This window comes from Drosophila miranda, chromosome 3, assembly GCF_003369915.1.
Source record: "Drosophila miranda strain MSH22 chromosome 3, D.miranda_PacBio2.1, whole genome shotgun sequence".
Classification (NCBI taxonomy): Eukaryota; Metazoa; Arthropoda; class Insecta; order Diptera; family Drosophilidae; genus Drosophila; species Drosophila miranda.
In genome coordinates, this window is record NC_046676.1 from 14,258,891 (window position 1) to 14,375,555 (window position 116,665).

General features: G+C 48.9%; 3 protein-coding genes across 5 annotated transcripts; all 3 read left to right on the plus strand.

The window, feature by feature from the left end:
* The first annotated feature begins 4,289 nt into the window (after positions 1 to 4,289).
* LOC108160349 lies at positions 4,290 to 105,502 on the plus strand. The gene is made up of 12 exons (XM_017294311.2): positions 4,290 to 4,859; positions 31,847 to 32,075; positions 75,176 to 75,981; positions 81,038 to 81,215; positions 81,315 to 81,541; positions 82,199 to 82,352; positions 85,407 to 85,546; positions 85,789 to 85,918; positions 92,060 to 92,185; positions 92,588 to 92,788; positions 103,635 to 103,813; positions 103,880 to 105,502. The coding sequence occupies exons 2-12, from the start codon at positions 32,018 to 32,020 to the stop codon at positions 104,204 to 104,206; spliced, it is 2,526 nt and encodes an 841-aa protein (XP_017149800.1). The 5' UTR covers positions 4,290 to 4,859; positions 31,847 to 32,017; the 3' UTR covers positions 104,207 to 105,502.
* On the plus strand, positions 41,493 to 45,118 carry LOC108160350 (axoneme-associated protein mst101(2)-like). Of its 2 annotated transcripts, XM_033390621.1 has the most exons (2): positions 41,493 to 42,681; positions 42,778 to 45,118. In XM_033390621.1, the coding sequence occupies exons 1-2, from the start codon at positions 41,620 to 41,622 to the stop codon at positions 44,041 to 44,043; spliced, it is 2,328 nt and encodes a 775-aa protein (XP_033246512.1). In that variant the 5' UTR covers positions 41,493 to 41,619; the 3' UTR covers positions 44,044 to 45,118. The 2 variants fall into 2 exon arrangements, with proteins under 2 accessions (XP_033246512.1, XP_017149801.1); XM_017294312.2 differs by having other exon boundaries at positions 41,495 to 45,118.
* Positions 105,503 to 110,669: 5,167 nt separating the features above from the next.
* On the plus strand, positions 110,670 to 115,640 carry LOC108160990 (actin cytoskeleton-regulatory complex protein PAN1). 2 transcript variants are annotated; one of them, XM_017295296.2, is made up of 4 exons: positions 110,670 to 110,950; positions 112,053 to 112,284; positions 112,344 to 112,483; positions 112,555 to 115,640. In XM_017295296.2, the coding sequence occupies exons 2-4, from the start codon at positions 112,063 to 112,065 to the stop codon at positions 115,514 to 115,516; spliced, it is 3,324 nt and encodes a 1,107-aa protein (XP_017150785.1). In that variant the 5' UTR covers positions 110,670 to 110,950; positions 112,053 to 112,062; the 3' UTR covers positions 115,517 to 115,640. The 2 variants fall into 2 exon arrangements, with proteins under 2 accessions (XP_017150785.1, XP_017150784.1); XM_017295295.2 differs by having other exon boundaries at positions 112,056 to 112,284.
* Positions 115,641 to 116,665: the final 1,025 nt, after the last annotated feature.

The following is a 116,665-nucleotide window of genomic DNA, read 5'->3' on the forward strand; positions in this document are numbered from 1 at the left end:
CCCCCCCTCCCCCCCCCCCCCCCCTGGCGCGCGTTTTGTATGTGTTGAAAAGATTTACGAGCCACGAAAATTCGAACAAAACTTTAAGAGAGAGCAAGCCATAAATTAGCCGGCGAGGAGGACTCCCGTCTGTGGTGTTTTGACAAGGCCTGGCCACGCCTTGGCACCCTTCCGACCGCTTCCGGTTATCCTTTATGCCAGCCAGTCCTTTCACCTTTTGCCTGCCCCGGCGCGGCGCGGCGCGTCGCTTATTGTTATTGATGTTGTTATCAGTTGCAATTATTTTTTTGATTTACACAATTCGATGGCTGCCACCCCCCTTTCTCTCCCCTTTGTGACAATTTTCTCGCCTCGTTTGCGGTTTGCCAAGAGGCCAGAGAGGGGAAATGGCAGAACGGGGAGGGGGGAAAATGGGAATGTCGAGAGGATAGTGGCTGTGGCAAGCAGGTAGGCATTCATCCGCTCATTTGGCCAGGGCTTATAGAACCAGGGTGAAAGTCCTTTTTTTTTATTTCCCTGGGTTCTCTCCCTCTCTCTCTCCCTCACTCTCTCTCTCTCTCTCTGTTTGCATTATTGACAGTTGTTGTGGAATAATCAGATTTAAAACGTTAAATGTCGTCGCTACTTGGGTGGATCCTTGTCCTTGTCCTTGTCCTTTCTTCGCCTCCTCCTCCTCCATTGCCATATTTTGCCTGCCATTGTTCCAGGGCCTTTATCTTTTTTGTATTTTCTGTTTTGGCTTTGAATTTAAGTAGCAATTTCCTGTTTCGTCGAGAGGTGGAAAATGTGGAAAATTGTTGCTCGGGAAACGCTGTACAGTAGTGATAATATGGGGCTTATCAAGTGGGAAAAGCCATCATCGGTCCATCATATACAGAAAATGGGGGGCAGGAACAAACAGGTTTTTACCAAGTTAATGGTTTATTTATGTGGCCCCTGATGGAGCCCTGCGCTACTCGTAAGCCGATTGTCTATGGAGCCTCAGATCTACAAATCTGCCCCAAAATTCGTAGACTGCCATTATGTAATGCATTTTGTCGGGTTGCCTGCTGAGGGGCTCCACATGGAACATCCTTGGAGCTGGCCCACTCTACGCCGCATAATCAAATTCAATTGCTCATTCAAAACATTAAACTGTTTATTTTTGGATGGAAGATGTGGCATTCGGTGGCACAGGCATCAGCAGAGGCGGCGGGTTCAAGTGGCAAGGCACTTCATCATGCCGCCTAATCATTTGACCCACTTGAGAGTTGTGCAAATACTTTTTACGTCCTCGTCTCCTGCTTACACACCCACACCCACGCCCACTCACGCCCTCTCTCTCCCTCTCTGTCTCTCATTCAGTGCCACTGTTCACCATTCTATTCGAATCTGTCGCCCCCATTCTGCCCCACACACACACACACACACACAGACACACTCAGGGACACATGAGCTGGTCTAATCCTTTCAACTGTCGGAGTCGGAGTCGCAGGCGGAGTCGCAGGCGGATATGGAGATGGAGATGGAGAGACCCGGACAGAGTCTCAGTCTCAGAGTACGGACGAAGTCGAGCAGTTTTGCATGCATGCAGCAATCGTTTGGTGGCAGGACAGAGGAAGGAGTGACTGGGGGGGGGGACGTTGCACACAAGTGAAGACAAGGAATTTGGAAAATCTCAGCTCAGTGTCAGGTTGCACGTTGAAAATTTGTCGTCATCGTGTCTCGCACACAAAAATGGCGTTAAGCATAGAATTTTGCCCAAGACAAGGTAAAGGGCGAGGCAGATGTGGCAGGGAGGACAGAAGGGGATTGAATGGCGATGTTGTGGCAGGAGGGGGGGGGGGGGGGGGCGCTGGAGGACTATGGACTAGGGCCAAAGACAAACACATCACAGAAAGAGAGAAGGAGACAGAGAAGGAGAGAGAGAGAGAGAGAGAGAAAGAGGCGGAGAGGGATGCGTCTTGGCTGTGGCTCAAGGATAAGGCAAGAAATAATAAATTATATTTTCCGTGATTTGTGTGTCTCTCTCTCTCTCTCGCTCTCTTTTGTGCTTTTGGGATGTAATTTTCCAAAATTTAGTTTACTTAAAAGAAAAACCGCAACGAGAATGGTTTCCCCCTCCCCCTCCCCTCCGTTGAGTCTTGAATTTTGATTCTGAATGAAATGTTGTTTTTCCCACTCATTCGATGAAAGAAATGCAAAGAGAAAACTCTCTTCCACTGGAAATACGTTGCGCAGAGTGAAGAGAGCCGCTCTCGCTCTCTTAGAGGCCTGGCGAGGGTTTCCAGCTGCATTTCGGACAGACTTAATTTCAATTAAACGCTGATAAATGTTGTCGAAGGTGGATTGGCATCGAGGGCCGGGCCCCGGTTCAACCACCCCATCATCGTCATACTTCCACATGACTTGACACTATTGAATCCTTATTAGTTGCGCTTTTAAGAACGTTTAAACTGAATGCACACACATCCTCCGGCGGGGTCAGGGTTCAACATGCGAGCAAACACTTTAGGAAAACCCCTACCACCCCCCCCCCCCAAGCACCGCACGCGCCAAATCTAATTTCGAATCCAAGTTTTTAGCCCCGTCATTGGGGTTTATCGTAGGACAGGGTGGCAGGGGCGGCAGGACCGGGGGGCCACACTGCTGCAAGTCATTGCGAAAGTGTGCGAAAAGTAAATAAAAATTGCATTCACACTCGCTGTCTTTCGCTCTCTCCCTCACGCTCTCACGCTCTCACGCTCTCGCCTTCTTCAGATCTCAACATCGAGATTAACCGAGAGAAAAAAAGAAAACAAAGCAAAACAAAAAAAAAAAAAGCGGTAAATGGAAACAATTGTCAAGCAGCAGATGCAGCAGCAGCACCAACAACCCCCGAGGAGAGCAATTGAACCCGAAATCCGAACCCTATTCGCCTTCTCTTTCTGTCGCACTGCAACCGCAACAAGAACCCAAGCAGCAGCAGCAACAAAAGCAACAACAGCAACACCATTATGACAATCTGTGACTGCAATGGCAATGACATTCGGCTTGCCCGCTCCCTCCACTCCGCACTCCGCACTCCGCACTCCACCATTGTGTGGCTCATTTTTCATACATCCAATACATATATATTTTTGCAAAGTTGAAACTATTTTTGGTAACGACGCACTCAACGACAGAGCGACAGAGCGACAGAGAGAGCGGGGTGGTTCCTACTCATCCTCTCTGGCAGACGACAGGCACTCGAAACCGTTAATTGGTTTTATTTTTAATGATGTTTAGGCGAGACACAAGCTGAGAGTCCAGAGTGGCACTAGAACTAGGGGCCGGCCAGAAGCATCCGTAGCAAATCTCTTTGTTCGCTTAACCCACGCCCTGCTCTCAGCGACGGGACATTATTTATGTAAATTCTGGGCGGCTGCACTGACGTGATTTATGTTGCATCGGATGCCCCCTCCTGGTCTCTTCTTCTGTAAAAACAATTAAACAGCTAATTGACTTATGGTTTTTGAGAATAGGAGATAGCCAGAGAGAGAGAGAGGGGTAGAGAGGGGGAGAGAGAAGCGGGTTTCCTGTAAGAGCTGCACTCAAAAGTGTTTTGTTTCCTAATGAAGTTCCGGAAGCGCGGGTACCGTATTTTCTCAAGTGGAATTTATGTTGGAAATATTATATTTGTTACCAGCTGAACCTTTGGGAGTGAGAGCAACCCCCCCCCCCCCCCCCCCCATCTTTTACCTGCACTCGTGGGAGGCACAACAGGTGGGCCCTTGGCGCACTCCTCGGCAAACCAAAAAACCAGAAACATCTCAAAAAAACTAGCCCCTCAGTCCGTCGGTCCGTCAATCTGTCAGTCGGTGTTGATACCGAAACGTCCTTCAGTCGCCTGGCGGCGGGGGGCACATAATTTATAAGGAAATGCAGTTAAATATCCTCTAGGGGAGCCGGCAAAATGCCGACAAACAAACCAAAGCCGCCATCACAACAAAAGAGCGCAATGGAAGGCCACTAAGAGCGGGGCGGGAGCCCAAGAGAGTCGGTCGCTCTCTTACTGGAAGCCGAAGGCTGGAAGCCGAAGGCGTGTTTTTGCCGAAGCACATGTTTTGTATGACAGCAGAGCACTTTCCACGGCAATCGAGAGAGAGTTCCACGACATATTTCGTATTCGGGTGGGTTTTGCCTTGCCTGCGTTGAATTTTCTGTTCCGCTTTGCCTGCTGGCCCTACCCTTCGGTTTTTCTCGGCAACACACATTGGCTGCCGAGCAACATTTCGAGCCACCAGCAACATTTGAAAGAACGGCCTTGCCGCCCCTTGCCGGGTACAGCACATAACGGTTTTTTCCAGTTTTTCGTAAGGATCGGACGTGCGTCGCGGAACAGTCGAGGGCCCAGCGTGCGTAACATTTTCGTAGCCAAAAACCTGAGGGCAATCGTTTGTTTTTGAGTGAGTTCCGTTGCTCGATTCTCTGGATAATCTTAAAGTGAACTAAAGGTTTTTAAAGTCCATAATAAATGCGAACCACAGTCAAAGCAAACAATAATTAATTGCACCGCCAGGAAGAGAGCCCGAACGCTTGTTTTTTTCATGTGTGTGTGTGTGTGTGAATTTTGATTCAATAAATATCATTAAGGAGTCCTGTGGAAGTCTGCCCAGAGGAGCCCGGCTTTGAAGCGGTTTCAAGTGTGGCATCGACTGGTCGTGGTTTCCGTTTCCGCCAAACGAACATCCTGGGACGCTCCCCACTCCAAACGGTGACCCAAAAGTGTTAATTATTTATTCTCAATTATTTTCGCGTGCGGAAAAGCCCACAGAACAAGTGAAAGAAAACTTCTGCAAAGTGAAAAATCTTGAAGAGTGCCAGCAGCCGGGGACAACAAATAAAAGACAACAGAACAGGTTAGTGAAGATCAAACGATCGAATCCATAGGATGGGCGTCCCCGAGGGAGTTCCATGGCTCCTTATGCTCCTGGGGATTTTTGGCATTTAATTTTGTGTCCCGTGCCATTCCGTGGCGTGGCAGATTCTTGGCACGGCGGCAGAAACAAAAGGAAAACGAAATGGAATGACAATAAAACTGGCAGCAGCTTTCTCTCTCTCTCTCTCTCTCTCTCTCTCTATCTCGTTCGCCTTCTGTGTGTGTGTGTGTTTGTGTTTGTGTGCGTAAGACAAGCAATAAAATGGCTCGAAAGCGCCAAGTTTTTGCGCGCCAAAAGGCATGTGGCAGAGGCAGAGGCAGAGGCAGAGGCAATGTTTATGTGGCACATAAAACTAGCGCGCGGCCATGTCGCATTGTTGGCTAAGACCCGGCGCCCCAGCCAGAGTCGACGTTTCGATACCCTGCCAAGAGATGTTTTCGATCAGACATTGTCTGTCTTCTGTTTCTTCTAGAGCTCCTTTTTGGTGACAATTCATGAAGATAAAGATAGAGATACTACAAGGATATCGGCCAAACAAGCGTATCCTTACAACCTTTATTCTCTTGTTACTTTTTTATGATTTTTGCTTTTACTTTTGCCGCTCTCCCTTCTGTTGTTGGGCTAGACAATAATCGTAATAATCGCAATCACAGAGCGGCAGAGTGCCCGGAGAGGGGGAGGGGGGGGGCACCAGGGCCAGGGGGGGCAAACAATGGGGGGACCCACCCAGTGGTTGGCCTTTTTGCGTTGCCTGTTTTTAGGCGCCGCTTTGCAGGTGTTTGTTCGCACCTATTCAGGCGCACACCAACACACACACCTACACACACACACCTACACACACACCTACACACACACACCTACAGTGAAACACTGAAACACTGAGTCTGGCCCTTTGCGAGGCTTTGTTGTCGCTCTGTCGCACTAAATTGCGCACAATTGAAAGCATACTTGCAGGCGCCCGAGCATTTAGTGTGCAGTTTTCCCCCCTTGCCCTCACCCTCACCCTCACCCTCACCCAAATTACTGAATGTCCTGCACTCTGAGCCCTCTGCTCCCCCCCTTCTCAGCCTTGTTTATCGCACTTCCATTGTGCTGCTCTCAGTCGAGCTCTCTGTAGCATTTTTTCTTTCTTTTTCGGCTAAGCGGCGCCCAGGAGACGGTCTGTTTTCTTCTTTTATTAAAAATGGCAGCTGGCATTAAATATTTCTCGGGTTTTCTCAGGGCCTACCTCTGGGAGAAATATATTTCGGTTTATTTTTAGAAAACTTTGCATATCCTTTAACTCAATTATGGCCAGCATTTTCAAAGAGTGCGCACACAAATTTCCACTGGAAATTCAATTAAACAAAAGTTCTACACATCACCACATATGGCCACTAATTGACCTCAATTTTGTCGATCAATAATCTTTGAGACCTGCATTCCGTCCGGGGCTTTGTCTCCGGTTTTTCTTTGGCAATAATTTCTCCTGGCACCGCAAAAGGCTTTCTATCCCTAATTGGATTAATGAAAAATGGGATTAGGCCCCCAGACAAAGACAAAAACAAAGACGAACCAAGCGGCTTATGGCAGTCTCGAGTGTGTGTGTGTGTGTGTGTGTGTGTGAAGTGCCTTCTGGGCGACGCTGGCGGCAGCCGCAGAAGGTCCCAAAGTCGAGGGTTCCGTTCGAGTCCTCATTATGCCGTCGCTTAGCTGCCATTTGCCGGGGAATTTGGCCCCCAGGAAGAGAGCACGCCTCCGACTGGCCGTGACAGACGCAACAAATTCACAGCTATTTTTCTAGCCCTCCCATCCTACCATTTTTTTTTCTATTTTCAAATTAATTTCAAGAAATTTTTCTGGTTTTTTTTTCGTTTTGCCTTTTTAAACTAGCTTCTCGGGGGCGGGGGTGAGTGGGGGAGTGGGCGTGTCACGACTTGATAAGATCTCTCGCATGTCCTTCGCTTGGGAATGATTTCAAAATGTAAAAATATGAATTAATATTTATATGGGGGATGCCCTGGGTGGGCAATCAGCAGGGGGCGTGGACCCAATAAATCAACGAAAAATTCACAAAAAAGTTACCTTCCCGAATCCATCCTAGGTGGCATCCAAGGTTGCGGTTCCACACGACTTTTGACAGTGACTTATTGAGGCATTTATTTATGTGTGTGTGTGCATCTGTGTGTGTGTGGGTGTGTGTGTGTGTGTGGGTGTCATAAATTTCATAAAACCAGAACTTAAGAACCTTTGAAAATCCGCGTGTGTGTGTTTCGAATGAAAAAGGATGCTTTCAGGGTTTGGCTTTAAGTTTAAAATAAAATATACAAAACAATAGCTAAAGAAACTTTAAGCTGGGATATAAGGGACGATTATATTTATTTATTTAATTAAGAATTAAATAATTACAAAGGGAGGAAAGGAGCTATTAGCTAAAGGGATAGTTCTGGGGTTCCCTATGCTACCCCTTGCACTCGGGGTCTGCATCCCAAAAGTATGCACTAAAAGCTGTTCAACGAGCCAAGCGAGAGGGTGACTCCTCCTCCTTCCACAAATAAATATTATCACTTTTCACATTTGTTGTTTGTGTTTCTTCTGGCTGTAATATTGATACCAACAGGCAGACATTATTATATTGGGTTTTCGGTTTTCTGGCATCTCTTTTCCCACGAATTTATCCATTTATTTCGTACCATTTTGTACCTATAATTGAGCCCCAAAAGGAGTTTATTTCCTACATGTTTACGTGTTCCATCGACATTCATTTCATTTCAACAATTTTTGCGAAAATTCTTTCGGCCATGCCATACAAATATTTGCCATACAAAAAGTACATACATATGTATTTGTTTTTAGCAATATTTTTCAATATTTTTCGCCAACGAGAAGGTGAAAACTCAGTCGATTGTTGGCATACATATTTCGGCAATTTTTCTGTTGTTCAAACCGAACTTTAACCCCTGCCCCTGCTTTTCACTGGTCACTGCCTCTTCGCTGTCCCTGTGTTAGCGATAGTCCTAATGCTTTTAGCTTGAAATTTTTGCCAGTTTCGGTGCCAAAAAATGCAAATTTAAAATGCGTTGGCATGTCAAAAATCCACAAGAACACACACAGTGGGGCAGGGTGTTTGCTGCAGACAGCGGTGGGTGGGGGAGGGTTTGGAAAATCGATAAACGACACATGAGTGGGTGTGTGTGTGTGTGTGTATGAGCTTTTAGTATCATTTTGCAATGCAACTGCCATCCACGAAATTTTGCCAAGATTCTGGCACACACAGAGAGAAGAATGGGGGAATAAAGATACACAGATACACAGATAAACAGAGGGAGGGAGAAGAGACAGAGAGCGAGTAAGGGAGACTTAAAGCGATAAAAGGGAGCTAGCAACAAATAGCTTAATAGGAAATATCATAAAAGCGTCGCTATTCCAACCCCCCTGCACCGCTCCGCTCCAAGCTTTTCTTTCGAGACAGAAAAAAGAAAATCTTTGCACGTATCGCACTCGAAAAAATCAGTAAACGCATTGGCATCTCCTTCCCAGAGACAGAGCGAAGAGCCAAGAGCCATGGCCATTGTTGTTGTGTCTTTTTTTTTTTTTTCTTGTAAGGGTTGAGGAGGAGGTTGAGGAGGTGGTGGGGTTACGCTTATCGGATGGCCCCGCTATAGCACCCCGCTTTAGCTCCAGTCGTCTCTGAATATTTGGCATTAGTCAAATGCAAATTTTTATAGCTGCCTGCCAGCCCGTCTGTCTGTCTGTTTACTTGAAAGCGCCCGATAAGCCCTGCGCGCATCAGCATTTCATATACCAAATGGATTTGGGATGGGCGCGGGGGGTAGGAGGAGGTGGAGGTTATTCGAGCGCGAAATGGTGGCGAATTTGAGTTGATTTTTTTATGTAGAAGATGCACGAAAAAGCTGTATTTAAAGTTAAGGACGAATTGAATACTATACTGTATCCTTTCACTCTCTAGAACGCAATGGAATTCCACTGGAACTCCACAGGGTGTACGAGCAACAAAATTTAATACAGAGACGGAGGCAGAGGCGGCATCATCAGCATTAGCGCCTAACGGAAGTCGTAGCAAATGAACAGCCGCCCCCCCACACACACACACACACACACACACACAGATGCATGGAGATACAGTCCAAACTCTTATACAAGGCATATCTTCTCTCTGGTGGTGCTGCTGCTGCTGCTCCCGAAAGTAGGCAATACACATCGTGTTTATGTGTGTGAAACACACATTTTAGCGTATTTTTATTACACACACACACACATACGCACACAGAGAGAAAGAGAGTGAGTGCCGACAAGCTCGTTCCAGAATTTATGAAAATTTTGCGATGTCTGATGCGGGCAGCAGGAAGCAGGAAGCAGGAAGCGGCACGGGCTGATGGGGAAGAAAAAACATTAGCACCCAATAGAGTTTAATGCGTGCGTGTCTCTCTCTCTCTCTCTGTCGCTCTCGCTCTCTCTTTGTATGTGTGTGTGTAACCCCCAAAGGATGTATATATCCTGTCTGCATTTTGGCCCTCCCCCACCATCTGTGCTCTTTGTGGCACGGCCACAGCCACTGCCTGCCACCGCCTGCCACTGGCACTGCCTCTGGCTCCTGCCAATGCCAATTTGCGGCTTAACATCTTTGAATTATTGAGGCGCGCCGAGGTCGCAGCCCCCCCGGATCTCTCTCCACATCCGGGTACTCTGTCGGCTGGCGCTAAGGCTGGGTCTGGGGCTGGGGCTGGGACTCTTGGCCAAATTAAAATTTTATCAAAATGAAATTTGCGGTTTTTGTGTGTTTAGTTTCACATTTTTGAAAGTGATTTTGTGTTTTGGGGCTTCCTGGAACCGAGCGGATGTTCGGGACGGCTTTATCGAGAGTTTGAGCCTTAAAGTGGTCAGAATGGCTAAGCAGGTAACGTAATACAGAATAAAAGCCATCACTTCTCGTACCCAAAACTATTCGTATTCCCATAAAGATTTGATCTTTGAGTACAAAAGATTCAGTGACATATTTTCGTATAATCTTCTGAGACTTTTATTGTCTATCTGTTGGCTCTCTTCCCCCTCCCCTCTGGCATTTGTGCTGTTTACATTACACTTTAACTAAGCCGCTGAAAATTATGCAATAAACTTTTACGTTTACGTGTCTCCACAGCCACTTGCCGTTGTATGCTTCTCTTTCTCTCTCGCACTCTCTCTGCTTTTGCAATTATTTGTTGTACGAGTACTCTGGCGGCGGAGGGCATTCTGATTTGCATGAGATGTTTGTGTTCAGAGGAGGATACCGAATTTTCAAAAAACAATGCACGAATTGGTGAACAAAATAATTAAATTTATATTGAAATAATTCCAACTGTGCGATCCAGCTGCAGCAGCAGCGGCCGAAAGCTTAGATCAACAGAACGCAAGCTTTAGCGGGAGAGAGAGAGCTCCCAGAAAATTATAAGCACAACAGAAAGCCTTTTCGACTGCTTTGCTATGCTACTGCTCGGAGAGTGAGTGAGAGAGCAACGACTCGCTCAGAGAGCGGATCGTAGATGCCGAGGCGACAGGCGAGCTGAGTGCGAGTGAGAGTGCAAAGGCAGAATGTCTTATCTCTCGGCTCGATCTTTACTTCATTTCCACACATTGCTTTCGCTCTCACTCTCTCTCTCTCTGTCGCTCTCAGGCCTCGCTCTTAAGAAAGAATCAATCTGTTAGGGTACTAAGACCTTCGTTGCCCTAAAGCTGGCTTTTGCTTTTGTTTCCTTTTCTTTCGTGTTTTGCTTTGCTTTTTTCTTTTCCCAGCGATTTTTGATGTTCGCGCCAAGTACATGGGGACTGGAGGGGCAGTGTTGCAAATCTTATTTGATGATGCCACGGCAAATACTTTAATTTATGCAGTAATCCTATTACAAAAACAACAACAGAAACAGAAACAGAAACAGCAATGGCAGGCCCTGAAAGAGGGTCCGCGGACAAGGACGCCTGGGAAATGGCATCCATAAAACCAGGAAAAACAACAATGCATTTATTTTTTAGCATTTTCTTCGTGGCTCGTTGAGCATTTCTCTCTGTGTCTCCCTCTACCTCTTCGTTTTTCTTCCTCGTTTTTCTTCCTCGTTTATTCCTTCGCTTTATTTTGTTTTCATTACGTTGGCCCGCGGCATCGCTCGGGAAAAATCAAGTGAACCTATCCCAAAATCGCCTCCTTTTCTGCGACGCCCCCACAGAGTCTGTGTGGGTGTGCGACTCATTTGCATTTTCCTTTCCATTTCCAGGGCTTTTCCTTCGGCTCCGTTTTCGTCTTTGGCATTGTGGGGGTTGGGTGGGTGTCTATGTATTGGTCTTAGCAGCAATTCAATTTATTTTAATTTCTCCTTTTAACACAAAAAATTACCAATTCAATTTTATGACTTTATTCTTTTGCTTCTCCCTTGCCACGTGCCGCAGTTCACAGAGGAGGCAGCTGGCAAGATAGATCTGCACTTTCTTGACACAAAATCGAAATGCTCCCCCACCCTGCCCCTAGATAGAGGAGGGCCCTGTCCTTGCTCTATTCTGGTATATATTCTATATATAGTATATCTATGTGCAAACATTGAATGCATTGCCGTCTTGTTGCGGATTATGCAAATACATTTTCCCCAAGACTTTTTCCAAGGGTATCTATGTATCTCCTCGTGAAACGATACGACAATAAATGCCTCTGCAAATGTTTATTTTTATAATGAATATTTTCACCCAATTATATCCAAATTTATAGACTTTTTCGTCTAAAAAGTACACTTTTCTTTATTAACTCTTTGCACAATCGAAGAATACGGTAATAAATTGTTGGGGGGAAATCTTCATGGTATTCAAGCCAATTTCCGCTTTCATTGGCTTAACGTTAGTTTTGGTTTTCTTTTCTTTTCGTATCGGGTCGGGTCGTAAAAGTCCACAGATTTTGTGTCACATAAAAATCGCATGCGATGAAAACTGAACTAAAACTGTGCCAGGCCATTCCTGTATCTGTATCTATAGCCAGCCATTTAACGTTGAGATACAATTTACATTTTGCAAGCGAAAGGAAGCTCCAGCAGGTGGACAGGGTGCAGGGGGGGGAGGGACAAAACGAAATTGGTTTTCGCTAGTCGCTGGTCCCCTGGCATCCCTTTGGGATATCGGGGATGGGAAATCCATCTCCATGGCTGGTTTTCCCCCACTAATCGGTATCCCTTAGTCGATACACCCCCTGACTTGTTGTTTTGACTCTGGCTGGCTTTCTGTTGTGCTGTCGCGGTACGCCTCTGGGCATATTCAATTTTCTTTATTATACATATTTTTCTTTTCGTTTTCCCCCCACCATGTTTTTGTTTGTTGTTTTCTGCCCTGCGAAGGGGGGGATATACTCCAGGCGAGCTTTCAATTTTTATGACTTCTGGGGGTTCATTTTTACTGCGTTGTGGGGACCTGCGCGTCCTGTAGCTCTGATAAACGCTTGCCAGCCGGCCCCCACCCTTTGTTTTGTTGCCCCGTGCCATGCGTTTTTTGTTGCGTCGTCAATGAAATGTTTATTGCCTGTGCTGCTGGGCTAGGAGCTGCCTTTGCTTTGGCCCTTTCCCCTGCCATTTGATTTGGCCCTCAACTACTGCCTCCTAGGCTCCCGGGTTCCCTGGGTGCAGAGGTAATGGCAGCTTTTTTTTGTGTGAAATTCTCAATCCATTTGAAGGGTTTTTCCATAGCTTGTCCTTGCCCCTTTTTTTCCTTTTGGAAAACCTTTAAGGCCCTGCTGAAATCCATGGCCTCCACATATGATTCGTTCTCTCTCTGTTGTCTTAAGAGGTTTTCCCTCCCACTCGATGAGAAACTAATTCTTATACTCTTTACATTCCGCTCTCCATCTCAAAAGGGAAAATCCTCAAGCATCAATATTTTTTTCCTCTACGGATGATGTATTTTTCTTTTTATTGTTGTTTTTTTTTTGTTGTTGTTGCATGAGTAGAGCAATTTCCTGCACAGGAAATTTAATTATATTAACAATACTGTGGATTTCATAGCTAAAACCAATCAAATAGATGGCAGAAAACGGGTATATTGTCTGGGATGTTCGATTTGGCATCAGAGAACTGCCTCCCCCTGAGATCGAGCCTCCCACCATCGAGATCGATGAATGGCCGAAGAGCATGAATATGGAGACAATATGCGGCTTGAAGGATGGCTATTTATCGCTTTTGATTTACCCCAAAACTGATCTAACTCTATTCTTTGATGGGTACATAACAAGTCCTGTAATAACACACTGTAAAATGTCCTAGAAGACTTCATTCTTGCTCGGACCACATCTTCAGTTCTTTCGCTCTGAATTTCCAAATAAATACAGTGCTTTAATATTTGCTCTTAATTAAATTCAAGCTCTCTCAAGCGGAAAGTAGAGAAAGAATAAGAGTGTTTTGCCAGAGGGGCAGATGGATGGTGCGGGGAGAAACCCACTTAATCCAATTTAAGAATGCAGCCACTTGAGCCACACACACATGTGTGCCTTGGTATTTGTGTATCTATGATGCACTGCTGCTGCGATGCTTTTTTCCCCCCCAAAATAATGCTCCTTCCTGCCTCTCGCTAAGCCATAAAATAATGCTTTTTTTCCTGCCTATTTATGGACCCCACAAAAACCCAAAAAAAATGGCTCTTTTAAAATATTAGCAGCTACTGAAAATTGGGCTATCTATTTGCCAGAGAATGTTGGAGCGTGTGTGTGTGTGTGTGTGTGTGTGTGTGGGATTTCCCTCTCATAAATTAGAGGCAATTTCTTTATTTTTTGTTGTATTTGTGTGTCCCTGCGACCCAGATAATGCGCTACGCAATGAGGAAGATATTTTACATGTTCCATTGTCCGCCCGAGAACTCCTACCCATCCCCCCCTCCCTCCCTCCCTCCTCCCCTGAATATCCTTATCAGCAAGGGATGTCCCGGTGCCTGAAATTTATATATTGGGTCATTAGGTCTGTAATAATTTGTTTGGGCCACATGTAAACTGCTCTTGTTCTGGGCTGCTGTTTTGCTTATTGGCATCATTATTATGGGGACGGGGGACGGTGGGGGCCCAAGTGGCCTATTTGTGGGAAATTCCATTTTAATTGAGTTTCGAAACCCACAACCGACCGCCAGGGGAGCAGGTGGCATGCATTTTTAATGCTCCTCTTTGGCTCAATTAGCCACCGCTTTCGGCCAAGTAGTTCTCAGCTAAACAATTTTCGAATTAAATCAAGCCCCGGCGCCTGAAAGTATGCCCAACTATTTCCAGACAAACATTCAATAGTTTGCCGTTCCTTTTGCCGAACTTTTGTTGCGGAATTTTCAACTCTTGACTCTTGAGGCCCCCAATAATAATTATTCAATAAAAATTAAGAATAACAATTATAATAATAGTTATTCAATAAAAATCAAGAATAACAATTATAATAATAGTTATTCGATAAAAATCAAGAATAACAATTATAATAATAGTTATTCAATAAAAATCAAGAATAACAATTATAATAATAATTATTCAATAAAAATCAAGAATAACAATTATAATAATAGTTATTCAATAAAAATCAAGAATAACAATTATAATAATAATTATTCAATAAAAATCAAGAATAACAATTATAATAATAATTATTCAATAAAAATCAAGAATAACAATTATAATAATAGTTATTCAATAAAAATCAAGAATAACAATTATAATAATAGTTATTCAATAAAAATCAAGAATAACAATTATAATAATAGTTATTCAATAAAAATCAAGAATAACAATTATAATAATAGTTATTCAATAAAAATCAAGAATAACAATTATAATAATAGTTATTGGATAAAAATCAAGAATAACAATTATAATAATAGTTATTCAATAAAAATCAAGAATAACAATTATAATAATAGTTATTGGATAAAAATCAAGAATAACAATTATAATAATAGTTATTCAATAAAAATCAAGAATAACAATTATAATAATAGTTATTGGATAAAAATCAAGAATAACAATTATAATAATAGTTATTCAATAAAAATCAAGAATAACAATTATAATAATAATTATTCAATAAAAATCAAGAATAACAATTATAATAATAATTATTCAATAAAAATCAAGAATAACAATTATAATAATAGTTATTCAATAAAAATCAAGAATAACAATTATAATAATAGTTATTCAATAAAAATAAAGAATAACAATTATAATAATAGTTATTCAATAAAAATCAAGAATAACAATTATAATAATAATTATTCAATAAAAATTAAGAATAACAATTATAATAATAGTTATTCAATAAAAATCAAGAATAACAATTATAATAATAGTTATTCAATAAAAATAAAGAATAACAATTATAATAATAGTTATACGATAAAAATCAAGAATAACAATTATAATAATAATTATTCAATAAAAATCAAGAATAACAATTATAATAATAATTATTCAATAAAAATCAAGAATAATAATTAGACAATAAAAATCAATGCAGGCGTCCCACAAGGAAGCGTTCTTGGACCAACGTTATATACTATATATACAGCCGATATGCCTTCCTCAAGGGTAATAACTGGATTGGACGAGTGCGATATGTTGATAGCAACCTACGCGGATCAAAATCAAGCCCCGGCGCCTGAAAGTATGCCCAACTATTTCCAGACAAACATTCAATAATTTGCCGTTCCTTTTGCCGAACTTTTGTTGCGGAATTTTCAACTCTTGACTCTTGAGGCCCCCCCCCCCCCGGAAAGGTGGGCCCAATCTCTCTACGATCCGATCCGGTTTCGGTTCTGTTGAGCTCAGCACAAAATTTGTGCCAAGCGGAAATGTCTTCGGTTTCAGTGCGTAATTTTCTACACAAAAACACACACACACACACACAGATAAAATGGGGGGTGGTATGGGTGGTGTGGGGGGTGTGGGGGGGTGTGTTCACATGTCCATGAGCGCATGACCTCCATATAAAATAAATTACTTTAGTTATCTAAATGCTGTGTATGTATAGGAGCTCCTTTGTGTGTGTGTGTGTGTGTGTGTCCTCTATTCTGTTTTCGATCTTTCGACATTTCTCTGTTTCGTGTCCTTCTCCATGTCTCTGTGTTCTCTGTTGTCATTTTCGCTCTTTATTCGTGGGTTCTTCGTATACCCTGCCATTAAAAGGGAGTCTTCTTTTCTCCCTCAAAACTATGCCGCGCTATCCAACACTTTATTTCTTGCTGCTGCGCTTTCCCACACTTTATTTCTTGCTGCCGCACTTTCCAACACTGTTTTTACTACATGTCTTTAATCAACGCAAGATTAATACCTAAAACCTCTAACAATACGCTATAGATATTCCCTCTCCTTCGATTTGTACTCTTTTTTTTCTTAGCACTGCTTCTTTTCCAACACAGTGCCTGATTGTCCAACACTAGCTTCTCTTTTGGGGGGATGAAAAGAGCATTCAATGAGCATCCATCCCTTTTGGCATTTCTGTGCGCTCCTTTCAACCCCGGGCCTTGCCTCCTGCGTCCTTTTTTTTGCTGCTTTCCTTTTGCTTTTAGCCAAACAAATGATAACAATAAATTACACTCTCGAGATTTGGCCGAGCTTAAGCATGAAGTGCAGCCCCAGTCGATGTCGATGCGCCTGGTCCGCAAATAATGAAGGCAGAATGGGGACCAGTAGGGAGGGAGGGGGAGTAGGGAGTGGGGAGGAGCAGCCTCGGGTTTCGCTAGATGCCACATCAAGTGGCAAACGCACTTGGGGGAATTTTTTCTATTTTCTGCCTTCGGTAGGGTGTCCTTTTTTCCTCCGCTCTTTCTTTCCAGGGCCAAGAATAAATGTTCTAATTTAGCGACTCAATTTGTGTAGTAAATTTATCAAAGGGCGTCCTCCAGCCACGCCCCTCACTTAAGTATATGTATGTGTGTGTGTGTGTGTCTGTGTGTGTGTGCGCGTTGGCTGTATATTAATTTTTGGTCTGTGGCGGTCATCAGGTGATAAATCTGCTGAGAGGTGATAATAAGAAACATTTGCCAGCGATTTGTTTGGCTTTTTATTGCATACATTTAGGCGTGCCACAGAAAGAGAGAGAGAGAGAGGGGCTCTCCTCTTCTGGCAATCAAAATATCGCCATTAAAACGAAGCCTATGTATATCTTGTGAGGCCACCAAAAAGTTGTAAGAAACATTTCGCCTGGCTTTAAAAAATCCCACCGCAGCTGAAACTTTCTCCCGCTCTCTCTCGACAAAGAGGGGGTGGAGGGGGCTCAACAAGTGCACTTTGGAGCTGCTTAGCGGGGCTTTAAATAATTTTATGGCAGGGAAAAACCACAGCCTGGCCTCAATAAAAGTTTTGTTCTTCCTGAAGCAGTCCTTCGTTATGTTTAATGGCTTTGTGATTCTGGAGAGGCACGGGATAATCAGCCGGAGTGCGGGTGTTACCCAATTTACACACACTATTGGGACTGGGACTGGGACTGGGACTGCGACTTGGGCTAATAAACTTTCCCATGGAGCCTGGCTATGTGGGTCAGCGGCAGCTCCGCCGGAATGCCTGGCAGCGGCTTTGGCGCCCCGTTTCCTAGTTTCCTGGTCCATTGTTCGCGCATATCAATGGATCTCCACCCCTCGACGTAGACGCATTCTTTCGATGCTTTCTTGTGCATTGTTTTCCGGGGGTGGTGTACGGGTGTGCTTCGCTCTCTCTCTCTATGGATAAAATATTATTTTTATTTGCTTCGCTGGGCACATTTGCAGCATCAGCGGTCGTCGAAAGAGGAAACTGCTGACTTCACCTTGATGCATGCACTTTTCATTGCAATTTCCCCCCCACCCACACACCCACCCACCCACACACCCACACACACGCTCGCACATTCATGGACATGCAATTTTCTTTCTTTCTTTTTTTTGGCAACGTTGGCAAAACATTTCCCGTCCCCACCATTTTCCCCCATTTTCCCCCATTTTCCCCCGTTTTCCACTGAAATCAATATGCTTTCGACGACGCCAGGGCACTCTTTTCGCCAGTTAGTAAACTGCCACAGTTGCACTTGCAGCAACCCCCCCCCCCACACACACCCTTCCCCTCCCCTCCACGACCTACTTGCTCCTGCTGAAGCGAATTTTCTTGTCATATTTTCAATTTGTGTCGAAAAATGGAAGAGCAAAGCGATTGTAGGTGTCAGGAGGATGCTGGCTGTGTGCTTTATGGCCCGGGTTGACAATTGCAATAAAAATGTTGCCAGGGATTATAACAAGCATATAATGTCGTGTTACTCGTTGCAGCTCTCTCGCTAACGTTTTCGCTGCTTTTCTCTCACTCGTTGTTCCAGCCAGACATTTATTTATGCATTTTTTGTTGGGAATTTTCTCACAAATATTCCGGAAATTCGTTTCGTGCCCGAAGATCCACTCAACGTGCCACATAATAAAGAGCTTCACGGCTAAATGAGCTTTCTCTGTGTTGTTGTGTGTGGCAGGAAAATGAGGAAAAATTCCAAGCCAAATGAAAGCGGGGGAAAAAAAATGGGAGAAAAAAAAATTTAACAAGCCAGGCACAAAATTAGAAACGTGCGTGCAGCACACACCCGTCCGCCGCCCACAAAACAGGGGGGGGGGGGGGGGGAGGGAGGGGAGGCTGACAACTGGATTGGCATGTTTTAGCCAGGCCAAAACAATTGCGTTGGGGCTGGGGGGGAATACCCCTTTCGGCGCACTCTGCTGTCTGCCCCGCGGCACCATCCCCCCCCCCCCCACACACACACACCACAAGGCACACACACACACGCATACGTGGTGAAATAAATTGACACGAGAGAAAGAGAGGCAAAGCAAGGGGGGAACGAAGGGAACGCACCGCAGAATTCAATTACACGAACAATTCTGGTGTTTTTAGACCAACTCCCCCCTAGCTCTCCCCCTCCCCCAGGCCCCGAAAAGTGATGCCCATCTGCTGCCTATGATTTCCTGCCCTGCTTCGACTCCATTCTGGACTCCAAGTGGGATCTCCCCCCCCTTCTGGTAATGGGATTACTGTCCCCCCCTTCCGACTGAACAGATCTGTCTATTATTAATATTCTACGAGTCTGTGCGTTCCTCCGCCCTTCGACTTCGACTTAGCCGGGCTTACAGTCCAGTCGGAAAAGGGTTTAGACCGGGGCAAAACTCTTATGGAATCAGTGCATGCGCTTCGATTGTTCTCGACATCCTTAGACCCCCAATAAATATTTTAACCCTTTTTCTGTGGGAGTTGCAAAGTATTTATCCGGCATTATGCTAGGACTTATTTTAATCGAATTTCATTGGACTATTTCTATATTTTTTTCCATTTGATTTCAATCGAAAATCTCTGTCGCAGATGCCCATCAATTTGCCATTCTGAAATACAAATTATTTTTAATTGGAAAAACTACAATTTACTATCTAAATAAATGGGCGTGCCACACCACTCCTGCCTCCCAAATTCAAAAAACAATGAAATGAAGACCAATCTATGCGAGTATTATTTTTGGGTTTTTTTTTGTCAGCTCAAACTCTCAATTGAAGCCGCAACAAAAACTATTGGCAATCAAAGACAAATTATACGTCCAGACAGGCCAAACAATTGAGAGTTTGAAAAGCCCTCCAAACCAATGCAATTTAAATACGAAACCAATTAAAATTAAACGCAACAGAACCAGAGATAGCCGCCCTTTAGATGCCCTTCGTGAGGTCTTTGGAGGACTCTTTATGGGGTTTGCCTCTGCTTAAAGTCGTAAATACCCTGTGTAGCGCGGGGGGGGGGGGGGGGACCGTTGGGCAGCCCTACAAATGCAGTCAATTGAATTTGCGTGTCGCCGGATTCGGATTCGCATTTGGCTGTTTTCGACGAGGCCTTTTGTTTGATTGTTTGCCTTCGAGAGGCGGCGGCCCCAACGAGGAGCAAACGTGTCTGCATTCGGCGCTTTTTGGCCCGTTTTGGCCGGTTTTGGCCCTTTTGGTGCTTGCTCTAGTCATTAGCTCTGCAAACGAGTTGATTAAACAGTTCGATGGAGGCGGAGCACTAGATGGCATCCATCTTTTGGCCAGTGCCAGTGCACTGGACTATAATTTTCGTATTGGCAAATGTGCGACGACCATAAAACAGAAATGCAAAACGGCTTCAACAACAAAAGCAACGAGAACGGCCAGCAAGGACCTGCCGAGCCCTTGCTAATGGGAAATATTTGCGTTGAAAAGGGTCTCCCCCCCACCTCCACCCCTCTCTTTGTGTGTGTGGCCAAAACAATAACAAGCCATGGAGAAAAAAAAAAAGAAAGACCCGTCGGATTCCGCATGAACAAGCCCCCAAGAAAAAAGAAAAAAAACATACATTTGGAGAGTAGTGGAAAAAAATTCGTGGCATTCATAAAAATGTCGCAAAAAAAAAAAAAACTCAGCTAAAAATAAGAAGAACTTTATGTGTCATTCATTCAAAACCATGTGAATAGAATCAGCCATGGACACACAGAGAGACTCGTTAGAGGGGGGCCTGCAGAGTCCAGTTTCCAGAGTCCAGAGTCCAAAGTAGCCAACGGAAAAACTGGAATTGAAAAGCGAGTTCAGCGACACACAAAAAATGGCTCTGTGTGTGTGTGTGTGTGTGTGTGGAATGTGTGAAAATATATGAATAAAGTATGTCCCAGCACATACACAGCACCTCCCCCTCCCCATCCTCCCCCCCCCACTCCATGCGGTTATTGTTATTCTATTCTGACAATAGAATTTTTAATAAATTAAAAGTGTGTGTGTGCGTGTCCCTTTGGCCACTATCATATTTATATTTCCGAGTGCAATAATAAATTGATATTCCACTATTTTTATTCCACTTTTGTTCCATTTGCGGTCGGTTTGAAGAGTTTTTTGGTTGGGTTTTTTTTTTTGGTGTGTTTTCTGGGCGCCATAAATAATATGATGACTGTTCCTGGCATTGGCCCAAAAAAAAAAAAATAAAAGAATTAGCAACAGAAGTGGCTGATGGATGCCCGGCGGGGGGTGGTGGTGCCTTCAAGGGCCATTTAAATGGGTCAAAATCCTGAACAGTTTCTGCGGTCGCATAATGCCAGAAAATTTGCGGTGGAAAAGTGGCAAGGCATTGGCGAATATTTCATATTTGAATAGATTTCAAAAGAGCCTCCCAACTGCACCCATTTCCCTCCTTTTGCCGAATCAATAACTCATAAATACCAGAGACTGAGAGAGAGAGAGAGAGAGAGAGAGAGAGAGAGCTCTGCTAATGCATTTCAATTAAAACACTCGTCAATGGCGACACATCAAATGGCTTAATGCAACACATTACGGCACTATATGTGTCTCCCTCTCTCTCTGTCTCTCTCTTTTTCATGCCCCACATACTTGTATAAATCAGATTTTAATGCCTGCTGGGTGAGAAATCAAAAATCTGCAAAATGCCAAATGAAAATCCATCTGCCATTTGGCCCTGACACACGCACACACGCACACACGCACACAGGCATGCGCCTGCACATGCACATATACGGTTACTCGTTTAATTGGGTGCTGAAGTCAAAAACAAACACAAATTTTCTTATGCAAACATCAAACGGAAAGCAAATATCACAAAAAACAGGAAACAGCAAACGCAACACCAGGGCCGAGGCTTCAGATACCCTTTGCCAGTCGATCGTTGCTAAGGATTTTTCCTTGCAGTTTTCCTCTAGACTCTTTGAAGGATTCGATAAATTCATCTAAAAGCTCTCGCCAACACGTTTTGGTCCCGTCATACCACCCAATCGTTTCCTGAGAGATTGAACGAGCACTCGCTCGATCGTTTGGTCCAGTAATCGAACGAGCACTCGCTGGATCATCCCTGCCTGAAGTTGCTGCTGCCATCCGATCGTTGCTTGAGAGATTGAACGTGCACTCGCTCGATCATGTTGGCTCTCGCCAGCACGTTTGGTCCCAAAATGGAACGAATACTCGCTGGATCATTCCTGCTTGAAGTTCGCTGCTGGAAATGCCACCACATTGAATGCTGGCTCTTCCGGCAACACGTTTTGGTCCCGTCATACCACCCAATCGTTGCGTGAAAGATCGTGTGAGCACTCGCTGGACACGTTTGGAACGAGCACTCGCTCGATGAAGTTCCCGCTACCCCCCATAGTAGGGCTACCCGCTTTCCGCAAGGGTATACGCGTTGGATGCTCAATCAGCGATGGCATTTATTTAATATTAAAATCGGCGCGATGCAGCAAAAACTATGCCATCCAAAAAAAAAAGAAAAGGCAAATACATCTCCGTGCCCACACACATGGGTGTGTTTGCATTCGTATCTGGTGTGTGTGTGTGTGTGTGTGTGTGTGTGTGTGTGTGTGTGTGTGTGTGTGTGTGTGTGAATGTTGGTTTTGTGCACCAATCCAGCGACGAGTTGACGCCATTCTCGACACGTGATTTTCACACTGAACAACAACAAGATCTACACGGACACGGAAATGGAAAATTGAAAATGTTTTTGCATACATTGAGGCGCTTAATTAATCATTTAAGCCCCCCCCAATGAAAAAGAGCCTCGAAAGTGCTGTTGTGTTTGCCTTGGACTCTGTATGCTAATAAAACCTTAACTAGTCGAGTGTTTTAGTGCTGTTACTAATTCTGCTCCTAGCAGGTGAGCCATTAATGGATCTGCTGGCGCCTGACAGATGTCTTCGAATGAAATCTTAATGGGAAATCTAACAGACATTCAGGGCAACACCTTTCTTTGGGATTGTCACATAATTAACATGGCACGCACTCGCAATCGCAATCGCAATCGCAATCGCAATCGCACTCGACCTGACCGCACTTGCCCCTGGCTGTGGCTGTGGCACGCAATGCTTCCACCACCCAGAGCCAGCCCGACAAAACATTTATGGCGCTAAATTGTAAATTATACTACAACTAGGACTGAGCACGCGTCCAGGTTAAATGCTAAGGGAACTTGGCCAACAGAAGCCAGCGGAAGCGGAAACGGAAGTCGCCTGTCACGGCAGCGGTGGCGTCCACCCTCCTGGAAGCGAGCCGCCTGTTGCCTGTTGCCTGCTGCCTGGTGCCTGCTGCCTGCCTGCTGTGTGTGGCATTTAAATATGTCATAATTTCATTTATGTGCCATACGGAGAGGCGACAGCGGGGGGGGAGACATGCCCGTGTGTGTTTTTGGGTTATTTTTATGGCATGCACGAAATGTTTGTTGAAACACCTGTCGCCATTTTGCTGCCACTGATGAGACGTCGCATAGCAGGGCCTCCAGGGGCGGGGGCAGGAGCAGGAGCAGGAGTCCCCCTCTGAAGGACATCTTGGCTGTGGCTTTGGCTGTGGCTGTGGCTGTGTTTTGCCCTTTAATGAGTGCTTTTCCTCGTCTTTTCTAGTTGTTGCCTTTCGCTGCGTACCGCCACATGGCTGCAAATTATTTAATTAAGTGCCACCTAGCAACGGTAATTGTTTAATTGAAGCCACCCCCCCACCAGCCCCCCCCCCTACCGCGCACACACACGATGGCGGCGCCGCTGCCTGCCCTGCAACAGGGAAAACTTTCAGCAAACTGTAAACTCTGCCATAATTGACAGCCAGCAACCGCTGAAGACGTCGTCAGTCGCAGCATCCGCCGCTCGCCTGGTCTTGGGCTGCGGCAAGCGCTAATTGCCACATGCCACGGCGGGAAATGCATCTATGGACGGCGGAAAAGTCCATGGTCTAGCCCGCCCAAGGATTTATTGCATTTTCCGTGTCCGAAATTATGCAAAATGCATTTTTATCTAATTAAAACGGACGCCACACGATACGGCCCCCCCCCCAATGGGGGGGGGACTAAGCCTTTAATGAGCTTATATTTATAATTTTCCTCTATCCATCTATATTTTCTATCTCTTCTGTGTGTGTGTGTGGGGGGGGGTGGCGCTTCGCTTTTAATTAGCCTCGATGGCGGGTTAAACGATTCGACAGCACCAAAAACAGCAAAAATAAATGCGGATACATGGCCTAAGCTCTTCTGCTGCTGCTGCTGCTGCTGCTGTGGCATGCCACAGAGAGCCCACATCCAGGCGAAAGCAAACATGCAACGTTTTTTTCCACTCGTATCCACTTTGCTTTATTAAAAAGCTATCCCCAATTGATGGGGCCTCCCCCAGCACCTGCCCCTGCCCCTGCCCCTGCCCCAAATTGTGTGACGCAACCGAGGGAAGTGCAGAGAGAGCACAGCCATGGGTCAGGGATCTGGCCTGGCTGCATCTCAAGCAACCATTTGTGGCAAGTGGCGCTGCGTGGCATTATGGCTGGTGGCACATATAGAATTTCCGGTGTGATGGATTTAATGCTCTTTTAAATGTTTGTCGTTACGTTGCAACATAACGCTTCACTTCATGTGGCACGCCTCCACTTCTCGTGTGGCATGACATGACAGGCTTCGCTCTCGTGCCTTTGATTTTTGCCTTCGTGACTTTTTGGCTTTCACATTTTCACCTTTTTCCCTCCCTCTCTCTCTCTCTCTGTCTCTGTCTCTCTCTCTGTCTCTCTTGTGTTTTGTTTGGCACGCAAACTTTTGCCGCCTCGTGTTGCATGTGGCTTCCGCTCTGTTGCTGTTGCCTACTTTCTGGCGGGGCCCTGTTGCCTGTTGGCTTCTGTGTGCTTGACTCCAACTCTCTTGGCCATGTTATACAATATTTATGGGGACAATCGTGTCGTTTCGTGTCGTTTCCTGTCTTTCTGCGCCTTCTGCCATCATAAGAATCGCACTTTAAGCGCCCTGATGAATCGCCTGAAATTTGGGGCATGTGCACTGAACCCCACTCAACCCCACCATTCCTAACTCTCCCTCTCCCTCTCTCTCCCCCTTCCTCTTTCTCTCTATCTCTTTTGCAGTTAATTGAAAACCCAAATGAGAAATTCTTGTTGCCAACAGAATTTCGCGCCCCAGAGTCGCCGGGACATGCATTTGGCCTCGTTTTCATTGTACGACTTGTACGTGTGAGGCCCCCCCTCACCCCACCCCCCCTCACCCGAAAGTGGCCTGCATCAAATGTAATGCGCTGCCAGACACGGCGGTGAAGCTGCGTCATTTGGTGTCCATTAAATCGCTTCGCTCACACAATCCCCCGATGCTCCACTCCGTTCCGCTCTGCTTGAAGCACCCACGTTGAGTGGTTATTGATTAATCGCACTGTCGGTGCGTCGTCCTCCCCCGCCCCCCCCAGGAGGGCCTGCTTTAAGGCGGTGGCTATCCCGAAAGAGAAAGGGGTGTGAGGGGGTCGCTGTGGGACCCCGAAAGATCCGTTTTTTTTTTGTTGATCATTTCCATTTCCACTCCCATTGTCGATTGGCGGCAATCTGCGAGGTTAGCCAGCGTGCACCATGCAGCATGCAACATGCAACATGCATTTTTCACTCGCCACATAACCATGATTGCCATTGTTTTGCTGCATTGTTGATTTACTACTGACCCGATTTTCGGGCTTGTCAACACAATGGCAGCAGCAGCCAGAGAGGTCCCTGTGCCACATGCCACACCACGCCCCACCCCCCACTACCCCTCTTCCCCTCTCTCACGTGGCTCGGCCGGGAATTTGCCGCCACTGGCCCCAACTATGTGCAACTAATGGTTACATTTTGTCGCCCACTCGCACTCGCACTCCCCTCCCCGCCCCGACCCCCCCCCCCCCCTGCCTATCCATTTTCCGCATTGCATAACTTCAGGCGCTGCATATGCAAGGCATTGTTTTTAAAGGGGGCGGAGGAGGAGCGCAGAAGAGGCATGCAACAGACAGACATCCCCCACCCCAAAAGTTGAAAGGCATGTCAGGAGCAGGCGCAGGACCCGGCCCAGGACCAGGCCCAGGACCCGGCCCAGGACCCGGCCCTGGCATGTGCCTAAAGTTATGCACCCACACATTTTTTGTGTGCTCGTTTTCCAACGCTTTTCCGCTTTTCCCCTACTTGTGCTGCGTTTTTTGTTGCTGTCTTTTTTTTGGGGCATGTGTTGCCGTAATTTGGTTACATGTGGCACAATATGGCGTGCCCCTGCCCCCATCCAGCCGTCTATCCATCATTTCAAATCGAATATCAGTGGAAATACTTGCAGATCTGTCAAATATTGAAAGGCATTACGGAATCTTGAATGCCAATGCCCCACTGTCACTGTCACTCGAGTCTCAAAGGGAGTACCTCCCCCCTCCCCAATCCCCTTATGGGGGGGGGGCATCTCTCGCCTTTGCATTCTGTGATTTTTCACTCCCGCACAGCATCCCACCTCTCGCTAGCCCTCTCTCTCTCTTTCGCTCCATGGACTCCATCGACTCCATCGACTCCATGGACCCTTCAGTGCGCTCCTCCACTCTTTGGCTTGATATTGAGTGCACTTTGTCAAAAGTTATTTTGCAACATTTGCTATTATGCGCTCGATAACAATTTTACAACATTTTCTTCTCCGCCTCCCCCCCTTCCATCGCAATTTATTGTGTTACATATATTATAATTGTGTACTGAAAAATGCATTTTTCATGACACAAACCAACGACCCTCCTCCTCCTCCTCCTTGGGCTCTGGCCAAACTTTTTATTTTTATTTTTTTTGGTTTAAAAAATAGCTTTTTCCCCAGCCACACGCTGGCTCTCCTCTTTCGCTCTCGCTCTCGCTTTCGCTCTCGCTGTGACATGCGTGTGTATGTACTCGTAAATTGTTTGCGACAGTAATTGGAACACAATGTTAAAGCATGCAATTTTAATTTGATTTTCGATCCCTTATTCCAAAAGTTCAGACCCCTCGTGCAGACATATGTTTGAGCCTGAACGCAGGCGGAGTTCTGGTGGACTGCTGTGGATATGCCAGTAGCCAGAGGCTGGCAAAAGGCGGCATTCTGCATACATTTTCATCGTTTTTCTCCAGGCAGTACTGTACGCGAAGATCGGTCAATGTTAAACCCGGAAATGGATTAGTTTAAGGTGCCTTGAGAGATATTTAGATGAGGCCCTAACAATGGGAGGCCCTACCTCTGGTTCGAGATACATATATCCAACTATTGCTCCGCCAGGCGCCTTGAAACCACTCGATGATGCAAGATATTGACCATATTTAGTGCTCAATCTGTAGTGTCTTCTCCTAAAACCTAAAGACTATTCAAATTATTATCCTGTGTTGAGGGGTCGTCCGACCAGCGTCCTATGGGAGAGTCTTCTGCTGCTCACTAAAAACTAACGAATAGGAGGCTTAGTCCATGGAGTAAGATCTACTGTCTAAAACCATCCTGCATGACTCGCCCATTCGCTTCAAACCAATTCCAACCAATGGCAGCTGGCCGTAGTACCGAGTAGCGAGTGGCGAGTACTTACAGCTCTCTGGGGCTTACCATCTATAAAGGTTTTTCGAGGACGACAGCAACTGGTAGTTGGAGTCGAATTTCAGGCTCGTTTTTGTTGCTTGGCTTCGGGCTTCGGGCCTTGGCCTTCGGTTTGGGTCTTCTTCTGTGGCTTCCCGGCCACCAGGTATGGCTACTGCTGTGACCCACATGGCACAGTGCCAGTTGTTGTTGTTGTTGTTGTTGTTGTCGTTGTTGGCAGCCTGCTGCTGTTGGCCATTGTCTCAAGACTCGACTTGGCCTTGTTTTGGCCACTTGAGGGCATCGGAGAAAATCGGACTTAAAGCCGCTCAGCCGCTCAGTCGTTTGCCATTTTCTTTTAAATCTAATTAATCACAAATCCCCAACGGGAGGGAGGGGGCGTAGCCTGGAACATCCATCAATTACGATGTGGGAGTGTTTATCGGACCTGCTTATCGATTAGAAAGTAAAAAGACACAGATGTGTGTGTGAAAAATTCCATGAAAATTTATAGGAAAACGTGAGGCATGTGAGGATGCTGGAGGACCCCCCGAGGGGCATAAAGAAGGGTAGAGGGGGGCCTGGCCTCACTGTTTCTCGTTCCTTTCTCTTTCCGCCTACCAATCATTATTCAATATGTTGACTTTTGCGCTTTACGCATTCGTTTCGCCCCATGCCACAGCTGCAGGGGGGTGGGGCGAGCGGCAGCCCGGTAGTCTGGGTGTGTGGGGCAGGCATGCAAAAGACAATGAAAAATATTTTAAAGGGGCTTACAGTACAAAGCCCCACCAACCAACCAACCAACCAACCAACCAACCACCCAACGACCCAGCCATCCGCGGCGCGTCGATGTGGAAAGTGTGATAGTGAAAGAATGGAGCCACGCCCTCCTGCCCACACATTGTCGCTGTCGTTTGCCTCATAATGTAGCAATATCCTTCGAAGTTGTTTAACTTTGCGTTTTTCATGCTCGGCGCAGTGATCCGGTAGTGGCTTTGTGACGCCACCTAAAACCGTCCCTCTTCAGCGCCATAGTGTAGCCGTTGATGGCCAGTGCTATACATGCACGCCCTGAAAACACCTAACAGAGACTAGCACTAAAGAGTAGACCTAAAGACAAGCCCTAAAGAGCAGCACTAAAGAGTAGACCTAAAGAGCAGTCCTAAAGAGCAGACTGGCCTCTTCAAGAGAGAGATGTTTTGCTGCAGACAGATGGTCTCTTTTCGGGCCTTATTTTCCTCAGTGCAACAGCAAACCACGTTCTTCTCCCTCTCTCTCAGCAAGCAGGGCATCAAAGGCTGATTGTGAAATAAGACCCGAGAGCGAGTAAGCGGACTGATCGAACATGCTGCTTGGAATCAAACTTGTTGGGCCTCGGCTTCGGTTTCGGCTTTGGCTTCGGCTTTTCCGATCATAATAATGCATGCAGTTCGATCTCTCTTCCTTCTCCAGCTCTTCTTCACTCTCCAACATCCTCTCAAAGCGGTGGCCTTCTCTGTCCTGAATAAGATCAATAAATTAGGTCGTAAGACGCCAATAGTCGATCCTTGAAGGACGCTTTTAGTCGGCTCTGCTCTGCTCCGACAAACTATCATAAATGATGGGCCTTGGATTAGATTTGCCAGCGATGGAGATGAAGCAATTAAAATTTATGAAATTAAAAACAAATAAAAGCAACGAGAAATTTAATTATGCAAACAAATATAGTAGTGGCGCCTCTTAATGTAACCCCTTCGGCAAATGGAAAAAAAACGGAGAGAAAGGAGAGAAAGGAGAGAAAGAGAAGAGAAAAGCGTACGTTTCCCTCTCGCTCTGCTTAATTATCTGTATTTATTTTGCGTTGAGCGCTTTTCATTTTGCCGCAGCCACAGGAATCGATAAAACGACCGCAGATGAATAACGATTTTCCATGGTGCAACATTCACGTTGCACGTTGCAATATCATTGATGCGAAACTGCCAGTGTAATGTGTGCAACAAATGAACTTGCCCCAGCTCTCTTTTGTTTTGTAAATTTAATTTTCCCTGCCTCTGCCCCCTGCGCTCCCTCTCTGGGTCTCTCTGGGTCTCTCTGGGTCTCTCTGGATCTCTCTGGGTCTCTCTGGGTCCCTCTTTCTGTGTTGTTGTTGCATGCCCCTGCTGTTTTGTGGCAAACCAAAACAATTTTTCGTATGCACAACCCAGCAATGATTTCATTTGTATCTGTATCTGCAGTCGCCAGTCGCCAGCTGCACCATTCCGATTCTCAGATACATGGTTTAGCATTGTTGCGGTAAATTGGTGAAATTTGCATATCATTGGCATTTATTGTTTATGCATTGCTGCCATCATCATCATCATCATCGTCGTTGTCGTCGTCGTCATTCTAAATTGTGGCAATTACATTTTCGGGTTTTTCCCGCACGCAGCCCCCCACTGCCACACCTGCCACACCTGCCCCGCGACCAGGCACTGCTTTTATTTTAATTGGCATTTGAACGCTAAGCGGGTGCGCACATTAGTGGGGGAGCTCTTCCAAGTCCTTGGCTATATTCCTCTGTATAGAGGAGCTCATGATTGCCCTGATTTCCTGGCTCCTTTGGGGAAAAGCATATACGGCGTTTCTAGCGAGAGGCGGAATGGAACAGCAATACTGAGGGCCGAGGACTCAAACGCGCCATGGGAGAGGTCTATGGAGAAAGAGACTTTCCTGACAAGTCCAACGGCTTTCAGGAGAGTGCAGGGTCGAGAAGGACCCCAATTAAGACCGCGCAGGGCCAAGATAGGGAATTGTTTTTGAACGGAGGAGATACAGATACAGGAAACAGGAAGTGGCACAGCAAGACGGTGTCGGTTCAAGACGTTGACGGATTGTAGGGCTATAGAGAAGGCGCAAATGGCTATAATATATCACTTATTGGGAACATAGGGGCCCCGTAAACCAAAAAACAGTGAATTTCTTGGTGAGATCCCTACAAGTGAGTAGAAATCCGCTCCAGAAACTCCATAAACAAATACAGTAATCTGTTATAATGTTTATTCTTGGCTCAAATATCTTATCATTTACGTCTTCTCGCTTCCGAAGTCGAACTCTTACTCCCTATCGATATCTCTTCAAGCGATATATCGATACTCATCGGCTGGTTAAAGGGCTGCCAACGCTAAATATATTTCATCCGAATATGAATTAATTTCATGGAAATACTTCTCCAAACACGACTTTATACGCCTGATCGAGCGTCGATCTACGATCTACTTTTCGTGTGGCCGTAGCTCCGGTATTTTCATAGAGTGGCCGTACATTTATGGATTATTAATCTAGGGATGCCGTACTGACTGATGGGGGTTATCCTGCCACAAATGCAATATATCGCCACGAGTATTCGCCCACTAGCCACTCCCACTTGTTCCTTGGTTCTGCCATATTTCTGGCCCCAACCAAGGGCACATCAGATATCAGCAAATGATGGCCCTTTCGACCAGAAGCTGGAATTTCTGAAGCAACGGACTTCGTGTGCGGTCTTTTGGCCACTTTTGACCCCATTTCACTGCCTAACAATTGGCTTGTAATAGTTTGTCGCTTGCGTAATGACAGATTTGTGTACCCCGTTGCATGCTACATGTCATAAGCTGCACAGACAACAGGCAACAGACAACAACAACTGTCACTAGACTGCGAGAGAGAGGGAGAGAGAGAGAGACGTCCCCCCCACATATTGATGATGTGCGTTCAATGGTGTCCTTGTTGTTCGGCCACAATGCCGACTGTCGTGTGCCTAGGCGGCCTCTTCCCAGCCCCGCTTCTGTGCCACTCCCAGCCCTGCTGCTGTGCCTCTTCCCAGCCCCGCTGCTGTGCCCCGCTGCTGTGCCTCTTGTCGCTGCCTCAGTTTGCCCATCCAGCGGCTCGCGCTTGCTTCATTTACGAGTATTTGTCGCTGCTTTTTTGACAAATTGATCGCGTGATATGTTTGCCCAATGCTGGCATTGTTGTTGCATGGGGCATGTTCATGCTAGACGGCGGTGCACAGCCGTTACATGGCCACAGTTTTGGATATTTCTCTATGGTGACTCTGCGGGGGCAGTGGGGAGAGGGGGGGGGGGGGGAGCCTGGAGGCGCCCTGGCAACGCCAATTCGTTAAAATCTACGTCAGCTTTGCTACTAATTTTGTTTGCGCACATGCAGGGGACACACTGTTTGAGAAAAGTATGCGCACGTGTGTGTGTCCTGTGTGTGTCCTGTGTGTGGCTGGAGTCCAAGTGCCACAATCCTCTCTGCCTGCCCCCCCCCACCCCCCTCTGGCGTGGTGCTCCTTCGCTTTGTGTTTGCTGTGCACTCCAAACACTGCAGACAAAATGCTGTCGAAATTTCTCTCGTCGGTTGATGTCTCTATCCGTATCCCTGTCCCTGCCCCTGCCCCCGTCTCCGTCCGTATCCCTTGCTCTGTTTCACAGTTAATCCGCCCAGCGTTATGTAACAAAGTCTCCTGTGTGTGTGTGGAAAATTAATTAATTTCATGAGCAAACAATTGTACCTCTTCTTTATTTCTTTTTTTCGAGTGGGGGGGACTGCAGACCAAAAAAGGGTTGAGCCAAAAGCCTTTTCTGGCTTTTCTGGTTCTGGTACATCGCTTTAATTGGCTTAAGGCTAAGACTAAACCATTCGTCTCTAATCACAGTACAATTTCCATTCACAGATCTCTCCCGCTCTCCCGCTCTCCCCGCCTCTCTCTCCACGTCCGTGCCAGCCCCAAAACAGATGTGCCAATTTGCGGGAAAACTCGCCAACGATTGACGGGAGGAATCGCAACGCCGCAATAAGGAAAATCCATACCAAACACACAATTTCTTGGATAAGTGATGAAGTCATGAGACCGACATTCGATCGACGCCTCTGGATATTATTGTTCATTATTTCAGTACAATGTAAGTATCCTACTTCTGTGTGTGTGTGTGTGTGTGGTTTGCCCCACCTCCAGGGGTGGGGATATGCTACAGAAATGAATGGCCCAAGTGGCCTTTGGAGGGCAAGCAGCTCGTATATTCCGGTAAAAGAATGGCGGCCACTTTGTATGCCGGCAACGTGTGAAAAATAGTTCACAGATAATCGCAGTCAGGCAGGTCACATTATTTATGCGCCGACACACACACACACACACAGACACACACAGACACCCGCCCCATATCAGCTTTATATATTCTATGCCACATGCAGCAAACAAAGGCATTTCTTGTTGGCCAAAAACAGGGTCCGCATATCAATGGCAATGGTCTGTAAATAAGCAAAAGGACGATGGAGAAGGACTCGCATCCGCACCCGCACTCGTCTTATCCTTGAGTAATATGCGATTGTCAATGTCTATTAGGTCCATGCGGCGTATGAGTAATATGCGAGAGAGAAAGAGAGAGGAGGGACGCCCTTCCGAGGGACTGACGGAGGGTCACTTGAAGGTTGCAACGCGTGCAACGAGTGCCGGGCAAAGTCGGAAGGAAAATGCCACAGAATGTAGGGAAAACTGAAACGGAAACGGAAATGCGCGTTCAAGAATTTTAATCTGAATGCGCAATTTCGCGTGTGAGCTGTATGCCAAAAAAATGGGGGCGCACACACATGTCGGTGGCGACTCCGCTGACGTGCTCGCCCGCGGGGCATGCCCCACTGCGGTGCTCCTTGGAATTTCACGCGTTTATTTGCAAAGATTACGACCGGGGCTGCCGCTCGCCTGCTAAAGTTTTTTTGTATGCGTTTCCTGCGAGCTGCCTTTTTCCGGCTACCCCCCTCCCCCATCCCTCCACCCCTCCCCTCTGTGTGTGTGTGTGTTTTTTGGTGCCCATGTTTGTCCTTGTCCGTCCGCTGACTTGTTATGCATGCAAAAGTCTGTGGCAAATACACAAGCCGAGCCATGGGCTCCTTCCTTCGTGCTTCCTTCAGCCACGTTGCACGTTTCCCGCAGATGGAAGTGACATGCAAAATATTTTTGCATAAAAATGTTTGTGCCCCTGCCACATTCTGGCAGCTGCATCTATCTGTATGCCGCCCCCGGGGTAGGGAGCCAACAAAAAGGGAGAAAATTGTTAAATTTTTAAAGCATTTCAATTTTTGACACATGCAAGTGGAGCGTGAACACCCCCTCCCCCCCGCCCCTGCTCATCCCTCCTGCTCCGACCAGGGCTTAATGTCCGGCATTTTATCTCATGTATTTAAGCGTTGAGCGCTTGCTACGTGCCCCAAATTCTAAGCACGGCATTGCCTCTAATTCAAGGCGACAGCGAACATCATCATCGGCATCATCGGCAGGAGCATATTTCATATTTCATATTTAATAAAGTGGTGCTTTGGTTCCTCTGATGATCCCTCCGCCCCATTCCGGGGATTACTCAGGTCTCTCTATCTCCCTCTCTTTGGGACTATAACTTGTATATGAAAATGTTCAAGGACATTCCCCCAAACACTGACATCATTTATGCTCTTCTGGCAGAGATTTTACGGCTCTGTTTGGCTTTCCCTTCGATCGAACATGAATATGGGAGCAATATGTGGCTTAAAGGGGGCCAGCAAGTGATCGGGGCTTACCCGAAAGCCCCCTCTCTGTGCTGCACTTATTGTAGTTAAAGTTTCTGTAAATTCAAGAGCACGAATACCCACCAAAGGAGGAGGAGGAGGCATTGTCTGCTCGCAGATGGCCCTCAAGTCGGCCACTTGGTGGAAAACTGCAACGATGATGGGATGCGATGCCGAGTCTGTGACTTAGTTAGCCACTTTTCTTTTATATAAAATGCGGCTTTTGTGCCTCAAGTGGCGCCTCCCCCCCCCCCAACTCCGGCGCCTGACGCTGCCCCAAGCCCGAAAAAAAAGGGCAACAAAAATACTGGCGCTAGCTGCAAGTTTATTTTAAAAGTCGACTTTTGTGCGCTCAAGTTTACTTTTGTGGTGGAATTACTTTTCGGTTATTTTTGTGGCCCAGTCATCGCCTTTCGCCGCCCCATCAGTAGTATCCTTGGCCAGTATCCAGTCTCTCTCCAGCGATTGTCCTGGCCCGAACTGGGGCCCGAGACTCGTCTCTGAACGGAGTTTATTATGTCCGCCAGTTGGGAGTCGATGATGCCGCCGTCGTCGCCGCCGCCGCCGCCGCCTCTTGGACGAAATGCAATTATTACAAGTTTTTCGAGTTGGCTCTCTCTTTCTCTCGGGCTTTTGTCCTGAACTGAAAATTATAGCCGGCGCGGCGCCACTTCGCTGTCCATAGTTCTCCCTCGTCCTCCTCCTGGCCATCGTCCTCTGCTGTTCTTGGCCTTATTCTTTGTTTCTTTTTGCTGTTTAACATGGAATAGCAAATGTAGTCCATTGAAAAGTTGCTGCTGGCCAAAGTTCTGCTCAAAGTTTTCGTTAAAGATATGGCACGAGTTTTGGTAAATTGAAAAATGTTGCCACTGCTTTAAGAGTGGGGTCCGGCTTTGGCCGGAAATGTGCCAGGCATACGGCAGAGCGGAGAGCGGAGAGCGGAGTGCGGAGTGCGGAAAGCGTGCCCCCAAAAACACGAAAGGCGGAAACGCAGCTAACAATAAAAGCCAAAAAGGGCATAAAACTCCAACTTCCGTTTAGAATTTCGCAATGTTCCGTTTTTAGACCCTCTTCGAGCTTTGTGGTCACCGCCGAAGGGGGGGGGGCGTCCTCTGGCCGCACACTAAATTGCACACCTGGGAATTAATGCGGCGGGCACTCGAAAGGCCTTTTGCCGAAGTTGAATTTCACGTGGAAATGGAAACGGGAAAGTGCTTGGAGTCTTTAGAGTCCATGGAGTGGATGGAGGAGGCTGCCAATTGGGAGGGGAGGGGAGGGGAGGGGAGGGGGGGAACAACAAACTAGCAATAGGTGTGAAGGCCAACAGCGTGAAGGAAGCAGAATGCTGCCCCTGCTGCTGCCGCTGCTGTTGCAAGTTGCAAAGTTGAAAAGTCGACTGCCTTTTCAGACGGAGATGGAGGCCGGCTTTTTTTCTATCCAAAAAAAAACAAAAGGGAATAGAAAAATTACACTCCAACATGGCAAACAGTGGGCTTGTAAAGTTTGTGCCCGGCTCTAGCGGGAGTCCTTTTGACTCTATTTTCAGGCATCTTCTGTACTCTCTCTTCTGTCTGCCATGTTTGCAGATGCCGTTTCAAAGGATTCTCCACAGATTTTCCACCTTTTTCTTGTGTGTTTAAATTCAGGGTTTCACAATGTTTGCATGGCTTTTGGCCCCATACTCGTATCAATCTTCCAATTAGTCGATAAACAAATACATACTTAGTGCCATTAAATTGTCAATCAGATGCTGATGCATGCCACAAAAACTCGCTTTGAAATACAATGGAATTGTTATCATCTTTCACTCGATTTGATGCCTCAAAGGCAGACAAATGAAAATTGAATTTCCTGCCAGCCTAAGAAGTTCTCTGGCTAAAATAATATAATAATATAAATAATAGCTGCTTTTTGTGTGCCTCAATCGGGAGATAATCCATAGAGCGAGAGATAGCGCAATCAATAGATATCCTTTAAGGAAGGAGTAAGGAGTTGGGTCCTTCATGAATGAGCTGTATCCACTGTAGTGAGCGAACTGAAGTCGTAATTTTTAAACTATCGAACAGATTCGCAGGAACACACGAAATATAGACAAAACCATTTCTATTCCGACGAACAAAACCTTCAAAAAATATAACTATCCACAGCAGTGTTGCCATTTTAGCCTATTTATGGCTAGATCTAGCTTATTTGAAAACGAATATGGATTCACTTGGTCCCTTGGCAAAGTACGGATGAAACTATAAAGATTTGGTCAGACGTAAAGATGCTAGAAAAAACCAGCCTTTTGAAGAAGTCGCTTTATTTGGCATTGGAATTGTAAGTCTACCGTGATTGAACGGGTATTCAGACAAATGAATATTTTTAAGACCGAACTTGGATAGAAAATGACTGTTAAATCCTTAAACTACAAATTAAATATAAGGTTTGTTTTAGATATATTTAATTGCATGATTACTGGGAAATATTTAAATTGAATACGTTCCAGCGATAAATATATCGATTGGAGTAGCGAATCGCCAATCGGATTGAAAAATATATGTTATGGCTGTTAAAAATGTATTCCTCTGTCTGCTGTGCGCCGACTTTATTGACCAACTGTGGGGCACACACAAACAGTATTTTGGATTCATTCTTTTGGCCTTTTTGTCGGCTCTTGGCCTTGGTTTGTTGCAACCGAAAATAAATGAAGTGGAAGTAAGTCGCAACGAAGTGATACATAATTCTTTTTGGTGTGCTTTTCGCGTGTCCTCCTTGGGGGAAAACATTCTCATCGTTGAGTGCAACGCTCTCTTCGGTTTAATCTGGGGATGGGATGGGATGGGATGGGGGACTTTTGGGGCTGCTAATTAGTCTGAGATCCCGATTATTGGCTGGAGGCCGACAACTCGGACATAAATCAATGCGAAACTTTAATGAACTTTCCTTCTTTGTGCGCGGGTTCGTTGGGGACCTTTGAAACTGTATATCCCCCCCAAAAAAGGACAGTGAGCGACAGAGGGAGGACAGGGACAGGGACAGGGATATTTTCACCCACCAACTAAAAGGTAACTTAATATACCGTAATTTGGCTTTAATGACCAGGCCAAGGGGAGGAGGGAGGGGCGGGGACTGTGGAGTCCACTTGGCGCCTAAATAGCCTAAATAACTTAATATCAACCTGAAACGCCGTGATTGAGAGGACTACACCTGGAGGCGGCGTTTTTCCAGCTTATTGCTACTTAACTAAGCCAACGATATCATTTTATTACAAGCAACGAGGCCAGAACACGGGAGCTGCCAACTTGCCAAGGCCCAAACGGGAATTTCACTTTCAACGCGGCGCTCCTTGGAGCTTACTCTGGTTTCTCTCCCTCTCTCTCTCTTTCTCTCTTTCTCTCTCTCTCTTCAGCCAGCCAGACTCTCAGAGGCCATTAACGTGTTTCGTTTCATTTAACTTTTACGCTCTGCTTCCCCACTGTGCCCCAGGAATCCCCCTGGTCCCTGGGTCCATGCCGAGCTCTGCTATTTAGCACCGGGACGTTGGTGTCTCCCCCACACGAAACTTTTACCTGCTGCACGCTTGACCCAACAAAGGACAGCGACAAGGGACAGGGGAATGGGAAATGGGAAATGGGAGAGTGCCAGTGGCAGCGTGTGGGTTGGGAAATGGGAGAGTGGGAGTGACCTTCGTCGCTGACAGCAGCCGTCATTAACCTTTCATGATGAGGGAGCCCGTGGCCGGGTGGCAAGGTGGCAAGGTGGCAAGGTTTGGGGCTTTCTACTTCTCGGGAAATCAGCAGCCATCGGAAGTGAAGCCAAAACTTTCTCAAGTGCTTCGAGACGATGTAACATCCCATGGCAGGGATCTCTGCTTGTTGTTTTCCCGAACTTTGACTGCTGTTTGGGGGGCTTCCGACGGAGGAGGAGGGGGGCCTCCTCCCGCCCGCAGCGCTGTAAACTGTATTTTAGGTAAGTTGGCTTTAATGCGTCTGCTGGCACTGTGACAGTTTTCCGTGCACTGACCCAGTTTTCCCTCGGCCACAGCCACAGGATTTTTGTTTAACAAACCGCCGGCCGCAGCGGCATATAATTTTTTGGCAACCACAGCTGTGTCTGTGTCGTGGTCCTCGATGTGGCTGCGGTTTCCGCTTATTGTGTAGAATTTTTGCCATTAGCCAAAACGAAAGCAGAGCAAATCGTGGCCAGAAATTCCACCGTACAGCCGATTCATAATCTGTGAACACACAACCTTGAGGCCGCTCTTTAATGTGGCACACAGTCCCTGGCCCTCCCCCCCCCCCCCCTACCGCACGGCTGCTGAGGGCCCAAGGCCATACCTTGCTGCACTTAGGATCCGCATTCGAAGGCATTTCTTGGCGCAAAATCAATAGCCAACGCGGCGGTCGAGGGGGAAAAGGCAGCCATGATGACAATTTATTGTGGGTGGTGGGGGGGGGGGGAGAGTAAAGAAACGAGAAACGAGGAACAACTGTCGCTACATACTCATAAACGTAATCATGATGAAGCAACGACTGGGATGACGGCGACGACTACAATGTCGACTGACTGCCCTCGAGTGTTTTATCCTTGACAAATCCTTGTGCAACAGCAGCAAATGGAAAAAGCGAGAGACAGAGAAAGGAAAAGGCAATGCCAAATGCGCAGCAGAATGTCTAAATGAGTGCAGGACCAGGGATTCTGGAAAGGGGATCCAGTGAATGAGCAAACTCTCTGGCTCTACCGACTGCTTGCTAGGTGCCACTGACAATGGCGACCACAAATCGGTCGGGTGGGGGCTTCAAGACAGACCCCCCCCCCCCCCCCCCCCCCCCCCCCCCCCCCCCCCCCCCCCCCCCCCCCCCCCAACCGGAGCCCTTGGCTTGTCCCACCCTCGTGATGGATGACAATAAACCCGACAAGCGGTGACGACAATTGTTTGTTGCCAGTCGCTCACTCTCTCTCTCTCTCTCTCTCTGTCTCTCCCCATCATTATCCCCGCTTGTGCTCCAGCTCTACTTAGCGGAGCATTTGTTAGCCCCAAACAATAGTAGTGCTAGATGGAGCCAGATGGCCCCCTGACTTTTCCCAGCATTAAAGTTTGGCTTTAAAATGTGCAAAACAATGAGTTATTGGAGTCGGGCACTCGATTATCCAATCCAATGGAAGTCGGATAATGCCCATATATTTAGATATTGATTATCTGCCATAAAATGTTCACTGCTTTCGATTTCTATAGGGATTTTTGTTGTTTTCTCTGCTGCTTTGCCCTTAATGCTTTGCTTTGCCTGTTAATGCTCTTTGGACTGCTTATTTGCTCAATCTTCTATTGTTATTTGAATATACGCTGCTTTGTGCTTGCATGAACTTTGAACTGCTTTCTCTGCACTCCAAACTGTGCTTTTCCACTGCTTCTTCTTGCGATCTTTTGAATAGCTGCCATTTGCACTGCTTTATCTTCTCAACCACTGTCAATGCCTTGCCAGCTTTGACGCTCCCCGGCGTCGTTTATTTGCACTCCGAGCTATGCGTATGCCTCTACTCATTTGAACTGCTTATGGTTGCACTGCTTCGTCCTTTGTATCAACGTTGCTCTGCTTCTTCTGCTGATCATCATTTTCTTGCTGCTACTCTTCATGGTTCCGCGAATCTTCTCCCTTTCCCTCAGTTTCTGGACACTTCCTAGCCCATGGATCGGCATCGGGTGGCATGTTCTTGGCCGCACCGGCTGCGCATTTCATGTTTTGTGCTGCTTCTTCATGGTCCAGCCTTCTGTCGCGTGCCGCCGCCAATTTATCGAAGATTTTCCGCTCCTCGTGGGTGACGCTGGCCACCTTCACGCCGGTTACCATGCAGCTCAAGAGGCTTTCCATGGCATTCCAGTCCACTGGCTGTCTTATTTCGTTGGCTGACGGCGCCCCTTTGGCGATCTGGCTCTCGGGTTGTTGTTGTTGTTGTTGTTGCAACGTCGCCATTTTGTCCGCCGCCGTCTCACAGGTTGGCGCTGGAGATTGCTTGGCCATCGATTTCCCGCTGGTTGGTTCTTGAGTTTGTTTGCCCTTTTTCCCCTTGCCATCGTCCAAGAAGTTTTGGTATACGGCACAGGGGTCGTTCTTTGAAGATTTGTCCTCCTTCCCCTGGCCGCAAAAGTCCTCCTTCGAAGCCTTAGGTTCTGTCTTGCCACAGGCACTCTCCTTCGAAGCTTTCGGTTCCGGTTTGCTGCAGGAGTCCTTCTTCGAAGCCTTAGGCTTCGCCTGGCCGCAGGCACTCTCCTTCGAGGCCTTAGGCTTCGCCTGGCCGCAGGAGTCCTTCTTCGAAGCCTTCTCCTCCTTCGGCTTGGCACAATGATTCGGCTCCTCCGGCGGCTCTTTCTTTGCCTTCTTTTTCTCCATTTCCGCCAAATACTTGCGCCTCCGGTCGAGCCTCGTATTTGATGGCTTCGCCTGGCAATCCTTCTCCATTTTCGGGGCCACAGAAGATTCATCGCAGGGGTCCTTCTTGTAGCTTGTGCATCCCGATGGCTTTTTTTCCGTATTCGGCTTGGGAGGGCCACAGTTCTGGTCCGACTTCTGGCAGAAGGCCTTTCGAAGCTGCAGCAAGTGCGATCTGGGTTCCGGCATCAAATGCTTCCATCGGGATGGCTGCAACTGTGGCAACAGCAGCCGCACGGCCACAGGTCGGCCGCCTATCATTGTAAATTTTGTATAAAATTTGGATAAGTTTCTGAGAAAAGTATGGCCGAAAGAAACGTTTTTGTCAGCGGTTACTTCGCCCCCGGGGGGGATCCCTCCACTGACAATCAAATCAACATTTTCCACATGTGGCAGGTGGCAGGTGGCATTTAGCAGGCGGCAGGTGGCCCCCATTAAAACATAACCGTGTCAAACACCTGCCCGACCTCTCGCCTAAAAATTAACAGCGACAACAGCGAAAACAAGTTGCACAAATTTAAATATAAAATGTAACTCGTGCTCCCCGCATCCTTCCAGAGGGGGGAGGGGAACAGGTACACACACTCGTAAGTGCGTGGATGGGGGCGGGGGGTGCCGGGGGTTGCCGGGAGGGGGGGGCACAACTCTCCTGCCTGTCTGCTGTTGTCTGCTTGGCGGCGCATGAAGTGAAAATTAATTTCTAAATGCGGGAAATTAACAAATTACAAACAACGGAATGACGATGGGCGGCTGGCAGGCGGAAGCAGACATGCCATAATTTACCACACACACTCCCCCTCCCCCCCCCCCCCCCCCCTCCCCCCCACACACACACACACACACTTGTGCCTCCTCGTGGCAGTCTGAAGACACTCGGGGGCGCATTCATGACGTGGCAAAGTTCGTACAGCAACTTCCTCGAGGAGTAGTGGCAGAGGGGAGGGGGGGGGGGGTTAAGGTGTTGAAGCACAGGCGAGAGACGACGCATTGTCTTGTGCCACAGTACCCCCCCCTCCACACCCACCACCCGCTTGACAGGTGACAGGTTTGCTAATTTCCACCCCCACTCGCCCCCCCCGTCCCCGCCCAGCAATGAAGTTAGCGTGTGGCAGGGCCTGTCAGCATCCTGCTGTGTGATAAGAGCACTTGCACCTCACTCCTCCAGTGGGCCAACCCGTTCACACCTTTGGCCTGCCACAGACGCGCTGCGGTCGCGCTTTCAACATTTAATTAAGTTGTTGCTCCATTTTATGTTCGACAAAATGCCGTTGCGTTGCCACATGCCACATGCCACATGCCCCACGTGGGTTGGTGTGTGGCTGCGCAGTGAGACTTCAGCAAAGATTGAAAAACAAAACCGAAACCATTCCGTCACTGAAAATCATTTGTCAAAATTCTATTCAGTTTTTCGAAAATTGCTAGCCAAAAAATTACAGATATCTGAAAATTAGACCCAGAACAGACCCAGGAGGAGGAGGAAAGGAGTCGCAGTGAGACCATGAGTATGAGAAGGATGGGCCTCCTGCACGGCCTCCTGCGGGACAAGCCGTGTCCCTTGACCATGGCCCAGAGCCAGCAGCAGAACTACTGCAAGAATTCCGGGGAGGATATTTGCAAGCTAAAAAAGCAGCTGGAGGAGGCCACCCAGAGGCGCAAGGAGGCCGAGGCGGCGGCGGAGGCCGAAAGGGAGGCGGCAATGATCAAGAATCGGGTGGACAAGTGCATCGTCGAGAAGACGAGGGCGTTCAAGGAGTGCGTCGAGGGCTCCGCGGACAAGCAGCAGCAGGACATCCTGCGGATAATGATGGGCTGCCTGAAGACGGGCATCCGCCAGATCTGCGCCAACAGCGTCATTAGCGCGTTCTGCCGGGCAAAGGCGGAGGCAGGCGCGAATAAGATCCGGCAAATGTTGAAGCAATGCGGCGAAAAGTTCCCGAAGGGTGCCGGCTCAAACAGAGAGCCCACTGCGGTGGATCTCATCCAGAAGAAGTGCCGGGGAATGGCCGAAAACAAGAAGCTACAGGCTCCGGGAGGGAATCAGGCAGAGCGCTCCCGATACGCCAAGAAGGTGGATCAGTGCGTGGCCAGTGAGTGGAAGGATCTGTGCTCTTCGCGCAGCAGTCTCAGCGAGAAGGAGCAGGTGGAGCTGGACAGCATGCAGCAATGCGTCTGCGACCAAATCAAGGAGAAGTGCCGCAAGCAGGTCCTCCGGGAGATGTGCGTTGATGGCGGCCAGCAGCCCAGAAAGAAGGCCAACTCTCAAGTTCTTTCCGTCAAGGCAAGGCCTAAAGAAGTCGCCGAGGAAGTGCCCGAGGAAAAGCCTTCTCCCCCGCCAAAGGAATCCCTGAATCCTGAGGTGGAAAAGTGCGTGGAGGCGAAACTGCAGAGTGTTGAGGGCTTCGTAAGGTCCTTGAGCGATGATGAAGGCACGGCTCGCGAGAATATATCCGAATGTGCCAGGATCAAGCTGAGGGAACAGTGCGAGGCAGAGATTCAGCAAAGAAAACTCGAAGAAGAGATTCAGCGAAAGAAATGCCTGGAAAAGAAGGCCCGAAGGGAGGCAGAGATGCAGCAAAGAAAACTCTCAGAAGAGAAAGCCAGAAACGAAGCAGAGGCTCGGCGAGCAAAATGCCTGGAGAACAGAGCCCGAAAGGAGGCAGAGATGCAGCAAAGAAAACTCTCAGAAGAGAAAGCCCGAAAGGAAGCAGAGGCTCGGCGAGCAAAATGCCTGAAGAACAGAGCCCGAAAGGAGGCAGAGATGCAGCAAAGAAAACTCTCAGAAGAGAAAGCCAGAAAGGAAGGAGAGGCTCGGCGAGAAAAATGCCTGGAGAACAGAACCCGAGAGGCCAAGGCAAAGGACGACAAATGTCAGCCAGGAGGGCCAGGAGGCGGAACCGAAGCTGTTGTCAATCAGGAACTGCTGAAGCACTTCCGGGAATGTTTGTTCAAAACGCTCGGCGGACCGCACGACACCCAGCCGGGCCGAAAGGTGACCATTGCGGGCGCCGGCGCCGTGGGCATGGCCTGTGCCATGGCCCTCCTCTGCAAGGGGGTCACCAACCACGTGGCGCTCTTCGATGATCAGAAGGATTGGGTGGCGGCCGAGCGGCTGGACATGCTGCACGGCTCGATGTTCATCAACAATCCGCGGATCGAGCAGTGCAACGGCGTGGCGGCCACGAAGGACTCGCGGCTGGTGGTGCTGACGGCTGGGAACCGGCCGAAGCCGAACGAGACCCGCCTGGATGTGGCCCAGAAGACGGCGGACATTGTCAAGGCGGTGATGCCGGCCCTGCTGGAGCAGAGTCCCAGGGCCACCTTCATAGTGGTGTCCAATCACGCGGACGTGATGGCCTGGGTGGCCCGCAAGGTGACCAACCTGCCGTACGAGCGCTGCTTCAGCACTGGGTGTCACCTGGACACGGCCCGCTTCCGCCTGTTCATCGGCCAGCTGCTGGGGATCGCGGCCCGCTCCGTCCACGGCTACGTGATCGGGGAGCACGGCGGCAGCTCGGTGCCTCTGTGGTCGACGGTGAGCGTCGGGGGCGTGCGCCTGCAGGAGATCCTGCCCGTCATCGGCACTGAGAGCGACCCCATGTACTGGTCGGCGGTCCACAAGGATGTGGTGGAGGCGGCCTTCAGGGTGATCGCCGTCAAGGGCTACACCAACTGGGCCATCGGCCTCACCGTCGCCGACGTCGTCTCGGCGATCTTCGAGGACAGCCATCGGGTGCTGACGCTGTCCACCAACGTCCAGGGCTTCTGCGGTGTGAAGGACGAGGTGTTCATGTCCGTGCCCTGCGTCGTCTCCGGCCACGGGATCTCGGCGATTTGCCGGCCGAAGCTGAGCGACTGGGAGAAGAAGCGGTTCTTGAAGTCCGCACAGACACTGCTGGAGGCCCAATGCTCCATCAAAGTGTAACCGTTTGTACTCCTCCTCCCCCCCCCCCCCCATCCCTCACGCCCCTCACCGAGGATCCAGTCGGCCCTGAGATCTCAATCACCGTGTGACTTCACTCTCAGTTTTTATTATTATTTTATTAAAATTCCCCGCTACTTGCCGCACGTTCATTAGGTGGTAATACGAAAATTGGCCTCAAATGTGGCACCCGGGATGTGCCACAATCGCCTAAACTTGCAGGTACAGCGGTTTCTAGGAAGATTCAGACGTTGGCCCAGCATCGGCAAGGAGCCCGAACCCGCCGCCGCCACTGTCCGCCGGATGAACATGGAGCTGTGATCCAGGATGCCGTCGATCAGCGAATGCGAACTGGACCCGCCCATGGCCTGTGACATACCCAACAGCGAAATAAACAAGCCGGACAGGCGCCACTGGTCCACCCCTGGCCTCTCCTCGTCCGTCTGGAGTGCGTTTGTGGGAGGGCCACCAGCCGAGGCACACGAGGAGACCCAGCCCAAGGCGATCGGTGGCCGACTTCGCCGCTTCGCCAAGGAGCCGGAGGCCAGGAGCTGCCTGCGAAGGCGCAACGAGTTTCTCAACCTCAAGATGAGGGGCCTGGACAACCTCCTCCCCCTCTGGTTGCAGGAGCCGCCCGCTTCTAAGGGAGGCGTCCGCACGAAGGAGAGGGGCGCCAAGCCGGTGCCCAAGTACAGTTTTCCGAAATTCATCTGCAACTCCGAGGAGACCAAGACGACAGAGCTGACACCGAAACCATTGACCGAACAGAAGGACAAACCGCCAACAGCAGAAGCAGGTCCCATCTTTCCTCCAGCTGCATGTCTGTCCTCCAGCAAGATTCATCGCAGGGGTCCTTCTTGTAGCTTGTGCATCCCGGTGGCTTTTTTTCCGCTTTCGGCTTGGGAGGGCCGCAGTTCTGGTCCGACTTCTGGCAGAAGGTCTTTCGAAGCTGCAGCAAGTACAATCTGGGTTCCGGCATCAAATGCTTCCATCGGGATGGCTGCAACTGTGGCAACAGCAGCCGCACGGGCACGGCTCGGCCACATATCATTGTAAATTTTGTATAAATTTTGGATAAGTTTTTGAGAAAAGTATGGCCGTAAGAAACGTTTTTTGTCAGCGGTTACTTTGCCCCAGGGGGGGATCCCTCCACTGACAATCAAATCAACGTTTTCCACATGTGGCAGGTGGCAGGTGGCATTTAGCAGGCGGCAGGGGGCCCCATTAAAGAAAGGCGAAGAGCGAGGGATCGACAGCGACTGCGATGGCTTTGTGCTGCAGCAGATCGAGGAAATCTCCAAGCTGTGCGCCGCCACGAGGGAAAAGTACGAGAGGCGGAGGAGAAGGCGTTCGGAAAGCGAGGCCCGAAAGAAGGAAGAGGAGGAGCGCATCCGGAAAGAGGAAGCAGAGGCCGCTCTGAGAAAGAAGACAGCCGAGGCACTACACAGGATATCGCTGATCTCCGATCTGAAGCAAAAGCGCCAGGATATCGCCACCAAACAGCAGCTCTTGCAGCTCAAACACTTGGAAAGGTCCCTGGAGGAGAAGCTAAATGAAGAGGAGCACCGCAGGCGGGCGGAGCGAGACCAGACGAGGGCTGAGCACAAGCGAATGGTGAGGCAGGGTCGCCTGAGCATTACACAGGACTCGAGCACCCACAGCCTCGTCATCACGCCCGCCATCTCCAAGTGGAGGCACATGCTGGCGGAACCGCGTGGCCTGGAGGACGCGTTCAGTGATCCTTACCCAGAACGTTTAGATGATAGCGCTAAGCTTCTGGGTAAGGATGACTGCCGGACGCAGGCCCACCCACAGAGGCACTCTTCTCCGACACCACGAGCCTCCGCCTTCGGATCCACCATCAAATCACGCAAGCGCCTGTCCAACCTGAAGCGATATGGCATCAATGACGCTGTGGCTGCGGGAGGCAGCGTTCCCGCTGGTGCAGCCAGCCGCTCGTTGTGGCACAAAGAACCAGAGCACAACCCTGAACCTTGGCACCTGCCCCTGCCCCTGCCCCAAAGGCGGCAAGACTAGCAACAACGATGCGTCTCATTGAGCGTTCTACATATGTAGTTCCGACTTTCAAATGTGATGCGATATCAAAATTAATGTTTAACAAATTAAATCAATTCAGTTTTTATTCGATACTTCTTTTTGGGTTTCTGTTTCAAAGTACAAGTACATTTATGCACGAGGATGTATCCACATCACAGCTATAATGCGTTCGATTCAAAGGCATACAAAGGACTCGTCCGCTCCATCGGAAAATCAAGCGCAGAGGGAGTGCTTTCGGATCTGCCACAGTAAAAGTAACGAGATCTGCTTTGGGCGAGCGATTCGAAGTAACGAGAAGGCGGAATCGCTGATTCCAATGAACTGAACGAAGCGGAGCCCCAATCCCGAATTGCAACGAATCACAAAGGGCTCTATTATGCTTAGACGATGACGTCTACTTACGATACGAAAATGTATCACTTGTGCTCGCTCTATTGAGGGACTAGGCCCATATTTTATGGGGCGATTCGTTGCTGCCTTCGCCTTTTTGGAGCTAATGATTCAGGATTAGATAAATGTACTGGATGAGGGAACGCCTGATTATTCTCTGCACAAGAGACCCAATGGGATGGGATATCAAAGGACATCATAGTACACCTTCTGCGTGTGGAATAAAAAGACCAGGCACCGAGTGCCACGACGACGACGAAAACTGTTAATAAATACAATTCTTTGGCCGAAAGCAAAGTCCGCCAAAGGCCAGTGCCTATCAAAGCACTGGCACTCGGCGAAGGGATAACAGAGCCAAAGCAAACAAAAAGGACATGCATACATATAATCGTATGTACATATGTACATCTCTCCGATTGTAATATTGAAGTAATGAAATTGCCACCAAACACACACACACACACACACACACACACACACCCGGGCATGGCTATGATGCCACAAATATCCGTACGAGAGAAAGATTCATGGGGCATGGCAGCACTCGAATGTCTGTCAGGGACTTGGTTATGAATTTTATGCCTTGATAAAGAGAGAAATGCCAGGAAAACAGGCTGGAGGTGCCGCCTGGCTGGCCTTCTTACCTCCCTGTGTTTGATCAGGGCGGTATTTGGTTTTCATTTCGTATTGATTCCGAGTTAGCCTTTGCCCCCCTCCCCTCCCCAAAGTAAACATTTGCAGATGCCTCATGTGTCCTGCCTCGGGGCCGGCCATCATCAACAGCCATCCGTTTAAATTATTAACGTATGAGTAATTTTTATGACATATAAACAAAAGTCCTGTGTTGGTGCCACGGCTGACTGGGTCCTGCAGCAGCAGCAGCAGCACGAGGAGCAGGGGGGAGCTGCTGCTGCTGCTGCTCCTGTTTTAGCTTTTTCTGTGTGCCATGTGTCGTCGTCTCTGGTTGCTGTCTGTCTCGTTTTTGGGTTTCCTATTTCAAGACACGGACAGACAGCAGGACGAGGGCAGGGCAGGGCAGGGCAGGGCAGGGCAGGGCAGGGCAGGGCAGTGCAGGGCAGGGCAGGGCAGGGCAGGACGTGTCCGTGGGGAGGGGTTTTTGGGCGACAAATGAGTTGTGTGTGTAATTAAGTCCAGGCCAGGCCCAGGACTCCAATCCAAACCAATCCGATCCGATATTTCTCAGCACAACACGAACCGCGAATTGATTTCCACTTTAATATTCCTTAATATTCCCCCATCAAAATGCAGATTTTAATTAACACACTCTCTCTCTCTCTCTCTCTCTCTCTCTCTCTCTCTGTTTCTCTCTCTTTGCAGGTAAGAAAACCTACTTGAAGAACAAAAACTCAATCACTAATAGTTGTGCCGGAACGGACCGCAGAACTTTCCGCAGGCCAGTGCCGAGTCCGGTGCCTTTAATTTGAAAACTTTTTGGGGGAATATCCAAAAGCCTCTACATATAGATCAGGCAAAAAAAGGAGGCATGGGGGGCACAAACAATTCGAACAGTGCATTCCACGCAACGCAACGGTCAAGCGCCGGAGCCGAAAATCAAAGCATATTTCCAGCAACCGCTAAGCTATCCGGAGAGAGAGTCCGTCCGTCCTTCCCCCTTCCTGGCCGCATAGTTTAAACAAACTTTCCTCCGTTTCAAAAGCATAAAAAAAGGGGCTGTGGCAGGGGCAGGGGCTGGGGCAGGGGCAGGGCCACTATTACATTAGAACAGAAAAATAATTGCGAAAACTTCTGTTGGAACTTTTTCAACTTTTTGCTGCGTTCATTCGATGCTTTTTTCGCTTTCTGTTCGTGCCACTTGGTGTTTTGGTGGCTTTTGGCTTTTTTTTCGGGTTGCACGCATTTTTTGAATGCCACCCCCTACACCACCTACACCCTGCCAACCCCCCCCCGAAAGCCGCTGACGACGCTCATTATGCGTACAACTAATAATCATTAATGTGCCGCATTCTGTTCTGTGATTATTTGAGGCAGGCTTCCAGCCTTGTGGCGCCTTGTGGCGCACAAATTGCAAAAATTAAAATACTTTTCAAAACTAATTAAAATCGTGTTGCATACTTTCGAGGGGGCCCGCCTACCCCCCCCTACCCCACCCCTTTTCTTGCCCGCAAAAAGGCCAATCCGCTGACGACTCCAGCCATCGATTATTGCGTCTTGTGCGGAAAACTTTTGCCCATTTCTTTTCACTTGTATTTCCCTCGGGGATGAATTCAACTTTTAAGGACTTAAAGTATCCTTAAATCCATTCCATTCACTGGCCTCTATCTGAAGCCTGTCGCGGCTCGCAGCTCGCGCCTCGCTGCCTCTAAAGTTAAAGATTTCCCCGCGATTTTGCCCCCCCCTGTGGGTTGTGTGTCACCTCCTGTCCTGGGCTTATGGGCCCCCGTCACACTCGCTGCCTGCCAAAGGGGGAAGGGGACTGGCAGCAAACATCAAAAGCGTTAAGCAACTTAAAAGCCCAGCCAAGTGCATGAAATGCTCTCGCGCTTTCCCTTCGGAGCCCTTCCAACCCATTCGGGTGGGGGGGTCCTTCTGCCATTCAAAACGCGACGACGGCTTTTCCCAGCCAAAGCAAATCAAAGGGAACTAATGGCAGGGGGGGGGTAAAAGCTCTGGGGGCAAATGGCGCGCACGAAGTGCTCACATGCACCTGCCAGAATGCATAGAGAGAGAGAGAGAGAGAGAGCCAGGACCCAGACACTCAGCTTCTGGATGCTGTTGCTGCAGCCTGAATGCTGATGCCGGATCCTGAATGCTGATTCCGATGTCGGCAATTAATTAGGATTATGTGTGTCGTCTGGGCGGAGCCTAAAAGCATGCAACACATGTGTTGTCGTCGCTCCTTCCCCCCCCCAGCAGATCCACTAATGGCCCCCGCAAATGCACTGCCACTGGTAGTGGCACTGGCAGTGGCAGCCTGACTTCCACTGCGTGACATCCATAGAGGTCTAAATAGTTTGATTAAGCAAATTTATGGCAGCGGCGAGCTCTGAGCCGCACTTAATGCCAGCCGCAGCTCCAGCAGTCGCTCCAAGGCGGAGCTCCAAACTCAGTCAAGCATTGGAAAACCGCTGCTTGCATATTTTTTTAATGATGACGCAGAGAGTGGGGAGAGAGAGAGAGAAGGGAGTGTGGGAGAGGGCTGCTCATTAAAATCGAACGATAAAATGTTGAATATTTCTGCATCTTTTGGCAGTTTCCATCCTATCAGCGGTTTTCCCTCTGGCCGTCCACTACTAACGACTTTTTAAGCACATATTTACACACAATTTGGCATCAAGTTTTATCGCAGCCTGCAACCGAGAATTTTCCACATTTTCTACAGTTTTCTCAGTTCACTTTTCCCTCAAAGTTTACGCTTCATTATCTAAGAGAGAGTTCTGTTCTGGCTGTTTGTCATTTGTGAGAGATGCCAGTGGCAGGACACCACCAGGTCGAGGCAGTCACATGTCCTGCGGCTCAATGCACTCATTTCAAGACTTTAAGTCGGATAAGGCGAGGGCGAGGCGAGGCACTTTCCTGATAAGCCTCCTGCCTGTCGCTCACTTCTGTCTCTCAGTCTCTGTTTTGGGCACTCTCTGTGCCCCAAGGTGTTGCATGTGCAGCTCTTGTTATCGCAGAACTTCGAGACTGCCTGGGACAGTCGTGCCCGGCAGTCTTCTATGCAAATTTGTGCTCGGGTTTGGAGCATGAAGATCTTAAAGCAGGGTATCCAATGGCTACAAAAGCCAGGACTATCGGAGGACCTATGCAAACAGCGAATCATTTCGCGAGTGGAAAAAAACTACGACATTCGTCTGACAGCAGGACGAATTTCTCCCTGCTGCTGCTGCTGCTGCTGCTGCTGCTGCTGCTGGCACATCAAAGTGAAAGTCACGCGTTTTCCGTCTATTTACCACTTTGTCTGGCTTTTGGCTGAAACTGCTGAAAGCCCGAAGAGCCAGTAGAGTCGTCTCGCTGTCTCCTCAGTGTCTGGGCCCCCGTCGGGGCGTCGAGGCGTCGACTGTGTGCTGTTGTCTGCCTCATTATATTTTGCCATCTTTTGGCCCTCGTCCTGGCTGTGTTTGTATGTAAACAAGCTCCAGACGAAATTGGCAAATCATTCGGAGAGACCAGACGCCCCGACAGATGCCCTAACGAAGCGAAAGTCCTTGCTGCTTCCTTTGGCTTTGTGCAATTATGGCGGGGGCAGAGATCTGGAAGAACCATCGAACCAAAAAAACTAAAGCCGATGCATGGCGGGGATCGGAATTTATTGGGGCGCTTGGCCCCACCCTTGTGGGCCGGTTAGCTTACCTTTTGGGCCAGTCTCTCGGGGTTGATCCTTTTTGCATAAAATGCACATAAAATTCTGCTACAGCCCTGGGAGCCCTTCGCGCAAGCCCACAGTCCAGGAATCGCTTGGAGAGGTCCTTGCTGGCATTTGTGCTTCTGCTGCTTGTTTATTTACGCACATGCGAGGCGAAAACTTATTTCATATTCATAGAAAAATCGCAAAACACATGTGCTTGCTCGAGGCAGGTCCTTGCCGCACACAGACACACTTGGGGCGGGGAGTAAATCAGCAGCTAAGTAAGTAAAATGCTTCATAAATTGCTTCAAGTGGCACAGCTGTACGGCTTTCGCAGGCTCGCAGCTGGGATCTAGGACCCAGCAAGGATACGTGGCCATCGCTTCTCTGTCGGCTTCCGCTTTAAAGTCTAGCATCCTGCATAAATCTAAATCAAAGCGCAAAATGAAGAAATACAAATGAGAATCAAAGACATCATCATCATCATCGTCATCATGCTGAGCAGTCCTTACGCACATCCTTGGGCACATGTGACTCTACATAAATACATATACCTATCTGTGTGGCTGTGGGAATATCCAGGGAAGCGTTAAATTTACGCACCAGCCTTGCAAAATATTTGTGCTTTGCTCCCAAAAATATTTCCACAATTTCGCAAAATCTTTTCCGCACTCTACGGGCCCTCGAGTCCCCCGTAACAATCCCCAAATGCTTACATTTTGGCAGGCATTTAATAAGCGGAACAGAACGTGTCGATAATTTTGCAACTACTTTGGCAGCCCTTTGTTCGGGCCTAATTGTTTGTAAAACATTTAATGGAAAATTAATAACTTGAGAAATGTGCGCCAGAGTGGATGAAAATGTATCTGGAAGTCTGTTTTTTCTGCCTGGCCTTTGGCCTCCGTTATCAATATTCGAATTACCTAAAATACAAAGACTTAATCGGGTAAAAGGCCAAAAGTGTACACAAATGCACATATGTATGTGTCTTGCCTGTGAATTCCAATGCAATTATTATCATCCTTCACTTGATTTCTCTCGCCCCCTCACTTACTGGCTCTTATTACATAATTGAGAGAGGCTATGAGATTATTAATATGCAGGCCATTGGCGACAGTCTTTGACACTCGGACACTCGAGTGTGCGATGAGCGTCTGTGAAGTCTTAATGGATGTTTAATTGCCGAAATAATTGAGAGCCCGAACAGGGGCAGGCCTGGTCTGGCCACAAACACCTGCTCCACCTCCTCCCTATTGATTGATGGTTTTTTTTGTATAAATTATTACCCTTTCGGGAAAAGAAAATGGACACTTTCTTCGATACAAAAAGCACCAAAAATAAAGTTCCTTTCGAATGCCTAATTTGTTGTTTCAATTAGTTTTCTGGCGGCTGCCAATGGAAAAACTGTGTCAAAAGCAAAAGAACTTTCCTGGCGCCCCGGCATTCGGCCAAGAATGAATGGACTGTGGGGCATCTTCAAATGTTTTTTTCGCACATGATTTATTATATTATTTTTGAGAACGAAAAAGGGACACCACACTGCCCTCCACTCCCCTCCACTCCACTCCACTAATGTGCAAAATGACCCAGTGACAAATTGTGTGTGGCCAAGTTTCGGGACTTCAGTTTTTTTTTTGCCTCCATTGAGGAGGAAATTCCTGTAATACACTGGCGCGCGTTAACCGGACACTTGTCGAGGGAAATTTATGTGAAGTTTCGGCCTGATTTATGAGTCCTTTCACACCGAAGAGAATGTCCTTTGTGGCTATGCATACTATCGATAAATTATTGCTCAAATTTGCTGAAAACCCACATATTGCTCCGTTTCCATTCCTAATGAATCCTACAAAGGAGCAGAGTCCCCCCCCCCCCCCCACCGAGCAGCATCTCGTTAAAAATCAATTTCCAGACCAAATTCAAAAATTCATCTGCCCATTTTTGTTGTTTTATATTTTTTTTTTTGGAATTTTTTCGTTCAACTTTTGATTGTAATTTTAATGCAAATACGTTCTGACGTCATTATTGAGGGCTTTGGCAGCCATTTAATCATGCCTTTCCACCAAAGAGTGGGAGTGGAAATATGCAGATGAGTTCCGAGAGCCTTCGTCCTGCGTCCTCTTTGGCTTTGCCGCAGTAATTTCTTTTGGGGTTTTGTGAGCGGGCGGGAATGCAAATGCCAAACAAAAGTAGTTTAGAATTTTGCGGCTCGTTCGAGGGATGTTGCCGCTGGCTCGCTCCCCGTCCTGCTTCCCAGGACCTTCAAAGCAGCGCCAGCAGTATCTCCCGAGTCGTATCTGTGGGACTCTGTGTGCCGGCACGACATTAAAATTCAATATGTTAATGAGCGGCATGGCATGCTCCTGCCCCTGCCCCTGCCCCTGCCCCTGCGATCTCTGAATTCGAACGGTCGCCAGGTGTTCCCGGCCAGAGGACAGCCGCAAGGTCAGGCGGAGAGAATCGTTCGTTAAGCTCCCGGGATATTTAAATTTGTTTGCCGGAATTCTCGGAGAAAGTGTGTGGGAGAGAAGGCCAGAATAGCGGAATACCAGTACCCACTAATCTGCAATTTCTTTTTTCGTTTATTGTTGAATTTATACATTTTACTGTCTATTTGTTCCATAATTATGTATGCCAGATCCCTGCATTGCATTGTATTCCTGCTCGCGTTTTTTCTGCCTCTCTTTACTTTGATAATTATTGCAAATCGAATAGCGATTGCTAATTGTGATTCATTTCACAGTTCACAGTTCATTGGAGTCGAACACGCTTAATTAATAAGCGACATAAATTGCCACGTGACCCCCGAGCAGCGGCAAAACAATTATTATTATTATTATTATTATATGATAAAGTAATCCGTTCTTTTGATGAACAAAAAACTAGGGAAATGTGTCCAATGGCAAAGAGCAGACTTCAAATGAAACAGAAACAGAAACCCGAGAGTGGCAGCACACGTGACGCGACACTAAGATACCCCGAACACCACCACACATTGCATCGTCGATAAGTAGATAAATCTTTACTATTCAGAGCGCACAAAACAGACTTTAAAGACTCCAAACAAAGTTGCAAACATTGTTCATTGAAAAACAATGGATATTGGAAAATCTGAAACAGGTTCTATGTCTAAAACAGTGAATAGAATATTCTTTTATTCTGTTGTGTAGTGTAATTCAGGTATCTTTCGATTAATAAAAGGCATCAAAGTCTAGCTGGAGGCGGAAAACTGTCATAAACTGCTTTGGTTCTCTTTGAATAAAACATAAAAACAAATAGTTGAGCAGCAAAAAACGTGCAAAAAACAGAAACACTTGTCAATAAAAAGATCTAAATAGAGTGGAAAAACGTGAAGCGAATGAAAATGGAAATAGAAAATAGAAATCGAAATCAAATCGAATTGAACCGTGTGGAAAAGGCGGCGAGATGTGGGCAGGGCCATTGCGGAAATGGCCTTTTGCGGAAATCCGTTTAATTTGCAAAATGCCAACAATGCAATGGCAATAAATGTGACAAAAGCAGAGCGACTAAAAAACGGTTGACAGGCACCACCAGAGAGAGAGAGGGAGAGGGAGAGGGCTGTGTGGTGGCATGTCACGCTTTAAAGTGTGGCAAGAGCCTCCTATTTAGGTCGTATTTAAACGTATAAATCATCGATGGAGGGCCGTACTTTTTTAGGCGGCTCGTAATGACAACAGGCAGTGGCCAATAAAACAATCGCCGTGCGGAAACAGCCAATGAATTATTATTATAATTTATAGAAGGAATCGATCGGTGTTTGTATTTAATCTGTGTAAAATCTGAATCCATTTCTTGACACTCGAAATTCGCTTTAAATGAAATTCGTTCAGAATTGGATTCGGGATTGTGTCTCTTGCAGAAGTCATTTAAGTCGGGGGCGGGGGCGGGGGCGGGGGACGTGGCACGGCGGAGACTCTGTTACCATTATTCATCAATAAATAATACGTACAAAAAGAAATCAGTGCCTGGATCTGGTTTTTGCAGGCTGTTGGACATTTTTAATGGCGGCTGCAACATCAGCAGGAGGAGCACGAGGAGCAGGATGTGGCAACCACAACAACGGACCAGACCATGGAGAACAGTCGGTGGTCGGGCTGTGCCACACACACACACACACACACACACATACACGCTGGCGCAGGCAGTTAGCCGCCTGAATGTTGCATCTTGTTTAATTTTTATGCACACACCCACACCGTCCCCCCCCCCCCCCCCCCCCACTCACACAGACATACATGCATAATATTTCATCGCAGTCCGTTTTCAATACCCCTTGCTGGAGGATACTGCAGGGGTATATGGCATGCCTTTGGGGGTTACCCCCCTGTCCATTTGCTCCTTAGACAGACACCGATTAGTGGGTATCCCTGTGGTCGTGACATCTGCTATGGCGCTTTTTTTTCTGTATTGTTTGTCAGGGGCGACATTTCCATGTTGTGTCTGTGCCGCCGCCACCGCCGCCGCCGCTTCGGCCTAGGCTTCGGCCGCCGTGTTGTTATTTCTGTGATTGCGCTGTCGCTGTGCTGTGCTGTGCTGTGCTGTGCTGTGCTTTTTATTGTTATATAAATAAGCTATAAATTTCACTATGAAAGCAGTCCCACACATACATGTATGTATGTATGTATGTATGTATATCCAACAATATGTAGAATGCTGTATTTAAACATTGAATATTTATAGAAGATTCAACAAAAGAAGACATTTGATTATTCGTTTGCGTATTGAATGTTTGCAAATTGAATTTGCATGGGCAACGGAACGTAGCACGTGGCAAGTGGATTGAAAAGTCTGTTGCAACTCCATTCCTGTTCCGCCCGCAACATTTTGGCCATAAATCAAAGGCGACATCCCAGCAGAGCTCGACAGCGCCCCGTCCAAATCCGTCGTATTAAATGCTTTGTCGGGTTGTGCAACTCAATTTTATGCTTAATGGAAAGGGTCCTTGGGGTCCTTTTGCCGTAACTAATCCCGGAGACAGACACCGCACTCTCGGTGCAGCAGGAGGCACCCACCCAGACCTAAACTTGTATGCCCCTGTGCATTACGCAAGCAACACGTGGCACAGCCACCACCACCCCCCCACCCCACTCCGCTAATAAAGGTAATTTTTGCACAGTGCCACGACAACTTTTCAATGTCAGGGCCCTGGGCACACTTTTGGGGTGGCGTTGGGTGGAAGGTTGGTTGAGTCCTTTTGTTGGCACTGACATTTTTCTAATTACATGCGCGAACCCATTCAACAAGCAGGCGAATAAAGGGGTGCGACACGTGTCACATGCCACCCATACATACACATGTACCTCCTGCCTCCTGCCTCCTGCCTCCTGTTTATCTCTCCATCAATCAATGAACAGTATTTGCATTGCAAATGAATATTCCCCGAATGCAAATCATGTTCTCTATTATTTCGAATGTTACTCATTATTAACCCGATTCGCTGGAAAGACAACAAAGTAAATGACTGCAGCGTGTTCGAACACGGCCATCCACACTCGAATAGTCGTCGAACACCTGGTTGATACCCGCCCCTCCCATCAAACAAGTTCGAGGCGAACGGGCACGATCGAGTCACACGATCATGCATGATTGTTCATGTTCGTACGTTTTTGTTCAGGCAAAATGTCGAACCGCACTGTGCCAACCAACGCCCCGCTTCGGGTTTGCTGTTCGGGCTCGAGCTCGAGCTCGGCTCTCACTGGCAGCAAGGTGGGTCACGTCGGCAGAAAGCTGTCGCAAGAAGTGTGAGTGAAAGGCACATAGCAGTGGAGTGGTGAGTGTGTGACTGCAACGGCATGTGTTGATGTTGATCCCAATCAACAAAAGGGTATCCCATAGCTGTGCAGCTCGTCCCTGGCGCTATTCGTTTTATTTATTTTACTATGCAATATGCAAATGCATACATTTTTTCGTGCTTGTTTTCAATCAAACTGAAACATGTGGCAGACCTGTGTTTATTTATCTCTTTTTTTTGTTGCATTTTATTTGCTTTCTCTTTTGTCTATCCGGCCCCCTCCATCAGTATCCGACCGCAAATTTATTGCATAAATGCGGTGATTTAATTAATATGCGTATGCTTAATGAGCTCCAATTAAACGCGCATGAAAAACGGGGAAAAGTCAAAGAAAAATCAGCGAAAATGTATACACAATTAAGGCCATACTTGAGGACGGGGAAAACTCGATTCGAAGTCCCTCAAAGTAATGCAAACAATGTTTAATTTTAATTAAGTTAAGCCACAAACGACATTTGGGAGTCCAACCATTGATTGACTGACAAAAACAACAATAAAAAAAGAGCAGTCGATGGTGGATTTCCCAAAGGATTTCCCAAACGATTTCCAAGTCAATTCGGCATCTGGCTTAACCAAACCTTTAGATGCAAATTCATTTGCCTGTTGTGGCCGGCTGGGTTTTTCCACCATATCCTTGGCCGCCAATCTGCGATCTGCGTAAGTCCTTCCAAGCCTCTGGCCGAGCCGAGCTTTGCATTTGGCAATCAAAAAAATTGATTAGAACTGAAATGGCAATCTCGGGCGGCTCACGCGGATGCTGGAGAGGATTTCCTCTCAAACACACACACACACACACATTTGGTGGGCAGGAAACTGGACACTTGTGCAGCCAATTGGCAAAATTGTAGCCTCGCACAATCACCCCAATCTTCCCAGACCCAGGACCCCCTTTCGGGAAGGCCAACAAATGCTGGCAAAATAAACTCTACCGAAACCAGAACCAGCCCCGAACCGAACCGAACCGAACGGAACCCAAACCCAAACCCAAAACCAACCAAAAGCAAAACTATGCAACTCAATTGCAGGCTGGTGGCAAGAGGCAAGTTCCCAGCCACAGGACCGAAACTATTTTTGGGGTTTATTTTCCCCAGAGATCCCAGACGGGGGAACGCGGAGGAAGGGACACTGTGGAACATCATCAATATGAAACAGGGGACATGCATAATCGGGCGGATGGAATGGCTATGGGATCCATAGCCACACCCATTCCCCTTGCCCTCACCCTCACCCTCACCCCCCTGCTACCCAGTGCTGCCGCTGCAGCGCTGCATTTATGCGTTACGTTCGTAGGAAATCCCGTCCAGACAGGAATTTTCAAATGCCAGTACCCCCCCGAATGGGTCTAGTTTCCCCTTCCCCCTTCCCCCTTCCAGAGGCAGTCCAGTGGCAGGCAGTTCCCGTTGTTTTCGCCTGCTAGACGATACATAATACCAAAAAAATGTTGCATCCGTCGGACAAAGCAATCCATTGAGGATACAATAAAAACAAAAGCAAAATACACTAGATTATGGGGCAAACAGTGTTGGATGGACGGGGCAGATGAGTTTTATGTTCGATAAAGAAACCCTTTATAAATCAGGCGGCACTATAGATCTAGGAGAAGCTGTCTTAAACTTAATCACAGCCTGTTCTTTAAAGGAAATGCCCGAGGCCCTGCCATAGTCCTCATTTACCGATTAATTCGAGGATCCATCCACTGGTAAAGACTGGGCGGGGCTATACGCTCCTGATTCATATCGGATACTTATGCCTAGGGATAATGATAGTGATGAAGGCCATACGTCTGTCCTCAAAGGGTTCGAAGTGTGGCACATAAATGTTGCCCCAGTGCTGCATGAATGTAAATTGTGTGTGATGGCTGGAAGTTTCTCTGGGATTCCCGTTGATTAAATCGTCCAAACACTTCCCGAAAGGCATGTGGGAATTTCGCCCTCAGATGCCGTCAAAGATTTGTGGGATTCTCGCCAGAAAGTTGGCTTCAAGTTAACGTATTCCAAGGATTTGACTATCAGAAACTTTGCGAATGTTGAACAGCAGTCGAATAAGTTGTCATTCCTCCACCTCCACCTCCACCTCCCTCTCTCTCTCTGAGTGAGGAGTGAATAACAGTTAATTATAAATAGATTTGTGTGTGGCAACGTGTTGCCGCCTCCTGCCCCTATTGGTGGCACAATTAGGCGGGGCTGTGGGGCGTATTTCGATCAATGGAGAGGAGTTCCATGGCAGGGAGGGCAAAACTTCATCCAGATAATGCTGACAAAGTGCAGCTTTGGCACAAAATTGTTGCAGAAATTTATTATTGGCTTAAGGGAGCATCAATGGACAGCAGCAGCAGCAGAAGGGAAAGAAAAAAAGGAGGCCAAGGATGGCCAAGGATGGCCAAGGAGCCGGGCGATGGTGAAGTGCACTTTGGCGCTGAAAAGCGTGAGTTATGCCCCAGGCGCTGCACCGACTCGTCCCACCCCACCCCACCCCATCTACTACGTGTCCTGTGGCAAGTCTGTGCTCTGGTGGCTCCACCAAAAATATACTTTACGACATTAAGCCGAAGAGTTAAAGCTCCAAAACGCCAGTGCTGCACAAAATATAGCCCCACACGGAATGCAAACTGATGGCAAAGTTAATCCACTAGAAGAATGCCCCAATCGATTTGTGTACCCAAAAAGGTACAAATTCAACCAGAATTTAATTATTTTAATGAAAAAAGTCATTCATAATTTGCCGGGCGACATGTGCGACAAATCTGAGGGAGGAATCTTTCTGGTGGAAAGAAAATATCAGCAACAATTGCAATTAGCCGAAAAACAAAACAGCAACAACAACAACAACAACAGAATGCAGTACAAAATGTTAATAAAAGAGTGAGGTCATTGTTGTTGCAACACATTGTGGCAAGTTGGCTGCCAACGCCACTTTAGCCAGTGACTTGTCCAATTACTATAACAACGGGAGAGAACAGAATAGAACAGAAAGCAGAGCAGAGCAGGACAGAGCAGAGCAGTGAAAGGGCAGACGGCATTCAAATGGTGTGCCGCAGGACACACACGCATAGAAGAGGAAGGCAGGTTGTCGTCGGGTGTCCTTGCAACCGAGAGCCAACTAAACGGAAGCGTCAACTACAAACTTTTTTCATATCCTGTGAAAATTATCCGACCAGCAGACGACACACACACAAACATGTCTGTCGCTGTGTGTGTGTGTGTGTGGTGTCCATAATGGTAACTGCACTTTTGACCAGGATTCATGGAGGATGCAGTACAATGGCCCCCGTTCGACAGTTGCCTTTCTGCCATTCTTTCAAGGGGAGGCAGAACTTTTGTCAAATTGCCTTTTTTACACAGCATATAACTGTCTCTCTCTGTTCGTGCAACAGCTTGTGCAGCGTTGGTTTTAATGGTTAGAATATTGCCAGAACATTTCAGAAATTAAGAAAATCCAAAAGTTGGGCAAAGAAGTTTATGGAAAATAAATTAATCGAATCTGTAGGCGAGTTCTGGCATAGAATATTCATTGGTGTATCCTGCGATTATCATTGGGAGTAAGTTCCAAGTAGAATGCACCCCAAATATGCCACAAATCGATGGTACAATGTTCCCATAACCGAGCAGACTAATCGCTGGAGCAGAGATGAGAAATCGAAGGATATCTACCTTTTTTTTTTGGTACCCGAAAAGGCCTCCAACGACGTTTGGGAGCTGCCAAAAGGCCACATTGAAGCTTCTGTCAGAATGGAGTTGAATCATTTTTCAAAATGCATTTAATTTCATTCCATTTTGTCGCATTTCACTTTTGGAGGAAGGTCCTCAGACCTTTGACAAATCAAATGGAGGAAAAGTTATAAAACTTCATTTGTAAAAGTGCTGCGTCATGCCGGAAAGGAGCGAGACAGCGAGTGGAGAGAGAAGAGTGGAGGCAGAGGCAGAGGCAGAGGCAGAGCCATGACTGGGTGGATGTGTGAGTGAAAAGCACGAGTTAGACAAGTCATCAAATAAATCCCTTTTAGGTATAAAGTTCTTTACTTTACTTTTACTCCATTTTGCTTTGCTTACACCCCACCCCCCCCCCCCGCTCTCCTACCCTGGCCCCCTGCCTCACTGGCTGGCCTTCTGTTTGAGCCGAGAATTTAGCAAGTTTTTTGTCTTGTTTGACAAACGCCAAGGACAATGACAAGCCATTGAGACAGAGAAAGAGATACACAAAAAGAGAGACAGAGAGACAGAGAGAGAGAGAGACGAAAGGAAAACGGAAGTTGATTCTTTGACTGCAGGACTTCCACCGCACCCCCCCCCCCCCGCTCCTCCTTTGATTAGTTGGCAAACATTGCAGTGGAGTTTAAAATTGTTAGATAATCATATCATGGCATGTCATCGCAGTGCTCTTTGTCTTTGTCTGTCGCATCTCTTTCGCCATTTCTCCACCATTTAGCCTTCATGGCCATCAATCATGGCATTATGGCCAATTGAGCAAACACTGCGTGAATTTGTCAGGGTTAAAGATCGTTTTGTTCAAAGTTAATTCTGCTGCCATGACTTTTAATTGCCTCTGGAATGTTGCACAGTTCTCCGTTTCTCCGTTTCTCAGTTTCTCAGTTTCTCCGTTTCTCTGTTGGATATCGATGCTTCTCGATGTCTGCAACAATCTCGTTTCCCTGTCAATTTCCATTTAAGCGGATGTGTGCCGAACAAACTCAATTGATTTCCCTGCCCCAAGGTGGGGCTTTTCCACCCCCCCGCACCCCCCCCGCACCACCCGTTCGCCCTCCTCTTTCATAAGCCACAAAATGCATTTCTCTGGCAATTTCCTTGTTTGGCCTCATTTTTTCGTACGCTGCATGTTGCATACTCTACGGCATACTCCTTCAACCATGCTCCTCCACTCCACATTTGCCACTTCTTCTGCTTAGTTTTCTTTTTTCCTTCCAGCCTTGAATCAAGTTCTGCAGGAAATCATTGCACCCAAGAGCGGATATATGTGTGTGTATGCATGCTTGCCTCCTGCCACACACTGCCACACACTCTCTTTGCCAGCTGTCTTCGCCACTTCAGCCGGCGCTTAAGTTGCACAAAATGTAATACATTTGATTGCACTCATGTTCAAGTTCTGTTGCCAAAGTGGCTGCTTCTGCCGTCTCTCTCTCTCGCTCTCCAAAAAAACGAAGGGAAAAAAAAGGAGTAAAGTGAAACGGATGCAAGGCGATGACTCAGAACCCCAGACTATGATCCTTCTTTCCTCGAACCCTTCAAAAAGCTCAGCATCTTGGCCATGTTTTCATGTGGCCATCAGGTTGCAGCACGCCCTCTCTCTCCCTCGCTCTCCCTCTCTCCATCTATATATTCGGAGTCCTCTGGAGTGTATGTGCAGCTTATATAAGCTTGAAAATGCTACAAATTGATAGATCCGCTAACACATTGGACCGCAGCAACAGCAACACCAAACTATCTGTCTATTATGCGGGGAAAATACTCGCACAGGGACTGCTGTTTCTGGTCCTGGTCCTGCCAGCTTAAAGCGAATCATCATGCATCGACAATTCAAGGATATTCATAGCTGGGAATATCCACAGAGATTAACCACACTCTCCTCCATTCATTAGCAGAGCCCCCAGCCAATCCATTCCCTTTCATTAGCCGGCATTAATAACCATTAGACCTGTTCGATCCATCCACCGCACACTCGATTCCACTGTGGTCCCAGCTCTTTCGCATTATTCACAATTAAATGGCATTACAGGGCGGTGCGGAGTGGAGTTCGGAGGTTCGGAGGTTCGGAGGTTCGGAGGCGTGGCATCCCATCCAGCTCAATCAAAACTGACATGCCAAGTGGCCTACGGGCCACCGAGAAGTTCGGCCTCGACGTCACGCAACAAAAATGGAATGGAATGGAATGGAAGGGCACAGGCACGGACACGGCTCTGAGCACCGCTAATAGCTCCTAACTGTCCAACAGTTGCATCATTAGGCTGCTCGGAACGGGGCACGCCGGCGGATGCGTTTGGGGCAGAAGGAGGTGGAATTTCCGTCTCTGGCAAACGGAGGGAAAACGGAAAACGGCAATCCACAGCCACATGAACATCCACATTGATTCAGGTCGAAGCATCGACATGTTAATAGCTTTGAACTTTTCGCAAATTGCAGGCACTGTGCCCCGCCACCCCGCCCCTACCCCCTTCCCCCGCCGCCACTCTGCTCGAACTGCATTTACCGTTGGACTGTTAATTACCGTTATTGAACTTGTTTGATTGGCACAAGTTGAAAAGTTGGACGAGCACTGACCGCACCAGCTCCATCCTCCACCCTCCACCCTCCTCCACACTCCTCTCTTCCTCCCCTCTTCCTTCTGTGAATGCCAGTCGTGAGTGCCAGTGAGGAATGGTTGTGGATGCCACAGTTCTCCTGTGTGCGAAATATACGAAATATTTTCATGTTCGCTTGCCCTCCCTCCCCCCTTTACGCTCTTTGTTTATGCAGTTTTCATTAATGGCATTAAGTACTTAAAGAAACGCGATTCCGATGGAGATTCCTCCCCCAACCCCCGCCCCCCTTCTTCTGCCCAAACGCAGGGCACGTATGTGTACCATTTTTTTTGCTGTGGAAAGTGCATTCAGCGGACACAAGAAATGCATTCAATGCTGGCAGGCAATTGGCAGGCGAAAGAAGGAAGAACAGAACAAATCCAAACAAAATGGCGGGCGGACATGGGAAAAGTTCTTAGCAATTGTCCTGGTTGTCCCTGTCAGTGCAGTGCTTTTGCAGCTGTCCTTCGTCCTCTGTGTTCTCATTGGTTTTTCCACTTGGCTTCCCTGCTGCCGCTGCCGCTGCCGCTGCCACCATATTGATGCCACACTCCCCCATGTGGCACTTGCATTTGATGTTTAAGTTGACTTTTAACTCTGATGTGTGTGTGTGTGTGTGTGTGTGTGTGTGTGTGTGTGTACTACAAAACTTTGCCACAACTCTGCTCCATCTCGGAGTTCTAGGGATTTATGCTGCACCAAACAAACTTTGTCCTGCCCTCTGCTCTGGTATCCCGGGGCGCTTGCCAGCGCATCTGTAATCAGTTTTAAGACGCCTGTAATGCCACCAGATGACCGAGTATTTTCAAAGAAAATCTCAATAATGGAGGCATTTCCCTGGCATTGACAATTAATGCAAAGCTTTTCGCTGGAACTTAAATCAAACCGTTTGGCAGCGACCTCTTGTTTTGGCCGGAAAATGCAAAAATGGTGGAGAATTTATTGAAACGACTTTTCCTCGATTTATGGCCGCTGCATTTGCCGTTGCCAGACATGAAAGAGAGTGCTGGCAAATGGCTTGTCTGAAGCAGTGAGCGAGAGCAAGAGAGCTCCTTAATTGTCGCGACAAAATCTCATCCATTCTCCCTTTCTCTCTTTCCACTCTCCGCCCGAATTCAATTACGCCTTTATTTTTACTCTGGTTCAATTTATAAAATTGAATACTGCCAACGCAACTCGATTTTCCCACACATGTCTCCGCCACTCTGCCGGGGGCGGGGTGGGGGCGGGGGGTCGCGGGACCTGCCTTTGTCTGTAAGCTGGCGCATTATCTGTTATCTGTTGGCCAGTCGGGCAGGCGGGAGAGCCGAAGGGAGGCTGACTGACTGACTGACTGACTGACTGGAGCCAGTAAGTGGCTGAAGCAAGTAAGTAGCCTGACTGACAATGGGATGAAATGGCCCTAAAGGGGACATATTCGAGAGTAGAGCAGTGTCCCAGTGTCCTAATCAAATAAAGCAATATTAAAAGCAGTTTTTTCCCACACTTTTCTGTCACTTTGCTCCACTGTGGAAGGCTTCATCGCCTGTCAATTGCTTCATATCCCACCTTAAGCACACAGACTCACACCCTGCCTTGGCACGCATTTTCATTTAAATACACACATATATGTACATATGTACATGTGTATGAAAATTGCCATTTTCCCCCAGTGATTTTTATTGGGTTCCTCCTTCCTTCCGCCCACCACCCACCACACTCCCAGCCTAAGCCACGGCCTTGCCTCCGTTGACAGTTTTACGGTCTACGTTGTGTGCGTGTGTGCGTGTGTGTGTGTGGGACTTACATAAGTGTGTGTGTACACTGGCAGCAACGGCTCCTTTGTGTGTCATTTAGCTTTCGTCCCACCCTGACGCCCCCCCCCTGCTGGCCCCCCTTTAATGACTGCTCTTCAGTTACCCTCCTTTTTTGTTTTGTGCCAAGTTTGCAGTTTTTGCAGCATTTTTATATGAATTTTATCGATACGTGATATATTTCTCTGATGCGCCCCCCGTTTCACATTTTATTATCGAAGTAATATCCTCCCACACACACACACACACACACACACACACACACAAACACACTCGCATTTATCCTCTTTTTCGGTGTACAGTAAGCCTTCTCCTTGAACCTACCGTTGTGCGTGTGAGGCTCGTTACTCGTCACTTGCGGGGCTCTGCACGGGAACCAAAAGTGATTTCGTTGAGGAGAAAGTTCTCCAAAATCACTTTTGTATCAATTATTACGAGTACTATTCTCTATCCTTTGCTCTCTCTTTCTTTCTGTCTGTCTGTCTGTCTATCTTATTCCCTTGACTCTTTGGAGATATAAAAAACGCATAAATATTCAAACTTTTCCGATGCCATCGTTTATTTTTACTCAAAGACATTATTTATTTTTATTGCCATGCTTTGGTCAGCTTCGCTGTGCCCCCCCTGCCCCCTGCCGCCCCCTGCCCCCTGCCGCCCCCTGCCCCCTGCCCCCAGCCGCTTTTTGATTATTTTTATTTTTCCGCCTCGAGTTGTTTTTATTTGTAAGCTATTTTCATTTGACAAAAAGTTTCCACCCCCCCCTCCACCCACAGCAGCCAAAGGAATGCCCTGCCCCCCCACCGCCCCCCACCCACGTCGCTTTATGTTATTGACTTTAATAACATTTTAGCTGCAAGGCATGGAAATATTTTTATAGAGCGTGTTTTTCTTTCTGCATATTTTCCGCCCTTAAGGAGCACAATCGGGAGTTTATACTGATTCAGTTTCACTTGGGTTTCTTTTTCGCCGGCCTGTCGATACACAGGCTGAGGCCTGAAATTGATTTCCCTTTGCTCCCCATAATTTATGCAGCCCGCCAGACTCCAAAGCTATTAGCTGGCGGGGCCCTGTGGGCATCCCAGTATCCCAGGATAGTCGTAATTGCTCAAGCGAAATTTCATTACCAAAAAACGAGAGAAAACGAGACAAAATGCAGTCGAGGAGGGGCGCCAGAGACGGCCGGGCAGACGGCCGGGCAGACGGCAGACATGCAGACATGCAGACATGCAGACGGGTGTTTCGCGTGTGATAAATTCCAAAAGAGGTCGAGTCCATGTCGCAAATTTTCATCCCAGACTTGTGCGGCAGCCATTTTGTTGGCGCTGCACTAGAAAATGGCGAAATGGCGAAATGGCAACTGGCAAACTGGCGGCCGTGACAGCGCTCTGTGGCATCGTTGTCGCCATTTTTGTTTATGGCCGAATTTGTCACGGAAAATTGTACTGCCAACTGGCAGAGTTTCCTCCATTCCCGCGCCCCTAACGCCCCTTTTTTCCACATGAACAATGGGCGCATAAAGAATGCGAATGAACCGAGACCTCGCCACCTTTCGTCTGGCGGCAGAGGCAGGTCTTGTGGCATGTTAATGAAGATGCCCGAAAACGGATCGAATGGCAGGAGCGAAGGGCTGATTACTCACCAGGTCCTGTGGCCTAAGGCTTGCCATATCGAATTGAGTGGCGATGCATCGTCTGCTCGGTGCGGGGCGGGGCGGTGGGGTAATCCATGAAATGGGGGAATAGAAATTGATAACAAAAGCATAGCTGACACAGATATGGCAGTGCATTCCCATGAAACCCATCCGCATTCGCATTTTCATTTGCCATTCTTTTGTGTGTGTGGAAAGGCAGCGAAGCGAATGCCCAAAACGAATGCATAACTTCAGATTTCATCAGAGAAGAATGCAAAAACACGCATTGCCATTGCCATTGCCGCCAGCAGCGAGAAGGAAATGAAAATGACGGCTTTTCCCGACCAGCGGGCACCACCGCTGCCCATCGGCCGCAGTCGAGTGCAGAGAATTGGAAAAAGTCTCTGGCGGGTTAGTAGGGAAAACGTTGCCAAAAAAAGGCAACAAAAAACCGCCTGAATTTCAAAGAAACTAATTCGCAGTCAGAGACAGGGACAGGGCTATAACAGGGGCCTCTCTTTCTCCCTTTGTTTGGCTGAGCCAATTATTGTTTTGCGGCTCTTTCGTTTTATTACGTAGCCGCAGCGTTGGCCCATTTACGCTACACGAGTCTCCGCGGAGAAGACCAGAGAGAGAGAGAGAGAGAGAGGGAGAGAAAACAATTTTGTCAGCTTATAAACAGTAAAAATGAAACGGCAGGCAAAACACACACATATTCGTATTCGTACGAAAAGTCTGCCGCCTGAAGGCGCCAGCCCACATCACAATAAAGCGCCATTGAGACACAAAACCACACACACACACACATACAGAGCACATAAACACCTACACACAGGCACACAACAATCACATGTGTGTGTGTGTGTAAGCCTGCCTTCAAGGCTGCCTCTTTATTACATTCACTGGCGTATTATTTTCATTATTTTTTTCCGAGCCTGAATCCATGGCATGAGGCTGGACAATTTAATGAAAATCTGCTGGGGAACAGACGGGGGGGACGGAGATGCCGCTCGGTCTTAAAGCCCCAGCACTGGCAGATCTCTGCCACAGTCCTTGTTGAACGTCTAATTTCATTGACCCACTCTCTGCCTCTCTTGTCTCTTGTCCGCATTCACACTGCGGACTGGCATTTCCGATCGAGTTGTTTGGCCCATCATCGAAGCGTCTTCAAATGTGAATGACAGCGTGAACGGTCCGCAGAGCGGATATGAGATGCGCTGCAAGTGCACGATGGCCGTAGCAGTGTCCACAGCATTCCTGTTTCTGTTGCTGTGTCACGTTGATGAGCTTGTTGTCGAGTGTCCTGTGGCAGCCCCAGCTCCAGCCCCAGCCCCAGCCCCAGCCCCTGGCCGACTGTTAACCTTCTGGATGCTGTTCAAACCACTTGGCCAGCAGTGGCAGTGGAAGTGGGAGTCGGTTTCTTTTGCCATTCTTGGCGCGTCCACTTCCATGTCCCTCCATCATGTTTGCACTTTTGTGATGTCTGTTTGATGTTTGATGTGCAACAGTTGCACTTGAAGTGGCCATTCGAGTTGCAGTGGCAGGCATCTCTCGAGAGGAGAACTAATACACGAATAGAGAAAAGAGCGCCCCTCGGAGAGGGTCTTGGAGAATGAGCGAATGCCGCCGCCAGCTGTTGCAGTTTTCTCGAGAGTTGCCATCAAAATTGAATTCCCCGGGTCCGGGATATTAAGCGGCAAATCTGCAGTTGATTTATAATAGATTACACAATACTCGTATTTCTGTCGTTAGGGGAAAAATCAAGAAGAATTAAGTGAGGATTCTTGAATCTATTTGCGAGAGATCCTGTAAGTAGGCCACTTGCCACATGTCTCCATGCTGCAACATGCTGCACACACGGCTTTTCCATTAAGCCGCCGAGCAGAGCGAGAGCTCAGCTGCCACTAAGCGGGGCAGAGGGGCGGAGCAGCTCTCCATCTCGGAGCTTATGAGGGCAATCAGCGAATGCTGATTCTCTTGACTGACGCACGGATGGTGGGGACAGGGCCAGGGCCAGGGGCAGGGGCAGGGGCAGGTGCATGACATTTCGCCAGGAATGCCAGGAACTGCTGCTCTTCAAACGGAAATTGCGACATACATATTGCCTTTTACAGTGCCATCCCTGCAGCCCCGAGCTTCCGCTTTCGTTTCTGTTTCTGCCACTTTTCGTTTGCCTTACAGTGTGTGGCACGCTCTCGCTCTCCCTCTCTAGTTTTTTGTTGGAGAACTAAGTGTTTTCTAAATTACCGTAATTTATTACAGCATGTGCCCTGCCCTGCTCTGCCCTGCTCTGCCCTGCTCTGCTCTGCTCATCTTCAAATGTATTGCAATTGCCAAGTGTGTCAAAAGTTGCATCGCTTTTTGCTAGCTCCACCTGCCATTGTGCTACCCCGGGTACTCATCGTTGTTGCCACTTGGCTCGTTGTTGCACATTTGACGCTTCATACTTTTGTGCGGCAGAGGGCAGAGGAGGCTGCGGGGAAAGCCACTAGCAGGCTGGCTGCCTACAAAATTGTTAGCTCTAAAAAGCCACTAATTGTTTTGCCGCCAATTACGTGCAACGGAGTGTGCGAGTGTGTGTGTGTGTGTGTGTGTGCTTTCACTCTTTATTACAATTTATTTTCTGCAGGCTTTCGACGCTCCTCGACACTCACCTTGAATGTAATTTGTGCACATTTCTCGACAGATTTTTGCCCACATTCTGTGGCCTGCTCCTCGAAGCTTAAAGCAATATTTGTACAAAATCAAATAAATAAAGTCCTCGGATCCGCACAAACACAAACACGCGCGTACGTGTACATACTGGGAGGCACTGTGGGCATTAAGCAGCAAATGATTTACACATCTTATGGAATAACGCGCATACGCAGCGTTGTGCAGTGCAGAGCGAGAAAGGAATAGAGAAAACCTTTTTTTTTTCCCCTGTAAATAAATGATTATTTAATATTTATTTTTATGCTGTGGGTGGGGGAAGGACTCACCCTACTTGCATCATTTTTCATGCCACCTTTAGCCAAGAGCCGTAAGTGGCGCACAGGGCCGCACAGGCTATGGCCATTAATGCCAGTTGATTGGTCAGCAGAGGGTGCCAGACACAATGCACACAGATACACAGATACACAGCACACACATGTATTTATTATTTGGCCAACGTTTGTGATTATTTACGCCTGATAGGGCAGGGCCGTGGGCCGGGCAGAGCCTGCTTTGGAGGGTGTAAAAATGATTGAATGCCCCGAACTGGACTCTCAGTCCGATTGGAATTGGATGTGTTTGTGGATGTGTGCTCTCCTTATGGCTTTGTTCTCTCTTCTATACCCGTATCTGTGTGTGTGCCTTTCTGTGTGTTGGTCTCCAAATGGATATTTTTCCTTAGACAAACGAATAAACCAATGTCTTGTGTGATTTATTTAGTGAAATGCCCATTGGATGGAGAGGGAAAGCCTTTTTGTTTTATTTTCCATTTCGTAGCAAGAAAAATCTTCGATTTTCCACCGCTTTTCTTCCGGCACAAATAAAGGATAAGCTTTAAGTTCAAAATACGTAAAATGCGTACGTAAATCTGTATTTATTTTATCAATCATCCCACTGAGCCGCCGCCAAGTGCACCCCCTCCCCCCCCCACGCACCACATTCCCAAAAAAGGGAAAGCAAAAAAAGAACCCATTGAACCGTAGAGACAATCAAAACACACACACATAGAGAAACCTCCCGCAATCACTCACCGGAGAAGAAGAGCCTCTCGACTTTCTCTCGCTCCCTCTCTCTCTCTCTCTCTCTCTCTCCTGTCGCTTTCCACATCAATGGTAAAGCGAAAAGGGCTGTCCACTCGAGGCGGTGGCGGTGGCGGTGCTCAGGGATGGAGGGAGGGGCGGATGGGGTTGAGTGGTCGGTTGGTCGGCTTGACGGCACGTTTAATGAATTGGAAGGTAATAAGCAAAGCATTACGGCTATTTCTTCATCATCGCCCGTCGAAACCCCCCTCCCCCTCACCCATCTCCATCGACGGCTGATGGCCGATAGCCGATGGCTGGCCTTCACTTTGATTATTGATTTTCATTGGAGGCGAGGAGTATTTCTTGTGCTGTCTTATTGGATTTGTGTCCGAGAAGGAGAGCATCAGGCCGGGGGGGGAGGGGAGGAGGCTGGAGCAGCCAAAGTTAATAAGATTTGCTTTATGTGTGTGTTTTTGCTTAGAGTTCTCTTTCCTTTATTCTCCCTTTTTTTTTTTGGGGAATTTTGGGTAGAGGGGGGGTTGGGGGGGAATTAATTAAAGCCCATAAAAAATGGTCGAGTGCCAGGAATGCAATAAAGTCAACGAGAATCGAGAACGGGGGGAGAGAGAGAGAGAGAGAGAGAGAGGCAGAGATGGTGGGTGTGGGTGTGGGTGTGGGCTTGTAGCCACAAAAACTATCCCATAGCCAAGTGGCATAGTCCCTGCCGCCGCACAGGGCTCTCTGGCGCGGAGCACGCATCATTTAAGCGCTAAATTATAGCATACTTTTATGCGGCAGGTTATAATTCACAGTACGTGCGAAATGCACTTGCACGGGCGGACAGTGGAAAATTATCATTTTAATTGCGCATTTCCCGACGCCACAACAACAGCAAAAAAATAGTGGGGAAAATCGCGGGAAAACCCGGGGCCGGCAAAGTCAAAGCAAAAGTAAATAAATTATGCTGCAGCCAGAAACAACATTTTATTGCCCTGCGCTTCGTTTTATTTGCATTCATTTGCTGCCGCTGCCTCTGCCGCTGCCGCCGCTGCTACTGTGGCAGTGAAATTGTATAGGAAATGCCACGCCACCCCCCCCCCCCCCCCCCACTCTGAACAGCCCCCGTTAAATGTGGAAAATTAAAAAGCCAGCGCCTCGAAATGAAAACATGATAAAGTCGCACCATCCCTGCCACCCGTCAAGAGATAGAGAGGCGAGAGGAACAGGAAGTGGAAGTGGAAGTGGAAGTGGAAGCGTGCCCCACAAAGTTGCCATCGAAATTTGGTCACGTGCCTCATTCCTTCACAGTCACTGGGGTACGCTTCTCTCTCTTCCCCTCTCCCCCTCTGTGTGGAGTTATTTACGTGCCGCGCACATTTTTTGGCGCTTAATTCATGTTGTTTGAGCGCTGGCTGAGGCAAAGAGAGAGAGAGAGGCAAGCAAACAAACAGTGAGCAAGATAAAGAGATAGACATAGAGCGAAAGGGAGAGAGAGAGAGAGAGAGAGAGGGAGAGGGAGCTAGAGAGATAGGCAAACAAACAGAATGAAATTTGTTCGCTGGCTGGCTTTTTGCCCTGGACCCTTTCGCTGCTTGTTTTCTCAGTATTTGTTTGTTGACTGTGGCGCAAAACTGCAGCCATGTTTCAGGAGTCCACGGAGGAGGAGGAGGAGGGGCCACGCGACGTATACTTAATTTGCGGTTGGCACTGGTCACACAGCACGTCGACGACGACTACGACGACGTCGCAAAGTGCGCTACGCCTAATGACCAGGAGAAACGAATGGTGCATAGAGGAAAATACAAGTCAGGGGCAGGGGCTACCCTTTCCCTTCCCCTTTTGGCGGTCGCCAAGAGAACTCCATCCTAGGGCGCCGCCAATTCGGTCATACCCCTGGCCCCTTCTCCAAGGGGGTCGGTGCCTCTCTCTCGAATGATGATGGAACAAAGTGCCGACCTTTTTGGCAAAGTCGCCAGGCGACATAAATAATACGCAAGAAGTCACGGAGGCAGGCACCAGCCACCAGTCGGGGCAGAGGCTCTTCCTTTTTTTTTTATAGATGGTAAATGACCAACGAAACGAGTTTCTTGCATTAAATGTACGAGTACCCCACACCCGTAATGTTTTATCTAATTTTTGTAATGCTGTGCGTGCTGAAGTGAGAAATATGGCCAAGGAACGTGGTCAACATGACGGATGAGGAATCGTCGCCCCCTCTCTGGGCTGGGAGACGGACCTAAGGCGGCTATCAATTTCTATTAGGCCCGTTCGCTCTTTTAAAGTGCAGCCGGCGCAAAAAAAACTTCCACATAGAAGGGGAAAGGGCAGAGGAGAGTGGAAAACAAAACGGCATCGGCAGAGCAAAAATTGCTCTTAATTGGCGGCAACCATTAAATGCAATTTATCAAACAGACGACAGACAACACACACAGAGAGAGAGAGCGAGGGAGAGGGAGAGAGCAAAAGAGGGACAACAGTTGACAATTAATTTGACACAATTGCAAAGCAGAGAGACACACAGAGACAGCAGTCGAGAGTCGAGAGGTGACCAAAGGTGTCCCCAATTGCAGCTGGCTCCTGGCTGCCCCTTCCCCCTGCCCCTGCAATGCATTTATAGTTGACATTGTGTAAATGTCGCTGACATTCTCTTCCTTTTCCTCTCTGTGTGTGTAATGAAGCATCGTGCGGGATGCATGTGGCAGGGTGAAAGATGGAAGCCAGAAGGAGGCACAAAAACGAGTCATATGGGGCAAGACAAGCCCTAGGGCTGGCCAGGAAAAACATCTTCCACACTGCATTTCGTCAATGAATTAATTGGTAATCAGCAAAATCTATTCATGCCACTCAACCGAGTGGCTCCATGCGGTGGAATGTAGACTATTCAGAGTCGATTAAAAGGCTTTTAGTTTCCAATGGCAGTAATGAGGATGCCACACAGGCTGCTCCTGCTGCTGTTGCTGTTTACTGGCTTGCCACGCAGAATTTCCACAAAAGCCGCACCCTTCACCGCCATCACCACCACCACCACCACCGCATGGCAGGCAAAGTGCAGCCCCTGCCTCTGCCTCTGCCTCTGCCTCTGCCACGCCTCGCGGCTCTTGCCACTCGACTCTTGCATTAAGTGGCGGTTGGCAAAGTTGTCGGCGTTCTGGAACTCGAACAATGCACACGACCAAGAGATTGCATGCCCTCGTATGTAGGCCCCCCCCCCCCCCCATCTTTCAGGTGCAAGTTGCAGGAGGAATTGCTCCCTGGGGCTCTCTGGGTGGATGTTGGCGCGGGGCTAAGAGACTTGCCAGCTGTTCGTATGCCTTAAGGACATTAACCTAATCAACGCTCAGTGCGAGGCACGCGGAGAGGAGGGGCCGTATGTTGACAGTTGACTTCGGAGATGGGTGGAGCCGAGTATTGACTGTCCCTGTGAGCTATGGCTTAATGTTTGCACTGCAATGCCACGAGTACACGGTAAGGCGTAAGTTATGTAACTCCCAACCACTGCAGATAAGACTGCGTTGGAGGACGAGCAGGTTTAAAACAGAAACAGGGGAATATGGATGCCAAGGATATTATGTCAGGTTTATCCGAGATTATTCTGGGCATTATCAGAATATCGAATATTCTGGAATATTGAATGTCTATTGGCTGCAGGCTGTGGCTTGTAATAATTATCAAAAATGGAATGTAATCCATTTACAAATTCCTAATGACCTGAATGGAGGCCACGAATATGAAACTAATTGACAAACAATGCCTGCCACTTCTAGAGTCCTTTTTTTGTGCGTGTGTGTGTGTGTGTTCATTAAATTTACACGCACACACAGGCACAAGCACACAAGTCGAGTGCAGTGGCGAGGGGTGGGCAGGTGGCTGGGTGGCTTGGGAGGCCAAAGCCAAAGCCAACGTCAGTTTTATGTAATTTCCGTCGCAATCTTCCATTTACAACTTAAGTTACAGCACAAACACAGCTACAGCTACACAGGCAAACAGAGCGCATACACACGCACACACGCACACGCACACATGCACACGCACGGGCTGTGCGAAAAGTGCTGCATACTTTTAAGCTGTTGCGAAAACATTTTACCGCCTATACATGTGCCTGGGCATGTGTGTGTGTGTGTGTGTGTGTGCAGCCCTGGACTAGCCTCTAACTAACTCAAGGCTGGGGTTTCCCCCCTTTCCCCCGCAACGGCGCAGGATATGCCGGGCAGAAATTTATTAGGCCCATTGCATACTTTTGTGCGTTCACTTGAAAAATGACAACTTTAATTTAGAGAGATGAAGAACAGTCGGTCCCCCAGCTGCCCAAGCCCCCGCCCCCAAAACAAGAAAAGGGCTGGAAGACAAAAGCGTCAGGCAGACAATGACATCGTGGAGTCCTCCGGCGCCCAACCACACACAGACAGTGGCTCTGGCTACAGTTGACTCCTCCAGACACAGGCACAGCCACTGGATGAGCTGAAGCTGAAGCCAAAGCTGGAGTTGGAGTTGGAGCTAGAGCCCGTGCTGTAGTTGTCCTTTGATGGGTTCCCCAACCCCCGCTCCACGACTCTTCTGTCTCGTCTCAGATGAATATTAATTACCATTTGAAAGCTTGTCATACACTTGTGTAAATTTATCAACAACAGCAACAACCACAGCAATGGGAGTGGAGTGGAGTGGAGTGGAGGACAAGAACCACACCACACGACAATAGGATTCAGGTCTGATAAGGGACAAGGGGGGGGGGACAGACAATCAGCAGAAGGGCAGGGCTAACAAGTCGCACAAAGTTAGGCATGAAAATAGCTTGGGATGTGTGTGGGTGTGGGTGTGGGTGTGTGTGTGTGTGTGCCGATGGGATTACCAGGGGATTTGCATGCATGGAGAAAACATTCCGAAAGAGATTCATTCCTACCCCCCTCCACTGCCACTCCTACCACCCAAAGTGTGCATAAATAAATGCTTGAGTTCGGGCCGCCTCCCTCGGCTGCAGTCTGCAGGAGGGAATGCCATGTAATTGATACGCTCCCTGGATCCCATGGATCGCTAGCTTTTTTCCCCTTTGCACCTTTGGAATCCACAAAACTGGCTCTTACTCATGACTAATCGAATGGAATATCCTTTGTATCCGATTGCAGGCACCACCTATACGCAACCACAGAATATCAATGGCAAGTCCATGCAGATGCCGATGCAGAAGCCAAAGCCCGCCGAGCATCGAGCAGTCAGCAAGTGGCTGAGCATATCCAGGCAGGAGCCGCACAGCTTCCAGCTGCACGAGCAGCCGCAGGACGAGGAGGAGGACGAGGACGTGCCAGTTGACCATAAGCCGAGCAGCAGATGTGCCGCCGCCAAGAACTGCAGCAAGGCCAAGTCGAAGTGGGCCCGGTGGAAGGAGCAGCTGAAGGTGCACCAGGCCCATCGGGCGGCCAGGCGACGGCAGCGACGCGAAACCGAGGAGGAGGAGCTCGAGCCGCCATCTAGGCCCACCTCAGCCGCCACGTCCGTGTCCACGTCGGCGGCCACCACAGCGGCAACGGCGGCAGCCACCTGGACGACCTCTACGAGGAGCTCCTCCGCTTTCTATGGCAACGAGTCGACCACGCCAAAGGCGAAGCGGGTGCGCTCCACGCTCCACCTGGCGCCCGAGGACCTCAAGCCCAAGCAGAAGGAGCCGGTCGTCATCATAGACGATGTCGAGGAGTTCGACAGCGGCACTGGGGTGCGGGACGTGTTCGGGCGCAAGAGTCCGCGCGAGGATGCGGACGACAGCGAGGACGAGGAGCCGCTCGAGCCGCGGGTGCTGCCGCTGCGGCCAGTGCCGCCGAATCCCTACGAGGACGAGGAGATGTCCGTGGTCTATGCCGAGCAGCACTCGGAGATCCGGCTGATGTGCGAGGTGGATCTGGACATTGCCTCCAGCATGTGGTACAAGAATGGCCAGGTGAGTGTACCACCACAACTATATCTCTCTCTCTCTCTCTCTCTCTCTCTCTCTCCCTCTCAAGTGGAGCTGTCGGGACTGCCAACTTGTCCAGTGCCTTTTGACTTTAATTGCATTCTTAGCCTTTCACTTGAGCACTTGTCCCCCCCCCCTGCATCTGCATTCCTCTGCTTCCACTGTTTGCTCTGTTTGTTCTCTTTGTTCTTTTTCCATCCGGGGAATGTCTGACTGCTGCTGTCCTCCAGGGCCGTAGGTTCCTTCTGTCCGAGACGTCTCGAGTGGCAGTTTTTCCCGGCTTTCCTCTGGCTTTCCAGCCCTCAGTGTCTGCTGGCCATCGCATCGCTTATTTGTCGCGCTAACTGCCGCATTATGCAAATGGGATAATCGCCATTATTCCGTAGTTTCTGATGTCAAAAGCTCGCGCGTTTGTGCTCCGGAGTTTGTCTTTCAGTTTCCGAGTCGTTGGTCATGGCCGGTGGTGGTGGGGGTGGGGCCCTGCCCCTCTGAGGCTGGAGGCGGTCGAGCCACCATGGAGCACAAGTTATTGAGTTGCAATTGCAAGGGGCAAACAAAGTGTAGTCCACCTTCGGGCTTCGTGCAATTATGACGCCACGGCCGGGGTGCCAACGCGCTCTCAGAGTGCGTTGATTGCTCCCCAAGGACATGGTGGCACGCCAGGATAGCAGTTGTACAACTTTTAACACGAAAAAAAAACAGAAATGAAAGACTAGAGACACACACACACACACACATGCATAGTTTTTCCAGGGCCGTGCATCTGTTGCTGCTGTGTGTGTGTGTGTGTGTGGCTCTCTCTCCCTCTCTCTCTCTTGTTGTTCTTGCACTTGTTTTCCTGTAAATACAACAAGTTGGCAGGCCAAGTTTTTGATGGGCAAATAATACTCGTAGCTGCAACACTTTGTGCACGTGCCCGGCTGTTGCCTGTGCGGTTGCACCTGCCCCCAGCCGGAGCAAGCAAAAAAGAGTGTGTGTGTGCGTTGCACACACTTGCGGCCAACACATGCCAACATTGTTGCTGCAGATGGAGTGGCAGCGTGGAGGAGTGCCAGACTGCCAGAGTGCCAGACTGCCAGAGTGCCAGAGTGGGAGCTGCTGTTGTTTGTCTACTCGTTGCGGTTGCATTTGCATTCTATATTAGATTCCGTTTGCAGACCCTAAATTGCCTGTCAGCAAGACACGTCCTGCCCAGCCCTGCCCTGCCCCTCTCCGGGGGGCGTTCCCCATCTGCGTTTCCCCCCATCTCGCTGTCTACGGATTTTATTTGGTCGCCGAAAATGATGCCGATCGCTGCTTCGATTGCAGGCCGTCAAATCTCTCGATTTTAAGGAGCATAAGAGCATCCTTTCGTTGGCCTTTGTTTTGCGGCAGTTTGTTGGCTTTATTCTGCGATATTTCTGTCGCCTGGCGAAAATTGCCAGACATAAACTTTAACGCCCGCCCCCCCCACCCCACCAGCAAGGCAGCGGCAAGGGCAGAGGCAGGGGCAGCGGCAGGGGCAGAGAGCCAACTGATACTATAGCGGTTTTATGGTTGCAGCTTGCTGCCGCTGATGCCGTGTTGTGCCGCACACTTTGTGGCGCTGCCAAACAGATTTATGGCCCGTGGCTCAGGTTTAAGTTCAACAAACTCGCACAGGGCTTCCTCTCCTTGCACCGCCCCGCCCTGCACCCGCCCTGCACCCGCCCTGACTCTTGGTTACCATAAATTGCATCAGGCCCAGAGCCTCTCCTGTCAAAAGACCGCACTAAGCCTCCATTAGTCAATTAGGAGCGAACTTAAGATGCAACATTAATAGACAGCCGGCTCTCCCGGGGGGGGGGAGTGCTGCAACTGCAACTGCAGCTCCAGCTGCAAGTAAATCACATCAAGCCCGCAAATTAATCACTCGGCGACTCGGGTTGAAGAAAAGCCACCACTTAGGGGAGGAGCAGAGCAGCGGAGAGGAAAAGGCGGCAAGTTGCCTACTACTTTGTACCTTTGACAAGTTTATTGAGTTACTAACATTGTCGAGCAGGGGGCACGAGGCACAAGGCTCATCTCTGCTGGTCGGACTCTGCGATGGCAAATAAAATCAACGCCATTGCAGCGGCAGCCGCCATCGCGCTGAGCATTTCCCAACGGTGCAATTGTATTAGTTGTGTTAAAACAAAGGCCAGCCATGTGTGAGAGCAGCAGGCACGAGAAAGACAGAGAGAGAGAGAGAGTCGTGGCAATTACAACAAAGGGGCAGCAACAAAGGGGCAGGGACTGGGGTCTGGGGCTGGGGCTGGGGCAGGGACTGGGACTGGGGCAGGGACGGGGGCTGGGGCAGGGGCAGGGACTGGCGCTGGGGCACGGACAAAAGCCAAAAGAAAAGGGAAGTAGATCCCTTACACGCCGCCAAGCGAATGCCCTGCTTATCTGCAGCTTGAAGGAAAACACACACTCTTTCCCTCCCCCTCTCTCTGCCTCACTCTGCTTCTCTTTCTCTGTGCTAATGAAGATTTCTCAGAGGGACAGAGCATTGCTCCTCCCGCTACAGACATTCTCCCCAGTTGTGGCTCTCTGCAGGAGCAGGACCAGGACCAGGACCACGACCAGGACCCTCTTCCCTTTCAGCTTCCAGTGCGCGTTGACTTTTGTCTGGTGTGTGGGCTTCCACACACACGACTCCTGCATTCTATGGCATTCCTCTTGCTCTTCGCTCTCCATTCTGCTGCAAGTGCAACTGCGGCAGTGACATGCGACAAGTGTTGCACTGACAGCTTGCAACATGAGCGACTTTTGTTGTACTTTCTGGAGCGTTGCACAATGCATTAGAGAGTCCCCGAGAGCGCCAGGCAAGCCCCAGTCCCAGACTCCTCTCTCTCTTCTCTGTGTCTGTGTGTGTGTGTCTGTGTGCGTGTGTGTGTGTGTGTGGCAAGGAATTTATTGTTGAAAATTATCAAGAGGCTAATATATTTGCCGAAAGCAATTTCAAGTTAGTGGCTTTGGGGCCAGCCATCAGCCCAGGAGCTGCTACGGGCTGGTTGCACCACCAAGGGGTAAGTAAGTGTTCGTTGGTGGGGGGGAAGGAAGAGCAGTTGATGGGGGAATATGTGCCCGAAAGAACGGAGCCAATTATGAGAGTACAGTCGCCGATCTGAATGCGATTCCTGCCCCAAAATGTGGCACATACTCCCATGTGCCCGAATATCCCTTTAAACGTAATTTAATATTACCAATTTGCATTATTATTCTGAAGCGCAGGCAAAAATTCGATTTTGAAATGTAAATCGAAAATTGGCAAACAAAAAAGTTTTTACCAAAAACCAAATGCAATTAGAATATTGCAAAAACCAATGGACAGAGCCGAGCCCCTTCGTGGCGCCACAAATTATGCAAATTTATGCGTGCGCGCCTTCAAATATGCAACAATTTATGCGAATCAAGGCATCTGACATCAGACAGATACCAGGGCCGAAAAACAAAAGAAAGAAAGGGGGGGGCAGGCACGAACACCCAAACACCCGAGCGAAGCCTGCAGTACAGATCGCCATTTGGCAATACACGGCACAATGGACAATGGGACAATCGAGCGTGTAATCCGGCGGCAAGCGCTCGGCGCTGTAAACAAGGATTTGCCACGCTCATTTAACGCTTTTGTTCGCGTGGCCATGTTGGCAAGCCACACACACACACACACACACACACACACAGCCACACACACATGCAGACAGGTGGCTTGGACCGGTCTGAGCTGGGTTTGAGCCTCCGCCGGCGGCCAAAAACTCTCGGATCGACAGCGACATGGACCTCCGGCATCGACCTCATAAATTTCCAACTGAATGCCCCGCTGCACAGCCACAGCCACAGCCACAGCCACAGCAAAATCCAGTTTCCACTTTGCCAGTTGCCTGTTTTTCGCAGTTTTTCGCAGCTCCCAGCTTTCCAGTTGCCAGTCGTCGCTGGTTAATAAATTTCCAGCAAATGGCCGCCGCGCCACGTCGACTGCGGCAAATGCTCAACGGAAGTGGCACACAACGGTGGCAGGGTGGGGAGGGTCGGGGATATCGCATATACGCATAAATATTTGCACTGCATTTGGGGGAAAGTGTCCATGGAAAAATCATAAAACAGAAATGGCCCAAAACGCAACGGAAGCGGAAGTTCAGCAAACAAATACCCGCCTCGAATGTATATTTTGTGTATTTCTATATCCCTGATACCCATTCTTTCCTGTTTTTGGAGTGTCTGCGGATAAAGTCTCGCCCTTTGGAATGTGTTCCACCTTTTTGTTTTTTTGTAATCCGATGACAAAAGTTAATCATTTCGACTCCAAATGGAATTAAAATTATGCCTGGACCCCCCCTCATACTTTTGGTCAGACATTTAATTGGCACTTAAACGCATTAAGCCACATACTCGTATCTGTATCTGTATCTGTATCTGTATCTGAATCTGTATTCGAGTACTGTTTCACCATAAATATATTTTTATGAAATTTCCTTTTGTTGTTGGGTTTGAGGAGCATTTGAATGCGGCCATAAATTTCAGTTTGCATTAAGCTCCGACGGAGAGCACACACACACGACTATTGGTTACAGTTTTTAAGCCATCAGTTCATTGTTGCCACATTATCAGTGGATAACATCCCAGCAGGGCAGGGCAGGGGGGGCGGCCTCATTTAATTGTCATTATTGTGTTTGTTTCGAAATGAAATGCAATAAAAATCCAACGATGCCCGAGTGCAAATAAATGGATATGAAAATATTAAAAGCAATTGTTTGCCTCGGGCTCCGCTCCCCCCCCCCCCCCCCCCCCCCCCCCCCCCCCCCCCCCCCCCCCGCCCCAAACGAGGGTCAGACATGAAAGAGACAGCTAGTAGACAGGGAGAGACGCTGAGCCAGGAGGGGGTAGCATTTAATACGCTGCATTAAAAGTTTCACAAAAGGCGTCCTGCATAATTCCGCCAGTGACATTAGTTTTTATGCCGCAAAGAAGTAAAAAGAAAACAAAAACAAAAAACGCAAACAGCTCTCAACAATTCTCTTTCATTCGCTTCATCCAACTGCAGGTCGTCCACGCCATGGACCGCACCAGCCGAGTCACCGACTACCGCTTCATCAAGGAGGCTAATGGGGCGCTAACCATCACCAATGTCATGCTGGAGGACGACGGCAAGTGGCAGTGCGAGGCGGAGAACACGCGCCGCTACACGGAGAATGCCCGACCCGTCAAGCTGGTGGTTCTGGGTAAGTACTGGCATTACCATCGCCTCATGACAGCCACTTGGGGGGGCCTTGCAGGGCCATAAAAGTTTAGACAAACACTAAAAGGTCTTCTTCTTACAGATCGCCCCAAGCCCCCGTATCTGCTAATCGACTCCCGTCGCCTCGACGCCGGCAACATCTTTGTGCCCGTCAAGGAGAACTCCGAACTGAATCTGGCCTGCATCAGCGAGGGCGGCAATCCGCGGCCCACGCTCACCTGGGAGGTGCTGCTCAGCCCCGGCGTGGATCGGCACGCCCAGAAGGTGTCCGCCGAGGTGCTCGAGCTGGAGGAGATCAAGAACGAGAAGGTAAGGGGGGGGCATTTGGCATATCCGAGAATCGATTAGACAAATTGAGTGGCAACTGTCGGCCGGACAAGTGGTGGTTGGCACACACACACACACACACACACACACACATTAGGTGTGGATAACAGCAGCTCTTGGCTCAAATAATGGATCTTCCGGCTCCAGGACTTGGCTTGGTCTGGCCTCTGGCTGCGGTTTGGGCCCAAAATTTGTTTGTCTGGCACTCGGGCATAATGAAAAGCAGACATATTGGTCAAGCAATGCACATGCTCCCCCTCCTCCCCCCCCCGTGGCCCCACCTGTCAGGCACATCGAAGTGTGTCTCTGTGGGGGTGGCTGTGTGTGTGCGTTTGTCGTTTAGACCCTAAATGCCACAAATTTGCGTGTTTTCCTGGTCGAACTGCAGGCCACACCAAACCACGCGGCACCGCAACAGACCACCGCACAGCCGAATGATCTGATGATTGATTGAAAATCTTGCCAAACCAACGGGGGAGGACGAGTGGGAGTCACTTTAATTTAAATTAATGATGCCGCTGCCTGATAACAGGCCTGACTAATTGGCCATACCACCCACAATCCCCCCTGCCAACCCGCCATAGCCGGTTTAGCCTTAAAATGTGATGGAATTTTAATCATTCTCCCTCCACTTTCCAGGACAAGAATGGCTACAAAATCAACAGCGGGGCCAAGAGCGAGGCCCGTCTTGCGGCCGTGTATCGAGCACATCACAACGCCCGAATCCTGTGCGTGATGGAGCATCCCACCCTGAAGATACGCCAGAACGCCTCTCTACTGCTGGACGTGCAATGTAAGTTCCATTTGGAGACGGGAGATGGCCAAAGCCAAAGGCATTGAGCTCTGATAGTCGTCGGTTATAGTAGGGTATATTCGTCACACTATTGTGGGTCCCAGAGCTAGGAGAGAGAGCTTTCCCCTTTAATCAAGACTCAAGGGAGCCGTATTAAGTATTTCATAACTAAATTACATTTAACTTTGACCAGCAAATGTCCAACAAGTCATTCAGTCAGTCATTCATTTATTCTCTGGGTGGGGGGGGCCTGGGTGAAAGTTTTAAATAAAAGTCAAACAAAGGGAATATCTCACCTTGTTTAATTAGCAGAAGCAGAGCCAGAGGCAGTAGAACAGCAATGAGAGCGAGAGTGAGAGCGAGAGTGGACTGGACTGGTGGCGGCTGTAAATAAATGTAAAAACCAAAAAGCAAATGTTGATTAAAAAGTTAAATTGCTAAAGTTAACACACGCCAGCAGCCACCAGGTGGGGGGTGGATGGGAGGCAGCTGCAGCGAGAAATTCAAAGGAAAGAAAGAAAGCAAAGGTGAAATTATATTAATTGAAAGTGCAGCAGAAAAACGTGGGTACGATGGACAGGCGGTGGATCTGGAGTTTGCGAGGATTGAAGAACAATCTATAAAGTGGTGTCAGGGTCAGAAATCAGCAAGATAACAGAGCGGAAAATAGAAAGAATAGAAAGAACAACAAAGTGACAAACGATGGATGCTTATAATGAGTGCGAAAGGTGAAAACTTTGATGGCGATTTTAATGAAATTAACTTTCGAAACGCCTCTAAAAGCAACAAGAGAGCACCATTCAGCGTCCGAATTGGTAATAATCTGATTAAATATATTTGAATACTCACTCATTAGACGGTGCCACAGACTGCACTGCACATCGTTGCACGTACGTTGTTTTTTTCCCGGGACTCCGTGCCGCCCCTGGCTGGCCCTCTCAATAAGCCATCAATCAATGCTTTGTACCATTCAGCAGCACATCGCATATGAAATCGAATCAAAACAGAAATCCAGCATCCCCCTCCTCCCCAGCCAGCTGCTGCCACCGCAACTAGAAAAAAACCACAAAAAAAAAAGAGCGAAATCAATGGCCAATGGCAGTGGGATGACCATGTCGATGACGATGACGAGGTGAGGCGACAATTAGAAGGACTCACACTAATTGGCAGTAACAAAGCCACAGCCACGTCCCCATAGAGGTCCAGACCAGGCACGGCTCGATCGGGTCGAGCCACAGAACAAAGTGCCACAGTTATTTGCTTTATTAATGCCCGTCAAGCCGCATAATGCCATGACAAATGCCAAGGTACACGACTAGTTGAGGCTGTCGAGGGGCTGTTGGCCAGCAAAATGATTGGAAAATGTAGAAAAGCCGTATGGGATTTGTGTCGGTGTGTGTGTGGGGCTTTATCCAGGCATGAAAATTGTAAAAACCGCAATAACAACAGCAAAACGAGCCCAGGGCTCCGTTTTACCCCACCCCGACCACAATATTAAACAACAAAAGAAGGAACAAGTTCCCCGATTCATTCAGTTTTTGCCTTTTATGCAGATAGGGGGAGGGAGGGGGAGGGGGAGTGGCATTGCTGTTGGGGCCGGCCGTCGTATAAATTAAAATGCACACACATGAAAGCATTTTGCCTGCTGCCAGTCGAAGGAGGAGAGGTGGGTGGGCCACTGCCACTGCCACTGTATCTTTATTCATTTGTATCTGTATCTGTATCTGTAATTTGTGTAGCATTTTTATGCAGACAGTTGACAGACGAATAAAAAATCCCTGGGCCCAGTCCCACCGGCAAAAATGTTGAAAAAATGTTATCCGGCAAAGGCCAGGGAAATATTGGGTTTTCTGGGTTTTTCCCCCATTTAAATTTAGCTTCCATTTGGTGATGGGGGAACTCATACTCATGGCGAGACAGGCATTCATTGATTGATTCATAAGATGGGATTGAAATTTGTTTGAAAACAATCTGGCCGAAAAGGAACATCAAGGGCCTACAAGCTGAGCGATGTTTGGCTCTCTTTTTGGAATATTTTTGGCCAACAAATTGGTAGACACACTTCTTCTGTGCTGCCCGTTTCCCCATGGTTAACCACACAAAAAGGCCGGCCATTCATTCATACATATGTATGATGTCTGACGACTGACGGCTGTCTGCATGTCACAGGCACTGCCTCGGCCACTGCCACTGCCACTGCCACTGCCACTGCCACTGCCACAAAAACAGACCTAGACACAGGCATGGACACGAACCGAATCTCTATTGAATAGTTTGGCAAACAACCGACAAACAAATTTCATTTGTCCTTTGCCCCTGCCCCCTACCCCCTACCCCCTACCCCCTGGACCTGCTGTCCGGGAGGAGACCTCATCAAATTGTATTAGTTACAAAAGCCCACAAAGGCGAGTGATGGCGCGCCGAAAAATTGAAAAGATTGAAATCAATGCGAGCCTCTCTCTCTCTCTCTCTCTCAGACTCTAATTAAAAAACATTTGATTTATGTCCAATGCATATGCAATGAATTGAAACATACTCGAATCACACACGGGGAGGGGGGGGGGAGGGGGTAGATGTTGTGCTGTCGATAGATGGTTTTTAGATTGGCATTTCGGGATTGAAATTTGTAGCTGCAATTCGGCTGGCATTACGGATTTATAATTTGAAAGGCTGAAGCCTGCTGTAATTAACTTCTAGCATGATAGACAACACACAGGACGCACACAGGACACACACAGGACACACTGTGCACACAGTACCTACTGAGCAACGGCTCAGCCTTTGAATGGTAGGCACTCGCACTCTTTGCACTCCATCTTGTGGTGGAGTCTCCGGACTCCGGAGACCAGACATTTGCATTTAGTTTAATTATAAAAGTTTCTCCATCTTGGCAGTGCAATTTTTTTTAATTAAAAAACTATTCTGTTGGTGTTGCCACAGAGTCTCCAAAGAATCAGCCCGAAAATCTTGAGCCAAACTGAAAGAACCACCTGCCATCTCCTGTACTCTACTATACACCATATACATATATCTTATATCCTTTATCCTTTGCAGATACGCCATCCTTTGCCATCTCGCGCACACCTGGCTTTGGGTATCCGCTCCGCGAGGGCATCGAAGTTAGCCTCAAGTGCGACGTCGACTCGAATCCCCCGAGCACGCCGCGCTGGCAGAAGGACGACGGTGACACGCCGGTAAGTCTAGTCCGTAGGCCGGCCTCGTCCTCGTCCTTTTGTGTGATGATTTTTGGCAGAGGAGCAAGTTTTAAATGGATTTTCGTGGAGTTGACTAAACTTGGCCGTAACTATTTACCTTGCCTTAATTACCAAAAATTGTTTACGCATAACGAGGCGACGCTCTCATGCCACATCCCATCAGCCACCACCGCCCATCACCATCGTTTATGCCGCTCTCTGATTCTCAAATATTTTTGCAGGTGCCGCAGACCGGCGATGGCTTCCTCAACTTCACATCGATACGGCGCGAGCATTCCGGCTGGTACAAGTGCACATCCCGTCATCTGAACTTCCAGTACTCCTCGATTGGCTATTACCTCAGCGTGCGATGTGAGTAGTCCTGGCGTCCCCCCCTTTTTTTTTTAGCACAAGTATAAATTAGATCGCGTATGCGTGAAATTGCCTTCAAAATGGCGCGTGATAATATTTTCCCCATTAGTTTCTTCCCTCTCTTCGCACTCCAGAAATCTACAAACTTTTTACGGCCCTCGCACATGGCGTTTGGGTTTTTCGTCGATTTTTTCGGGGATGTTGCGGCGCTTGGGGCGCCACCCTCAGAGCCATATGCAAAATGTGGCAAATTTGTATTGGCATTGGCATTGAGTGGGTGCCTGAGAGTGCCCTTGCCTCGTGTCAACCCCCTGTCTGTGGCATTTCCCCCCCCCCCCCCCCCCCACATCCTTGTACTATTTATGCTTACGCGCCATTTTGCTGTCAATATTTTCCCATTTTGCGAGGACGGGGGGCCTGGGAGAGTGGAATTTTACGCGCCCAACGCGTGTTAATGCTTGTAAATATTTTTATTGAATTTTCACCCGCTGACAGGCGCCACTTTGTTTGGAAAATATGCCTAAAAGCAGCCAAGATTTCCACCAAATCGAATCACCTTTCGGCACGAGGAAACTCATTTGCAGCCTCATTAGACGGCAAATGCAATCGGGCATCAAAACTAACTTCAATCGAAGACGCCCCGCCCCCCAGCCACGCCCCTGGGACACATCTTCGAATCTTCCAAGAATAAAAACTGTCTCATCAATCAATCGGAATGCCGGGTGCGAAATCCCAACTAGACAAACGCCAAAAAATGGAATAAAATATTGGTAATACCGACTTGACAAAGTGCCGCTGCCAGCTTTTTTTTTGTGTCTTTTGAACCCTGCCTCCCCTCCCCCTGGTGCTGTCCCAGGGGAGGGATCTTTTCTTCTCGCCTCTTTGGTTTTTTTTCTTTCTCTTTTTGTGGCACTCCTGACAGCCGCCTGTCGCTGCTCATTATGGGGAAAACAAATGCTTTATTAATAAAAAAAAAAACAAAAAGAGCCCAAGGAGGCCAAGAAGTGACGGAGAGCGCAGTCGTCCGGCCTCCGCCATATCGACATTATCGATGATTGATGGCGGCGACGGCGGCCGGAAGAAGGAGCAACTTTTCTAGTGGATTTTCAGCGAAATCTAATTGTGGGATCCCCAGAAACTGAGGGGGCAGCGGGGGCAGCGGGGGGGCTGCTGAGCTGGCAGCATGTTAAGCACATAAATCAATTTGTAAAACGTTTTATCGAAGTCGAGAGCTGAAGGAGCGCTGAAGGAGCGCTGAAGGAGCGCAGACTGGTGGACTGGAGAAGGAACTGCCGAAATGGCAAATCCAACTGGCAACAGTCGGCATATAAACCCCATTTACGACACCGGTCGTCCTTCTACAGTGTGTGTGTGTGTGAAGGGAATATCTATAAGATATTGTATTAAAGGGATGGGTGGGATGGGGGGGGGGGGGGAGAGGGGAGAGGTTGGCCTGTCATAAACTATAAAACAGCTGCCCGACCATGATAAATGGCTGCATAAAGAAATATTTTTGAAGAAAATTGCAAAGAATTTAAGGCGCTTTTCTACCTCTTACTCTATGGTCTTTCCATCCTCGGGAGAGCTGAAGTAGAGCCAGAGAAAAAACTGATAAATCTCATTCGAGACAGAGAGAGAGAGAGAGAGAGAGAGAGAGAGGGGGGCGGGGGGGGGCGGGGCGGGGCAGAGCGACACCAAAATCCCAGACAGAAGTTTGAATGCTGGCTTAATTGCTGACGATATGTTCTGTTCCCCTCACACCGCTCCCTCCAATCAGGACCCCACGCCCCGGAAAAGCTGCATCCATTGAGCTGGAAAATGGAGGCGAAAACAGGTAGCCGGCGAAAAGAAAACTTTGCCGTCGACAAAAACCGGAGGACAACGCTGACAAAATGCAATGAAAAAGCAATCAGCGATGCCAAACCAAAAGCTGCAGGACACAGAGAGCGGTTGGGGATTGGCGATTGGCGCTGGGTGGGGTGTGGTGTGGTGTGGTGGGGTGCCTGTAGGACATGACGTGCCACAAAAGTAGGCAATTCGAGGCAGTGGCTCAAACTTTTCTGTGCCCCGGCCGCGGCCTCGGCCTCGGCCACTTTCACGTGATTGATTTGGCCCGTCTGAAGGATGCAGGACGCACCGAGCTTGTTAAAACGTCGCTAATTTGACACGTACGTCAACATGGGGACGGACTCCAAGGGGCGAGGATCGATCCGTGGACGGCTGTTGACTTGGCCAACACACAGGTGCACCCGTACGGCCATATGCCGGAGACGGAGGCAGAACAAGAGCCAGAGAAAGAGCCAGAGCCAGAACCAGAAGCAGAACCAGAAGCCGGGGAAGTTTTGTTTGCCTGCCTCATTAATGAGTTGAAGTTAACATTGGGGCTAATTAATGTTGAGTGAGCCACTCTTCCGTTCGGGCCCCAACAAAGTGCAATTAGTGAAAGTTTTGTGTCCTTGCCGGGGAATATCGATTTGCCAGGATCTCTGTATGTGGTTCAAACGGTAGAAACTTTATTAATAGCCTTCAAGTGGCTGATACCTGACTCTGCCACAAGACGTTCCGCCGCGCATTGCCTTCTGGGATGCCTGAAGCCTCCTCTGGAGAGTCCTTTGCGGCTTATCCCCCATCCAAAATGCATGTGGAAATTGCATTTTCCTCGCACTAAACTAATTTTCTCCGACAACTGCTATGAAAGTGCATTTCCCCCGAGTAAAGCAAACAAAACGACCTAAAGAGCGGACCCCGGCATAAGAAGTCCCCAAATGTGGAAGGACATTTGTCCGACTCGACAGGAGGAGGAGCAGAAGCAGGACCATGAGAATTACAATAAAATTTAATTCTACACGCTATCGTAAGCATTTGCCAGGCCCGCCCCAGACACAGAGCGACAGAGCGACAGAGCGGCTGAGCATTCCTTTGGCTAATCGGAAATGTCCTGGCTCGTATTGTACATTATCCTTTGTCGTGCCGGTTATCGCGGTTTAACTTTATTGTTTATTCCGCTGTTGCTGCCACAACGACAACGACAACGACAGCGATATGGGGCACGCATCCTCCCTTTTCCTGGTCCTATAAGTGGTCCTGCTTCTGGCCTCGTCCGAGCTTCGAATTCCAGTGTTTATCGGGGCGCACGATTATTAGTTTTTCCGTTTGCTCTGCCTTTGTTTTTATAGCCGGCGATTATGTTTTGGGTGATGTGCTGTGAGGCCTTGTCCGGAAGGACTTTCAATAAAATTTTATTTGTTGTTGGCTCAAATGAAACGCGAGAGAATCTCATTTGGGCGGCCCCCCCAAAGAAACTCCCGTATTAAAAACTCATTGCGGACAAATGTCTTGGGGGGCAGAGCATTTCTTTCGTATTTCTTTATGGCCGCAAGTTTTTGTGGAGTTTCGGATAAGCATGAATTTGTCAAGAGCTTATCTTTAATGGATAGGGTTTCGAGTACAAGCACCACTCCTCTCCCCTCCCCTCTAATTTGCATTTCGTTGAGCCCCATCTTCTGGGCTTCCAATCAGTCCCATGCAGCGCCAGTCGCCAGTCGCCAGCCGGATCCGCTCTTGTTTTTGCCTCCACTGCAATCATCTTCAATTTCAACTCATGGAAAATTAATCGCCTCATGCCATTGCTTCAAGGAAAATTCCCCCCCCCCCCCCAAGATGACGGCGCCACTGCACAGAGAGCTGCATCGTGGCGGGAGGGGGAGGGAAAAAAATTAAAATTTATAACCAAGACACAAACGCAATCAAAGCTGCTACTTGCTCCCACTCTGCTCTCTGTTTATAGAGCTTGTAACCTAAGAGGATTGCTGCTAGAGACGATGATGTATGCAGCAGGGCTTCATATTCATGAGTGGCCAGGAGGAGCCAGGAGCAGGGAGAAAAGTGGGGAAATTAAGCTGATTTCGCATTGAAATTCCCTGCCAAATGAATGGGTTCAATCTGATTGATACAATCCGGCAATCCGCACTTTGAGGTGTAGTTTTTCGTGCAGCGTGCCACCAAGCTCTTTTCGGCACTATGAATAGCACTCACCCTCCCACTCGCTGTCATATTCACACACTCACAGTCTGGTGGATGGGGGACGGGGGGCGGGGGGGGGAAGGGTATGGCCCTGACAACACACTGAGTGGGGTTCGGTGTCGGAGGAAGGTTCTTCCGAGTTCCCAGGAACTTGGGACTGTCCTGTTTATGGCAGGCGAATACTCACCCACAATCCCCCTGCCCCTAGCCAAACTGCTTGGCTGATGATGATGCTTTATGATTAATGATTGGTGGCGAGAATCGAGCAGCCTCTTCAGCCTCTTGTCTGTGTGCGCCTCCGCTCTGTGGCATATTGATTCTTCTTGTTTGCCCTTCAGACTCGTATTTGTTGTTCTCATGGGTCGAGATTTATACGCCTTCCACCCAGAATCACTTTCTCCGCTCTGCGATTCGATACAGCGTCGCCATATGGGCGGTACTTGAGGCACATTTGTTTGCTTTTTCGTTATTTGTTTTTCCCTCCGGCAAGAACTTTTATGAATGGCCATTGAGTAAAATATGCGTGAAACAAGTGTTGGAAATTATGAATGTATGCGTGAGTGCGTGTGCGTGTGCGTGTGGGGGAAAATATTGAAGGAGTTTGCTTTTGGGGACAGACACTCCTTTTCTGGGGCATCGTTAGGCCAGAGACGCCCACTCATAGTTTGATTCCTGTCCTCGGGTGCATTTATCAAATGATAAACTTCCTCCTTTATGGAGAAGGATACGATACTCCCTCTCTCTAACTCTGGATATCCTTATCGCCCGGCCTCGAATTGACAAATCTCTGGCTAGAGCTGGGGCTGAGCTCTGGGCTCATTAGACATTTTCGCCCACCGACAGTTGGACAGGGACTTCGTTCTTGTGTCTGTCAAAAGCGGCAGGACACCCACCGCCTGTCCTTTGTCTGCCTTTGTTCGTGGGGGCAATAAAAAAATTTTATAACTACGTGATTTTGACTAAGTAACACGCCCTCCGGTCGGGGGGTGAAATTTTGCGCTATTGTCAGCAATAAAATCCTCGACAGGGGTGGACTGCTGGCCTAGGGGTTGGGCTAGGGCTGAATGGCCTCGTCCTGCGTTGTCCTGGGCTTCCAGAGGCAGCTGATTGACATGCGACGAGGGGTCTCAGGGCGAAATGAGCTTACAATTAATTGTTGCCGACAGACTCTCTGCCCCCTCTGCTGGAAAGCTCTCACTCTCTGCTGGAAATCTCAGTCGTGTTGTGGAACTTTAAGGGTTTCCCCTAACCACCCCGGCCCCCTTCCCCCTTCCCTTCGATCAAAGGTCCTGGGCCTTTGGTAATTAGTAGTTTTTGTTAATTGTGCGGCTCACTTTTGGGTCTGCTAATTTGATGGTCGCCCTGAGAGCCGATTGGAGACGAGACGAGACGTTAGATTCTGAGGTTGCAACACTTTGTGGGGCTCACCATCGCCATTCTTTCTGCCACACAGAAGCAGGAGCAGGGGCAGGGGCAGGGGCAGGAGCTGGAGCTCCTGTGGCACTTGGCAACTTATTGTTATGATATCCGGCCTCAGACAAAGCAGCGGCTGGCGGGGCCGCCCCATACTTTTGGGCACACGTCGGGGCAAATTGTTATTTATATCGTAATATGAACAGCGCCATAAAGTATGCGACACAAAGGGCGGACGGGAATTTAAAGCCAGGACCTGCCACAGCCACAGCAGCACACGGGAGCACTGGGGAGAGTGTGTGTGTGTGTGTGTGTGTGGCATAAATTCTGTCCTTTCGCTGAAATTAGAATGAAGCATCGTTACGGGCTTGCCTCGTAAAAAGTATATATTTATGAATTTGCGGCCAAGGAGATTGCAGCCAACTCAGACTGGGCCAATTTTCCAGCTGGCAGAGCAGCGATTTTCACTTTCCCGACGACACTCCCAGCGGAAGTGACAACTCATCGCGCGGCAACCCAGGTGCTCCCTGCGCCTCGGCAATTTGTTAGCCCCCTCTCTCTCTCGTTTTCCCTGTTTTCCCTGCTTTTCTGTCATTGAAATATTGTCACATTTGACAATTTCCCGACAGCCTGATCCTGATCCCTCCCGGCTGATGTCGTTGCCACTTTTAAATCATGATTTCGCTTTTTCTCTTCCTCTTGCAGACGATTCGGTGGATGTGACCTCGGAGCCCGACGATCAGGATGTGTCCGTGGCAGCCGCCTCGCACAATCCCAAGGGCCAGCTGGAAGTGCAGCTCGGCGGCGCCGTCACCCTGCAGTGTCCGCAAGGTAAGTGTCCTACGCCCCTGTGGCCCCCAGAAGCATCAAAGGGAAAGGGGCAGAGACAAATGCCTCCGACTTGTAATTACATTTTACATTTTCCTCTGGCCCAATCGATGCCCGCTCCCCGGCCACGGCCTCGCCATTAATTAGCGCAATAGAAAATTAATTATGCGTGCAATTTGCTTTGCCCGCTTTCGGCCAAGAGCGAAAATAGACAAATGGTGGGGCGTGGGGCGTGGGGCGGGGGGCGTGGAGCAGGTCAACCAGAGAACGCATCAATTAAAGAAATTAAAGCCTGCGTGCCATCGCCTGGCCCTGGGCTCCTGCCGCCTCCGGTGGAGTCAATTAATTAAATTACGAAATGACTTTCATCTTCCCCCCCCCCCCCCCGCTGTCTCTCCGTTTCAGGTTCTTTGGGCTGCTGGTCGCACTTGGATCCCATTTCGGCACGTCTGCGCGGCCTCGGCTACGGGAGCAGCCAGCCGACGGGCCAGTTCTCGCTGAAGGACGTCATGTACCAGGATGCGGGCGTCTACAAGTGCGTGGGCCAGCCGCTGGCCAACAAGAAGAAGCTGGAGGTGCTGCAGAGTGTCACCGTCTCAGTGAAGGGTAAGTCTCAAGGATCGCCACCAGTATATCTCGGATCCAGGCACCTCGAACGGAAATGGAGCTGCCATGCCGCCGGCTGCAGTGGGCGGATGGGCCGACACCTGCTCTGTCACCTGTGCGAAGAGTTTAAAACATTTAAAACTTTGACAGCAGTTTCGGGAACAGAGACAGGGACATGGCAGTGCCAGTGGCAGTGCCAAAGAGAGGGAAAAACAAATGAAAAGTTTTATTTTCTTGCTGTCAGAAGTTCGACATTTTACTTTGCATGTGATTTCCCCACCCCACAGCCCCCTGTCCCTCTGTCTTCTCTTTTATATTCTCGCCGCTCGCTGCTCGCTGGCTTATCTCTCATTCTCTTGTCGCATTGACACTTGTCAAAAAATCTTTGCCTGGGCGTGTGGAAAAACGACGCATGATTGATGACATCGCAAAAGGCAATTCCAATCAGCTTGCTTCACTTGCTTTCCTTTCCATTCCATTCCATTCCATGCCTTTTGGCACTCCCCAACCATTCATCCATTCATCCTTTCGATATTACGTATACGACAAGTGTACGAAAATGTTACGGCGAAAAATGGGAAATCATGCTCCCGGAAATTAAGGAAAATGCGTTAGCTTTGACTTTATATCACCTTCTGCTGCTGCTGCTGCTTCGGCTTTGGCTTCTTGAAGTCCTCTCCTCATCCTCGGGCGCTTTAAGCTGTCTTGGGGCCAAAGCCAAGTGGACATTGAGACAATAAAACTTGCCAAGTGCTCTCTCCCAGTGGCAGTGGCCCGGCGAGGAGTGTCAGCTGACAAAGACAGCCAGCGCAGGGCGTACATATCTGGACAAGCTTACCCTTGAGTGCAATCCAAACATGGAGTAGTTCCCGGCCCCACAGCCGGGACAGGACGGGCCAGGCCAAGCCAAGAAAAGCCAAGCCAAGCAATCAAACAAAGTCGCTCAAGTCCAGGGTCCTGGGGTGTGTGTGTGTGTGCACAGAGAGAAAGCGACTCCCGTCCCGCATGCAATTTCAAGGTAAGACAGTTTGTCATTAAAACTGCGAAATTGAGTGCTGGATAAACAAAATACGAAATGGAGCTGGGAATGGGATCCACCATCCACCACCCACCAGCCATCATCCACCATCCGAGGCGTTGCTTCTCTAACACTTAACGCAAATATGCAACATGGGATACGCAGGGAGAGGGAGAGAGGGAGAGGTGGGAGATGGGTGGCGTGGCGGCAGGAAGCGTGAAATAGTCATATTTATCAAGTGGCAGCCGGCAAAAGGATACCCAGGCATGCATTCGCAGTCAAAGCAGCGCCAAGAGGCACCACTCGAGTCTGATGGAGCTTCCTCAGACGCACAGTAGATTAGGTAGAGAGATAGAGAGACAGAGAGAGAGATAGAGAGATAGAGAGAGGTCTGAGAACTCCGCTGGAGTTAGGAGCTGTGTGTGTGTACTATTTGTGTTTGCTTCTGAAATTAAACAAGATTCAGGAGCGAGAGAACAACTCCTTTAAAAAGCAAAGGCGACTCCTCTCGGGCTGTCTGAAAAGTTTCCGCTTCTTTTGTGTGCATCGAGCGAAAAGAAACCCAAAGAATGAGCGGAAAGAAATCACATTTTAAAATAAATACACTCGCACTGGCACACAGGCGGAGGGTCCGTAACAAGTAATCTATGGTCTTATGCATGGCTGGAGAGCTCTGCAAACGGATTACTACCACCTGAAGGACCTCTCGGGGGAGAGAGAGAGAGCTGAGCTTTCTGATTACCTGGCCACCACTTAATTATCAAGTCAAATGGGGCCAGAAAGCGATGATGACAAAGCGAAAATTAGGGACAGAGCGGCCCCCAATCATTTGCTTCGTTGACATTTTTGATTAGTTCGCCAAGAGAGAGAGAGAGAGAGAGAGAGAGAGAGGGAGGGAGGGAGAGGGAGAGGGAGAATATTTTCATTATGCATATGAAAGTTTTTTTTTGTTTGTACTTGTTTTGCTTTGTTTTCCAGTGTGCACTCCTAATGAACCCGTGCAATCCCCCGCCTGTGTGTTGCCTTTACGCTTCGTTTAAGCGGGTGCGAGGGATGGGCGGGGGTGGGAGGTAAAATTATGCAACAAATAAGCAGAGAAGAGGCGGCAGGAGCACCTACTTGCATATGCAACTACTTGAGGAGGGGGCGGCGTGCAGCTAAGAATAAAATAAATGTGCATATGAATTTTGAAGAAAGCCAAAAGGATTCGCGGCGCCCCCAATGCAAAGTGCACTTACTTACCCTCACACACAAAGACCGCTGTGCATGTGTGCATGTGTGTGTGTGGGCGTGGGGGGGGGGGCCAAAATTTATGCTTGTGTTAAAGTTTGGTGCGTGTGCTGCTGGCCAGAAAGTTTTCCCAGCAGAACTTGAGGAGCGGCAGTGGCGGCGGCAGCACGGCAGCAGCTGCAAAAATGTTCAGCACTCACACAAATTAAATAACAATTTTCTCTCACAATTTCGCTTTGGCTTCGGCTTTGGCTGGCTTTTTCCTGCTCTGCTCCGCTCACTCCCCCCATCCCTCCCTCTATCCTTCGTCCTGTCGTTAACTTTATGTGGGCGTGTTCTTGTTGACAGTGCGTGGGAGTAGGGCGTCTCATGCTCATGCTCTGCATATGTTAACTGGAAGTTGGAAAAAGTGGCTCAGTAGTAGACCATGCCCCCGCCTCCAGCCCCTCGCCCTTATGGGGGAATTTACTATGCATTGCAATTTCTGTTTGCATTTTATTTTAAGTACTTTAAACAAATGCAGCGGAAAGGCGAAAAGCGACCCACAGTGCAGGGCCTTGAAGGATGTGCCTGAATGATGGCAGGACAATGAAAAGAGAGTGCCCTGGAAATACGAGCCCCACAGCTTACAAGTAATGATTATTTGCGGAATTTGTATTGCAAACCATGGACCACACAGCCCCCCCCCCCCCCCCCCCAAGTACTTTGCCGAGAAGGAGCACTCTTTCATTAATAAAAACCATCTCCACGCATATTCCATGCTTAATTTGAAACGCAGAGCACCCAGAGAGGGAGGGAATTGGAGTGCTCTCCGCCTCCGGACAATACTTGAACATAAATATTGCTTTATGCCTGGGCACACTCTCGAAGTCTGCTTCCTGCCATCCTGCCATCCTGCCATCCTGCCACCCTGCCTTGCCTTCGACCCGGCCCACCGCTTTTCTTGGCCTTGTTTTATGCATGCTAATTTGTTATATGCATGTTCCTTTTCGCTTTTGATCAACATACGAGTGGGGGTTCCACCCCCACCCCCACCCCCACTCCACTCCACTCCAGAGGAGAACGAAGCAGAAGAGCAAATATTTTACGCATTTTTTCCATTTTCCATGTGTAATTTTTCTTCTCGGCAAATTTTCCCTCGGAATTTGGCTGGCAAAAATATTGCTTTGTTTCTACTCATTAGGCGGGGGTTTGCGATTGGTGATGGCTGGGGGGGGGTGCAATTTTCGGTGTTCCGTTTCATAAAATATGCGAAAGAATTTTTTTATTTCATTCTTTTCATTTGTGCCTCATTTAAATGGCAATTTATTATGCCCTGCGACAAGGCTTTAAAGGGGAGTTGCCAGAGCTGGGGGTGGGGGGGTTGGAATTTTCACAGCAGCTGCGCCAAATTGCATGTTAAATGTTTGCCACAATCCTGCGCCACTCCCACATAGATCTTGAGCACTAGATAAACGCTTTCCAAATGTATTTTCCGAGGGTGGTTCCACACAAAAAACCGAAGCTCAGATGCAACTTCAAAGTCTGCCTTTAATTTGCTGAAGGGCCCCGGGGAATTTTCAATAATTTGGTAAATAGTTTAACCGATGTCTGGAGGGAGGGGGAGGGGGAGGGGGGGGGGGCAGGATAAGCCCTCAAAACACTTTGAAGTTCAATTTAATTTTGAAGACCATCTTTAAATTTTTGCAGAGAGCTTCCTGCTTCCTGGGAAAATGCATTCAAAATGCGCAGCAAAAGAAAAACATTTGGCAAATGAATGGCCAGAACTTGCCCCCGCCCTTCTCCTTCTCCTGCCCCGCAAAAATCATTACCATTTGCCGTTTCCGACTTCTGTTGATCCTGGTTCCTTGTCAACTGTCCCTTCTGCTGGCCACTGCTTCCTCTGTGTGTTGTCTTTTCCACAAGATGCACTCGAGCATTAATTTTTCCGCTTCAATTTTCACACAAAACACACACAGAGTGAGAGAGAGAGAGAGAGGGAGAAGGACACGGCGATCCTGACAAATGGGAAGCGAGAGCAGGGGAAAAACTGTTGACTAAATTATAATTTTCCATATGTGTGTGTGCTCTCTCTCGCTCTCCCTCTCTCTCTTTGTCTGTCTCTTTCTATGTGTCTACAGTCGTTAGTTAAAATATGAACTCAAAAACTTGTCAGCAGAAACACCCCATGATGCTGAAAAAGAAGCAGCCAAAACTTTTCAGACAGTTGCAGAAATCATTTTTGGCCATTCGCCTGAAAGGGATGGCTATACCCAACGAGTGAGAGTGGGAGCGAGAGGGATGTGCTGACTTTTGTGGGTGCCGTGCGGGTGGGTCGCCTGTCTGCAACTGCAGCGGAAATGAGCTGAAAAAGTTGTGCAAATAGATGCCACCAGACGGCGCAGTGTCGCCAGCAGGGCGCAACCCTTTTGCGTCCCCCCGCCTCGTGCCCCTGGGCCAGCCCTAACCACTTGTCTGCCTCCGGACCGGATGCAAGCAGTAAAACAAGCTGACAGCCACGGACACGGCCACCCCTTACCCCTGACCACCCAGCAGGGAGAAATCAAAACTAATTCCCGAGGCCCTGGACCAATGCGAATGGGGAACAAATCGTGTGCGTCCTTCAGTTACGAAAATATTAGCAAAATGCATTTGATTCAACGAACACTTGAACAGGCAGAGGCACAGGCCGAGGCACAGCCACACTTTGAACGCCACAAGACATCGAGTGGTGCTGGCCAGGAAGGGGGAGGGGTGGCGTTGCGGGCCCGGCCACCAATTGTGCCCAGCGGCAGCCACATTTGCTGGTTTTGCAGCAGCCTACTAATAATCAGCTGCTGAGTGGCAACTCACTCAAAGCCCCGGGCCCTGGGAGGCAGGCGACCTCCCGCCGGAAGCACAAATAATAACAGAGGCCGCAGAAAAAAAGGGGGTAAGAGAGCTTCTGAAGCTCCGAGGGGTCTTGATCTTGAACATACGTATCGGCAGAGTGCCAATGAAGAGTGCGATGAAGATCTCTCCACTGGCAACCCCTGCCTCGGACCGGGCCTGGACCGGGCTCGCTTAATGAGCTGGCCATGCATAAAATGTGTAATTTTTTGCCCAGCTCCGGGGCATGCAACACACAACTCAAATGCATAGTTTAATTGCATTTCGCTGCAGTGGCAGCTCTAGCGTCCGGACATTGTTTGCAGCGCAAAAAGTAATTAAACGCCGTCGCCGCAGAGCTAATAAAAATGTCAAATGTCAGGCCATAAAGCATAGGCCTGGACACACACGAAACGACTACCAATATATGTCCATGCGTGTGTGGGCGTGGCAGTGTGGGCTGGATGCCTGGAGGGGCAATGCCATTCCCCTAACCGCAGACGTTGCATTGGCCGCAATTTGGTGAGGCGCCGCTTCGGCAGATCCGACACTGGGTGACCCCCAGTGGCGCCGGCCAGAGTTCAGGTTTCAGCACTGGGTTCAAATATTGTTCGACAGGACACTGATTGCATCAATACCGTTTGCCCCCTCCCTCGATGGTGCTCCGAGGGGGTGCCTTTTTCTTGATGTTTTAGTTGTGTTTTACACAACACTGTTCAGTGTTTGGCAGTACCAGCCCTTGTTTGCCCATAATTTTGTGTGTTTACCAACATCACTTGAAAAGTTTTCCAACATCTCACTTTCGCAGTAAACTGAAACGAACAAAAATACAGAAATTTATTAAATGCACAGGTAACCCAAAGAAAACAAAAAAAAAAGGACCATCCTGCAGGGGAAACTTGAAACTTGGCAAACTATACGACGACGACGACGACGATGACGAGGGCGAGGACGAGGACTAGAACGAGGACGAGGGCGATCCCAGTCAAACCAAAAACTTTAAGTGGCACATGTGAAGCAATTTTTGGCAACTTGTGCAATTTGCAACAGCAGCAGCAGCGGCAGCAGCCGAAGGGGCAGGGAACAGAGAGGGAGCTTCGAGCTCAAATTGGGTTGCCGCTGCTCATCCAAAGTTTTGGTTCTATTAACAGCCGCACACACACACACACACAGTGGCAAACTTTGGTGGCGGGAACGAGAGTATGTAGGGATCCGCATGTTGTGCGACTATCTGCATGCCGCATGCTGCAATCTTTGCGCGATGCCTGGCAAAAGTTGCCAACCAAACAGCCACTCATTTGGTATTGAAAGTGAAAGAGCATATTTAAATACGCTAACTAGGGCCGGGGCGGAGAGAGACATTCGGCTTTACATGGCAGCTTAATTTGCGTTGACGACGAGGCAAAACAAGGACGAGGCCAGGACGGCAGGAGGCATGGCTGGGGGCATGGGGTTAGCTGGGTCCAATGAAAGCGCACTTTGTAAATTTTCAAGATTTGGGTTAGAGATATTTACACACACACACACACACACATAGTCTGAATGGTAGAGCGAGAGATAGCAGTCTGGTTGGGACAACTTTGTCACTTTTTCCAAGCCCTGGAACTGCACTTTACCTCTGCCGTGATGCTCGTCCTTTTATATCCATCTCTCGGATGGCACTTTAAGGTCACCGCAATACTCGTACTCATGCATGTGTGTGTGTGTGTGTGTGTGTGTGTGCGGAACAGCATCAAAGTTTGTTTGGTCAGTCCAACGAGTAATGGCTGTAGCTTTTCAGGCTTCCTGGGCAATCCATTTGAGCCGCAAGCAATTGACTTTGAAGTGGAAATACTCTTAAAGATTGCGCTTTGAGGAGCGACATTTGTACATAAATCTGTGGCAAGTGGCAGGTCCGTGTCTCCATTTAAAATACACGCCTTAAGCCGCCACCGAAAACGCGTGCCTGGACTCACAAAGCAAACCGCAAAAGCGCGCCGCACCCTTTGGCCAGGCCCTTTGGCCCTGCCCCCTCCCTCATTAATATTTAAACACTTTGGTCCGCTTAGGCTGGCCCAAAAGTTGGCCCAAAACCTAAGACAAAAATGTTGAAAGCCTCTTCGTTCGGGTTGGGCAGGGATTGGGTGGAAGTCGACCTGTCATCGCGGCCATCAATAATTCAGCGCAGCCCGCGCTGACAATAAATTCAATTAAAAGCGCCCAAAGGAGGAGCAGATCCAGTGCCAGTGCCAGTCGCAGATCCCGCTCCATAACCAATGAGCAGGTGACAAATGGGGGAACTAAGAGCTAAAACAAAACGAATCGCTAATCCCTCTTTGATTGCCCAGCCAGAGCACGTAATTTCAATTGGAGCGCTTGTGCAGGGGCACCTCCAGCTACCCCCAGCTACCCCCGTTCCCCTGCCCCCCCTCCTGTGGCGTGTCCTTTGTCTCGTTGGTAATTTTATTTGCAGCTTTTTGCATTAAGTGCACACAATGTTTATTAATTATTCAGCAGCACAACAAGGAGCAGGCACTCTGTTGCCCGTTCTCGGCTTTCGGCTCTGCTTCGAGAGCCGTCCGGCTTGGAAGGACGCCCCCGTGTGGGGCAGCCGTTGCATAATTGAATATTATGATTGTTATTTTCACTTGCTGCCTGTCGGATTGCCTGTTATCTCAGTGCCTCCTCCTTCTGCCGGACCCCCATTCGAGCCTTTGCATACCAAATAACGCTTAAAGGCGGCAACGGCCAGGGCGAGTCCTGGCCCCTGGGGCATGTTTTGCTCTTGTTTGCGTCCTTAAAAGCCGCTCACCTGTAATTGCCTGCTCTAATCTGCTCTCCGGCCGTTCTGTCCATTTCCTTGGCATTCCCATGCTGTGTCTGGGGCTCCTCCGGCCACGTGTTGGAATTTGCATGGGCTTTGCTTCCATCAAAACGTAGACCGATGTGGATGCCCACTTGTGGGAATCGGAGAGAGTCCCACCGATCACTCCTTGGCACGAATCCGTTGCAACGTTAATGACGGAGTGTGAATGGACTATTTGCCACGTTAATGGAGATCTTGTACCGACAGAAGGTCAGCCCCAAATTGAATTACACGGCGATGCAGTGTTGGTAAACACTCGAAGGAGAGCCATTGTGCTGCCTTGTGCTCCTTCCTCCTCCATTCCGACATTCCGACATTCTGCCATTCTGTGTTCTGGGTTTTGTGTTCTCTGCAGTTCTGAAGTTGGTCTCTTAATGTAATTACATGTTGCTTTGCTGGGCTGCCGCTTGCGGGGGCGGAGGGACGAACTCCTTGCCCTCCTTTCGCTTTCGCAATGAAATTTGCATGTTTTTGGCCACTTTTGAGCAGTCGAGAGCAAGTTTTGCTGGCAACATTTACAGCTGCAACAGCTAAAAATAAATATTTAAACAATAGCAACAACTTTGCATGTTCTACAATGGTTGCAACAACCGTGGGCGGGGTGGGCTCCAAAATAATAAAGTTTTACGGCTGAAAATTACTCAATTCCCGTTGCCCGAAAAAGTTAACTTAATTTTTCGTACTCGTAGCTGCCTTTTGTGCGCAAACTTTGGCCAAGAGGTGAGGCGGCGTCGGTGGCAACAGCAGAAAACGTTTTGGCGGCGCCCTGCCTCCTGCCAAAGGAGTAAGGCGAAAGAAGAAAGGAGACAATGAGCCTGGCCAGAGACCGAGTATTCAGAGCGGAACAACAGGGCGGACCTCGCGGACCTTGCCCCATTGATTGCACGGCACGGCACGGCACGTCTCCTCTCCGACAGTTGTTTTTCCCGTCTCGGTGTTGTTCTCTCGGCTTGTTGTTGCATTCTGCACTGGGACTCGGGACAAGCAAACAGTATTTCTCTGGGAAAAACAGCAATAATAATGGGCGAAAGTAATTGAATTTTCGCCTTCATTTGGGTCCTCCAATTAGTTGAGAAATACAGCTGCCCAGCTTCTTTCCTCTTTCCCTTGTTGTGGCGCGGAAAATGTGATTTTTCTCTGCGGCCTTTCATGTAGATACTCGTAGTACGTACGTATGATCTCGAGGCCCCAGTCTGTAGCCTGTAGCCTGTAACCTTTGTTTTCATCTTTGGTCTGCTGTGATTTGCTTGCCCCTGATCCCCTGATCCCCTTCTCCCAAGGCAAGGCTCTCGCGCCCTTAGTCCCGTTAGTCCCCTGGGTGGAAATCAAATTAAAAGTCGCACCAATGACCAGAGCACTGACCTTGGGGGCACACAGCCACAGCCAGAGCCAGAGCTCAGGTGGGGCTGTGGCACTGGCTTTGGGCTAAAATGCTGGCACACGGCTCACTGAGTGCAAATGAAAATAGAATTTAAATCTCTTTGAGAGCGGTGGGCGGTGTGCGGCGGACTGGGTGGGGCCATGGCCTGGCCCATGCAAAAATCATTTTTAGCTGTCAAATAAATTACACTTTTTCCCCTGGTTGGGCGGTGGAGCGGGGCGGGGAGGGGAGGGGCTGGCACGGCCGAACAAAATGGCGTTGAACGCATAATTTGGCAGACAGTACGAGTGTGGGGGGCGGGACAGAAGGGGAGAACTCACTTGCTTTAATTGATTTTACAGTTAGTCGCCCCAACGGTCCCCATTCCGCATTCCCCACTCCCCACTGCCCATCGCTCGTTCCCTTGTCGACCACCGGAAAGGGGTTTTTCGGGCTATAAATTTGCGAGTGTCGAACGAGTTCTTCGTTTTGGTTTTTTGTTTGTGTCTGTGCCGGGGTCTGTCCCCCTGCCACCATCCAACACCCATTTGCACTTAACACTTTTCACCATTTTGTTTGTCTGGGTCGCCATTGCGGCCCAAGTTTATCTCCCCCTCTCTCTCTCTCTCTCGCTATGCGTATTTCCATCTCTGTCTCAAGGCAATGATGAGGAAAATTGCAAATTTTCGAGCCTCTCGATAATTAAATATTCTCACCCACAGAGAATAGATAAAGACGGAGATACAGTATAGAGTATAGAAAGAGACAGACAGAGAGAGAGAGAGAGAGAGAGAGTGCCGGCACATGGGACTAATTGGATTGCCAGTGCTAGGCTAGTGTTGGCTAACGTCGTCAGGCGGCTGCACTGCATCTCGGATACGATAATCCCCAGCGCTCGCTCTCTCAGCACACACATGGCCCATCCCATCGGCAAAAGATCCCGAGAATTCGCTTTGGCGTAAACTTTTTAATGAAGTTTCGGCGTTCTTAAAAAGTTTTCCCCTGGCCCCCCACGACATGTTGTTCTCTATTTATTTTGATTTTTCCAGCACTGCCAGCCGTTTGGTAAGGTGGTGATGGCAGGGAAGGGAAGCCACGGCAGTAAGTGGCACATTTGTCGGGTGATACGCTTTTAATTAGTGGCGAAGGCAATGGCTAAAGAGCTATAGAGCTATAGAGCTGTGGAGCTGTGGAGCTTTGGAGCTGTGGAGCTATGGAGATGGCGGTGGCAGGAAACTTTTCGCCAAGGCTTTAATTGCAGCTGATGCGAGCCGAAACAAACTTGAGATAAAAGTACAGTTGTGCAGGAGGGGAGGGGAGCACGGTGCGGGTGTCTCGGTTTGGGTACAGTTGTGCTCGAATTGGCTTAGCATGTGTGAAGTGCGACGGAGCCGGGGCTTATGGAAGTTTACTTAACGAATCTCCGTGTGTCCTTGGGCCGAAAGTTCTCACAGGGGCTGGTGGGCTGCCTTAACGAACTTAGATGAACAAAAGTTTGCTCTACTAATCCGGTACGGCTTCTCATTTCCCATTTGCCATTTTGCAGGCTCCCCCACAGCGACGGCCCTGAACGCCACGCCCGTCGCCTATCCGGGCTCCCCCTTGCACCTCAACGTTGAGTTCTGTGCCAATCCGCCGGCCCATGCCGCCCGCTGGCTGCACGGCGATCGCGTCTTCACGCCCGGCAACCAGTACGGCAGCACCGTCCTGGCCTACTCCGTGAAGGTGAGTCCGAGTCTCTCCGCGAGAGAGTGCCCCGACGGAACTAACCCGCTCTCTCCTCTGCCGCAGGATCTGCCCACGCCCTACTGCAAGGAGGCGCGCCTCACCTACGTCAGCATGCACGAGCGGGTGCCCCGCACCTTCTACTTCATTGTCTCGTCGCCGGGTGGCGTGGCCGAGGCCGTCTTCAATGTGAACTTCACCAAGCGCCACCGCACGATGTCCAATGCCATCGACGACGACGAGGAGGAGGAGCTCAACCGACCCGAGCAGATCCACTTTCCCGTGTTCAACAGCAACACCGCCACCCCCGCCACCCCCGCCACAGGCCGAGGCGTAGGACAAGCCCTAGCTGTGGCTCTGGCTCTGGCTCTGTCTCTGATCTGTGGCCATTAACTTTAAGTGGGGGAGTGATTGAGTGATTGAGTGATTGAGTGATTGGGTGTTTGTGTGTGAGTGAGTGAATGCGGAGTGAATGCAGAGTAAGTGCTTTGTTTTTTGTGGGCCCTGACTCGTTCGTTCAACCAAATGCTCACTACCCTAATCTAACCCACTACCACTAAGCGTAGACCCCTACTCGTATGTTACTCGATATTGCCACGTGGACTAGGCCACGCAACTACTACTCTCTACCCTATACTATATAGCTATACTATATGTACGTGTATTTGTATCTGTAACTGTATCTGTATCTGTATTAGTATCTGTAGCCGATCTAGCCAAGCATCAAAATTTCCCTAGGGTCCTCTAACTGTAGCAGCTGTAACTGTAACTGTATCGGTGTATGTGTCAATGTGTATGCGTGTGCGTAAAAGTAAATGCCAAAAAACGACCGATAAATCAAGCCATTGTTACGAATAATTTAAGTTCCTTTTTGGAGGGAGAGATCATCGGAGTGCTCTTGCAAAGCGACTGATTTTGTTAAATATTTTGAAAATCTTTAGAGCCCATACATTGCATGCGTATGTGTATGTGTGAGTACGGATTAACCTATAGTTTAAAATTGTAAATGACGAAAGTTGGAGAATATACCAGGCACGAACAAATTCCTTCCATTTGAACTGTTTGCCCCAGCGCAACGAAACTGTAAGATACTTTGAGAAAGAAATTTAAGCGAACGATCAAAAACGAGTTATTATATTTAAAAAAAAAAAATAATGGAGCAACACACACGTTACGATTCCCCCAACACTTATTTGTCTGTCTCAATACTCCATTCATTTGATGCCGCAAATAGTTTGAAAGGACCAAAAACCTCTTCGTTTCTTAAGCCAGGGATATTTTTGTAACAAAAACCCAAAAACCAAAAACCATTTGTGTAATAAGAGACCCTCCACATAAGCGATAGTTGTACATAAATGTTAAAGTAGCGATTGCTCAACCGAATAGGGGAATAGCCTAAGAAATATGTAGTGTTGAATGGAATTCTGTTTGAAAGCCACAACGGATTCTGCAAGTAGCCATAGAGCCCCCATAGATATCCGCAGAAACAAAACATGGATGTATTATAAGAGAATATAGGAAGACACATTTCAATTATCCGCTATTGTAAAATATTTCAGTTGAGCCTCGTTCCGGGCCGGATTGGGGCCAAGGCTTTTGTAATTTATTTCATAGACGATCTAAGCCCCCAGAGCATTCATTATCCTATGCGCAAACTATATATGCTTACAAATATATCTACAACACATATATTTACCGATATGTATAACCATAGGCTAAGAGATCAGTGTAAAGACAAGATACAAAAGAAATACTTAAAAGAACCTAACGCCAATTTAAGCCAGAACTTTGCAGAGTTCCAAGAATTCCAGCAAAGAGTAATTGGATTGAATATTAATATGAATACGAATATGAATATGAATATGAATATGAATATGAATATATATATGCCCATATGCCTAGAGAGCTGTATGTGTGCCATGTGTAAAGTTGAGTTAAGCGATATCGATATCGATATTTTTTTTTTTTTTTTTTTCATTTTTTCGTTTTGCGAAAGCGAAAGCAAACGAAACACGTCGACATGTTAACTTAAAAAAAATTACATACTTACTAACCAAATGAATGCACTCAATTGTGACTCATTACTCGTTAGGTAATATTTGAAAAATATTATTTAAAGCATTGCCAACAAGCAAACGTAAGGCGGGGGGAAAAAAACAGATCAAAACTAAATGGAAAAAATTGGAAGAAAAAAAAACCACAACCTAGGGTTTAAGTGCAAAACGAAACAAAAACAAAAACAAAACAATGTGGCAAATTAATTTTAACATTTAAAATAAAGAGTAATTCAAAAACGTGGAATTTTGGGGCAAAAATACATAGAAAACAAACAAAAAATACAAATAAAAATAAAAATAAAAATACCATTAATATATATACATACACAATATGTACAAGAATACGTGTTACAATAAGCACAAATGGTTTAAACAAGTTATTTGGCCCAAGAGAAATGTAAGCAACCACCACCAACAGAACAGAACAGAACAGAACAGAACAAGACACTTTTAGCCCTAAAGCAAGGCCAGGATGGAGAGGGAGAGGGAGAGGGAGCCACCAGCTGCCAGATGCCAGATGCATGAATGCAGAATCAAAAGAGTATGCCCATAGCCCGTAGAGTAGCGTTGACCCTGAACCGTTGGCCGGGGGTCAGAACAAACTGTTACATTTAAGCCATCAAACCTGGAGCCCCCATCTCCAAGGACATTTACAAGTTTAAGTGACAAAGCAACAAGACAACATAGCCAATTTAGCATAAAACAAAACGAAGCAAAGCAAAGCGAAACGAAACGAAACGAAATGAAATGAAACAAATGACAAAGGGAAAACGCAAATGAAAATGCAAATGAAACTAAAATACTAAAAACCAAAAATAAAGAGCAAGACCCAACTCAAACAAAACAAAACAAAACACACAGAAACGAACATAAAAATAAAACGTTTAAATGGAGAAAATGCAACAAAACGAGAGTTTTCTTTAACGGGGGAGGGAGCTACCTCAATATTATCGAGTCTGTGGCGCAGGAGCACGATGGTCAAAGTTTTGCCAAAGATATATCTTGGCCACAAATGGCCCAAAGTGGCTTCGAGGGCAAGGAATCATTGATTGGCCGATTGAGTGCCAGTACCAGGGGAAAGCGTGGAATGCCTTTCTGTAAAGTCTTTAAATGTATAGCATATTTTTAGAGACCTTTTAAGAAGGAAGACAGCTCTTCTCATCCGAGGAGTCCATAAATTCGAAATTAGAACGGCAATTGAACTGCGAGGCGCCCTAAAGACGTTGGACCGATAACAGCAGGGTAACAGCGGTAACAGGGGAACTGCACTGTTAGCACCCCAGGCTAACAGCCTGTTATCGCTGCTGGGTACAGAGCTCTGTTAACAGACAGTAGCATCGCTTTCGCTCTCTCGGTTCGGTGCGCTCTCACGATCCACACGTCTGTAACCGTTTTCTTAGCTCGTAAGCTAGAATCAGTTACGATTCTCTTTCGTCTGTACATACTCGTACCTACTGTTATACTTTCATACATGAAGAACAGCCTGACCGGAGAGCAACCTCTCGATCCGCCCCTCTGCAAACACATGCAGTCCACCTGGAAGTCCCTTCAGTGCCCAATTCAAAACATTTGGAACTGGCAAACAACACTCTGACCTATGATAAACAAAGTGCTTTGGAAGCTGGCAAGTGCATCCAGTGATGCGGTTGGGGCCACTGCCACTGCAGACAGCACCTCCAGACAGCATCCAACCAAAGGCCAACGAAAGGGAAAGGCCAGCCAGCCAGCCAGTCGAGTGAGTGAGTGAAGCTTTGGGTGACCGCAGGCTCGGCTCGGCTCGGCTCGTTTTGGGTGAAGGAAATTCCGGTTTGTCTCTCGTACGTTGGCCCAATCTGAGAGTTGCGTTGTCAACAGCAGCAGCAGTCTGTGGTTAATGTTTATTAGTTGGAAATCAAAAGTACATCGACACCGGAGGAGCGACACGGCCAGTATGGACCTGGACCTGGCTGCTACACTTTTTGGCCTAAAGAGTCGCTCTCGAATGGCGCGAAATGGCAGCCAGGCAACCTGTTTTGGCGTTTGACAACATCACGGCCAACGCCAGGCCACAATCATCGATAACCAGGCCGGTTTCGCGATTTTGCGGGGCGCTAATGACAGCGAAATGCAGAGCGCGGGGGCGTACCGTACAGTGCGGCTCACACGATCCCCCCCCCCCACCCCGTTCGGCCAGTGTATTTTATCAATCAAAATTCCCGAACGGCGATCGAGTGGAATAAACTCGTAATGTCCCTGGCCAATGTCGACGCACGCGCCAAAACGAAAGGTGCCCCGGCTAATGGATCCCCCGACGAGCTCCCCCCCCCCACCGCCTGATCGGAGTCCGAAAGCGGGACCGGCAGATATCCGCGATTGCCAATTGGCATTACTGTGCGCATTTCAGCTTTAATTGTTGGCTCAACGGCAACAACCAGTCCACTGCCAATCGGAGACTCCACCCCGAGCCTCGAGACCACATATTTCACTTTGCTTATGATAGGCGCCATCGCCGACGTTGAGGAATCAAAGTCAGGCCCAGCCGCAGTCGGAAAGTGGGCGTGCCTCCTTTTGTGGCAGCCGATCGCGATGCAGGGAGATTGCTGCAATTAGATGGATTTCCCTGGAATAATGGTGCCCCTGGAGTCTTGAATGATGTCTGTGCCATACTGTTTTTCCGTGAAACATAAAAAGCACTTAATGAACAGCTCGTTGTTCTGTCGCAGATGGCCAAAATCAATCAGTTAACGCGTTGGCTTATTGTAAGTCGCGTGCTGCCTGCCGTTTGGGGGGGGGGGGGCATTCTTTAAAGGCGCAGAAAACGCTGACAATTAAAACCATTTTCATTGCACATCACTGGGCGCGGCCCCCCATGCCCCGTTTTTATGAAATTTCACAGTTCAATTAATGCATTTTAATTTTAACTTTATTTTCCAATTTACTTCCACAGTCGAGCCGCTCTGAAGGCAGGATACGTGGCAGAAAAAAAAAGAAACCAAAAAAAAAAAACGCGAATCAGGAAAATTGTTAACGCAAAATTAAAAATTGTTTTTGATTGATTGTTGCATGAAATTGCCATTCGGTCTGTGGCCCTGCCGCCACACCGATGGAGGGCCGGGGCAGGGGCAGGGCCAGGGGCAGGACAGAGCCCATTGCCCATTGATTGTAATTACCTTTCTCACTCATATTTCATTTGCTCTGCGCACTTAATTAGCAGTGGATCCCCCCAACAGTCCCGCAGTCCCCCAGGCCCCAAACAAGACCCGCTTTCCGCCTGAACGCACCGTCGGGGCAGCACAATACAGCGAATATGCGGAATGCCCGCATCGAAATTAAGCGAATTGCTTTTCATAGATTTTTCCGCAGTTTCTGGGGTTTCTTTTTGTTTTCCACCAATTCCAATTCCAATTCCGATTTTCAGTGTTTTTGCCGCTGCGGTGGTCAAGGCATCTCAGCGATTTCCTTTGCCAACTTTTCGACGATTTTGTAATGCGGTCGGAAGGAAGTCAATTGCTGGCCAATTGCGACCGGGCGGCCAACTAAATGTCGGCTTTTGTTACACTTCTGTAGCGAAAATTACACAGCATCGGGAGGGGGGGATGTCCAGGGGAGTCTAGCCCCAATTTATGAATCGCATTTCCTTGTGTGTCGCCTTGGGATTTTTATTTGGTTCCACGCCTCGCTTATGCAATCGCTGGCACTCCGTAAATGTCTCTGCGGAAAGCGTCAGGGGAAAGGCCATCCAAAAAAGATCAGAGCTCCAGCTCCAGCTCCAGCGCCAGCGCCAGCACCAAACGAGTGGTGAAAGCATGGGGCATGCCACATGTCTGTAATGAGATGCACGCAGATAAGGCAAGCGAGTGATCTGCGCATTTCCATGGCTCTGCTCGGATAGAACGCCAGCTTTCCCTCATTTTAGTGAAATTTTAAATAATTATTTTGATACATATTTGAAGACTCTTTTGCTTTTCTAAATTCCATCGATTAAGGCCCACTGCGGCCTCCTCTATTAACTCCAACAATTTTCCATTAAAAATACAGTGAAAAAACCTTCGATACGAGGGCATTAAATATGCAATAAATAAAATGGTAAAAATAAAAAATTGCATTTTAATAAATCAGAAAGAAGCAAAAGAAAAAAAAATCGATAGCAGCTGAATCGTTTTGCTTGCCACAAACCGCATCCACATTAATCAATCAGTAAGCGTCAAACGCTGCGCAGAAAAAGCCATCGAGTGCCATCGAAAAGCATCATTAAAGTTGAATGAAAAGCCGTGAAAACAATGCGATCGAAGGTGATCGAACCGACGCCACACAATCGACAGGTGCGATGCCAATGCGATAATCGCCGTGCGGCAAGGAAACGGCTGTGGAAATTTGTGTCAACTGGGCGAGAGGAGTCCACAGCCAAGGGCTTTCTCCGGCGAGAGGCGCGGAATGCTAAGTGCCGAAAGGTCCCGTGCCTCAGGCTCATTTCCACACAATTGGCCTGGCCAAAAACCTGTTGTCAAGTTTTCCCGCTCATGGTTTTCGGCAGGGTCAATGCTGCTGTTGTTGTTGCTGTAGAAAGCCATAAAAACCAAATTGTCATTGCCTTTAAGGGGATAGCGAGGGAGAGAAAGAGCCAGAGCCAGAGAGCGAGAGAGAGAGAGAGAGATGGCTAAGCTTGCGTAATCGCTGGCTGGACAAGTTTTATGCTACACTTTAAGGATCCGCAGCAGCCGTAGCAGCCGCAGCCGCAGCCGCAGAGGCAACATGCAACAACCCACGACGAGGCATCGACGAAAAGAAAACGAAATGCCCAGGCACCGACGGTTTCACTTTCATTCGCAACGCGCACGCGCAGCTGTCAGGGTCGCGCAGTCAGCAGTCAGCAGTCAGCCATCAGCCATCGAGAGATCGCAGAAGACAGCAAACGCGATTCCCCCAAACTTTTTTTGCCATTCGATGCCCATTGCAAAAACCAATTCCATTGCCGCACTAATTACAATAGTTTTAATCGAATAGAAAAGTGATTAAAAGTGCTTCTTAATTGGCCGGCAATCAATATAAATAATTGAGTGTTGCACTCCCATCGGCCCCACACCGCACTTCATGGATGCAGGTAAATGTGTATTCGAATAGAAGAAAACATTTTAAATGCAATTTAAACGGTGCCATGGCGGAAAATTAATATCGCGGCAGAAATGACACGCGCCGGAGTGCGATACGCGTAATCGGATGATTGACAGCAATTGAACATTTCGAGTATTTTTTTTTTGTGTGAACGAAAGGACTTTCCATATATATTTTGGGACCTCCAAAACGGGCCCCATGTAATGCCCGAGCTAAGATAATGATCCGTTCCCCAATTAAACTAGAAATTTGCCATGCAAAGCCGCCTACCCCGCGCTGGGGGGGGGGGGGGGGGGGGGGCAGGGAACAAAGCAGCTCGGGGCACTTAGGCCTGGAAAGCCATGAATATTACAAGTGAAATATGTTTTGGCATGCATATTTAATGCCCATCAAAATACGGCAACGGCAGAGGCAGCGGCAGAGGCAGGGGCAGGGGCAGAAACTATGTGAAAACCCGTACGAACCATTTTAAACGCCATCAATTTCAATTTTCCAAATTAAATGCGTGGCGAAGCGCAGGCCTGCCTGGAGGGGATGATTAATAATTCATTACGTTGCCAGAGCCAACGCTAGAGCCAGAGCCAGTGCCATGGCCATGGCCATGGCCAATGGCAGTAGCAATGACATAAGCCCAAAGCAAATGCCGCCAAGTTCAACAACTTGACTGCGACCGACGGACCACCAGCAGACGAGCGACGAGCGACGCTTAGGGAAAATCTCACAGCGAAAGAGAAAGAAAAGCGCCGAAATGAAAATGCCAAGGCAGGCGAAGCAGGCACTTAGGAAAAATCATCATAAGACTCGGTTATCGGTTAAAATCAAACAGCCTCGACAAGTGAGTGCTGGCCAGCAGGCGGCAAGGGGGCTGGAGTGCCTTTTGGAGGAGGCTGGGGGGCGGGGGGTTGGCCTGGAGTGGGCCCCAAACAGGCTTGACGACTTCGGCATCCTCGGGGCCGTCAAATGTTTCGCTTGGCTTTTTATTTGTTGCCTGGAATTTGTCAGGCGGGGTTATTCACACTGCCAGACCATGAGAGACCATGAGAGACCCCCTCCCCCACTCAACTCTTTCCATTTCCGCAACTTCCTTTCAGCAGCAGCGCCATGTGGCAGAAGCAACAACAGACAACCCTGCTAGCAGCGACTCTCATTGGCATTTGCTCCGTGCTGGCCAGCATCCAGCCGACTAGCTCCACCAGCGACCTGCCACAGACGCTGCAGCCTCCCACGCAGCCCCCGCAGAATGTGGCAACGACGACGGAGGGAGCGGTGCGGGTGGTGCGACTGGAGAACGATGACGAGGCCCTGAGTGACAGCGCCAAGGAGGTGAGTCCGTCCGAGCTTAGTGAAAGATTTTGACAGGCAATGAGCGTCGCTTTTGACAGCTTAATAAGCAGGCAGCCGGGACGGGCAGCGGCCTGGAGGTCATCGAGGATCTGAACTACGGCAGTGAGGTCGACATAGAGGAGGACACAGACTCGGCGGCAACCAGTACGCCCCCTGAAAAGCAGGAGGAGTTCGTGGGGTGAGTAAGGGGTGGTGGACAGGTCTTGGGGGAGCGTCGTGATTCCCTTTCCCTTTCTCTACTCCGCACAGAGTGCCTGGCTTCCTGCCCACCGTCCTGCCACCGCCCACGAATGGGCATGGCTACATCCAGTTCGAGATCAACGACGAGATGCCAGTGGAGGCTGTCCGTCGCCGGAGACCCATCGAGCAGACCGTGACCCAGTCCAGGACGGAGACTGTCAACGAGGTCCTGTCCAATCTGTTCCCCAACGGCTTCTCGGACATCTTCCGCTTCAGCGGCAGGGACACGAGCACAAACACAGAGCCAGCGACCACCACAGCCACCACCACCAACAAGGCAGTGGTGCGGCCCACCGTTGATGCCGCAGCCGCGACCACAGAGGCCACAAGCCCCAGCACTGAGGCCGCAGCCACAGACCCCGTCGCAGTCACCGTCACCGCCATTCCAGAGGAGAGGAACCAAACGTACTTCAGCTACCAAACGACAGTCACCAAGGAGTACCGCCGGGAGCTGCGTCCGGGCCACACCGAGATCGTCGTGGAGAAGATCACCAGAAGCGAGCCGTCAGGGGGGGAGCATCCCTTCCGGGATGGCAGCAACCACATCTCGCGGGACGAGCTGCTCCGCATCAACCGGGCAGCGGTGGCGGCCCCCGTGCTGCCCAGCCTCCTGCTTCTCCCGGAGAGCGACGATAATGAGACGCTGGTGGCGGCCGAGAGCGCGCCCATCGTCATCCTTGGCGAGCACGAAACGGAGCTGGACGAGGGCCAGGACTTCGAGGACAACCAGATAGCAGAGACCCGTCATGCGGCAAGAGGCGTGTACCAGCAGCGGCTGCCCCCGCCGGCCTCCCACAACGGCATCGAGAGCTACACGAATCGAAAGGGACCCGGCCAGGAGCAGGAGATCAACGTGCACATCGTCCACGACGACACTCTGGCCAAGGCACAAGAAGGGGGGGAAAAGCCACAGGCCCAGCAATCCCTGGACATTTACCAGACCCACGGCGAGCAGAGATTCCCAGCTCCCACCCAGGAGGCGCCCTCTCGACAGTTCCTCAAGAGCTTCAATCCGATCATATCGGGCAGCGGCGATGGCCCGATAGCCAAGGGAACATTCCACTACGAGGCCGGAAGTCCTCCGCAGTTGCCGAGCCCTCGGCCACAGCAGGAGGCGGACTACGCCGCCCAATTTGTGCGACCTGCTGGCCAGTTGTCCTATCAACAGGAATACAGTCATGGTATCCCACAGCTCCCACAGCTCCCGGAGTCTCCGCAGTTCCCAGAGCCACCACAACAGCAGCACTATCAGCAGGAGCTGCACACACAGGCGATACCCTCGGCAGCTGCTCCTCCCCAGTCCCAGCCGCCCCCAGAGGTGCAGCACTACTCGGCTTACGGTGGGCCAACGCCCAATAGTCTGGTCTTTGTGACCCTCAACACTCCCCCACCACCAGCCCCCCCACAAGCCGCATCCTCGCCAGCTCCGGCTCAGGCGAGTGCGTCGCAGGATGCAGCCGTTGAGATCACTGTCCATCACCCGGCCCCACATGAGTACGAGGCGGCGGCCGAGCCTTCCCAGCAGCACGTCCGGCACGTCGCTCCCCCTCACCCCAAGCCCGACCAGCAGGCCCCAGTCGAGAGCAAGCCGAACGGCTACACCTTCGTGGAGGTGCAGAAGTCCGTGAACATCCACAACAAGCTGATCACGGAGAAGGACGGCCGCCTCGTGGAGCAGCACGAGACCATCTACCACCAGCCCTATGAGCAGAATCAGAACCACCTGTCGCCCTTCCCAGCCCCAGCCACGGCTCCAGGGAAAGGCTACCCCTCGCTGACCACCAACCCCATCAACGTGGAGCAGGTGGAGCACGAGAGTTCGCCGCAAGAGGTGGCCGTCTCCCACGCCGAAATCAATCAGGAGACGGGTCACCATTCAGCGCCTGGCCATCAGTTTGAGGCGATTCACCCGCCATCCCACTCCGTGCCCGAGTTTCACCCCCCGCAGCACTATCACGAGCCCCCTCCCCACCATGTGGCTGTTGTGGAGAAGGTCGTGCCCCAGCCCTATCTGGTGGAGAAGCATGTCGATCGACCCGTCAAGCAGTTTGTCGAGAAACACATTCCCGTGCCGTATGCCGTGCACCAGCCGGTGCCGGTGCCTGTCCACGTCGAGCACTACGTGGATCGGCCCTACCCTGTGCCGACCTTTGTCGAGCATCCCGTCCCCTACCCCGTGGAGACCGTGGTGGAGAAGATAGTGGAGAAGCACGTGCCGGTGGAGGTGGAGCGGATTGTGGAACGCCCCGTCGAGGTGGAGAAGATCGTGGAGAAATTTGTGGATCGCCCCATGGCCATACCCATCCACGTGCCCGTCGCCATCCACATGCCCATGCCCCCGTCCCACTCCCCGCACTCGTTTGGCCACCCCCACCCCAACGCCCTGCACCCCTGGTCGCACTCGGTGGCGGCCCACATTCCGCCCAAGGTGCTGCAGAACTACTACACCCGCATGCTGAAGAAACTCCTGCCCCAGATCACCCAGACCCAGTCACAGTCCCAGTCCAAGGCCACGCAGTCCAAGTCCCCCGTCAAGTCTCTCGTGAAGCCTCCGGTGAAACCAGTGCGAGGCGAGGCTCCTCCGGTGGCGACCTTCAGCCTGGCGGACATGCGCTACGATCTGCGTCCCCCGCCGCCGCCGCAGGGCTCGCCCTGGCTGCAGGGCGCCCGCTACATCTACAACACCCTGCCGGCAGATCTGGCCACTGCCGCCGCCTCCGCGCCCGCCCAAATGGTCAAGTCGTACATTGGACCCGTTCCAGGATCGACGAATGCGGGCTCCGACTCGTCGACGGGTAACGAGTTCGACGAGTTCCAGCGCTGGCGGAATGGCCACTCGCTGAAGCGCAGCCCCGACTTCGGACGCAATCTGCACATGGAGTACGGGTTCAAGCCCCCGCTGGTGCCGTCCATGGAGATCGACGACAAGGGGAATCCCCTCAAGCAGGAGCCAGAGGCAGAGACGCGGTGAGGCGGAGGTGCGGGAGGTGCAGGAGGAGCAGAAATGCGGAAAAAGTGTGCCAAAATATATAGAGCTATAGTAATAGTAGTTATTATATATGTATTTATATCACGTATTTAAAATAACGCATTTAATAAAGTATATATACATTTTATTCTTCCTTTGAGGGGGAGAAACCCCCCTTCTCGGCAATTTCTATTCGGTATGTTCCGTGAAAATTGCTGACAAACCCCAAAGACCCCTTAAGAACACATGTGTCTGCGCTTACTCCTACCCCGAGGTGCAATATTAATTAAACAAATGACAGCGACAACCCTGGCACTCAAACGGAGCGAGAGGGAGCGACTGTACCAGTTGTGAGTGAGCCGTGGAGAAGAGTCGTAAGAAAAATTACGAATTTCCTTAAGTAGCTTTTATGTAAATGAAAAATCCCCCACTGGCCCAAGCGAAAGGGTTCTCCATACATACATATGTATACCGATCCCTTATCTGCACGCAAACAGGCGGCCCTGCCACGCCCATTACTAGCTGGTGAAATGGCAAACACGTCCTGAAAGAAAGGCGGCCGAGTGCAAAGATTTATATGACAGCTAATAAATTTACAACACATGTAGCAGCGGCAGAGCAGATATTAGAAGATATTTTTCGGTGACAAGCCGGGGCCGGGGGCCTCGGCCTCACACGTTTGAGTATTGAGGGGCATGCCTCTTGGAGGGAAAGTAAGAAGCCTTGGCAAATGTTTGCGCAGCGGCTCGACGTCAGGCACGTCACGGCAGCAGCAGGGACAACAACGGATGCTGCAGTTGACATTTGACATTTGCCATCAATGGCAGAGCGGGCAGGGGGGTACAGAGGTAGAGGGGGCAGACAAACCGTTTAGCGCACGTGTTGAGCGGAAACGGAAACTCTGGCGCGGAACTGACGGCATGTGAGGTGCCAGAAGAGTGCATGGCATCCTGCAAAGGGTATACGAAAGAAAGATCTATACTACGACCAATATTTATGGGATAATTGTGTATAAATAAGCATTTCAACGGACTGTACTTGTTCAAAATGAACGAGTCCATAAATCACTGTTAAAACTTATGCGTTTCGAACACTCTTTAAGTTCGACTGCAGCTCCCACGCCGTGTCAGCAAATTTTATTCGGCTTTTGCC

Coding starts and splice junctions, on each gene's coding strand:
- LOC108160349 (XM_017294311.2), top strand. CDS start 32,018: ATGAGACCGACATTCGATCGACGCCTCTGGATATTATTGTTCATTATT. Junction 75,982..81,037: donor TGTGGTACAAGAATGGCCAG/GTGAGTGTACCA, acceptor ATCCAACTGCAG/GTCGTCCACGCCATGGACCG. Junction 81,216..81,314: donor CGTCAAGCTGGTGGTTCTGG/GTAAGTACTGGC, acceptor TTCTTCTTACAG/ATCGCCCCAAGCCCCCGTAT.
- LOC108160350 (XM_017294312.2), top strand. CDS start 41,620: ATGAGTATGAGAAGGATGGGCCTCCTGCACGGCCTCCTGCGGGACAAG.
- LOC108160990 (XM_017295296.2), top strand. CDS start 112,063: ATGTGGCAGAAGCAACAACAGACAACCCTGCTAGCAGCGACTCTCATT. Junction 112,285..112,343: donor TGAGTGACAGCGCCAAGGAG/GTGAGTCCGTCC, acceptor CGCTTTTGACAG/CTTAATAAGCAGGCAGCCGG. Junction 112,484..112,554: donor AAGCAGGAGGAGTTCGTGGG/GTGAGTAAGGGG, acceptor TACTCCGCACAG/AGTGCCTGGCTTCCTGCCCA.